This window comes from Sphaerodactylus townsendi, linkage group LG04, assembly GCF_021028975.2.
Source record: "Sphaerodactylus townsendi isolate TG3544 linkage group LG04, MPM_Stown_v2.3, whole genome shotgun sequence".
NCBI lineage: Eukaryota > Metazoa > Chordata > Lepidosauria > Squamata > Sphaerodactylidae > Sphaerodactylus > Sphaerodactylus townsendi.
The window spans coordinates 153,574,766-153,718,944 of record NC_059428.1 but is presented as its reverse complement, the minus strand read 5'-3'; the positions used below and the strand labels follow the sequence as shown (position 1 = coordinate 153,718,944).

Here is a 144,179-nt window from a genome sequence, read left to right as displayed (position 1 = left end):
AGAATTGAATACTGGAGCAGCCATGTTTGTAGGGTGGATAGTCCTGCAGGAGAAAAGGTTGTTCTGGGTGGTGGACTCTATGGTATTACATCACGCTGAAATCCCTTCCCTCCTTAAACCATGTTCTCCTCAGGCTATATCGTGATGTTTTGACTGTGAGGGAAGCTCAAGGACTACATGAAAGCCCCTGGAAGTCTTTGTCCAAGGGCTGTTGGTGAATCTCATTAGCCCAGAACAAGACTTGTTCTACAGCCTGTCGGCATCTCCTTTTAACAGGTTTGGACAACCAACTAAGCTGGGATCTCTTTAGTGTCTATCTTCAATGGAATTATTCCACCCACAAGCCACCACAAGCTAGTGATTACTGGCTGTACCACTTGGGGAGGGGCTGGCCCTTTTGTCATTCAGAGAGAAACGTAAAGCACGCATAATGCACACAAAGGTTGATGGGCATGTGCAGAAGAGGAGAAGTCCCAACTGTTCATCAGGCAGGGTTTTCTCCAAGGAGCGTCCTTCCCCGGTGCCTCAGAGGAGGAAGAGCTGTAGTCAGGGAGGAGGAGAGCTGTGGCCAGCCCAGATCGGCGCCTCTGCCCACATAACAGCATCCGCTCTTGCTGCATGCCGCCGTCTGTGTGTCGAGGCATAAACATGCCCCTGTAAATGCATGTCTGCAAAGCGGCATAAGAAACCACAGAAGCCTATGCCTCAGTTCAAGTGTTTTGATTTAGCCCTGCAACTGGCTCAGAACAAACAGAGGAGGATTACAGAAGGGGATGCCAGAGGGTTGCTCTCCATCACCACTGTTTCTTCATTATGGGCAATTATTATTATTATTATTAACCCCATGGTAGGGAATGGGTGATGAGGAAGAGTTTATAACATTCTCAGGGGAGTCACCCGATGGCACCTTTCTACATCATCTAGAAACCCACTCCCGGTTGCTCTTTCTTGGGGGGAGCAGAGAAGTGGGTATCAATTTGCAGGAGTCATCGCCAGGGGGGATGTGGCTGGCAGCTTTACACATTCTTTTGGGGAGAGGTGGTAACTTGGTCCGATACGCAACCAGCTGTGATTTTACAGGGAGATCTCAAAGCTGTCCCTTTCCCTCTCTAGACGCAAAAACAGGAATATGCTGAGTTCGTCACACCCCAGAATTGCTCTTGGAGATTTACCTCAAATAGATGTGCACATACTGTGCAGAGAAGTAATGTGGCTCCGTGGTAGAACATTTGCCTTGCGTGCAGAAAGTAGCTGGTTTGGTCCCTAGCATCTCCAGTTCAAAGGTGCAGGTAGTGGGGGATATATGAGAGACCTTTGCCCAAGGCTCTGGAGAGCAACGGTGGATCAAAATGGACAGTGCTGACCTTGACAGGCTATCCTGCATGGTGCTGAGATCCAGGAGCCAGGGCACTGGAGCCAGCAGCATTAGAGCTTAAATGTCCCAGCAGTGATTGAAGCCTTAAATAATCCTGCTAGGAGATGTCTTGCGGAGTCAGTCAAGGTGAGCCTTGGAGCAATTGAAGTCCGAGTCCAAGGGGTAAGGCTATATCCCAGGGCTGGCTCACACTCAGAAGCCTCTCTTGCACATCCAAGGGAGGAGTCTCCCCTGCCTCCTTTTGTGGTAATATCAGGCATTAATTCCTCCCCTGACTCTCTGGTCTCTCTGCCTGATGAAGAGTCTGTACTCGGGTCCACAACATGGGTCAATGGTCTGACTCGTTATAGAGCACATGTTCATATCCAATGGCTATTTGATTCTATCTGTGATCAGGCATGTTCTCCCAATGCACAGATGCTCTAAAATCACTGGGTGTCAAATGCTGATACTCAATAGCCGTTGATACTCCAATGCTGACACTCAAATAGCTGATCGTATTGTGGAATGATTGGTGTGGCTGCGGGGGGTAATTTCTGTATGTCTGCGCAGCTGCGTGTATGTTGTAGGGAAAAAAACTTAAAAGAAGACGAGGAGGAGGAGGAGGAGGAGGAGTTTGGATTTATATCCCCCCTTTCTCTCCTGTAGGAGACTCAAAGGGGCTTACAATCTCCTTTCCTTTCCCCCCTCACAACAAACACCCTGTGAGGTGGGTGGGGCTGAGAGAGCTCCGAAAAGCTGTGACTAGCCCAAGGGCACCCAGCTGGCATGTGTGGGAGTGTACAGGCTAATCTGAATTCCTCAGATAAGCCTCCACTACTCAAGCGGCAGAGCTGGGAATCAAATCCGGTTCCTCCAGATCAGAGTGCACCTGCTCTTAGCCACTGCTCTTAGCCACTACGCCATTGCTTCTCAAAAGAGAGAAACATCTTTATGGGAAGGTGTGAAAGTAGCCTGGATTGCTTCCATGGGCTCCAACCCCTGTATGGCACACATGTGAACAGAAAAAAGGAAAACGGGTTCCTTTATAACGCAACCCTTTATACATTTGATGTGTAAAATCGACCTATGTGAGCACAGCTTGAGAAAGCAATCCCTCCAAAGTCAACCCACGAGCATTTGACACCTACTGATTTTGACCCAATTGACATTTAATATCAATGGCTATTTGAGTATCAGTAGCGGATACCTAATATCAGCGCTTGACAACCAATGATTTTGCCACATATTCTTTGCTGGCATCTGACAGCTAAACTGCACAATCATTGAGTCGGCTGGGTTTCATAATTCATTTAACCAGTCCTGAAAATCTCCTTCAATCAGTGCCAGAAATAAACTAGTCAAATAGATAACTGAACAAATGAGTACCACGATCACACAGAGTCTGCGCACAAGCATGGACAGATAAGCACACCCTCAAGGCCGAAAATGAAAACCCTACATACTCTTGGAATAACCAGCATTCACTAGTACATTAGGACACAGCCAGCAATTCTGACCAATGGGGAAAAAACACAGTTACCTCACTGGTAGCTGCAGCATCTTGAAGAAAAGTTCATCATTCGCTCCTTCTTCTCTTTGTGTGCCTTATCTAAGAGATCAACAGGGAACAGCTGTTGGAGGAGGGCAAGCTTTGCTGGTTTGTAGATGATTGCTGTTTTCAAGAAACAACCAAGGCCAACTACAAGCTCTTCACATTGTCCCTGGCTTCAAATTGCCTTTTTGTGCAAGGTTCTTGACACAGTGTGCCCACAGACAGACAGACAGACAGACAGACAGATGCCTTTATTGGCATCATAAATTACAGTATTAAAAAAAGGACATTTATCCATTAACCCATTAAGTATGTTAAAAAATACACTGAGTAGCCACATACAAACCCCTATATATATAACACGTTGAGAGATAAATCAACCATGACTATTTGCTGCTTGAGGGAAGTAACTAAAACCCTCCTAGCCCTTTCAAGAATAAAAGTGACTACAACATGCTTTTGTGTGGAGAAAAAGGGCGCCAGCATCACAACTCGGCGCCCCGGCAACCCCAAACCTCGCAGACACTTGGGATCTCGCACAGGGGGGAGGCGGCAGCCAGCGAGGAGGCTGTCCCTTCCCCATCAGCACTGGCGGCCGCGGTAAGTCTCAGCTGCTCTTTTTGTGAAAAAATAATGACGCTTGGCCACGTAATGTTTCAGAAAGCTTGCAACATTTTCACAAAGACGGTCACAAGAACCATTGAGCAGAAAATTCATAATAGATGACATATCAATATTTAACCTCTCTATCAAGGGATGGATATACATGGAGCGAGGGGAATCATAGATAGGGCACTCTAAAAGTACATGTTGGACAGCTCAACCACAGCTATTTTACACTGGCATAGCCTATTTTCATAGGGGATATTATATCTGCCAAATGTCATGGTGTTAGGCAGAGCATTAAAACGAGCTAGTGAGTATGCTCTGCGTTGTTTGGGATCGCTCAGGATATACAAATAATTAACACAATAATTTGACCAGGCGATTCCTAAAGACTGTGGAGAGCAACTCCCCCCTCCCCGCATCATTCCCTGTTTCTCTCGTTCAATTAATGTGGATTTGATTTCATTACAGATTCTTGTGGCAGACATATTTTGAACACGATCAGTTGTTAGACCTATGTCTTCTCTAGGTCTACTAGCCATTTTACAGAAGCAGATTCTGACAAAAGTTGACCTAAGAGGCTGGTAGGACTGGTCGCAAAATGAATTCGAGACCAGTAGCTGAAAGCTCTCGCCTGTGCCATCAGTTCCATGTTATCAGTGCGCCCCCATGTTTTGACATGGGGCCCCCATGTGCGCCCCCATGTTCCCCCATGTGAGAAGCATGTTGCATAAGGGGGGGGGGGGAACTAACACAGGGCTATCCTCCTCTTTTCATTTGTCCGAAACTCAATGGTGTGTTATTTCCAATTCACCAGCAACTTGGGTGAACGTCTACTTTTACATTCCACCTTGTTTGTGCTGCCAGCCCAAAACATTTGGGGTTTTATTTTTTTAAGAACAACAATGAAGAACGTTGCCTACCAGTTCTATTGATTCCAAGGAACTCGTAATGTTCTGAACCGTTCGATTCTGTGAGGGCTTATGGTGTACTGGCAGGCAGGTCGTGTTAAGGTGCATCTGGCAACTCTGAGTCATGTCAGCAATGCCTTATTTTTTTTGCAGGAGCCTTCTATGTTCCCTGCCATTTTGAATTTCACAGTTGCCAACACCAGATGTTTAAGATTAGTCAAGCGCCATAAATGCTTGATTTCGTTTTTCAAAAAATGTTGCGGGGAGAGAGAAAGCATTTCAGAGGGTGATCTCACTGTTTATGGGCAGAAAAGGACCATGTCCCAGAAGTGTGTGGCTGGAATGAAGAATGTATTAAATCCACCTTCCTTAAAATCTATTGCATGCATGCATGTGGGGAGAGTAGCATTGCTGTGAGCTACAGTAACCTGTAGATTACTTGAAGAACTGTAGCAGCCCTTCATACAAAGGATATTGCAACTCTTAGCTCCTTCATTGGACCTTCATGTGTTCTTAGAAACCCAGCCTCTGCTGTTGTTGATGGAATGGGGAACTTTGAGATTTTCAGGATACCTTTGTACCTCCCATGCCATTAGAGATGGTGGAAGAAGAAGAAGAGTTGGATTTATATCCCCACTTTCTCTCCGACAGGAGACTCAAAGGGGCTTACAAACCCCTTTCCCTCCCTCCCCCCTCACAACAAACACCCTGTGAAGTAGGTGGGGCTGAGAGAGCTCCGAAGAACTGTGACTAGCCCAAGGTCACCCAGCTGGCGTGCGTAGGAGTATACAGGCTAATCTGAATTCCCCGGATAAGCATCCACAGCTCAGGCGGCAGAGCGGGGAATCAAGCCCAGTTCCTCCAGATTAGAGTACACCTGCTCTTAACCACTACGCCACTGCTGCTAATATGGAGGTTAGCATGTTGGGCCAGGACTGGGAAGCTGCGCATTCAAATTACCACTTTGCATTGAATCTCACTGGGGCCCCCCATTCATGTTCTGCTCAACAGGGATGTTTTGAAAATGAAACGGGGAATGGTTGGGAGAACAACGTATTTCATCCTGTGCAGTTTGGAGGAAGGGTTGGGTTTAAGAAGTGATAGATTCTCTAAGCAGTCGTATGGTGTGTCATCCAGCTTAGCTGTAGGGCTTTTGATTTACTCAAAAACAAATGCACATAAACAAGCAATGGATGAACAATGACATTGCTATGCAGCTTCATCACTAATGTCTATCAGGAGATACATGCACAGTGATCAAGCAACGGCTCTGAGATTCATTTGCAGAAATGGTTGCCCCATTGCCTTAATTGTTTCCGGGGTGACAGTTTGTTTCCGGGGTGACGGGTGTGTTTCTGCAGTGTGCTGAGAGATGGCAGCAAAGCCCCTAGGAAGAAGGCAGATGAGCTATCCATGTGTATACATACGTATGTGTGTGTGTGTGTGAGAGAGAGAGAGAGACACCACAGTGACACTCTAGTATGCATATCAAGCATCCCTGGAAATGCCCATACAAGGTTATTTGAGATGTACTTCATCTGTAGCCGTCTTTGGATGAGATTCAAGCACAAGGCTAAGAAGGGATCCTCTCTCTCTGGGACTGCAATGGCAAAGCACAACAGGCATTTGCAGAATGACCTGACCCCAGGGAGGGAGGAATTGACCAAAAAAAAAAAAAGACACCCCCTGCGAGGCTGAAGTGTCCTTACCGTTGAAAAACTGTGTAGCCAGGTCTGAGGATGTTATTTTCATCTCTTGCGCCTTTTCTCCAGAGCTGAAGCATTTTCCACTCAGGTCTGCTGTCGGGGAGTCACTTCAGGTGGTCAGAAATCTCTCTTTCCACACACGCTGAACAGGGGAGATGGGAGCAGACGGTAACAGTCATCAGCAGGGGAGAACTGACACACTCCCAAAGGCTTACTGACAGGGCTCTGTCTGGCAGTCCCAAGATAAGAATGCCTCTCAGCCACCTGAAAAAATCTCAGTGTATAGACACAGGTGTTTTCAGAGACTATGGACTCCTTGTGCTAAAAGAACACACTCAGAGAAATTCAACTCAAATGCTCAACCTTTGCAAGATCAGGCCTCTGTCCGAGGGAGAGGAAACTGAGGTTCCAGAGGGGTAATTGTGTAAAAGCAGTAAGGCACCTTAAAGACATGAGGTGCACCTATCATTAAAAGGAGAGTCACAACATATACACAAACTGCAGTTAAGAGACAAAACAAAAGGGTGTCTCTCTTAACGCAATTTTAGCTAAGGATGAAACTAGATGAGGCAGTGAAAGATCGCAACTGGATTTCTAGTTAACCTTCCCCCCCCATATTTGGCTGTACTCTGAAGCGCTCCAAATGAAAGAACACCTTCTGAGACCGTTACAATATACTGCTTTGTTAGGGATTCCAGACTCCAGAGGATCCCAGAAAGTGACTCAAGAGAGAAGCAGAGGTGGTTTGCCATTGCTTTCCTCTGCAGAGTTTTCCTTCATGGTCTCCTGTGAAATTACTGACCTTACTTAGCTTCTGAGACCTGACAAGATCTGGCTATACCATGCCGCCATCTTCCAAGTCTTGAAGGTGCCTTGAATCTTGCTCTGCAGAACGTACAGATCTAAAACAGAAATATATATAAGAAGAAGAGTTTGGATTTATACCCCACCTTTCTCAAGGTGGTTTACAAGCTCCTTTCCCTTCCTCTCCCCACAACAGACACCTTGTGAGGCAGGTGGGCTGAGAGAGTTCCAAAGAACTGTGACTAGCTCGAGGTCACCCAGCAGGAATGTAGGAGTGCGGAAACACATCCGGTTCACCAGATAAGCCTCTGCCACTCAGGTGGAGGAGTGGGGAATCAAACCCGGTTCTCCAGATTAGAATCCACCTGCTCTTCACTGCTACACCACGCTGGCTCTGATAATAAGAAGCAGAAGGAACCAAAAAAGAAAACCTGGAGAGCCATGGGGGCAGACAGCTGCTCCAAGAGGACTTTTGAGATTGGGGAACTAACGTGGGCAAAAGAATTAGCCTGTCTCCTGTGTCGTGGACCCAATCTGAATTGGGGGGGGTGTGTCTTCTCAGGGCAGCTGTTTAGCAACGTTTGCAAATCATGCTGGAGACCCAGACCTTTCAATGTCTTGTCTTGTTTGATCACCGTATTAGTGGGAATGGGAAGCAGAGACTGTGGGAAAGCTTCTTTCGCAGCAGTGCAAGACACCAGGGATTGTCAGAGGCCAACGAGGTTCACTGCTTATCAACCAAGCATGGCTACTTCCTGTTCCTGCTTTGACACCTCCGTAGCTCTCCTCCCCGAGGGCACCCAGACAAAGCAGAGCAGAAGCCTGCAGGGTTCAGTTCAGAATTCCGCCCCACACATGAAGCCCTGCAGCTCCCATCCCTGGACAATTCTACGTCTGGTAGGCTTCACTTCTGCATGGCTGCGCTGGGCTTCCCTCTGCGTTCTCTCTCTTTGTTTTCACACAGATGAGTGGGAAATGGTTTCCATTTCCTTTCTCGAAATGTTTGGCTGCTCTCCCCGACACCCTCCCCCCACCACCTCTCATCACCCAAAATGGTTTTGATTTTGACCAGAAGAGGTTTTCAGGTGGGAGGATCACGGATCGGAGCTGCAGCTTTTTGGGTGGGATGGCCAAGTTTTATAACCGCAGGCTCCTTGAAAGAAAACAGACGTGCCCGTGACACAGAAACGCAGACGAGGATCCAAGGACGACAAAGTGCTTTGTGTTCACGGCAGGAAGAAAAAAGATTACAGCCCTCGGCAAAACGATGGGTTTGTGGTTAATGTGAAACCGGGGGCCGCTTGGACAGACAGGTCAAGGTTTCACCTGCTGTCCTGCTGGAAAATGCGGCTCGAGCCAAGATATAACTATTTTGTGATCGTAATAAATGCACGCTCCTTCAAGAAAATAAAAAACAGGACGCTTTACTCCTGGATTTAACACAAGTTCTTGCCCAGGATTCTAATTCTAGGCCCTGCTGACTATCTTCTCTGTGGTCAACTATGGATCTGCTACCTTGTCATGAGGTAACGTCAAGGATGTCATAAAGGACAGCAAAGCGTAATCTTACTGGTAGGGGATTAAAAGAATTCATGGTCAACCAATTGATATGAGCCATGATAAATAAATAGAACCATCCCGTTCACAGGCAGTAACCCTCTGGGCGGTACTGATGTTGCGAGGAAGTGGGGCTTCTGGGCCACCAACAGGGGGAATTTTTGATCTCCTTGCCACACTTACAGGCCTTCCAGGAGCATCTTGTGGGCCACCATGGGAAATAGCATGCTAGACTAGACAGACCACTAATCAATGGCATCATAGCTGTTCTTTATGCTCTGCTTGTGAGTTTCCTAAAGGAATCTAGTTAACTTCTGTGGGAAGATGATGCTGGATTGGATGGAATCAGGAAAGTAGGGCTCCATCCAAATGAACAGTTGATTCATGAATTGCCCATGGCTACATACTGTTTGGTCATGAATTGCCCATGGCTACATACTGTTAGTTGGACCTGCCTCCATTTTCTCCTCCTGTCCCCTTTGCTTTTTAAGCACTAGCTGAAGTTATTTATTTAAGATGCTCCTTATAAGTAGATAAAAGCTTCTGATCTTAAAACAACAGTTCGTATTCAACGTTTACTTGTCCGATGCTGATGATTCATAGACATTAAAGCGTATGTCAGTAGCTGGCTTTAGTTAAAGAGAGGTAGAAGTCTACATCTGTATACTAAATCCAAGTATTATTCTCAGGAAATCACTGTTCGTGTCTTAGAAGCTCCACTTAGAAATGTGGCAGACAGATCTAGGAAAGGAAAGGCAACTTCTCCCCGCTGGGCAGCGTGCCTACCAAATGTAACATGTGAGTTCAGTGCACGGCTTCTCTGCATCTACTTTGTGCTTCCATTCATCTCACAAGATGGTTTAGAAGGGCTGTAACGTTGCCAAGACCGAACTGGCTCCAAGAAGCTTTGGGGTCACTTCTAAGGAAGATGCATTACCGTTGCTATAATTTATATTGCTTCTCTCTCACCTGCTGCCCACACCATCTGTCGGCAAGCTGGGTCCCTTTTTTCAGCAGCTGACATGACGCTTTAATCTACAAACACATGTTCTCATACCAGGTCCCTCTCAAATCTCGTCTTGCCGACTGTGGCCTAGAGGAGCTGGTTCAACATATGGCACCTATATCGCTGCCAGCTTAGGCGATTATAGCGGAGGTGAGATAATGACAAAACGCAAGCTTTAACCAGACCAGGAGATTTGGATCTTGCTATCTATTAAGGAAGAGGACTGAAATGTATCAGGCCAACAGGATTTGGAAAAGCCGATGCCATGCGTGGTCTACACTTTCCAGTTACGGCCAACTGGCCCGGCTCCAGTGGGTGTCCTGGGTCTATTTGGTGTCTGTGCAATAACTTTGGAAGTCTGGACTCCTACCAAGAGGGGGCTATTGTGTCAAATGGATTGGAAGCCTCGCAGCTGCCTGTGCCTTACTTCCAGAGAAAGACCCCCCCAGGATTTAAAAACGGAACGGTAGAAGATTAATCGGCTTAGCCTCCATGACTTTATATTATTCCCGTCACCACACGTAGCACTTGAGCATGGGAGTTCAGGCTTTTCAATTCTGGAAGCTTCAAGAGGGAGCAGTAATAGCGCTCTCCCCGTTAAAAAAAAAACCCTCCTAGAACAGTGGTGGCGAACCTATGGCACTCCAGATGTTCATGGACCACAATTCCCATCAGCCCCTGCCAGCATGGCAAATTGTAGTTGTAGTCCATGAACATCTGGAGTGCCATAGGTTCGCCACCACGGTCCTAGAAGTTTCTACTGTAGATCTTTGTGTCACACACCCCAACCTTTCACCTACACCAAAAGTAAAGCCAAGGAGCAGAAAATCCGTATTGGGCTGGGATTAATTTTCTCTCCTCTCTCCTCCACCTCACCATATGCAAAGACATCGTGGCCATTTTTCGGTTAAAGCTCATCGGTGGTATAGGGGATGAGAGACTAAGCCCTAAGAGGGTCACAGAAACTTGGGTTTAAAGAGGCTGTCCAAGAGGACATGAAATTGACCCTCTCTCCTGCCTCCTTCAGTATTACGACGGTCACGTCATTCCTTTCCTCCCAACGACTGTCCTGCCTCGCCTGATCTCGGCGGATTGCAGAAGCCAAGCAGGATCGACCCTCCCGAGGAATGGATGGGATGGGATGGTTTGGATGGGAGCATTCTAAGGAATCCCAGGGGTCATGATGCGGAGGCACGCAGCAGCAGCAGCAGCGGCAAACCACCTTTGAATGTCTCTTGCCCCAAAAGACCCGCTAGGGGTCGCCATATGGCAGATGTGACTTGACGGCAAAAAATAAAAAAAGAGAAAGAAACTGGGCAAGATATTGAAGGTAAGGATTATAGTTGCACCATGATTGTGTACGACCGCATGCCTCCACCACGCCCAAATCCCTTGGAATGCTGCCAAAGCATGTGGCCATTTCCCAGTTGACCGTCCTTCACAAGGTGATCGCTGGTTTGTTTATGTAGCGCATTTTTTTAAAATCCTGCCGTTCCTCCAAAGAATGGCAAAAACAATTCTCCCGTTGCATTTCCACTACATCCTGCCATGGAGGACAGGCTAAGATGCAAATACTTGGCCGAGGGATACTCACTAAGACCCGTGGCATGTGGGGATTCAAACCTAGGTTTCCCTGGTCCTCGTCCAATACCTGCTGTTTGCAGATGTTGCTGCTGTTGTTTGCAAGGGGAAGGACACATTGTAATTTCCAAGCTACACATATAGCATTAGTGCATTAAAGCAATAAAGCTTTTTCTGGACTGTACCTCTTCCAGATCTAGGTGGAGAAGGGCGCATGGTTCAGTGAGAGCCCCCCTCCACACACACACAGAGAGAAAAAGACACACTATGGGTAGAAAGGGAACATATCAAGGAAAAAGGGTCACATATCCCTCTTCATATGCTATTTTTCTATAAGCAGGGAATTTTCTATTCTTGTGGCAACATTCTTTCCGATTTTTTTCTGTCTCCTCTAACCTGCAGCTGTCTAGTCTCGAGAACCTTTCCCCCTGGACTTGGTTGCATGTGGGCAAGCGGCTGAAATTAAATAGTCTGTCCTTATGAGTACCTGCAGAGGTGGTTACTGTGGCAACAGGTTAGAGGGAAATTACCATGGAAACCCAAACTTGGGACCCAGTATTATGGTTACTAAGATAGGCCTAGGGATCCTGCCCTGTAGCCTTCAGAGCTCAAGTATGAGCAAGAGAATATGATGAAGCTAAGTCCATAATATGTCACTGCCCTTCACAGTGACCACAAGGCCTGCTTCAGGCATTACTGGTGTCATGACCCTTCCACTAAACCTGAGATCAGCATGGCAGCCTCTCCGCATGGAAAGCCATTTGAGTGAGGCAACACCTCTTGCCATGGTGTGACCTGCTCAGCCATGCCAGTAGAACCACAAATGGTTTTCTGTGCCTATGAAAACACAGTTGGGCATCATGCTGGCAGGGGATGATGGGAACTGTAGTCCATAACATCTGGAGGGCTGCGAGTTTGACACCTATGATCTAGTGCAGTGGTGGTGAACCTTTGGCACTCCAGATGTTATGGACTACAATTCCCATCAGCCCCTGCCAGCATGGCCAATTGACCGTGCTGGCAGGGGCTGATGGGAATTGTAGTCCATAACATCTGGAGTGCCAAAGGTTCGCCACCACGGATCTAGTGTGATGAGTTAGCTGGCATTTAAGTCTGTGGAGACCCAGGATTCCTGTCCTCGCTCAGCCACAGAAATTTACAGGGTGGCCTTGGGTCATTTTCTCTTAGTCTAACCCACCTGACAGGGATTTTGAGAGGAAAAAATGATGGAGGGGTGAACCACATGTGGTACCTTTGAAGAGGGGCAGAATTGAAACGTGGCGTTCAAATTCTGAGTACCAAACCCAGCTGCGGGAACAATTTCAAATTGACGCGGAGAAAGTGCGGGGTGAGATTTTTGCCTCTGAGGCCTAGAACGCGACCCGTCAGCTTTTCCTCTTGCCTCAAAGCCAGCGTGCCTCAATCAGTGAATGTGCCTCAATTGAGTGCAGCGAACAACAAAAATAAACACTTCCAGGCAAAATGGAAACTTTTTGGCGTTGGGGCGAAAGAAAGAACACCCATGCCTCCTTCTGCCCACAAACTCCACCTGCTCCCTCCCCACCCCTTCCCCTTGTCTCTTTCCACATCTTCATTTATTACCCCCCCCCACTCCCCCAACAAAAGGCTCAACAGATGCCTCCCCTCAGAAAGGCCACCATGATCGATAACTGACGACAAAGGCCATGGGAGGAGCGAGCCGGGCCCTCTGATGAATAAACATCAGGCGGTTTGGACACAGCTTCCTCCGCTCACAAAATGGGGCCAATTGTGTGGCGCCCGCTTAAAATTCAGCCTCAGTCTGGGGCCTGTCTTCCCAAAGCTACCACCCCTCTGCAACCTCTGAGGTGGCTGGCTGCATTTATTTATTTATTTACTCCCTTCCACCCCCTTCTCTTCTACTCAAAATGACAAACCTGTTTCTTTTTATCCCCTCTTCTATCTCTCTCTCTCTACCCCCCCTCTTTACAGGTCCCCCCACCCACCCCCTTCTTCCTTCCATTTCCTTTTCCCCCTTGTTTCTTTCTCTGCTTCCCTTTTGTGAGCCAGGCCGTGACAAATGGTAGAAAAAGAAGGCTGCTGTGAGAAACTGGAGCGGCCATTGAGAGGGTGGGTGGTGAACGCTTTCTCGATTTCTGAAGGGTTTTGTGCCCGCACGTTGTTTTTCTTTCTTTTTCTTGTCAAGCAACTCAAAAGCCGAAAACGGGAGAGAGGGTGGAGAAATGTACCAAATTGCCTATAGAACGAGCTGCTTTTCTCCCTTGTGGGTGTGTTTGGGGTGAAAACTGGCCCACTGAACAATAGAGGGGTGTTTTAGTACGAGCATCTTCCAGAAGAGTATTGACTTGTTAGAGCAGTGGTTCTCAACCTTCCTAATGCCGCGACCCTTTAATACAGTTCCTCATGTTGTGGTGACCCCCAACCCTACCATTTATCCATTTTACAGATGGAGAACACTGGTGCAGAGAGACTTAGGCGACCCCTGTGAAAGGGTCGTTCGACCCCCAAAGGGGTCCCAACCCCCAGGTTGAAAACCACTGTGTTAGGGGGAGTGGGGTTATGCCAGGCTAGGGAATATCCTCCTCCCTACCTCTTTGTAAGTCCTTTCCTTTGCGCAGGGAAATCATCAGTACCACTCGACATTTGACCACTTCCCTGTCGCAACGTGATCTTTTTGGGAGCAGCAGTGGTGTAGTGGCTAAGAGCAGGTGCACTCTGATCTGGAGGAACCAGGTTTGATTCCCAGCTCTGCCGCTTGAGCTGTGGAGGCTTATCTGGGGAATTCAGACTAGCTTGTGCACTCCCACACACGCCAGCTGGATGACCTTGGGCTAGTCACAGTTCTTCTGAGCTCTCTCAGCCCCACCCACCTCACAGGGTGTTTGTTGTGAGGGGGGAAGGGCAAGGAGATTGTAAGCCCCTTTGAGTCTCCTACAGGAGAGAAAGGGGGGATATAAATTCAAACTCTCCTTCTTCTTTTTCTCCATCCACCGCAACCAAAAGGAGATGGTCTTTTTAAGATGACCCATATAAATGGCCCATGTGTTTTTGCCCAAGCCCAGTTCTCAGATCTGGAAAATCCATTGTACTTTTGATATCGGAAGAGCAAAGAGCCCTCCAAATGTGCCCCAACCTTCCATGAGCTCCCAAATCCTACCTCTGTTATCCTGTCCTCAAGTCCCACTCGCCAAGCCCAATGGCGTGAACAAAAGTCGCAATGCATGCTTCTCTGGGGCCCTAGAAAATTAGAGCACAAAGAGATATAAAGAAATTAACGAACTCTTCATCATTCTGTAAAAACTAACAACAGTTTAAGAAATGTAGATTCCAAGGGCTGAAGGATTAGATCCTCTTCCCAAAGTTCTTGTTTATACTTGCAATTTACCTTTCTAAAGATGTGAACAGTAAAAACAATGTCCCTTTATATCACAGAACATTAAGTTTTCGTGAGAGCCAAGATTCACAAGAGGTTCAGCTTTTTCTCAGTGCCAGGGGACAGAGCTAAACAAAAAGTGCCTCTGCACATATCCAGAGTGCTGTCCTCTTCATCACCAAATAACAACATCTAGGCATTATGCAGTAAAGCGTGTTGGGATTAAGCCCTCTTAGCTGTCCCTGTTTTTCTTTAACTGTTGGCTGTATATCCTTCTTTACGCCACCACCTCGTAACAGGTTTCAGCGGCTATGTCCTCTGTAACTTTCCCCATCACAAAGCCCCACTGAGTGGCCCCATTGGCAGTAATTTTGGCAGGCTGAAAATCTCACTGCATGCTGAAGGCCAGGTAGGTTCCACTCCTCTCCTTTCCCTACCCCCTCCCTACACAATCACACACACACACAAAAGCTTTCCCTGCCACTCTGTGCCCAGCAGTAGGGGGAAATAGCCACTGTTTAATCCCATTTGACAGCTCTTTCATCATCTGCTCCCTTCCCTCCAACTTTGCAGTGGCTCATCCAAGACTCCTTTGTGGGAATAATCAAAGCTTGGTGATTGATGCCGCTCGGGGAGGAGGGCGGGGAGGAAAGGATGTCAGGACAACCAAGGAAGACCTTCTACTCAGGTTCGTTCCGAGGGGTCTGTGATGAGGACTTGCTTGCAGGATAGTAAAGCTCGGGGGGGGGGGGAGGCTGGAGGGATGTGGCCTCTCTTTGTTCACGGGGCCCCTCCCTCGCCCTCCAAACTCCACAGGTGTGCACTGTGGGTGGCAGAGAGGCTCGGAAGCCGGATCAGGCCCGCCGTTTCCCACACCTGTTGCGAATGTTCACAGTTAGGTTTCGGGGAATCTCCATTTCGGCAGGAGGCAAATTAAGCAGCAGAGACCCTTATCCACCTTGCATGAGGCTATTTCCATTGTTTGCTTTCTCTTCTTGTTTCTTCACTCCTTTTCCCTGATCAGCTCATCTGGTGGCTGACAAGCTCCTTTTCCCTTCCTCTCCCCACAACCTTAAAGTGAGGTAGGAGGGGCTGAGAGAGTTCTGAAGAACTGTGACTAGCCTAAGGTCACCCAGCAGGAATGTAGGAGTGCGGAAACACATCTGGTTCATCAGATACGCCTCCGCCACTCAGGTGGAGGGGTGGGGAATCAAACCCGGTTCTCCAGATTAGAATCCACCTGCTCTTAACCATGACGCCATCATTTCTGGAATCTGGAATCTCAGCAAGAAAAATCTAGAACAGAAGGAACAGTTCCCTGCACACAGTGAAGTGTACAGGTAATAGAGGGTAGCTTACCTCTCAACCCACCTGATACACGGCAGGGAGTCAGTTCCAAGTGGCCAGGCTGCTGCAAGGAAAGGGGTTAAACTCCCTGCTCCATTTCATTGTGGCCCTTATTCAAATCAGGAGCCTCTTTAACTGCCCTTTTCAAAATAGCGGGAACCTCCCAGCATCATCTCATTCATCCTTTTGTCTCGTGTATGATCCCTCAACCCATCACTCACAGCAAATAAGATGAAACTGCCACCCAGTTTGGCCAGTCAGGTGTGGCCGTGTGATGACATCATGCAAGGCACCTGAAGGCAATGCTGATTGCGTAAAATGAATATGGGGTCACTTCCACAAAGAGTGCCAGATAAGGGCTCAAAACTCGCACTACTAAAAATGTTTGCAAACATTCAGCTCTGACTGGGACACGTGCTAGAAACAAGCTTATACGTTTTAAAGTTTGTGCAATAACATTTGTACAACAGACGAACAACAAAATACTTCTACAGAGAACCTTGCCACGGAACCCAGCAGATTCAAGAAATGTATATGTGTAAAGGGAAAAAAAACCCTCATCCATATATAATCGAATCCAGTTTAAACCAAGATGGCTAGAACCCAGAAAATAATTCTTGATCTTCCTAGACCCTGAATTGTCAAATACCTTGAGATTTCCATGTCTCCATGTCTTAAGAACACATGTTAACTCATAAACCTGGGATTCTGTTATCTCAAAAGGGCACATCCGACAATTAGCTTATCTGCTAGGCTAGTGAAGAACAGAAAACCTTATCTAGATGACTTCCTTATGCTGAAAAATGGGGAGGGGAATATTTTTTGAGAAAACCCTTGGTTTGATTGATAAAAGCGTAACAGAGATATATATGCAGAGAAAGAGGGAGACAGAGATCAGTGAAGTGGATTAAAAACATTTCAAATAAATCCTGCTGTGGCTACAAAAAGATTCAGAAGGGGGAGGGGGAGTTCCTTTTTGGATTCCAGAGGCAACCCCTAACGAACCAGTGTTCATGGCAAGGATCTGAAATACTAGTAGTATCAGCAATTCAGACCTGGGATTCTCCATCCCAGAAATTAATGGCAATGGGTAGGAAGAACAGCGTGACTGGTCAGGCCAACCAAGAAAGCTAGCCTCCTACTGGAAGCCTGACCAATCTGGAGGTTTCATACTGTCTGCCAATCACAGGGGCCCATGCTGCAGACCTCTGTTTTCTTGTACAGGCAGATAATGTCAGGGTCCAAATGCAGTTACCTGATGAAAATAATTTGCATAATTTTGATTGTGCAGCCACAGAACTGCTCAAGAGTGAATCATCCCAGAGAAAGTAAGCAGGAGAGAGAGAGAGAGAGAGAGAGAGAGAGAGAGAGAGCGAGAGCGAGAGAGAGCAAACAAAACAAAACCCCACGATCCCAACCTTTGCACTCTGGTCCTTCTGGCATCGGTGAGGGTCATAACGTAGACGCAGCAGCAGCAACGAAAGCAATGCAGCGAAGCCAATTCTGCAGCCCGCATGTCATGTCCTGAAATAGAGGTCACCCAAAACAGTTAATGGGTCCCACAAGAATATCTCTGAAGCACAAAGGGGGAAATCCTTTGGGCGGAAGAAAGGAACAGAAATGCCCCTTGCATGAACTGACTATAGCCAGAGGTTCTGTTTTGACTGGCAAAGCCCCTGCCCCCGCATTCTTAAAGCAAAGCCCCTGTCTCCAAAAAGGCCATTCCCCACCACACCCATCTGTTCAGCCTTTTGATCTCCTTACCCAAGTCTCGTAATTGAAGGTGATTTTGCCAAGTTGTCCAAACGTTTCGCCTAGGTTGCTCCCGCAATAAGGGCCTTTCCTGTGGCTCAAGCCACATCTGTGCCACAGCTCCTTGCCTCCAAACCTTCCTCAAGGTCAGCGGTTTCAAAGGAACCATAAAACCAAAGCCAGGCCTCCTTGCCTTATGGTGCAGATGCTCTTACTGGTCACGCCAGGGATGCCACAGCTGGGGAGTTCTGGCCTCCAGGAAGAACACGCTCGGTGGCAAGATTATTTGTTTGTGAGAGGGCCAGTCCAGATGTGCGGTGGTCAGGAGAGATGTCTGATGCCCAGTGCTCCTGGCTACATCTTAAGGGCACAGACCATGCAAGTTATGGACGGGCATTTCCAAGCTGTCGACAGAATTCTTGCCAACGTTTGGGTAGAGGAGCTGTGGTTACCGATCTGCATTGGAGCGCGTGCACGCATCGACACAAGCGCATGGCAAACGAGTTCTCCAAATGGCCAGGAAACTCATGCTTGGTTTTGAACATCGCACTGGACAATCAAAGCCCCTGCAGTTTTACAGCACTGTTTGCGGGCTCTGTGGAGATGACCCTGCCATGGTAGCCGTCTTAGTAGAGAGAGGGGAAACCTGTGAGTGGTTTGCCTGAGTCACCACCAGTGGCAACTGTTCTTCCTGTCATGCATGATACTGTTTTTCCTGCCCCCGCTTTGGTTTGGCTTCATGACACATCGTGTGCCCAATGGGAATATCAGATGGCAGCCAAAGCCAATTCAAAGTGAGGGCGATGTTGCTGGCCTCACTCTCATTTTTTTTTAAATAACGGGGGACAGTGCTGCCATGCTCGAATACCTCCACCACCGAGACCATAAAACGGGGTAAGAGGGAGGACCAAAAAAAACCCTTGCCTTGTTGAGTTGAAAATATGTGCCACAGATTATTTGACTCAGAGTGGTTTTATTAGCCTAGCAAACATTCCATTCCGCTAATTAAATGTCAGAAAGGGAGGATATAAAGCCAATGAAAATTTTTCTCTGTCCTTATAATAATTCGGAGGAGGAAAGAACTGTAGATTCAGAGGCACTGCGTCTTTTGAAAACAGAAGATAGCTCCCTGCTCCTGCAAATGCTTATAGGACTTCTGCATTAAAAGAAACCGTTCCCCTAGTGCAGAGTTGGAATACCTCATCCCAAACTGTCTATGCTGTGATTCTAAGTACCCTTCTCTTGGAGGCAAGTCGCATTAAAAATCAAGGAAGTTGGTTTCGAGTGGTATACATCCAGGCCTGTTTTTTAAGTCCTCTGATCTGGTGACGGTTAACGCTGCTTTCTGATAGTAATTTGTTTGGGCAGGCCATATCACGAAATAGCCTCATCTGCAAAATGGCAGGGATTTTCCCTTGGAGCACAATCCTGAGCAGAGCATCAGAACACTTGGACGGCAAACTACTGGGGAATACCAGAGTTGCAAACCATCTCTGTTAGCTTGACAACCCTACAGGGTTGACATGAGTAAGCTGCAACTTGACGGCATTTCACACGCACGCACGCATAAGTAACGGTGGAAAATGCATGTGTTTTACAGAAAAAAATTGTTATGATGAAATGAAAAATGGTGTCATAGAAATAAAGAGTCAGAGGTTTGAGTCACACGAGGAAAAAGCACAATCAAGTTAGGGATTTCCATGTCAAAACAGTGAGGACGACAACTTAAATGTTCCCCCAACAGGGATGGCGTTTCACCAGGGATGAGGACTGTCCCTGGTCAAAAGAGACAGCTGGAGGTACTGCGAATATGAAACACTGGCACCAAATTTCCCCTGCTGGGATCCAAATTCTCCTTGGCGAACATCTTGTGCCATAGCTGCTCTTTCCATACCCTCACCTGCCAGTAGGCTGCCTTGCCAGAGTACTCAAGTCAATCAAATCCATGAATCAGAATTCAAATAAACATTCCCAATAATATTTATTTGGCGAATCTCTTTTACCCTACTTCTTTCCATTCGTTTGGATTGCTGCGGGCGGCAGAGATGATGGCTTTTGCAGCCGCTGAAGCTAATTAGGCTGCTTCAGGGGACCTCAGATGCCACCATAATTGTAATAATAATTTTCTTGCTGAAACTGTAGTAGCTAATGAAGCCATCCAGCACTGGGTCCTGCACACAACAGATCCCAGATTCATTCTCTGGAACCTCCTGTTAGGTGGTTCTAGGTCAGGTAGCAAAAGATCCCAGCCTGAGGCCTTGGAGAGTTGCCGCCAGCCGGAGCAGACAATGCAGAACTTGACAGACCAGCCGAGGGCAGTCTCACTTGTTCACATGTTTAATGACACAATCGTAGAGTTGGAAAGGGCCATAAAGGCCATCTAGTCCAATCCCCTGCTCAGTTCAGGATCGGCTCAAAGTACCTCTGACAAGTTTTTGTCCATCAACGGCTTGAAGACTGCCCGTGAAGGGGAGCTCACCGCCTGTTCAGCAGCCCATTCCACTGCTGAACCACTCTTACTGTAAAAGAATCTTTTTAAAAGCCAGGTTGGATCAGACCACAGGCTCATCCAGACCTGCATCTGCTTTCCAACGGTGCCCAGTCATAAATAACAAGGAAGTCTGCAATCAGGAGCTAAGGAGATCAGTCAACCTGCGGGATCTAGAACAATTTTGCAGGGCCGGCAAGACAGAGTTGTTCCGCCGGGCCTTTGGGGAGGTCGGCCATTGAAGGTGCCGTCCCCCGCACCCCATATTCCACCTTGAGGGCTTGCCCACATTATGCTAACTGCCCAATGGGGATGGGGCGGCACATTAAATCTGAGATACTAAAAAAGAAGTAAATAAATTGCAGATTGCTTGCTCTCTTGCAAATGTATTTACTGTAGCAAATGAACCACTGGTCCTGTACAAAGGAATATGGACGAATGACAGGCTTAACAAAGGATGAAGGAGTCCTTCAGTACATTTAACATTATAGTAAAGAGTACTGTCAAGTTGCCACCAAATTATGTTAACCCCTCATCAGGGTATGAAGGACAGGGAAGAACCGAGCTGGCCTGGCATTGCCTTCCTCTGCAAAGCAACCCTGGGATTCCTTGGTGGTCTCCGACCGTGCTTAGCTTCTGAGATCCTTCAAGATCAGGCTATTGGAATTGAAAGAAAGAAAGAAAGAAAGAAAGAAAGAAAGAAAGAAAGAAAGAAAGAAAGAAAGAAAGAAAGAAAGAAAGAAAGAAAGAAAGAAAGAAAGAAAGAAAGAAAGAAAGAAAGATGCAAATAAACTATTGAATGCAAAGAAAACTATTCCCCCAACCTGAATTTCTTAAAGGAAGCAAACTGTGGTGAAGTCTGGGAGACTTAATTGGCAATTTGCAAACAACAACCTAAATGTTTAGCGTCTCACCACCTTAGCATATCCTCTTGGCCAGGGGAAATTGTCAGTAATCCTTGTGTGTGGACTTCAGGTGCCAACTTGCCCCAGAGAGATCCTTTAAAAAGAAGAGGCTTTTTCTACAAATGGAGTTTTCCTCCCCCCCTTCCTCCCCCCCTCTCCTGTTCTCGCTATGCTATTTTAATGTTATTGCAATGTATACAGTGCGCCAGCCCAGTGCACATGCTGGCTCGAAGCCCAAGTTGAAAGCTATAAAGAAGAGACATAAGCATTTTTAATGCGCAATCCAACTGAATAAACAATGGCAGACAAATGGCGGTACAGAGCTTTCCATCCCGGCTTTTTCTCGGGTTAAGAGCTTGATCGCGAGGCAAAATGAACCCAGGGGGATGTGTGCACGCGGATGTGAAAGGTCTAACCTTTATCTCAGCCTGAGGGATGGTTGCATAGCCTTCCATCTCTTCCGGGAGTTTCCTTTTGACATGGAGATCCTGGTTTATCAGGCAGTCCATACTGTTTCTTCTTCATTCCCACCCAAATGGAGTTTCTGGCTGTTGGGTGTTTCAGAGGGGGAAAAGATAACGTGGGAATCAGCACCTGGATTAGGCCCACGTTTTGTACACTACTATGTTAGATGGGCTGATGGAGGCTAGAGCCTCTTAGTAGATTTCAGCCATCTTGGCTAAATGGAATAGCCAATCCAGAGAACGTCAACCTCACAACACCAGTATTGGGAGGCAGGATCAAGAGAAGGCCTTGGCTGCCATGTCTCATTTGTTGACTCTTCAGGGCAGCTTGTCGACCGCTGTGGGAAAGATGCTGGACTAGACAGACCACAGGTCTGATCCAGCAGGGTACCATTTTCACAGGATCTACGTCACGAGGAAGCCAGTGAAAGAAAAGGAAGACGAAAGAGGTGAAGGTCTTTGCTGACCGGCAAAGTTTGGACCTGAAATGTTGCAAAAATAATCTGAAGAGGGGAAACACAGCTGCTCCATGAAATCTTAGACTTGTTTTCTTTTGGCATGTTTTCCTGAGCTGGAAGGTCCAACCGTAAGCGTCCACAGATCTGTTCTCATTCCGGAGAAGCATATGAGAAACTGTCCATCAGGGCAAAAAGTTTGGGGGAGGGATTATTTTTATAAAAGGGATGCATGCTGAGATGGTTGAGACATTGACCGGCTGAAGCAGACGCTCTTTAGGCCTTCCCAACTGGGCAGCCCCATTCCCTTTGTCCTGATCTGCTTTTGTCCTTCTACAGAGATAGGAAGTAGTTAAGGTTGGATGCAAGTTTAAGACATCTCTGCAGGGTGGGGGAGGGGGGCTGTTGCCTGCTTCTCCTCTTCTTCCTTGTTCACATACCATTCCCGTTTGGCTGACCCAAGAGGAGAAGCAGAAAGGAAGGGAAGTAAAAAAGGTCCTGTGGGAGTTTCCCCTTGGAAAGTTGACAGCAGAAGAAAACCTGTTTTGCAAAATCAAAAAATCTGGAAAAACAGGGAGCAGCTGCTGCAGTGATAAAATGTGTCCTTACAAAAGGAGGGGGATCCAAAACCAGCAGCCAAGAGTCGGTCAGACTTTCCGGTGGTGAAGGCATTAGGAAGGCATTCGTGCCCTGATTAAAATACATATAAAATTGGGGTTGGGGAGAGGATACATTCTCAATTGGGGAAACAGCAGGGTGGGAGGAGAGTCAATCCCTTGCAGCTAAGCAGTATAGTGGGATGGATTCAATCATAGATCCCGAAAATCGAATCAAGTGGAGTTCCAGGATAAGATGCACCTGTGATGGTGCTGGAGAGTGCCGTCAAGTTGCAGCACACATATGACAACCCCATCGAGTTTTCAAGGCAAGAGACCTTTGCTATTGCCTGCATCTGTGGGGCAGCCCTGGACTTCTGGTCTTCCATCCAAATACTAACTAGGCCAAGCCTGCTTAGCTTCCAAGATCGGATGAGACCAGTTTAGCCTGGGCCATCCGGGTTAGCATGGACATGAGAATGTGCTTGAGAATAAGCCTCACTGAATTTAATACAGCTTCGCACCAAGTCTACTTACACAGCACCCGGAGTCTCCAGGAAGCAAAGCACTTTTTTCTAGACCCAGCAAGCCAGGGCAGTCTTCAAAAAGCAAAGGACCTGCATGGTCAACTCTAGGAGCTAGCTGCTGGGGTTCTTGTCTTTGTACCATTGAGAGCTGCCTTGACGCAGAAAGTCTGAAGGAATGCATTTTCCTTCAATGAGCATCCTACTAGCCTGAGGTCATTTGTGAGTCTTCATCATGTGCACTGGAGAGGGCGAGGTGTGAGACACGCGGCGCTTGTGAAGGACCCAAAGGCAGTCCATCAAAATGCGATTGTCAGGCTCACAGCTGATTTGGCTGATGTAACAAAGACTTGTGTGAATCTGGCACCCGGGTTTTGCAGATGTGATTTAAGAGGTGTGAAATGCCTGTTCACACAGACACGCATTTGACCTTTCCAATGCAATGCAGCCTTGCTTTTCTGGCGGTTTCCCACCTGACTTTAGGACGGGTGAACAGGCGGAAGGCAGCGCTGGAAAAAGATGTTTTTGAACTCTTGCATGTGCTGTCCTGTCCACCGTAGTGCGCTGCGCACCCTCACAAACACATACTCATATTCAGATGCACAAATTACTTATGGGAACGGTTCTTGCTTCTGGTGATGTATGCTTATGTAAGGTCACTAGCACCGACCTCATCTCGTTTTTACCACAGTGGTTCATAAACTGAAAGATGATTTTCTCCAGAGCAAAGTTGTTATGGTTGGGGTTGTTGTTTTTTTTTACAAGAGGAAGAGATTTAAAAATGAAAAAGGGATGGAACTAAACAGCCCCCACACTGAATTAATTGACTGTGCACGTCTACATCTGGACCCAAAGCTTGGTTTCATTGCAGGCCACATGTTTCGAGCAAGAGAACATCTGAACTCCTGTGGGGTACATGGGGTTGTCCACCATCTGTAACATTTATAGCTAGTCTATAAAAATAAGAGAAGAAAAGAAGGATGAAATTTTCCTAAAAGTCTCTAAAAATCAACATTCTAATTCTGGTTTTTTAAAAATATATAGATATATAGATTTGCAATTTTCAACCACAAGCAAATGTTTAACATTCTGGAGTGATGAGAACATCTTTATTGCCTTTATTGTTCTCAATGAACTGGAACTGTGAAAATGAATATCTCTTCTGATGCCATTAGTTTAAAACTTGAAATGGAAAAGGGAGAGTGACAGAGAAAAGCAGGGGGGAACCAGCCAAGGAAAAACAAAGTTATTCAGCAAAATGATTGAATACAAAAATAACAAAGCCGAGCGAGGAAATAAATCCGCCCGCCTTGAAAAATTGATTTAAAATGATATTTTTATACCATCATAACAACGACGAAAAACAACACAGTGTTTTCTTGGATGGGGAGAGGGTTCCCCCCCCCCCCCCGTTCACTTGCAAACATCTGTCACTCGGATGAAATAAAATAAGGGCATGCTCCCCACTCACCCCCAAATTATTCCACCCCCCAAATCCGTAGCATGATGAGGTCAGTAGCGTGGCTGTGGTTTGGCAGAGAACGGGCCGAAAGCCACACTGGGGGAGGGCAAGCGAGATCCAGGCTGCAAGGAGAGGCCTGCCTCCAATCAAGTTATCTCCAGACTCAGTAACAACGCAGACCACACAGACGCTTGCTGAAATAACTTTTACTGGTTCCGCAATATAACCTCCACTATTGGCAGTCTGGTAACCAGAAGAAAAATTACAGCCGGCTGCTTGTCTCTGGAAGGTTTGGTAAGCAAACCAAGGAAAGGAACGGGCCAGGGAAAGAATCCTCCAGAACTGTAGGTGCGTGATCGTTCCCAAATATCAGAATCCAAAAAGAAAAGGGTACAACTTTGTCAGATTATTCAAGGAACCAGGCTGATTATGCTTGAGGGGGTAGGAGCATGGGGCACGACCCCCCTCACCCTTTATGCACACATTTGTATGCATGCAAAGAGCCTATGGATGTGTGAATGTCTCTCCACACGATTGGGAGCCCTTTTTCAGGGGATTGGTATGTTCATTCCTATGTGAATGCAGACAGATTTAATACATACGTTCAAATGAAAGCACGTACGCAAGAATAACCGGGGGGAAAATGCTAGGAAATGTGGAAGGCAGCCGGAAAAGAGGAAGAACCTACATGAGATGGATTGACTCTATCAAGGAAGCCATGGCCCTCAATTGGCAGGACCTGAGCAGGGCTGTTAACAAAAAACAACAACACCGTTTTTGGATGACACTGATTGGCAGAGTTGCTATCAGTCAGAAGCAACTAACACACAACTTACAGTCTGTCCAGTTCTAACCCCAACACATATTTATCTCTCCAGCATGGTATAGTGGTTAAGAGCAGGTGCACTCTAATCTGGAGAACCGGATTTGATTCCCCGCTCTGCCACTTGAGCTATAGAAGTTTATCTGGTGAACCAGACTAGCTTGAACATTCCAGCTGGGTGATCTTGGGCTAGTCACAGTTCTTTGGAGCTCTCTCAGCCCAATCCACCTCACAGGGTGCTTGTTGTGGTGGGGGGAGGGGAAGGGAAAGGAGACTGTAAGCCCCTTTGAGTCTCCTTACAGGAGAGAAAGGGGGTATAAAAATAAAAATACAAATACAAGTCCTCCCCTCAAAATCCATCAAGAAGGTCTCCAAATATTTTTTAAAAGGTCCATACACAATTGTCACCTCTATGCTATGTGTTCAAATACTGATACAGATGTAAGGTCTGCAGTCCATTAATTTACCAGAAGGAGGAGCATTTATTTCTCTTGTAATGCATGCTTTTTAAGTGTAGTAAAGGCATGGCTTTTTTTCTTCAATTTTTGTTGACTATAAGCCTCCAAGAAATGGGCAGATAGTTTAAAAATATATAAGCATCTTCAAAAACCAATGAACATTCCAATACATTGATAACTTCCTCCCAGGAAAAAACTGAATGATTGGAAATGCCCAAAACATATGTTTCAGGTGTGCATCCTGCGAGTTGCTAGACACTTTACTCATTTCTTTGCTCGAGAGTCACGGTGGTGTCTACTGTATCTTAACTATATTTTTGTTGAAGTAGCAACTTAAGATCCATAAAGAGAGCAGGTATAAACTTCAAGGCCATATCCCATTGTTTTGCCAAAACAGGACAATCTAGCTGCTTATTTCATTCATTTCTAAGACTCTCTCTCTATGTATATTGTATTTATTAATCAACATCCATTACATTTATAAAAATACTGTGGGTTTCTTTTCCTGCACCAATTCAATTCAGAGTTTCCAGGAGCAAAGCAGTCTCTGAGATACTTAATGCTGCATGGCCATATTTAGATACAAACACATGTTGCAATTGTAAATACTGAAAAGCGTAAGAAACCATGCGAGAGGCATCTGATTGTGCATCAGTAGAAACAGGAGACTGGTCTAGATGGATCTTTGACTAAATCCAGTTGAGCTTTAATGAAAAGAATCTTTGTATCTGCATGGCCAGTCATAGAATCATAGAGTTGGAAGGGCCAAGATCATCCTAGAGCAGTGGTGGCGAACCTTTGGCACTCCAGATGTTATGGACTACAATTCCCATCAGCCCCTGCCAGCATGGCCAATTGGCATGGTTTCGACCAGCCACTGCTTGAAGATTGCCAGAGAGGGGGAGCTCGCTACTTCCCTTGACAGCTGATTCCACCACTGACCTACTCTCAAAATAAACAATTTCTTCCTGATGCCCAGCTGGTACCTTTCTGTCTGCCATATATACCCACTAGCAGGGCACCCGTGCTTTACTATGCATACTTCATCCCGCCACTTCAGAGCACGATGCACAGGGTGATGGACTACAATTCCCATCAGCCTCTGCCAGCATGGCCAATTGGCATGGTTTCGACCAGCCACTGCTTGAAGATTGCCAGAGAGGGGGAGCTCGCTACTTCCCTTGACAGCTGATTCCACCACTGACCTACTCTCAAAATAAACAATTTCTTCCTGATGCCCAGCTGGTACCTTTCTGTTTGCCATATATACCCACTAGCAGGGCACCCGTGCTTTGCTACGCATTATCACTTTCATCCCCGCCACTTCCCGGAGAGCACGACGCTTTGCAGGGAGATCCGGAGGTCGAGCAAACAGTAAACTTGTCTGCACAGTAATCAATCTGATTTCCATATGCAAAACCCAACAAATGTTTAGTAGTCCAAGGTGACAGTGTGGCTTGTAATCTGCTTTGATTGTATTTGGCTGTAGCGGTGTTGTTAACGTGAGGGTGGGTGGAGGAGTATTTTTTCACAGACTGTCTATTAACTTCGGGGTGACATTCAGCATGCTTGTTTGCAGCCTGTTTGTTGAAGCTGGTGGTGTTTAACTGTCACCCTTAGAATGTTTGTGCAGCATGTCTGTGGACTGAGGGGCTGGTTTGCCCTTAGAATGTTCGTGCAGATGGCCAGAGATGAGCAGTTAAAACAGTGAATGTGTAATAACTCGAGTAAAACTGAATATTTTGAAAAATCCTTTCTTAGTGAGCACCTGGAGTACGTAATGAATCGGTGTGCCAAATTTCAACATTGTAGGTTTGATGGTTTTTGAGTTATTTTGATGAGTCAGTCAGTGAGTCAGTCAGTGGTATTTCGCGTGTATAGATATAGATCACTGCGAGTCGTATTGTCTGCTGCCAAGTCCTCACATTTTGAGACTTAAGATCCAATTCCAAGCAAAATGGCGGGATTCTCATGTAGGACTAAACAGGGCAGTTCTCTTTTCAACAATTACACATTATTCGTCATCTCCAGCCACAGAAATTCATGAGACTGATAAATACAACGCGGGCCAAAGCTTGACGGCGCTCCCAAATTACCATTCATTCAGTTCTGTATACATTCCCTTTCACCCTGCCACCCCACAAACTGACCCAATCCCTAAGCTTATTATAACTGTACAGGGAGGAATGGGGGCTGGGTGAACTGGAGTTAAACATGTGCCCAGGACTTTGAGGAGATCAAGCATTATCGTGCCAAAATCAAAGGTGGGAGGATTCCCAAAGAGTTGCGCCGGCCTTCCCACGGTTCATTCCCATCCCTGCCTTGACTCAGTTTGTAACTGGCCAGATTGCCTCTGCTAATCATCACCTGAAATAATTGAGGGGGGGGGGGGAGGAACCACAAGTCCCAAGCAAGGGTTGTCATAGAAGGCAGCAAAGTAAAAGCCGCAGGTGTGTTTTGTGTGTTGATGTGTGTGTGTGGGGCGGGGGGGGGGGGGCAGAGATTCTTTTCCAACCTGGCCCAGCAGAAAACCCTTTTAACTGGCATAAGGTTACAGCGCAGCAATGCTAGGGATGTGAGGAATCTGCTCCTGACCTCAAAAGGATGCATTCTTTATCGTCTAATTAAAAAATTAAATAAAAGGGGGGGGGGCACTTGTGAGTTGCTGTACACCTGCTCAGCTGACAAACTGGCCAAACAGACACTGGAAAGGGGTTGGCAGGACGGGCGGCAAAGTTGAGAGAAAGGGGGGTGAGGAAAGAAAAGTGACCGAGGGATAAAAGAGGACAGCTGAAACCCGTTCTTGTGACAGCGGAAAACGTAGTTCACATATATCCTGAGCCTGTTTGCTGGGCCGCAATAAATCTCTGCCGCTGTTTTATGTTTTTGAGAATGTCCTGTTAAATATGGGTTAGAACAGAGCTACCGGACTGCACGTTCTTTAGGGCTCAGCTTCCTCTTGAGAAACTTTAGTTAATTCTCAGAGTGGGGGGTCGGGGAAACCAGCTGCTTAGATCTGGAGCAGAAATATATTATCAGAGCAGTACCACGGGGCAACTTCTGTTGGGCTGCACCATTTCCAATCAAGTGCAGGGACGCATGTCCGAATGCTGGTGGGAAATGCTGTCAAGTCTCAGCCGATTGATGGGGTTTTCAAGGCAAGAGATGTTCATAGGTGATTTGCCAAGGCCTGCCTCTGACGTCACAACCCTGAACTCCGATTGGTGGTCACTCCTTCAAATACCAATCAGGGCCAACCCCACATAGCCTCTGAGATCTGTCGATCAAGTTAGTCCGGGCCATGCTAGCATGTCTGAATACTTCTCCCTTGCTTTGTTTTTTAAAGACACAACCTAGCAGGTGTTTACTCCTTGTCACGAGCCGGGAGGAAGAGAATGCCAGGTTAGCACTTGCTTCAGCTTGTGGGAAATGCCCGCTGAGTTTCTTGAAATAGTTGATCCTACAAACCTGCTCTCCCTTTTCATTTCAGTGTCCTCCCAATAATAGACAACTCAGAGGAGGAAAGATGCAGCCACGTGGATAAAGGGATCTTGGCTGTGTAGTTACCCATCCCACAAGTACAAGAAAAGTGCTCTTTTCTGGAACTGTGCTCCATATCTGCAACTCTCCTTCAAGGGAGGCCTGCCTGGAGTTGCCTTTGCTGTATTTTCAGGTGCCAGGTAACGTATCTGCCTTATTTGTTTACTAGAAGGGCACCCGTGCTTCATTACACATACTTCATCACAGGCGCTCTATGAATTTCGGGGTGACATTCAACATACTTCTTTACAACCTGTTTGTGAACTTGGGGGTGACATCAGTGATGGGATCCAAAAATTTTAGTAACAGGTTCCCATGGTGGTGGGATTCAAACTGTGGTGTAGCGCCAATGGGGCTGGGTGGGGCACAACGGGGGCGTGGCCAGGCATTCCAGGGGTGGGGCATTCCTGGGCGGTGCTGCTGCGGCTAACGGGATGCGGCCGCTAAGGCCAGGTCCTTGGGCGAGAGAAAGCGAATGCCGCGAAGAGGGCTTAGAGCTGCCCCATGCACGCCGGTGCACCTCCTGCTAGACTGCTTCAAGTTCTGCATGCTACTGCTTAGAGGAGGGACGTAACTGAGGCAAAAATCACGTGGCAAAATCACCAATTAGTAACCCCCTCTCGACACACACAAATAATTAGTAACCTACTCTCAGGAACCTGTGAGAACCTGCTGGATCCCACCTCTGGGTGACATGCAGCATATTTCCTTACAGCTTGTCTGTGGACTGATGGGTTTGTTTTCGCATGTTTTGCAGCAGCTTCCTGTAGTTGTCTTTTTCTAATGCAATGAACATTGTGGTACGCTACTCTTTCACTTGGTGGGCTCCAAAAGACATCATGTGGAAGCAGCCGTTGTATTTTTGGGATGCAGAAAGGAAGTGTTCTGCCATTGGATGCTAATGAGTGAGAAGGCTGTGAAGAGGTTCAGGGTAGGGTTGAAGGGCAGGGAGCTGGACTGTACCACCACTGCAGCACATTCCTGGGGACTCATCCCGCCACTTCAGAGCATGATGCACAGGGTGATCGGAGGCCGAGAGCAGTAAACTTGTCTGCACAGTAACCAATCTGATGTCCATATGCAAAACCCAACAAATGTTTTGTAGTCCAAGGTGATAGTGTGGTTTGTGATCCGTTTTTATTGTATTTGGCTGTCGCGGTGTTGTTAACGTGAGGGTGGGTGGAGGAGTACTTTTTCACAGACTGTCTGTTAACTTCGGGGTGACATTCAGCATGCTTGTTTGCAGCCTGTTTGTTGAAGCTGGTGGTGTTTAACTGTCACCCTTAGAAGGTTCGTGCAGCATGTCTGTGGACTGAGGGGCTGGTTTGCCCTTAGAATGTTCGCGCAGATGGCCAGAGATGAGCAGTCAAAACAGTAAATGTGTAATAACTCGAGTAAAACTGAATATTTTGAAAAATCCTTTCTTAGTGAGCACCTAAACCACATAATGAACCAGTGTGCCAAATTTAAACTTTGTAGGTTCAGTGGTTTTTGAGTTCTTTTGATGAGTCAGTGAGTCAGTCAGTCAGTGCTGTTTCGCGTTTATAGATATAGATTTTTGCACTATAGGGGTTTCCCTTCCTTTCTTTTTCCCTTCTCATCTGTCAGTTGGGTTTCCAAACGGTTCTTAATCTGCCCTATTCATCTTTTTTTGCTTCATTTCTCAGCTGCCTTTTCATCCCATGCAGCCCATGTCACACTAGATCCCTGTTTGACACTGTGCTAACGAGAGGAATTAGATGATAAGAGAAAAGGTTTTCTTTATGCAGCACAGTGTCACTTGGGGACCCCTCTGAGATCTGGTATCGGTTTTGACTGAAAAGTCCATTCCTGGCAGCTTTGACTGTTTACCCTCCAGCAGCCCAGCTCTAAGGATGGAAGAAGCCCCGAGGCAGAGAGCAGAGACCTGAGATTAATTCTGCAGGGAGTGCTCAAGTCAATGGCTGTGAATTCCTCCTGTGTTACCAGTTAGGAAGCCCATATTCCAGAGCATGCCACAGAGTTCCACCCCCAGACAGATGCAAATTTGCAGCTGAGATCCAGAATTCTTTCCAAGGGAGTGCTAGTTGTCACAATCTGTAGAAAAGGTTTAATGTGCTGCTTACACAACAAGCAGTTGCCAATGGAAAACAGGGTAGGCTACCCTGTTTTCACTTGGCCAAAGCTGCAGGAGGAAGGATAAGGAGCAAAAGAGGGTTGAGAAAGGTTGGCTTCCAACATGATTGTTCCCTTGTTCCCAAAGGTACTGGAGAAAAGGAACTTCTCTGATTCTCCTCCTCCCACCCCCTCCCGCAGTTAAGCACAGCCCAATGGCATGTTTGGTAAGCCGACCCCGCTGCACACCTGCCTAGGAGTTGGAACATAGTTCACATTCTTGGCTGCCAGAGCCAGCTTCCTGCCTGCCCTCCTTTCTTTGGGCTGGAAAGCGCTCCTTTGCTGCTCGGAGTTTGTTTTCTTAGAAGGTGGGTCCTAAGCTCGCAAAGCCCAACAATTTCCTGCCCCAGAAGAACACAGACCTTCCCATCCTAGTTTTGCGTGTCTTTATTTTGCCTCGCGGTCACACACAGCAGGCTGCGTCTCCTTCAGCACACCGCTTTCTGGTGCGCAGTTGGCTGGCTTTTTAAATAAACTGCCCGGCCAGATTTTCTGCAATTCTGTCGGTTTGGTCTCTAACCTAGGCAACAGGCTTAGCGTTTTAGTCATGCATGCATACTGATAAATTAGCATATACATTTTTTTTTAAAAAAGAGCAGATTGTGAGAGGAAAGGCATTTTTGAGGTAGCTGACCTGAACATTACAAAACCAGGCCTCACCGTGAAGGATTTCTACAGAAAAAGGTTTGTCACATGGCATAATTGGGCCTTTCTACAGAGCAGTTGTGTTTGTAACATCATGTACTGTTCGAAGCAATCTTATCCCAAAAAATATGATGCGGCAGAGCTGGGTGAGATGCGGAAAAGGTCAGCTAAAAGGATCAAGCAGTTTAAGCCATGTCCCTACAAGAAAATGCATTGTATTTCCAGGAAATAAAGGTTTCTTATTCTTTGGGCTGGTCCCACGACGCTAAGAATTATTTTTCCAAGGGGTCCCAAAAGAGGGCGGAGTTGGAGGATGAAGTGAGAATATTCAGCACACTTTCCGCGCTGACCACACTTGAACGATCTGAGACCGTTTCAAAATGGAGTCAGACGCGTGCAATCCCAGTACCGAAGCCAAACTTCAAACCCATGCTTTTTGTGAAATATTTTGCTGACGTCCTACTGCTGTAAGGATGAAATGACCACCTTCCATAATTTATGAGTCAAAGTGCGTTCCACAGCAACCAAGAAAAAAATTTGCACCTTACATAGAAAAAAAAAAGATACTGAGTAGGACACAGTCCTCACAGAAAATCAGAATCTAAATATGAGTCAGCAAACAGGGAAAAATGGGCGGGGAGGGGGGAGTAAAGCATTTTTACTTAGCCTTGGCAGGAGCATTGTCTGAAAGACACAAGAAACAGTCGTCCTGCTTTGCTTGGCATCAGTCAGGCATCCTAGACGGAGTATATCGTATTCAGTTTTGCTGTTTTTCCCCCCTAAGTGGAGAGAACTCAGAGGAAAGCAAGACAAAATAGTTTGGGATGCAGGGAAAAAAAAGACTTGGAGGAACTATAGATATTTAAGCTGAGGTAAAGTACGGCCAACTTCTTGGGACTGGATAGCGGGTGGGGGTCGTGGTGATGAAATGTGCCCAACTGTGACACTGCTGGTCGACTCAGAGCGCAGGAGAACATGAAAGCGGATAGTGCCTTGATGGGAGAGAGCTTCTAGTAGGTTTAGGGACGCGGAGAATGTAACGGCAAATATGTTCAGCGGTCAAAGACGCTGCTTATCAGTTACAATCACTAGCAAACTGAGCTTGGGATCGCCTCGCTTAAGCTCCGTCTGACTCAAGTGGTGTGCCGAACAGCTTAGCAGTCACGCAATAGCTGTGGGGGCTACTTTAGCATTTGACCGGTAGATGAAGTTCATTCTAGGATCGTTGGGTTAGGTAATTACATGATGCGTGTGGTCGGAAAGGGCGGGGAGAGAGACTATGACGCCCATAAGGCTGGGCGGGGGAAAATGAATGCGTGCAAAATAACATTGACAACATGGATTTGCATGGCCACCACAAACATAAGACTTTTTCTCATCGCCGGGGGTGTGGAACTTGAGCTGAACTGGAGTGTCCTAGGGCTTCCTCAGTTGAGATTAGGGGCCCAGAAAAGAAGCGTGTCCTGTTTGCTCGAAGTAACGACCAAGTCTGGGCCAGAAAACTTTATAAGGATCTGGCCAACCGATATAAAGAGGCTTCCTTGCAAGTGTGGCTGATTTCTGTGCAGGTTGGTCAGAGGTTGGTCCCACTGACTCAAAGAGGTATGCAGGGGATGAAGTATCTTTTCCACGTGGCCTCCGTCACTGGATGAAAGCTTGAGCTCATCTGATACTTCTTGGCTTCCCTTTTGGCCATGCACAGGAGACCCTCTGTTCCTACCTGGGTGACCCCTGGCCCAGCACAGCACCGCGCCCCGTTTTCCTGACAGGGGCCAGGAATATGGCTACCAATCTTGATCCTCCTTGATCTGAGATTGGAAAGGCCTTAGCAGACCAGGTGCTCAGGAGCAGCAGCAGCAGCAGGCCATTGCTTTCACACCTTGCCTGTGAGCTCCCAAAGGCACCTGGTGGGCCACTGCGAGTAGCAGAGTGCTGGACTAGATAGACTCTGGTCTGATCCAGCAGGCGCCTTCTTACGTTCTTCTCTGATGCTGTGCCAGGACATCCAGTTCCTGACGTGCCTCCTTTTCTTAAAGTACCTAGGAGGTTCTTATCCTCTTTGAGGCATGCCCGGAGGTATGGCTGTGGCAATGTATCAACATCCAGCTAGACCGATTCTGAGGCAGCACTGACAGCTGTCCACTGACCCTTGGTCACGGCCCACCCTTCACATCCCTTGGAAGTTCCTCGAAGGGGAACACTCCTGTTTTTAGCTGAAAGCTCAAAAACGGAATGATCTCAACATGACGGCCAGGAGCGCTGTCACAAGGAGACCCATTAAGTTTGGCTGACCTTCAGCACCCAGTTCAAAATCTCCATTTCGGGGAATACCAAGGGCAAGCAGGGAATGCCTTCCGATGTGGGCCCCCATCTCCCGGGCCTCTTCAAATATTCTCCTGCAACACCCTTTTCCTTTCCCATAAGAAACCCTGAAAAAAAATGACACGGTTGTCAGGAAACCTCAAATCAGGGCCAATGTTTTCGAAAGGCCTTTTTTCCCCCTATTAAAAAAATACACATCTGCCAATATAATCCGACTTTTCCAAATAAATAAAACTGGCTCTCTCCAACTTTGATCCGGCTCTCTAGCCTTTCCTTATTTACTTAATTGTCCCATCCAAGTTCTGAACGGGCGGCTTGCCCACAGCTGCTGAGCTAGCATTCCTTGGAGCTTATCACAGACTGCCTCACCTGTTTAGCATTACCATCGCGGGCTCCGGTAACTCGGGGCTGTCTGAACGCTGCGCCCTGGCTGCGCGCTTGCGCCACAGGGGAGCCACCTGTATTGGCTTTGCACGGAGCACACTGTGTTTTCTTACCTGGCCCGCTCTGCTGTGCCAAAACTCCAGGATCAGGGTTCAGTTCAAGATGAGGATACCTCTCGAGGCAGCAAACCAGCCTTCCACAGTAGGCGGGGCTGGCCTGCTTCCAGGTGGAGCGCCAAGGGACGGATGGAAAAGCACCGTGGTTTCCTTATCATTGCCAAACAGTTCTAGGACCCTCTCACCATGTGCCCATGCGCTTTGTCTTGGATTGTCTGCAAACAGTTACATTTTTAAGCGCAGAGGCCTTTCTATCCTAAGAATGAGCACCTTTCCTAAGTAATATCTTCCTTGAGTACAACACTGTTCTGGAGAAGCCTGCTGACACCTTCTCAGGTGAGGAGGTCAGTCTCAGCCCTGAGCTGAGAACAGAGGACACCTCGTTGGAAGGACTTAGAACAGAGAAGCAGTCATGAGCCCCCAGACCTGCAGCTCAGGAACTCAAGCCATGCCTGAAGCCTAGCAACTGGTCAGTCTTATCTTCAGGGTCGGCAGAGTCTTTAGAACAGAGGAGGAGAAGGAGGAGGCATTTGAGACAAGAAATCCAGGAAAGGCATAAAGAAGCGCAAGATCCACATCGCAATCCTGCAGCCTTGAGGCAGATGGATCACACCTAGCTTCAAATGCCAGAACAGCCTCATTAATTGCAGCTGGCTTATCTGACCCAGCAAGAGAATTTCCTTTTCAAGCAGCCGGCAAAGAGAACTTTGCATGGGAGCCACGTCACCCCCTGAGTAGCCTTCCTGGATGAGCGATATCTCAGAATCTCTGCAAACCTAGACTGGACCTGACAATGCCTTTTGGATTTGCGTTCTCCGGCTTTGACACTTTGAACTTGGAATTACCTGTGCTTGACCTTGGACTGCCTTCGCTGACCACATCTCCTATCTCCTGCCATAGCCAGCAAACTGACTCTGGAAACCGCCTTGCTACACCCAGTCTGTTGAAGGGAGTTCACCCACACTCTCCTTGAACCATTTACATATACGTGGATCATTTTGAAAAAGGCACCTGGAACCAGGGAAAGCAACTGTTGAAAAAGGCAGATTAATGGATATTGGAATCACACTGCTTAAGGGGTAGAAGAAGAAGAGGAAGAAGAGTTTGGATGTATACCCCACCTTTCTCTCCTGTAAGGAGACTCAAGGTGGCTTACAAGCTCCTTTCCCTTCCTCTCCCCACAACAGACACCTTGTGAGGCAGGTGGGGCTGAGAGAGTTCCAAAGAACTGTGACTAACCCAAGGTCACCAAGCAGGAATGTAGGAGTGCGGAAACACATCTGGTTCAGCAAATAAGCCTCCGCCACTCAGGTGGAGGAGTGGGGAATCAAACCCAGTTTTCCAGATTAGAATCCACCTGCTCTTAACAACTACACCACATAGGTTCCACTTGCATATTTACTGCTGCCCACTGTGGCCGTAGCCCTATGTTTTCATTCCTGGCCCTTCCAGCTGTGCAATTAGCACCAGCCCAGGGTCAGTGAAAGTTCTGGGATGGTGACAGTGGTTTGCGAATGTATGGGATATCCCAAGGATGAGGCGGAGATGGTCTGTTAGATCAATGTAGCTCAGTCAGAAGCATCCCAGAGAAGACCTGGAACACAAACTCTGTCCTTTCCTTGTTTACAAAGCAAGATCTAGGTTGCATTTACACATTGCTGGCTTTTGTGCTAATGACAAAATATATAAATGAACCTGAGGCCATCAATCGGGCCCAATATGGGCTCCTGCCCCCCCCCCCCCCACTGTGGAACAAGCCATTTCCCAACATCTTTTGGCTGTCAATCAAAAGATGGGGGCTGCTCCTTCAACCCTATGCTTCAGACAGGCTGTCTATTGGCTTTTAGTCCCCTCCCCCAGGAGTGTGCATGCTGATACTTTCAAACAATTATTTGCAACTTTCTCCTAGATGCATTTTTTAAAAGTCGTCTGAGAACTGAAGCAAAAGGGAGGCGACTTCTGGACGGGTATAAGAGTTGGCCGATCAGTGATCTATACGGCTGTGATGATCACAGCAGGGAAGGTAAGGAGAAGGATTACTTCACAACCAACCCAAGCACTTGCCCGAGCAAACCTGGTTGCCTCTACACCCCGCCCCCGCCCACCGCAGGTAAGAAGATGGTATGTAAGTTCGCACAACAGGGATCGCACACCCTCCCCACTGTACTAACACAGTTTGGTCACCACCTTGGCAAAATGGAAGCTAGCTGGCTCGAGACACCTGACCCCCAGCAATGTAGCCGTTGCTGACGGGAGGAAGGCTGGGCCCGTGGCTTCCCTGAGAAAGTTCCTTGACTTTTAAACTGTGAAACAGCTGCTTTTGATTTTAGCTGGATATTTTATGTTCTTTTTAAACCAACTGCCTTCAGGATAGGGCGAGTTACAGGGTTAAGTAAAGAAATAAAATAAAATGACGGGGAAAACAGTCATCTGCTGTAGCTTTCCCCCTCCCCCCCGCCCCCCCAGCACGGAGCTGTAATGGGGGACAAAGACTGCACCTGTTGGCTTCTGTCTGCCAGGCAACACAAAATCTTATTTCCATACCCTCCAACATTTCACAGGTTAAAAAAAACAACAACAGCCTATGCCAAGTTTCACACCAAAGATCACAGTGTAAACTCCCCCCACAGCACTTTGAAAGCCAAGAGGGGGTTTGTTCTTTTAGTTAAAGGTACTCTCGCATGCTGCCAATGGCCCCAAGTAAGAAGGAGTTCTGGGGCCAGTGTGACCTGGTTTGTTTTCCTGTAAGTGAGATGGCAGGAGAGACTCACAGGAGCAGCTGTCGTGGTTCTGGGACCCTGGGCAAAAGCGTAGGACAAAGCCTCAGAATCAGACCGCACCAGGGGACCCTCGCCAGCTCCCCCCTACCAGGACCAAGCAAGGAGCGATCCTCCTCCCATGTGATGTCAGAGAGAACTGTCACGGCAAGTTGGCTGTCCAAGCCCCAGGCAGGGCAGGTGTGAGCGGCTATCACTGCAAGCAGGTGGCCAGAGACCTAGACAGTGGTGGTAGCCTACTCATCTTCTTTTTCTCCCTCTTTGTCCGTGAGTGGTTGAGACCCTCCCTAGCACAGGGCACAAGGCAGCTGCCCCTGTTGTCTGTTGGCTAAGACCACACCTGAACAAAACACAAAGCTGCGACAGCCAAGTGCTTCAAAAGGGAAGAATATCGACCTCACATCACCAGCGCAGAAACTGACCTCCCCAACGCACTGGTCTCTGTCTGCTTGCGTTTCAAATGCACTGTTGCTATTTATCCACAAGACATACATCTGTCCTTCTCCTCCACGGCAGGTGTCCCCCTTCTTCTAGCTTTTATTAGTTTAACGGAGCCAACAACGGAACATTTTCTAAGAGCCCACTGAAGAAAACATTCTTGTGACGCATGCACTGGCTTGCATAGGCACGTTACTTCTGGGGGAAAGAACCCCAGACAATTGTGCAATGGCAGTTTCTTTAATGAACGCAGGCACCTGACACATGACCACTTCACGTTTTGACATACACCTCAGCAGTTGCAGATCGTGCAGCCAAAGAGGTAAAAGAGAAGGGAACTACGAGGAATGACAACCACCGGCAAACCAGGCTAACAAAGGACGGAAATGGGGGCAAAGCAGGAACAATAGTTTACTAGGGACACAGACCAGAAAACTGATACTGTCCCTGATCAATAGGGGAAGTTACAAATTATGGGACAGGAACGAGAAGGATGCAGGAGAAAGGCACACGGTGTTTCTAAAGTGCTTGGCTAGTGGAAATTTCATTTTCTCTGTCGGTCTTAAAAATGTGATTTTCTCTCTGTGTGTGTGTGTGTGTGTGTGTGTGTGTGTGTGTGTGTGTGTGTGTGTGTGTGTGTGTGTGTGTGTGAGTGAGAGAGAGAGAGAGAGAGAGAGAGAGAGAGAGAGAGAGAGAGAGATTTTATTGAGGAACACTGCTTGGCTGTCCAGACTAAATCAGAGACCCTGGCTCTTCTAGAAGGAAAGAAGGAAATGGTGTGGCTGAGGTAGGCAGGCAAGCCAGCCAGCCAGCCAGGCCGAATCGCTGGCTCTCCAGGGAGCCTTCTTTCTTGGAGGCGGATCGTGTGTGTTTTGGATTCTCCTCACAAGAGATGGCCGCACTTGTGGTTTCCCCGGTTGGGATACAGCTGACGAAAGACCCAGGTGTGGAAAATAAATGAATGGAACTAACTAAATAGATGGGAAACGTATTAGCCAAGGCCTTACCTTCGGAAATTGGGATGGCTGGCCACGCCTACAGGCCCTGGTGTCCTTGCTCTGTGGAAGTGCGGGCTAATGGATACTCTGTGCCCAAAAGGAGGTCAGGAGTTCTACAGAAAGCCCCGTATTCTTATCAACATCTGTAGGTGAAGAAACTGACATCTTATGGGGGGGGGGGGTCAACCTAGGTAAAAGCACTTCTCCCCCACACAGAGGAGACAGGAGATACTCCCTCCCCTCCTTGGAGCCAACACACTGGCAGGGAGTTATAAGAATGGGAGCCCATTCTTCTGACATCAGAGCCATCAAGATAAAGAACCTGGGGTGGAGCAGAACAACTAGAAGCGGGCTGATTCGCTCTCTGTAGATTTACAGTAGTTCCACACATTACGGAGCACCCAGGTTGGGTCTGGTTCCCCACTAGGGTCCCCATGTGCTCACTTGTGGCAGGAAACCTCCGGGTGATTGCAGCCTTTGCCTGCCGATGCTCACCTGGTTGGCGGGCAGAAACTGGGGCTGAATGGGGGAAGAGCATTCTTGACCTGGGGAGAAAATGTAAGGAGAAAAACAATGCCTTATCTATGACCATATTGTTGATGGCAGCAGAAGAGTTGGTTTTTATACGCAGCTTTCCTCTGCCGTAAGGAATCTCAAAGGGGCTTACACGTGACTCTCCCCACCGCACACCCAACAGGCACCCTTGTGAGGTAGGTAGGGCTCAGAGTTCTGAAAGGACTGCGACTAACCCAAGGTCATGCAGCAGGGTTCTTGTGGAGGAATGGGGAATTGAACCCAGTTCTCCAGATTAGAGTCCGCTGCTCTTAACCACCACACTGGCTCTCCAGAGTTTTTGGTGATTCACAGACCTACTAGTTGTCACTTCTGGTAGCTCTAGGAATCACCAGAAACACTACAGTAGGCACTTTGCACAAGTAAAAGAGACATTGTTTTTCTTTCTACCAGTTGGCAGGCAACTCTCTTCCCCAATAGGACTACCATCCTCCCAAATTATAACTGATCTCAAAACTAGCAAGATTAGTTGGCCTGGGGGAAAATGGCTCCTATGGCATAATGTGCTCCTGTGAGGTCCTTCCTGTCCCCAAACATTTTCGGTTTTTCCCTGGATCATGCAGATAAAGTTGGCTTGTTTTGGTAGATTATCATGTCTTTATGTTGTGGTATTCTCATAACAAAACACCTTTCATAGATCTGCTTCTGCATCTTATTTATTTGGGGGGGCATCTCAGCAAGAGATACCGACGTACCCTGCTGTCTTATATGCTTGTCTCATCCTGCCCACCTCCCACCCCCACCCCAAACAGTGAATCCTACCATCTGGACAGGCCTTGACTTCCTCATACCTTCAGCCTCATTGCTGTACTATTACAAGGAGCAGCTCTTCTCATTTAATGTGAAGCACATGTACCTATTTTTATCTGGGAAGTGCTGGAGGCCACGCATTTGGTACAGATATTCATGTCTAGCTCTTTTAATCCCCCGCACCATTTCAAACCCGGGCCTTCTCTCGGAGAGGCCAGTGAGAAACGTCTTCGTCCATTTCTGAAGAACTGGTAGGGAAGGGAAAATTTCATTTGGGGTGGGAGGAAGAGAGATGAATGCCTAGGTTAGGAAAGACATCATCTAATAATCCCTGGACATTCTCCTACGTGGTCGCCTTTCCTTTGTACCGAATTCCACTCTCTGCTTCCAGCCTCCTCTCCTACCCTCCCTGAGACTCTTGCTTTCTGCTTGTCAGTGGCTGGTTCACCATTTAGCAGCAAACAAACCGATGCATATGTAAGCATTTTTCAATTTTTGTACATTTTGCTCGCACACCAGCCACTCCTGTGACGTTCCTGCCTGTGCCTTGGCTGGAATGATTGATGGGAATCATGTGTGGGGGGGAGCAGATGGAGCGTGCCTGGGGTTCACCGGGAGTGCTGAGCTGTCCAATCTACTGACAGATGAAGCATGTCCAGTCCATGAGGGATGACACCTCCAGAGGCCTGGTCTCCTCCCCATTCCCCCCTCCTCCCACTACTGTCACGCTGGGTCTGCGAAGTTGATGGAGCGTGTCCACTGCAGTGACAGATGTCCTTGCCTATGCTATGCAGGCGTTTCTGCTGACGGGCCATCTTTCTTTTCCGCTCCCAGGGCCAGATCCAAAGTGGATGTAAATCATTCTCGTAGAGCCAGAGGAGCTGTGCTAGTAGTCCACAAGGGAGTATGTGCGTGGCTTTTCTATTTCTGAAAAAAACGTCATTCAACCAAGCAGAGTTCCATTTATAAGTACTGCCAGTCCTCCACCCGTGTCATCCAAGTGGATGCTTGAGTGACGCAATAAGAGACCATGGCGATTGCATTGGCTCTTAGCCATTCACAGTTGGGGAGACAGTGGGGTTTTTTTTCCACCTGATCTGGATCTGCATACATTTACTTATTTTTGCATATTTCATTCTGCTTCTGCTGGCCTGTAGCAGTCATGAAATGCAATGTGGTCACAGCATTGAAGCTCTAGATGTTGCCTCTGATTTTCATATCTTCACAACTGTGACCAGGTACATGCAGTGGTGGGAGTCAAATAATTTAACAACTGGTTGTTTACAAGCACCATTTTAACAACTGGTTCTGCCGAAGTGGCGCAAACTGGCGGAATCCCACCACTGGGTACATGACATTTACAAATACAAGCTGAATTCCTGAACGCTGGATTGTACGCCCATTAACAACTCTCTGATACATCTTGATGGCTACATAATGGAGTCCCTCTTTTACAAACCATATCTTTGTTTCAAGGAATGAACAAAGTAGGTTACCAGAACCAAAAGCACCAACGGAGGCTGGAAGGAGTCAGCCAAGTGGTCCAGGAGGACCAGGATCAAGGGGAAGAAAAGAATGGTGTGACTGGAATTTCAAATTTTGACATGTTGATGTTTCACAAGTAAGAAGTCAGTCCCCCAACATCTGGCCTGGGATATTGCGTATTGCCTAAGAGCAACTCCAGATGTTCTCCGGGACCTTTTATTCATTATTTTGTTTCTTTCTTTTTGTACTCCTTTTTCTCTGTCAACCACGATTGGATCACTAAATCAAGGGAGACAGGCCTTTAAAACCGGCTAGTAAAAAAGAAAGAAAGAAAAGGTTCGATAGCTAGATGAAATGAATTCTCCGGATCCCGACGAGCAGATGTGTGTTTGGGTGAATGAGGTGAGAGAGAAAGAGAGTGCTTGTGGTGACCTCCAACGAGCTAAAGGCTGGTCAGGAACGAGGCAGAAGAAAGCCCTGAGATTTCGCTGCTCATGAAAAATAGCAGAGGAAATAGGTTGCGAAAATGGAAAGGGATCCACAGGAGACAAGAGGGCAACAATCTCTGTTGAGTTTCCCTCACATTTGGGTGACGTTACCTTGTTTTCAACCTGTATTGAGTTTTTATATATATATTGATGGCTACATATACACACACACACAGAGGTTTTTTGCCAGGGGGTAGGGCTCTTTGCTTATAAAAACTGGGAATGAGCAGATGGAAAGCCCCCCACCACATATTTCCACAAAAAGTTGCTTTTAGCTTGAGAAAATACATACATACCCCCCTCTTCCCCAGAATAGCTAAACATGGCTTTGCAACTTTGCTTTCCAGTAGGAAAACAAAGCAACACAGAATTTAGTCCCTTGGCAAGGTACACTACTGAACTCCCCTAGCCCAAAACAAACGCATTATTTGTGTACCCTTTTGTGCACAAAGCAAAGACGTTATTTCCCATCCGTGTAGTTGCCAGACATCTTACAAACCACCGACAAAGTGCATAAAATAAAACAAAAAGTTGCAAACGTTCATCGTGCATATGAACAACAAACAAAATCTGTTAGAATTCAGCAAGGCCGCTAAATGTTTTCCATAGTACATTTAATACCATTGGGGAACAGAACCCTTTAGGGAGGCTGCTGGGTCCTTTCCTGTATTCCAAGCTACAGCTGGGCTTCTGGGTGGTTTGTGGAGCTCCGTTGGCAGCATCTGCCTATGTTGGACCACTTGGCCCACCCGCTAGACTCACTGAGGCAGCTAGGCCTGAACCTGTAGAACCTCTCATGGTGAGGAAGCACCACTGTTGAGGGCAGATAAACTACCAAGCTTGGGAAACTCTTATCAGAGAAGTTATGCTAAAACACGAAGCACCCCTGCAGTAGATTTCAGAAATAATGCAGCAGCTAGACCACTAGGCGTTATTATTCCACTACTAATGGCAAAGCCATGTCTTCCCCTTTAAATTGTAACCCTAAGTCCAGCACGGAGTGAAATAAAAACACATAAATTAAAAAAAAAAAGTTAGCCCAAGAAATGTGACATGCTGAATTAGGCTGCCTCCAGAACTTATTTCGGGGAGGGGGGGGGCTGCCTTTTCCCCATCAAACTTTTTTTTCCACAGTGCCTTACAAAAACAGTCTAAATGTTCACAAAACGCTAGACCGATTGGCAATTAAAAAAGCAAGACAAAAATTCCGCGTTAAAAGAAAAAAGGAATCGCAGCAACAACCGCTTAGCTGATGTTAGAAGTCAAATTAACTTTGGTCAGTTTTTAACAACCTCTCTTCCCTACAGCCTAATAAGGGAGGGATACAGAAGAACTCCACTCCAACAATACAGAACAAAACAAAATTAAAATAGAGATGGCAAAGACCATGCTAAGCAATTATGTCTTTGAAACCGATGTCCACCATTTGGGTGCAGTACAGAGGAGGCCCTGTCTTTACTATACACTATGGAGCCTCTGATGGTGGGAAGAAGAAGAAGAGTTTGGATTTATACCTTGCCTTTCCTCCAGTAAGGAGATTCAAGGCAGCTTACAGACTTGCTTCCCTTCCTCTCCCCACAAAAGACACCTTGTAAGGTAGGTGGGGCTAAGAGAGTTCCAAATAACTGTGACTAGCCGAAGGCTCGCAGGCTTCATGTGTAGGAGCAGGGAAACTAATCTGGTTCACCAGCTTAAGAGTCCACTGCTCTCAACCACTACGCCATGCAAGGAGGTGGCCAGAGAACGGATTCTAATGGTAATCTTAGAACATAAGAAAGAGCCTTGCTGGATCAGACCTGAGTCCATCTAGCCCAGCACTCTGCTACTCGCAGTGGCCCACCAGGTGCCGCCTGCTGCTGCTGCTGCTGCTGCTGCTGCTGCTGCTGCTGCTGCTGCTGCTCCCAAGCACCTGCTAAGGCATTTGCAATCTCAGATCAAAGAGGATCTAGATTGGTAGCCATAGACCGTCTTCTCCTCCATCAATCTTTCCAAGCCCCTTTGAAAGCTAACCAGGTTAGTGGCCATCACCACCTCCTGTGGCAGCATATTCCAAACATCAATCATGCATTGCTTGAAGAAATGTTTGCCTAAGAAACTCATATGAAAACAAGTTATTGCCTAACAAGTTCATATGAAAACGACACCAAAGTGACCTCATGACAGATAAGGGAATGTCACTTTCCCATGCTTCATCCCACAAGAATTTCCCTTATACTGAATCAGACCACCTGTCAGAGTCGCCCACTCTGACTGGCAGCAGCTGTCCGGGATCTCAAGTTGAGGTCTTTCACATCGTCTCCCGCCTGACCCTTTTAACTGCAGTCGCCGGGGATCGAACCTGGGATCGTCTGCCTTCAAAGCAGATCTTCTACCGCTGAACCACAGCCCTTCTCCCCAGTCCCCCCGATGGAAAAGCCTGTACCCCAAATCCCAGATGAGTCAGGGAACAAACCGACTGCAGATGGCCTGGCAAAGGCGCAGGATCCGGCAGTCTTGTAACAAACTTAACATGCCTCACAGCTGTGCCTTGGGGGAACAGTGGCACAAAACCAAGCCTTGGATTCAATCCATTTGGTGCCTCTGTGTCCAAAAGCAACACACTGGACATGGTACCAAGCAGGGTGATGACACCAATCTTTCAGCTGAGTGTCACAGGACGAGTTGGCAAGCCCCGCATCCAAGTTCTTCTGCCAGCTGATTCATGAAAATGCTGGACGTGGAGACACAGAATGAAGGCGGCGTCTGAGCAGCCACAGGCGGACGTTCGCTTCCATTTTGGAAATAATTAATAGAAACCTTGCATACCTGCCCAACATTTGACAGATGAAATAGCGGACATCCTTGCGACACCTGCACTGTCACTCACTGCCCAACGTTTCCCCAAAACATAGTTGAACATTACTGAAGGTGCCACCCATTAGAAGAAGAAGACTTATACCCCACCTTTCTCTCCTGTAAGCAGACACAAGGTGGCTTACAAGCTCCTTCCTCTCCCCACAACAGACACCTTGGGAGGTAGGTGGGGCTGAAAGAGCTCTGAATGAACTGTGACTAGCCCAAGGTCACCCAGCAGGAGTGCGGAAACAAACCCGGTTCTCCAGTTTAGAATCCACCCGCTCTTAACCACTACACCAGGCCCTGGCTTATCCTCCGAATTGCCTGATAAAGCCAGGAGGACACTGGTTCTGTGATATACTGGAAACGCACATTCGCACCACCATGTGTTATCAACAGTTCACAGCATATCTCAGTCATGTGTACAAGACTGGGCATCTCACAGACCCTTAGGACTCATGTCCAAGCGCAAGAAGATGTGAAGTTGCTTTCTACTGAGTCAGGCCATTGCTGCACCCTGATCAGTACCGTCTACTCTCTTCAAGGGCTACCTCAGGGGTCTGCAACCTGTGGCTCTCCAGATGTTCATGGTCTACAGTTCCCATCAGCCCCTGCCAGCATGGCCAAGTGGCAGGACTGATGGGAATTGTAGCCCATGGACATCTGGAGAGCCACAGGTTGCAGACCCCTGGGCTAAGTCCTTTCCCATCATCTGCTTTTGGATCCCTTTAGCTACACATGCCACAGATGGAGCCCGAGACCTTCTGCATACAAAGCAAATGCTCTACCACTTATCTACAGCTTCTCCCCATGCAGGTGCAGGCACATGCGCTACAGAGAGCGCATTTAGTAAGTCATGAGCATGGAGGAAATTATCACCCTTTCACGCAGCAGCCCTTCCCCAATCTTCAAAGGAGACATCTGGGATTGCTAATTAGTGAGTGTGTGTGTGTGTGTGTGGGGGGGGAGTTAATGCAGAAGATACTACTGACAGATTTCAGTCACACCCTTTTCCGGACCCTAAATAGCCCCCTTCCATTTCCATTCGCTGCTTTAAATGTAGTATGATTCAACCCTGGGCTGAGCTTTCCAAAAAATCTTGTAGAGGTGGAAGGATCATGTTGTGGTGACATGACATCACTTATCATCATCATCGTCGTCGTCATCGTCATAATTTCACTAGTACACTGAATATCTCTGGGAGGAATCCAGAAAGAAAAAAAGAATTTTCAACCTACTTGTTGCATAAAAGTTTGCAGTCGTTCTAGAGCTGGCGAGTCAGAGTTTCAACCGGTTCGCTGTAATCCTCTGCAGTGGTCAGGAGCGGGCCAGTCTCCAAAGCCACCTGGACCTAGGGTTTGTTTTAACTTTCCATGTTTCTGCCTGGATCTGGTTGAGTTAGGCAGGTCTTCAGTGTCTCAGATAAGTTACCGGAGACAAAACTGTAAATCCCTTGTTCACTCATCGCTTCCACTGGGCACCCTGCCTGGCTATAAATCGTAAACACCGACACTGGATTTGGACACTGCCATTATTAATATTCGGGAAGGTCCCATAAACACTCATCTGGAAAAACAGGGGAGTTTGTGGGTAGGGGAATTTTCAAATGTGCCATGAAGCCAGATAGCTCATTGCTTTCAAATGGAGGCAACAGTGCGTAAAACTGCTCGGGGAGCGGAGCCAGTTTTAACGGCATTTAAAATAGGTGGTTGTGATGTAATTTGGAATTTTTCGGAGCAGGCTGGAATTAGGATCTGGTTGCGTGCTATATATTTCAAACCTTGGGGACAAAAGCCGGCCCAGCTTTGCACTGAATGCCTTTTATACCTTGCCATTTTTTATTTTGAAAGAGGGAAGGCCTGCGTTCCTGCAATGAAATAAAACTATATTTTCCTCATGATCTAGGGGTCTCCAAAGAGGGGAGGGATTTATGTGGCCTTCAGTTCTGGGTGCGTGCACCGTGCAAAGGGCCAACGAAATAATAAATGACGTTTGGCACAGGCCTAGATCTTGCTGGGCCTCAGGATGGCTCTTTTTCCACTTGCAAGAGAGAGATGGCACGGATGTCGGGAGACACTGATCGATTTGAGAACCTCATTCTGCCAGGTCCTGATGTAGTCTTATGAGACCTCCCAGGTTGCACGTCGGGAGAAGGATAAAGCCTGCACGCTATTAAAAACTAAGAAAAATTCCAATTGATCAAATAGTAGGGGAGCAACATCAAGTGCAATTTAGCCTGCCTTTTTGCAGTGTGTTAGAGCACGGGGTTGCAGGTGCTTTTCAAACAAAGCCCCGTGGCCCTGGCATGTTTCTGCCCTTAGGGATTCTGTCTAGGTACAGCCAGGCTCTTCTCACCTGCCACGTGCCATCCTCTGCCTTTTGTGTTTCCTCAGCCTCAATTGTGGTAGGTTTCAAGACCGTGATGATGACCTATAAGCATTTCAGCTCTTCCCTGATTCTTGTTATGGAAGCTTGCTGGGTGACTTTGAGCCAGTCACACGTCCTCAGCTGAACCTACCCCACAAAGTTGTTGTAAGAAAAAATGGAAGTGAATGGGCCGCAAGATGCTTCGAGTCCTCTTAGGGAGAAAAGGAGAGCATAAAGAAGTAAAAGGACAAATTCTATTGCCCGATTTTTGCCTCAGGTCAAGCACTGTTTCTCAGCAGTGGGTCATCAACCTTCATGTGTGATCTAGGCTTCCGGAAGAATGTGAAACCCGACCTTTTTCGCGTTGAGCTGAACAATCTCACAGAGGTGAGGGCCAGCCACCCTCGAATGAAAAATCATCAAGTAGGCTTAACGCCATGTTCTGAAAGAGGTTCTGTTTTCCAAAACGAGCAAGAGAAGTGGCTGAGGTTCCCTCCTGAAACTCGTGCACTGAAGCATCGGGGTGTTTAGTCAGACAAGGAAAAAATTAGGTCATAGAACAAGAGCAAAACAATAACAGCCACAATGAAGGGAAGCAAATATCAAAAGGGACTTTTTCCGATCTCTTCCCTGCATCTTGGACCCCACAATGGGACATGACCATTCACCCTGCTCTGCTTCTGGAAGGCTGAAGCCATTTATTTCACATTGCGTGGGTTCTTGAAGGCTGGGGGGGGGGGGAATGGGGACTAGCCAGTGTTTATTTTGACAACAGAAAGATTTGCTCCTTCTAGTCTCTGGATAATGTGATTTGTCCAAGATGAAGGAATAAATGGTTTATTTTAATCCCTTGTATACACGGCCTGTTGTATAAATACAGAATGTGCTTTTACAAAGGCTTTGTGGTTTATTACTCTATTAGGGGGCCGTGTTTCGCCAGCGCCAGCCGAGGGCCTTCCAGGAATGGTGAAAAATTTCACACATGGAGCTGTCTCCGCTTGAATCCACCTTGTCGTGCTTGTCCCGATTAAACTGAAGGAGGAGACAATCGGGGATTAGATTCCGGGATCAACGCGCAGCTTCAAGGTGGTAGGAACTTATGAGAGCATAAACATTGACTTTAGTTAAGCTCCACCGGGTCTCTTTTGTTTGATGCCTTTAGTGAGACCTGAAGGAAACAGCCTTCCCTGGTGATTTGCTATGCACACGCCCGGGCATTCTGTCTCTGAACATGGAAACTCTATTGAGCAGTCATTTCTAATAGCTGTTGATGGATTGATTCTCCACGAATGGGGCTAATCATCTTCTTAAAAGGCAGCTTCTACTAACTGTCGCGGCATCTTGTATCAATTAATTCCTTGACGGAAATACTTTTGTATGCCCAATGTGGAACACGGTCCTCTCTCCCCAGTAGTTTTGAATAAACGATTTTTTAAAAAACAAAAGCAAAACTTGGCACCGAGGAAAATATTTGCATAAACTGTGTGAATTATTTTATTTAAGGAGTTTGATTGCCGTGCCCCTGGAAACCTGCTTGAGGCATCCCAAAAAAGAAAATACCATAAACTCATAAAGACAGCAGCCCGAATGATCGACAGTAAAACTAGTCAACGTGAGCAAACAACTGACGTAACAACAGGATGAAATCATCACTGAGCCGCTTAAATTTTTTTGTAAAAAGAGTTCTCAAGATGGAATCACACTATTAAAAAACTGGGGGGGGAACCCTTAGTGAAAAGCTTCGGTAAAAGGAATTGGTTTGGCTTGTTACCTAAAAGACAATAAAGTAGGAACTAGGTGAGCCTAAAGAAGAAGAAGAATTTGGATTTATACCCCCCTTTCTCTCCAGTAAGGAGACTCAAAGGGGCTTACAAACTCCTTTCCCTTCCCCCCCCCCAGAACAAATACCCTATGAGGTAGGTGGGACTGAGAGAGCTCCGAAGAACTGTGACTAGCCCAAGGTCACCCAGATGGCATGTGTTGGTGCACAAGCTAATCTAGTTCACCGGATAAGCCCCCACAGCTCAAGTGGCAGACTGGGGAATCAAATCCGGTTCTCCAGATTAGAGTGCACCTGCTCTTAACCACTACACCATGCTGGAGGGTATTCCACATTGGTGAACCCTATTGTTTTTTACCACAGGCACTAGAAACCTGTGGGAGTTTTGAGAATACACACAGATTATATATATAGAAAGCAAAGGGAGCAGGGCAGAACTCAGAAGCTTTGCCTAACCTCTTCAACATAGGATCTCACATCTGTGTGAGGTATTTCTTTCATTACCGCATCAGATTCCACTTGGTGGAAAAGCTCGAAATTCTAGGTAAGGTAGCGCACCATTTGTCATTATATGAACTAGACTGGGTGTTTCAGTTAAAAAGGAGAACAAGAAGTCAACATTAGGCAGCTGAGATGCATTGGCTGTTGAGAAAATAGCACAAGTGGCACAGCCAAAGAGATTTCCAAAGAGATGTGAGAAAATAGCATATTTGGAGCCGCCAAACAGATTTCCCAGCAAAGCACCTGACCAGGCACTTGGGGCAGAATGATGCTCTTTTGCATCCTTTCTGACCACCTGCACCGTCATCAACAAACCGTGTGGAACGCCAGTAGGATTCAGCAAATATGTGGCAGTGGTCTGTGAAAGCGCAAAGACAAGTGAGGGAAAACGACGGCAGGGCTGAAACAATGCCGATGTGTTCACAAGTGCTGAGAAACCACCCACGCTCCAAGGGTGACACACAAACAAAACAACGCGAAGTTGCGTGCGTAGTTTTGACTTTTTCAGGCCGGGAGTACCTTGCGTACAGACTCAAAAATCTGGGCCAGAGCTTCTTTCAAAGACAGATTTGAGTTTGTCCAGCCCCAATCCCCAAGTACCTTGCGCACACTCAAAAATCTGGGCCAGAGCTTTGTTCAAAGACAGATTTGAGTTCATCCAGCCCCAATCCCCATAATCCCGCTAGGAAGAGTGACCGTCGTCCAGACTTTTTTGGGTGCCCGTAAAGGGCCAGCTCAGTAAAAGAGAAGCCAACAATGGACCGACTCCATAAGGCCATATGTGCAGTACAAATAACGCTTCCTCACCAAAAGACCCTTCCCCAGTGACGGGGTTCCCGACTCGGACCTGGCGTTTGTTTTCATCCACACCTTGTGAAACCTCGACAACTCTGTCAGCTCCTCGTGGCTTCGTTCTGAGGAGCTCAGCCGTGACGTTTGCACGCAGATGCAGGCCCTCGAAAGGAAGTCGCTAACAGTGGGGTTGAAAGGGGAGGGTCTGGGAAAGCATAGCTGGGCCATGAGGTGGAGGCAACTGGGACTGGCGGGGTCCTGTGGCTCTAGTCTCTTTTACCTCATTCTCTCCATCGGGGTCCATTGGGGAAAACACTCGCAGAAGGAAGCCAACTGGTTTCACCAGATGGCCGACCCGCCTGACCCCAGCCATTCCTCACCTTTAAGTCTTCCTTCAGAAAACACAGAGAAGGCCAGCCAATCGGGACGTGCCTTCCTCATGTTCAGCCATGTTTTTTGGCTGGACGCCTAGTGGTGCCTCTTCTGTTTTGGCTGGACTGAGGTAGGGTATTGCTTATATAGGTGGCTTTAAAATGCCCTGTAGGATGTGGATTATTCAAAGAGATGGTAGCAGAAAAAGTATAAGAACAGGAAGAGGTGGGAAAAAAAGTACCAAACTCTTTCCTCAACCCCAGCTCTGACAATTAAGAAAATACCACACAAGTAGAAACTCCCCCTGCCTCTAAGAGGGAGGGCGCTGCCTCAGGTTTAGGAAAACAAAATAACTTACCTCAGTTTCTCTTATGGTTGATGGCCACAGAAACAGGATGATAGTTTAACCAGGAGTGTCTGGCAAATCAGTTAAGAACATTGCAGGCTTCAGGGTTTCACAGAATTCTTTGTCAAGTTGGGCTGTTTGATTCTGGATGGAATCCAATGATTTACTGGGACACTACTGCACAGCTAAATCTATGGCCCTTTCCCCACTTACCCTTGTCGGAGGGTTGCTGCGCACAATTCCTAGCACGCGCGCAAGAATTCCTGAGGCGCGCGCAGCCTCTGGGTTCCCCTTAATGACCCCGCACATTGTGAGGGTCACTCAAAAGGCGCCATTTGAAAGGCACTTCGAGGAATGACGCGGCGCTGAGGGGGGGCTGCTGAGAGAGAGGCAGTGTCGGGGCGGCTGCGTTCTCGCCGCCCTTGAAGTGGGGAGTGCAGCTGGACCCCGCGCTACTTTAGGAGAGTAGCGCGGGGCTTAAGGTACGTGGGGAAAGGGCCATTAACAACTTGGCAGCTAGAGAGAAGCCATCACCCCGGTGGACCAAATGGAGACATGGAATTTGTTTTCCCTTCCTTTGTGCCGATGATGTTTAATTTAGCTTCAGAATCCTGACAGGTAAACCCCCACATCTGCATGTATGTTTCATGGGGAACTGGCTAGTTCCTGCCCCATACTCCACACAAGAAGGGGGATTGAGTTAACCCTGGATGCAAGCTCGGTTTGTGCACATCATTTGTGCACATCTTTATCATTATAAAATTTACTGTCTGAACCCTGCCAGTCAGCAGCAGTTGCTCTAGCATGATGCCGTGGTTAGAGCATTTGAAAGGGAAACATATTGGGTGATCTTGGGCCTGTGACATTCCCAGCCCCACCTACCTCACAAGGCTGTTGTGAGAGCAAAGCGGAGAAGGGGAAAGCCTTGTATGTTGCTCTGAGCTCCTGGGAGAAAAGGGTGGCAGCGGGGGGGGGGGGGTACAAACGTGATTGGTGATGTTGAAACCTCCACCCTCCCTTCTCTGCCCAGCTCTGCCCAACCCAGATTCCCCCTGGATCATTTTTCACGCTGACTTTTACGATGCTCAAATGCACCTTTAAAAGAGAAAAGCCCTATTCTCATTTCAGTACTATGCGTGGGTGTTTCAAAAGGGGCAAAAGGGAAGGGCAGGAGGTATTTATTTATTCAAGGAAGGTATTCCTAACAAATAAAAGCCTCCGAAATGAAAAAAACAAGAGCCATTTTTACCCAAATCAGACTAACAATTTATACCTGTTATAAGAAAAACACAGAAACACTTGGGCATCGAGGGAGAGAGGGTTAGATAAGTTTCTGTCCGTCATGAGGAAAGCATTGCATTTTCGTTCATTTCTTTAATGCTCTACTGCAGGTGTCTCCAGCCTTTTTGAGCCAGTAAGCACAACTGCAACACGCACTGAAGGGGAAGCATCCCATGGTCTTTTTGCTCCCCCTCTGCATATTTGGTCTCCACAGACGCAGAACCTTGTTTTCTGCTGTCTCAGAGACTAGGACCAGGAGTGATGGGTTCAAGAGAAAAGAAATTCCACCTAAACATTAGGAAGAACTTTCTGACTGTCAGGGCTGTTCAACAGTTGAATTCACTGCCTCGGAGAGTGGTGGAGTCTCCTTCTTTGGAGATTTTTGAACAGAGGCTGGATGAACATATTTTGGGAGTGCTTTGATTGTGTGTTCCTGCATGGCAGCAGGTTGGACTGGATGGCCCTTGGGGTATCTTCCAACTCTATGGCCCTTTCCGCACGGAGGCGGAAGGGCTTGGGTCGGCGTTTCCATGCGGACGGTCCCAAAAAGAACCGGGAAGATGGCGCTGCTGGGCGCCGTCGCCCGGTCGACTCCCCTGCTCTCCGGCGCGTCGCCGGGGCCTGGGGACACGCCTCCCCTGCCCTGCGCGCCTGCTTCCATGTCGCAGAGCAGGGGGGCGTGTTCCCAGGCCCCGGCGACGCGCCGGAGGGCCGGAGAGCAGGTGAGTGAAGGCAGGAGTGGGGGCGGGCGGCACCAGGGCGGTGCGGCTGCGAAGCAGCTGCGCCCCCTGTGCGAATGGCAGCCTGGGGACGGCTTTTTTGCCGTCCCCAGGCCGCCATATTCCGCCCGTGCAGAAACGGCCTATGATTCTGACACATGGTGCGAAAGAGTTCTCGTTGAGCACTGAAATGTCTGAGACAATGTGAGCTCTTCTCACAAGGGAACAGGTTGGGTCATTTGTTTCTACTACTACAAAAATTAATTTTAAGAGACTCCCTGTGTGAATCGTGTGGGGAAACTTCTCAGCTCCCAATTTTAAAAATGTTAAGGGTTCTTTTTTTATGTTCACAGAATGGCACAGGTGAGGGTGAGATGCACAGACAAGGATGTCACAACAACTGTACAATAGGCACTTGCCTATATCACACATAGACACTTATTCAGGTATTCTCAGGAGTGGAAGGGAATTCACACTTATGCAGGGGTAGAACTTAGTGGTTTGGGTGCTGGGAAACTGATACACTTATAAAGAAAACATTACCTTAAAGGAAGATATTTAGATCTCTCTCATCCAAGAACATAGGTGTAGTAACGGTATACTTATTGTGGTATAAACTGATCTTCTAACAAGAGCCCTGAATTTAAAAACAAAAAGTTGCATTTCAGATCATGAAAAGTCCAGACTAAATGAAAGAGGAGGGCTGTATTAAAGTCCTTTTAAAAACATAATTTTTTATTTATGTAGTTCTCAAAGACGAAGTTGGAGTTCTTTGCAAACTTACAGTTACAAATCCCCACAGATCTTCCTTCCGTGAGCACTGATGGCTTGCTTGCGATCAGAAGCCATGGCGTCCATTTTCTTTTTTTGCTTGTTTCCGTGCTGAAGTCATTACTCCCTTCAGCACAGAGTCCCTTGAAAAAGCAACTACTCCTACACCTCTGTGGGACCCCTGACCTTTGCATGGAAAGACGTGCCTCTCTGAACCCGAGGAAGCGGGTAGCCAGCATCCGAGAACAACTCGCATCAGCAGCGCTCACAAAAATCCCTAAACTCACCCTGCTCTAAATGCATTTCAACATTTTAACCATGGCCATAAACTCGCCACTCCCCATGTTTTAGCGCCGCTCCTTCAGGGGGCTGGTCTTGGCTACGTGAACCCTCGTGAGAGATGGCAATCGCGGCTTTTCCATGTCAAGCAAGCACATCAGGACTGCCTTGATGGAACAGACCAAAACAGCCAGTGTGGTTAAACTTGTGAGGACCGAGGCTGGTGTTGGCCTTGACCTCAGTAGCCCTGACAGTTTATCTGCTCCCCCCATGCTAGTCGCTAGTTGTTCTCACATGCTTCCCCTACCTCAAACACCCAATAAAATCAGTTTCATAACTAGCTTGGTTTTACTGGCCTCCAAGGGTGACCAAACTTTGCCTTCTAGCTTTCTCTTCGCAGCCCCAGCAGACCAGGGTTCAAGTCCCCAACCAGCTATGATTTCAGCCTATTTACTCTGTGCCAAGTGTACCTTCACAGGGACTGCGGTGAGAATACAATGGAAGGATGACCGATTTGTCCCTGAGCGCCTTGAAGGAAGAGAAAGATAAAAATGTGATAGAAAAATCCACTTATGTATTTCTAGCAGGAGCCAACTAAATGCCCAGGGTAGGGACCAAGGTGACACCTATATCCTGTTGTTTTCTTCCCACAATGCCTTCTGGCCCTTGGAGGCACAGTCTAAACAATTGCAGTACTTGGACATGGAAGGGGCTGCTAGGAAGCACCATCAGAAAAAGATCCCGTCAGAGTTCCCATTGTCATCACTCAGCCGCAATCTAAAACATTATAGGATATCCAACTCCACAATCTGCTTGGTTCTTTGGACTACCTGGAGGGACTAAAGTCTGCAGGATTTTGTATCTCAGCTGTCCTTTCCAGCTCGTGGCAATGTATCTTGAAGGGAAGAAAGCCTTATACGATCCGCACGCTAAGTATGAAGTATCTGGTACCTGAAAAATCCCCAGGATAGGGATGCTTCCCATAGTTAACTTATGCAGCTTCTGAAATATCCACAACGTGGACTGTGGTGTTGGGGTGCCACCGGTAGCACTTCGTTCGATTTGGCTCACGAAGTCAGGAGGCTTGCTTGGAGATACAAACGGAAGCTCCAAAGAGCACTAACAGATTGGCCGGGATACAGAAGATATGGTCCGTCAGGGAAAACCTTTGGCTGGTCAGGTGTGGCCTCGGGCTTCCATAAACTTAGAGTCGTATTGCTGAATCTGATTGGCAGAATGTACAAAACTCTGGGATACATTTTTGGCTGCTAAAAGGAGTTAACGCTGGGCCCCAGCCAAAGGATTCCTCTAGCTGTGCACTTGTCAGTTTCTGCTGCCCCACTAAATCATCCTTTTTTTATGCTACACAGGCAGAATAACCTCGCAGGCATATAAACGTTTTGCAGTTATTATCCTTCGGTGACGCAAAACAGCAGCCACTATTAAGCCACGGTATTAAAAACAAATAAGAATGGCTTTAAAAAAAAGTCTAACCAACAAGGTGTTAGCAAAAAGGCAATTCTAGTGTTCAGTTTAGCAACTTCAGGCTGTTCTTGGACCTCAGATTCTGGGATTTCTTCATTCTTCATACACTGCTGGCAGCCAAAAGGCCACCAAGACACCTCAAGAAATCCCTTCTGTGACATTAGAGAAGCTAAGCAAATCATACTCCAGGTAGATCTCAGGTCCTCTGGTTACACAGAAGGTTTTGCAATTTTAGCCAGATTGCAGAAGAAAGAGACCAGTGAAGAAAGAGAGAAGACAGCTAGATAATGCACTTTCTACGACCCTCCTAGCCCACTGCATTGAAGGACACTTAACTTTTGGGTGTGTCCTTTTGTGTGGGAATGAGTTATGCTGTCATAATTTTCAGCCCAGTCCAATGTGCCCTGGTCTCAATTTACAGATCAAGGCATTTTCTTCTGTGCTGAGGAAGGGCCAAATCTACAGCCATTACAATTTTATGGCTGCTGAGATTGTCAAATCACCCAGAAATAAGCAAGCGTGACAGAGAGGAAAATGCTCAGGAACCCCCTAGTTCCTAGTGCAGCTCCCCAGGCAGCCCCAGAGAACCAAGAAGCAACAAATGTGAAGATGGCAACCAATCCTCCTTTGTTCAGCTCATGATGTGGTTGAGGGCTTCAGTAATCTCACCAGTGGGAGTTGCTGTGAGGGATAAGGGGACGGGGAATGGCACCCAAGATGGTGTAAAGATAACAGAGGTAACATCCAGAGAACAGAATGCTATCTTCTTCTTCCAAGCATCTTCAGAGATTTGGCCCCACCAGACCTTTCCATTCCTTCGCTCCTTGTTAAAGGTTTGTCATTACTGTGTTACTCTTAATAAACATTTTTTTAAAAAAAGGGGACCCATACACTCATGCACACGCACGCATGCCCAAAGGAATCATTGCCAAAATATACACTATACACAGGTGAGCCCATTCATTCACAGGATACGTATTATGTACAGAGTCTCTTGGAACAGTCTGCTGATTGGAGCGCAGAGGGACCCAACGGGCAAGGGAGGCACATATTAACAGACAGGGACCTGAACCAATCATGGTTTCAAGCACTTCCCCTTCTTCTCCCGCCTCTGCAGTTTCCGGAGGCGCCGGGTCCACGCGTCCCGCCACTGGATCACCAAGCTGTTTTTGTCAGCCATTAGTCCCGGCCGCTCGGCGGGGTTTTCACTGATGCCCATCACCAAGTACTTCCTGCTGATTTGGATCTTGGGGCACTTACATGCCAAGTCTTTCATGTGGATCCACAGGAAGTTATCGCCCCGTTTCACCCGCTCGTCTCGGCACTTGTAGACCGAAAGGATGTTGACGGTGAACTTGGCCCAGTTGGCGACTGTCTCCATGTCTAAGACGTTCACTTGGACAACTGGTGGGAAAACAGAAAAATAAGAGCAAGGTCAAAAGGGGCATTGATGCTGAACGTTCTAGGGCACATTCCAGTTCATGGTTGCACTGTGGAACTCGCTGCCACAAGATGTGGGGAGACCAGTAGCTTAGCTGGCTTGAAAAGGGAATCAGAAGGGATTAGAAGAGGTAGGCTTCCCACCCTCCCACCTTACTGCAGTGGATTGGCTAACTGCTTTGCTCCAGCAAAGCTATTGTTCTAGCCATCCTTTGACCACCTTTGCTGGGCTGTAAGTTCTACCCTACAACCAGTATAGTGTCGTGGTTAAGAGCAGCAGACTCTAATCTGGAGAACCGGGTTCAGTTTCCTGCTCTTCCACATGAAGCCTGCTGGGAGACTTTGGGCCAGTCACCGTTCTCTGAGAAAACTCTCCACAACGGCAAACCACATCTGAATGTCTTTTGCCTAGAAAACTCTATGGGGTTGCCATAAGGCAGCTGGGACTTGACAGCCTTTTCCTCCACCAACAAGCTCTACCTGGGCTTATCCAGACCCAATCCCAGACTGAGCAGCTAGCACTAGAGAGAAAACCACATCGCTTCTGGTTACAGTTATCCGCATCAGTGCAAAGACAATTGCTCCTCCGAAGAGGGTTACTTTGCCACCACCACCCCCCCCCCGCCCAATCTGCCGACACGGCTCCCTCTCACAGCCACTTGACGGTGATTTCTATTCCCTTCTCACCTTGCCAAAAACATCTTTTCGGCCTGAGCCAAGGAGGTTCCCATGCAAGATCAATCACGGCCCTCTCTGCAGTGATCCTCCCTCTCCTCCAAAGAGTGAATGCTCGGGTGTCAGTGTGATTAACAACCTGCCATCAGGATCCTCCCCGCCTCTAGCCCAAAGCCCAGCTTCACACGCATCCCTTCCCGCTCCAGAACCCGCACACCCGCACACACCTTGCAAAACAAGAGGACGGAGAAAATGTTCTTTTTAACATATTTGGCAGACAGGCAGCGGCTGTGGGCGGGGGCACGAAAGGGAGAGGGCATGGAACGCTAAAAAAAAAAAGGTTTGTTTTGGTGAATTTAAAGAGAGGAAAAGAGCCAGTTCGGCTGCTTCGGGAGCCAGGGGTGTTATAAGTGTGCGGAACGTGGGGGGATATGTCCCCTCTCGAGCTGGCGCCTTCGCTGGGCAGCCCTCCCCGAAGTTATCTTTGTCTCCCTGAACTGACCTGCTTTTTCAGATCCATCTGAATTGATCCGCGAGGAAATCGGCGGCAATGCAGAACAACACATCCCAGGCTTCATTGACTATGCTTTTGGTTTGCGTGGAAATTTACTATCTGGTCTTGATTATATTTTGGTTTTCTGCTGTTGCATTCAGGAAGGAGATACGCCAACTACATGCAACCTTTTTTGTTCAGAGCCATGCTGAAAACAGGATTTTGGACCTTGATGGTGGTGATAATGATTATCTACTGAGATAACTTTTTCCAGAGCTTGAAACAAAGTTCTTCCTTACTTGTGCCCCTCATATGTCTTTCTTGCATTCCTGTTCACAACCCGAAGCCAGACTGAGGAGCTAGTACTACAGAGAGGAAGAAGAAGGGAAGAAGAAGAGGAGGAGGAGGAGGAGGAGTTTGGATTTATACCCCCCTTTCTCTCCTGTAAGGAGACTCAAAGGGGCTAACAATCTCCTTTCCCTTCCCTCCCTCACAACCAACACCCTGTGAAGTGGATGGGGCTGAGAGAGCTCCAAAGAGCTGTGACTAGCCCAAGGTCACCCAGCTGGCGTGTGTCGGAGTGCCCAAGCTAATCTGGTTCACCAGATAAGCCTCCACAGCTCAAGTGGCAGAGTGGGGAATCAAACCTGGTTCCAGATTAGAGTGCACCTGCTCTTAACCACTAGGCCACTGCTGCTCCTGATCACATTGCTTCTGATCACAGTTATCTGCACAAATGCAAGGACAAACCTGTCTGCCTCCTTACATTTTTCCATTTCTCCTGGCATGACCAACTGTGTTCACTTGTCATTTCATCTGGAGGTGATCAACCTGCACACTGCAGGCTGGGAAAAAAAATCAACTGCCTCTGCTTACAAAAAGTCCTCTGCATGCAGAAAACAAGCAGTAGAAATACCAGGCCCTGACATGCTAGTTTTCACTGTCTAGGAATGTGTATGGAAGCTTCCATTTGTCATCTGAAGGAGCTCCACCCACCCACAGACTGAAGCACCTGGGACGTGGCTGGAGCCCACGCCAGGAGAACCCCAAAGACAGTGCGCACTGTCAAGAGCTGGACCTCTCAGTGACCACTTCCTTGTACAACAGATCTCTGGCATGGGCCCTGCTTCTAACCATGACTGAGCCCCACATCGCTTGGTGTTTAGATCTTGAGGTAGATCTTATGGAGGTGGTCCCCCTATGGCAGGGGTCTGCAACCTGCGGCTCTCCATGCTGGCAGGGGCTGATGGGAATTGTAGTCCATGAACATCTGGAGAACCGTGGGTTGCAGACCCCTGCCCTATGGCCATACTGGGGACTTGTTCTTATATCCACAAATCACTCCCCCACACCAAAAGCTAGTTTTCCTTGTGTGGGATTAAATCATGTTACAAAGCATTCACTGTAAGCATGCTTTCTCTTTCCTTCCGACAATGTTGCCTGCTAACCTCGTTAATGACTGAAATAGCAGATTTGTTATAACGTCAACAGGGACACACTGCTTGGGACTTATTTGGTTCATCCCCATTTAGTGGCTTGCCTGTCCCACAGGGGGAAAAAAATCCAGCATTGGCCGCCACAAAACGACCCTTCTGTTGTTTGCTTTGCTGGAGGATCTAACCCGGTTGTGACAGTTTACCGATAATTCTGAAGTCAGACAAATTTCTCAATCCAATCACATTCAGATGGGGATTGGGAGAGAGTCTTGAGCCTTCTCTTTCATGTCATGGCAAGGCAAGGAGCTCTTAATACATTACAAATGACACCTGGAGCCCCAGTGCAGAACTAGACCACCGACTGCTGCGCAAACAGAGACCGGCGAACATCAGCATAGAGGTCCATCCCGCAAGTGTCAGGTGAATACTGAATCACAGATGGAATGCTGTGGTAAAAACTCCTGATGCGGTTGGGACCGGGGAGCCGTAGGACATGCGGAAAACTCCACCCACGACGGTCACTTTGGTTGTCTCCATAGTAGAGGTTTAGCTGGCAGATTGCGGAAGACCCGGGGTCTGTGGCCGACCGGACTCTCCGTTGCTTATTATAGGGTAAGATTACATTGGCGAAGGTCCCGAGGAGGAAATTCCAGCAGCGACTGCTCGTCCCTTCTCCTCGTCAAGAAAAAGAGAGCTGCTTACCGTAATCTTTCTTGCAGTATTTTTTCATATTAATCTTGTAGTTGCCCTTGGCTGGCTTGCAATAGGAGTCACAGTCTGCAGGAGACACAAGGAAGGAAATGAGAACACAGAAACTCATAAGCCAATTCAGCGGCAGCAGGGCCTTCGTCACACCCTGCAGGGCTCAGATGGAGGGAATTTGTGTATATAAGCTTAGCTAGAGTGCTGCATCTTTCCACAATGCAGAGATGTGTGGTAAGGCAAGGGGAGAAGAAGTAGGCAGAAGAGAAGTCGGCCCTCTTTCAGTTTGCTGACTCTTCCCTGTGAATCTGTTATAATTATTTTTCCCTATTGTGGAATGTCCCTTGTCCTTTTAAAAAATGTGATTACTCACTTGCACAACAAGTACGCCTAGTCAAATGTTAACCAAACATATATCGGGGGGAGGGGGGGGGAAACATTTGAAAAGGCAAATACAAAACAAAATAATTGAGAAAACAGAGAAATCGTTGCGGCCCATATTCTTTTTTTAAAGTATTTTTTTAACCACAGAGTTTGCCAGGATAACATTTAGCTTGTTCCTTACATATGACGGGCCAAATCCTAGCTAACAATGAGGGCTAGACACAGGTACTGCAAAACAAACACATGTTTTCATAGGGAACACCTGCATATTTTTAAGCGGGGTACATCATTTTATCTAAGGACCATGCTTTCTGGGTGTCAGAGACAGCATGGTTGAGCAGCAAGAACAAACAGGATCGTTTTCAAGAGCCTGTTAACGCTTTTAAACTTTGCTTCAGAACCACAAGGGCTAGAAGTTTGTTTAAAAGCTGGAATTTTTTATTCATTGGGGTAAGTCATATTCAGTGTCCCATACCCAGCTGCCTGCATTGTTTTCTCATGAACAAGTATGTCAGTTTAATGAACCATTTCTATTGAATAAGTGGGTTACTAAAATATTTTCCCCAACTAGTTGATTTCAGTTCCTTAGACACAGCAATGTGGTTCCAGAGAACCAAACAGTGGGTTTTGTGGGTTTTGTTGCTTCAAATCGGAGAGATCTGATATTCTTGACTAACAGAACATCTTTCCAAAATATAATCCTGGACTGGAGAAGGGCTTATGAGAATGTCCTAGGCCGTTTCCCCACTTTGAAAAGAAAAGCGAGGCTTACCAGACTTCGTTAACCGCGGGTGTTTCTGAGCGCACAGTCATGCTCCCCACTGTTTTGCAAAAGACGCCATTCTGAACAGGGACAGAAATGACGCACGCTGAGGAGTCACGAGGGCGGCAGAATCGGGGCGGCTGCATTGTCGCTGCTCCGGTAGTGGGGAGTGCTGCTGGACCCCGTGTTACTTGGACCGAGTAGCGCGCAACAAAAGGCGAGTGGGGAAATGGCCCTAATTGACTTTACTGATGGGTTTGAACAAATGACATCTGTAACTACAAGTCCCAAGAACAAAGTCCTACTGAAAGTGGCGACCCACATTCCAAGTAATTTATGTGCCCAAGTTGCCTACAGTGGGCAATCAGTGGCCCTTCCTTTCCTGAACTTGCAGTCTGCCCATTATACCAAGACAGTGTATCTCTATTTCTGTCCTCTGAGAAAGTGGTTGTGTTGGACACTTGGCCATCCCTTGTTGTGGTGGAAGGAAGGAAGGAAAGAAGGAAGGAAGGAAGGAAGGAAGGAAGGAAGGAAGGAAGGAAGGAAGGAAGGAAGGAAGGAAGGAAGGAAGGAAGGAAGGAAAGAAGGAAGGAAAGAAGGAGAGAGAGAGAGGAAGGAAGGAAGGAAGGAGAGAGAGAGAAGGGAAGGAAGGAAGGAAGGAAGGAAGGAAGGAAGGAAGGAAGGAAGGAAAGAAGGAAGGAAGGAGAGAGAGAGAGAGGAAGGAAGGAAGGAAGGAGGGAGGGAGGGAGGGAGGGGCTCCCTCTGCCTTTAGTGGGCTTTCTGACACAATTAAGGCTCCTGCTACTCATAGTGGCCTTCCTGACACAACCATTGCTGTCTGCAGTGGGCTTCCTGACAGTCATACTCTTGGCTATTCTCCAAACTCCCCTCCACTCTATCCTTCACTAATAAAGGGAGGCAGTCACTTTTTTGTCCTTGTTCTCTTCCTTGTCATCTCCCTGTGAACATCTGAATTTGACTTTTCCTAAAGATCCCACTTTGCCAAGGTTCCCCCCCCCCCTTCTCTGCCCCACTTGGCAGTGGCTGGCCCGTATACTTCTGAGATGGGGCACGCTGTCAATGAAGTCCCCTTTTGTTGATGACTTGCCAGGGGGAATGAGAGGAAGACGAGAGCGTCCAAGGAGGAGGGATACGCAACCTCTTCAGGCATGCCAACTTTTAAGAAGAAGAAAGAGAGGAGAAGGAGAAAGCCACACAAGCCCAGCTGGGATCCGGCTGCTCCGGCCACTTCCAGCCCATTTCCCCTTTCATTCCTGCTTTTATGCTTCCTGCTCCAAATTTGTCAGTGATAAAAGCGGCTCAGCGTGGAGCTAATTCTGCCCCAGAGGGGAAGCAGCAAAGCCACCGAAGGCAGCCTGCCTCTTCCCCCCTCGGCTGGGCTTGCGGCTGCAATGCCTTTGTTCACGTGGCTTTGTGTTCTTGCCGGGGTAAAAGGCCGAGAGACAAATCCTGCAGGCTTTATGACCGCTGAACCCCCCGCATTACAGTTCCTCCCAGGCGGCACTTCTCTCTTGAACCTCTTTACAATCAACACACCCCCAGACCTTCCAAAGCACAAGCTACCCTTTCAACGGGAATGCTCAAGATGTTTTGAAGAGGAATTCAGATCTGGGGGGTGGGGGCAGGAATCTGCGTGGAAAAACAGCAGAGGTACTGAAGCAGAGCTAGTGACAGGCTGGTTGTACAGTGTGAGTAGAACTCCCAGGTCTGCCCGGGGGATGCTGAACTCTTGGCTTTGAGGAGTAGCTCTTCTTTTCACAGGCTAAAAAGAGAGCCTCTTTCCTCCCTATGACACCGAGTGTTACTACACAATGGGCATAACCATGTGCTGGGTCATGGGTATGTGACCTGACTTGCAGTCAGATGTACATTGGAAAACTCACCTTAAGAAGAGGAGGAGGAGGAGGTGGATTTCTAGCCCACCTTTCTCTCCTGTAAGGAGACTCAAGGTGGCTTACAAGCTCCTTTCCCTTCCTCTCCCCACAACAGACACCTGGTGAGGCAGGTGGGGCTGAGAGAGTTCTGCAAGAACCCTGACTAGCCCAAGGTCGCCCAGCAGGAACACAGGAGTGCGGAGACACATCTGGTTCACCAGAGAAGCCTCTGCCACCCAGGTGGAGGAGTGGGGAATCAAACCTGGTTCTCCAGATTAGAGTCCACCTGCTCTTAACCACTTCACCACACTTGTTTACTCAACATTGTGAGGGGGGAGGGGGAAGGAGCTTCTGGTTTCCCTGCCATCCCACTTTCACCAGTGGAAAAGGCAGATGTGGGGAGTTGTTGGCCCCTTTTCTCTCACTCAGCATGCACTTTTTAAGTCGAGTCGCCTGATGTACGTCTGACTGCAAGTCTGGCCACACACCAGTATTGAGTGTATTATGTAGTTTGGCCCACTGCCAGGCTGTGCTGCTGGTGGAGGAGAGAGTCCAGCAACTGGAGATGGTTTATTTTCATGCAGAATTCTCCGCTCAAACAATGAAGTATGTCGTCTGTTACGGGCAGGGCATTTATGGGAGAAAGCAAGTGCTGCCTGCCCATGGGCATTCCACTAGCAAGACATAATTATGGGATGAGTTCAAGGTGCCGTAAGTGAAACCAAACCCCTGTTAATATGGAGCCGAAGTTGCCAAGTATCAGGCGTGTGTTGATAAATGAGCTCAATTCATTTGATATTTCCTAACGGCCGTTGCAGCAGCCTGGGAGCTGTAGGTCAGACGACAGACCACGCATATTGTAAATAAAGTCCAGCGAAGAGCGAAGGGAAGAGGTGTCTGCGCTGTAAAGAAGAGGTTATGTTTTGTTGAGTCTCCATCTGCTATGACTTAAAAACTCTTCCTGAGAACGACTGACTATATTTGGAGTTACTGAGCTAGTTGCTTAGTCTACGTTTGCAGGGAGAGAAAGCTATTCCATGCCAAAGGCACCGAGAGAAACCATTTTTCACTGCCTGACTTCAGATATTTCTGGAGCAGTGACCCACAAGGGCGCCCTCAAGAAATGTTCAGAGCCTAGCAGTTCCCCCCCAGGGGTTTGGTGGCAGAGTCCCTGAGACTCTGCATGCCCTTCCCTGCCAATCTGTTTGCATCCACCAACAGAGTCTGCTCCAGACGTATGCAATACCAAGATCTACACAAATCCACAGGGAATATGCAGTGGTGTACCGCTAATGGGGACATGGGGTATCCCATGTCCCTGGGCACATGCCGTTTTGTCATGTGGGGGAGAGCTGGCCTGCAGGGAGGCTGGGAGGGCAGTGCTTGGGGGCCCTGCAGCGCCCTTTCGAGCTGCCCCTGAGCCCTGCCCTCCCTGCTGGCTCCTGTAAGCAGGCCATGGGGGGCGCAGGGAGGGGCAGGAAGGCGGTCATGCCCTTGGGTGCCATTTAGGCCTGGTACGACACTGGGAATACATGATGGTAAAAAGTCATAGTCAACTGGTAGAACCCCCCTTTGGGTTATCACAGTTGTTGCGAACCGGTGAGGGGAGACTCCAGGATAGCCTGACTATTACACCTCATCAGCCTTCGGCCAGTTAGGCCACTGGCGCATGCTTGCAGGGGGGGCTGATGTGGAGTTAGCAGTTCATGAACATCTGAGTGCCATAGGTTCGCCAACACAGGGTTATCAAAAGGAGAGACTATCAGAGGTGGTTTACCTCTGACTGCCTCTGAGTAGCAGCCCTGGACTTCCTAGGAGACCTCCCACCCAAATAGTAACGAGGGCTAACCCTGCTTAGCTCCCAATATCTGACAGGATTGAGCTATCTAGTTAGCACTCTGAAACAAAGCTCACCGCTTATGTCTGTGAAGCAGCTTCCTAAGGTACTAAACGATGCAGCAAATACTATACTTTGAGTTATATCGCTGGTTTTGCAGCACATATGCACGGCAGACTTCCTCTGCTGGATAAATCAGAAAAGGCCAACCACAAAGTTCTCAGTGCTCATGAAACTTAACGGGCATTATTTAATCTGAGCAAAGACAGAACTCCCATTTGAGGTCTTAAAAGAAAAACCTGTTGGAGACAGTTCAATGTTTCAAATTGTGATAGAGTAATAAAGAATAAAATCTACCGTTATTAAGTAGGTCTCTACAAAAAAAATCTTATACGATCTAACAGAACACAGTTATGAATACTTCCACCCTGGCTTTTTGGGTTTAATTGTCACCATGGGACAAGTAAGGGAAAAAAGGTAAAAGAGGCTTCAATGAATTTATAAACCAGGCTGCCTTAAACACTGTGACAACAATGTTCCAGGAACCAGGGAGCCCAGGAAATGTAGGTTTCCAAGGGCACCTGAGTCCTCAGTATAAGTAGCAAACACCTTAAAAACTACATTTCCCAGGGTTCCCTGTGTAATCTCTGTGGCTTGTGCCTGGGACAGTATTTCTAGACCTCCTTGTATCTGGGACAACGCTGTTGCGCTTAGAACTGCTGTACTGCCTCCATCCATGTCAATCGGTTGTGCACAGGATAACTTTCCAGTAGGAGCAGCAGTGGGCGAGGGAGGCAAGCCAAGAGCTCGCATTCAATCTGAGGAACTGGTTTGATTCCGCCGATCTCTGCCTGTCCCTTCTGAGCTGTGTAGGGAGGCCTATCCTGGGGAATTCAGATTAGCCTGTACACTCCCACACACGCCAGCTGGGTGACCTTGGGCTAGTCACAGCTTCTCGGAGCTCTCTCAGCCCCACCTACCTCACAGGGTGTTTGTTGTGAGGGGGGAAGGGCAAGATGATTGTAAGTCCCTTAGAGTCTCCTGCAGGAGAGAAAGGGGGGATATAAATCCAAACTTCTTCTTCTTCTAGATGGTGCATTATATTTCCTGCTTGGGGACCTTCCAAAGTTGGCAGTGACACACACAGGCCACGAGAACTCGATACAAGACAGGAGGATGGTTTTGCAGCAAGGGGCAACAGCGAAAGGCAGAGGAGGCCTGGCAGCTGTTTTGGAAACTGAAACTGAAGCCAAAATGAATTGCCAGAAATCCAAATCAAGGAGGCTCTGCCAGAACTTTGTGCGACCATAAATCTTTGCCCTTGTTTTGTATAATTATCTTTTTTTTTTAAGTGTCATACATGTAAATCTAATTCTGCTCGAAGTTAGAAAACATGCTTTGGGAGATTTGGGCACCCTCTGGGCCAGAGGGTTTGAGCGGGGAAAATAAAAGTTCTTAAAAAGGACTGGAAATGATTATTACAAAGATTATTTATAAAAAAGCCTATAAAATTCCCTGTGAGAGCTTCAGCCTGTGCACCACCCCTCCGCCTCCCCCCCAATCTAGTCGTTTCCTGAAGCCTTCCTGTTCACACCCTTCCAACGGAAACTCCAGAGCCCTCCGAGCAGACAGCAGGAACGTGGCGATGATGTATAACGAGGGTCTTGATACAGACCACATGGAAACAGAGGCAAGGGGCGCCGAATGCATCAACTTCGGGGGGAGGGGGGGTTCAAGTTGGAAGAGGGAATCAGGACTTGGCGCCAACTGCCCACACGATTCAGACCCCACAAAGCAAGTGCTCATAGATTTCTGCCAGTCTCTTCGGCAAAAGTATTATCTTTCGCTTCTACCTCCTGACCTCTGGGCCCAAGGAGATCCGGTATGAGCATGGTCCTTCTTCCTCCGTTTTACCTTTACAACAACCCTGCGATACAGCCTGAGTGTGACTGGCACCAGGGCTCCCAGGAGGTCTTGTGGCTTAGGTCTCCCCAGTCCAAGACTATCACTGGAACCACCTCTTTATGCTGGCAGTCTCTGAGACAACCCAAACCCTGTGTGGGCAAAGTGCAAGGCAAGGTAATTTGTACACTGAAAAGAAATGCTTCAGGTGTGGCCTTGGCACCTGTTGCGTGGAGGAAGGCTTAGAAGGCGGCCTCTACTTGAAAGCCCTCTTCCCTGGCTACAATTCAGTGGTTCTCGCTAATTGGTCGAATTGACCCTTTCTTTGGGGGTCGAATCAATTCTTCTACAGGGGTCACTAAGACTTCTGGGTGGCATCAGTGTTCTCCATCTGTAAATGGATAAATGTTAGGTTGGGGGTCACCACAACATGAGTGAACTGTACTAGTCGTGTGCATTAGAAGGTTGGAGAACCTCTGCTCCCTTACACCATTTTTTTCAAGTTCAGTAAGCCTGAACTCAGGAGGACAGAAGACTGAACTGAGGCGAGGGCCAGAAGCACTTATAAAAAAAGTTTGGTGGAGGCAGCCGAAAAGAAATCGCTGTCAAGACTTCTTATATCTCTTCTAAGACTGGGTCTGGGGAAGTTGAGGGAATTTCAGAGCAATGGGCCAGAATTGATGAGATGGGATTCAGAAATTGTGCTGTTCTCAGCCTCATTATCATAACCAAGCATAGCCTTCCTGTGATAGGCCAGGTGACATCCTCTTTCCTTACCCTGTAGCAGCAGGTGACTCCACCCCTCTATGAGGCTCCACCCCCTGATCCCTTTTTGCTCCCAGGCTCTACCTGGTGCATCTTTGAATCTGAGCCTCTGCAGACAGGACAGAGGGCTTCCTCCATTGTAGGGTTTGCCCTCTGGAACTGGCTAATGACTTAATTTCCTGCCCTATTTTTGGGTGACGGTTCAACAGCTTCCTTGTTGGGAAGGCTTTTTATGACCAGTCATAATCTTCAAGCGGTTCTTTTATTTTGTCTCTTGTTTCAACACTCTTGTTTATTATTCTTTTTTTTTACCCTTTTACAGCAACTCTGCTCTGGGGGCTTCCTCTGGGCTGAGAGCTGCACTCTTCAAAATACAAAGCAACAAATACAATTAAAATTTTCAGTTGCCTTCTGGAGCCTCCAAGTCTCTTTGGTGTGGCTAATCGAACAGTAGATCAACTAGTCACTCACCAGAATGTGTGTGTGTGGTGTAAAGGTGATGCTGCCAAGCAGTGTCGCTGCTCCTAGTCGAACCTTAGTGCAAGAAGAGGTGTGCTGCGCAGTTTATTCCCTGGCCATTTAGATAACATATTCCAGGTGTGTTTAGCCAGGTTATTACCACAGCCAGATCAAGAAAAGAAAGGGCTGAGGGCATCACTTACCATGCAGAATCACATTCCAGTGCAATAGCACCAAATCACCTGCAAAGGTAGGAACTCCTGCATTCCTACACTAGGTGAATTACACTTAAAAGAAGAAGAGGAGGAGGAGGAGGAGGAGTTTGGATTTATACTCCACCTTTCTCTCCGTAAGGAGCATTCCAAGATGCATAACAAGCCCTCCCCTTTCTCGGTGGGCTGAGAGAGTCTGGGGAACTGTGACCAGGGCTCCAAGGTCACTCCAGTTGGTGAAATGTAGAGGTGCTGAGGACGCTGGCCTCACACCACCTCAGAGGCCTCTGCCACCAGGTGGAGGAGTGGGGGAATCAAACCCGGCTCTCCAGATTGTGAAAAAACCACTCTGCTCTGGCAATCAGCAACACCACGCACGCTTCTAGTAAATGTGCTGTTTTTTTTCCCAGAGGAAGCTTGGGGCTCGCTACCCAGATCGCTTGTACTCAATGCAGCTTCACTATGCGGGTTTCGCCTCTGAGCGGCGTAGGGATCTAAGCTAGCCCTCGGATCTGATCAGATCTGGAAACTAGACCAACGTATTGGGCCTGGTTGGTATTTAGATGGGAGTCCTCCAAGGAAGTCCAGGGTGGCAATGCAGAGGTGGGCAATGGTAAACTGCCTCTGAGGCCCGTCTTTAGGCCTGAAAACTCCATGTGAGAGGTCACCGGTGGTAACTTGGATAATGCTTTCAATTATCATAGGTTTATATTCGCGGTAGCTAAATTTTGGCACTCCAGATGCTGGGCGGACTTCATATTTCATCAGCCCCGCCGCGCCGGGCCACACCGGTAGGGCTGATGGGAATTGTAGTCCATAGCACGATCTGGAGTGCAAAGCAAAGGTTTGCCACCACCGGCATATAAAATTATCCGCACTCGGCAAGACGGCAGGCCAGTGGTAGCAGCAAACCTTTGGCACTGTAGACCTGGCGTACCATTCGCACCACGCCACTGGTGCCCTGGGGTCATGTTTAAAAGTGCTGGTCTTGGACCTTCGGTTGGTTCATCTATGGCCTTGGTCCTGCATACACCACTTAGACTGTCTCTCCCCTATATCGCCTGCTCAAGAGGCTCCTCTGTTCATCGGAGGAGGACTCGTGCGGGTGATCCCTCGGCCCTAAAGCCATCAGACTGGTTTGCCAAGGGCCAGGCTTTTGCCAGCCCTGGCCCCAACTGCGGTTTGGTGTCAAGCGGAGATCAGACCGGTTCTGCGGGACTCTCCAGAGTTTCCATTGAGGCCCGTAAGACGCTTAATCCTGTTCCGCCAGGCATTTGGCCAGCCTGGTTAAATACTTCGCTGCCATTTCATCTGGCATCCCGTGGGCATAAAGGTAGGGAGGGAAGAGGGTGAAACGCCATTTGAAGCTATATGGTTTCTGGTTTTATTATTGCTAATTAGTTGTTTATGTTATTTTTATTTATTTATTTATTTATAATTGAGCGATATAATCACTTCCTCCTCCGGCTAACGGGCGGCAACACAATAAAACAATAGTTACAATAAAACCCACATTAAAACAGCAATTAATAATGTTACATTGGCGTCCAATCGTGGGGGTGCCAACATAGGGATTATGTTTTTAAGCTGTTTTTATCACTGTCCACTTTCGCCCTGATTCCCCTGGGGAGGGTGGCTTAGGAAATCAGTGCGTCAGTTAAATAAAAAAAACAACAGTGGAAGAGTCACCATGGGCCTGCTGCTTCTCTGCCTTGAGGAGTTGTGGGAAATTTAACCACATTGGTGCCTTCTGCTCTTCTGAAGTTGTCAAGTGGCCAGCAGCTGGTTGTGCACATCTCAGAAAATGAGAACGGTTATCTCTGCAACTATGGTCTACTGTCAGCAGACCAAGCCATGGTTCAAGCAGGATTGCCAGATCCCACCCCCGACCACCAGCAGGGGATGAGGGTTGCCAGCCTCAGGTTAGGAAACTCTTGGGAGATTTGAGGAGGGAGGACAAAAACCTCAGGAAACCGGTGCGATCGAAGTCCACCCCTCTCCAAAGCCTATTTTCCAAGCTTAACTGGATCTCTGCAGTCTGTAGATGAGTTGCACCCGGGGTCCCAGGTGTCGGAGGTTGGCATCCCAGGTCTAAAGCACAGGACTTTGCCTCCTGAAGTTGACTTAAATGATGATGAGTCCAGAGTCTGAACAAAACCGGCCAGAGCAAAACTCTTTTCTATTTTAGTTTCCAACCACTGCCTGCCAAATAAGCCAAAGATGATAATAACTATGCTTGCTACTACCTTGCAGAGGGTTAGGCGACTACTTGCTGTCATTACGCTACAAAGATGTACGCTGCTAGTTACATGATAACTCTTTCATTGTTAAACAGACAGCAACCCATCACAGAAGTGGAGCACAAACCGAGCCCAAACGCTCTAAACTATCTAGTTGGATTGTTCTAAGTCTTTGTGGCACACTCAAAATGGTATGCCTTTTGATCTATCTTTGTCTGCTTTTGTCCCTTATGAGAGGGCTGGGATTTTAAGTTTCATGGATTGGCGCTTCGGCAGGCTTTGGGGGTTCTCGCGATATTAGTGCGATGCTGCTGAACCTGCTGCAGAGAAAAACTGTGGCAAAAGAGATGAAAGGAAGGAAGGAAAAAAAGAAGGAAAAAGAAAGAAAGAAAAAAGAAGAAAGAAAGAAAGAAAAAAGAAGAAAGAAGAAAGAAAGAAAGAAAGAAAAGAAAGAAAGAAAGAAAGGAAGGAAGGAAGGAAGGAAGGAAGGAAGAAAGAAAGAAGAAAGAAAGAAAGAAAGAAAGAAAGAAAGAAAGAAAGAAAGAAAGAAAGAAAGAAGAAAGAAAGAAAGAAAGAAAGAAAGAAAGAAAGAAAGAAAGAAAGAAAGAAAGAAAGAAAGAAGGGAACTGAGGCAGAAGATACAGAACACTTCAGAGTCCTTCTCACAACTCATTTAATAAAAAATATACTTAAGAAAGGAGGAACAGTTTGCAGGAATGAACTGGAACAGCTTTAAAAAGAAAAAGAAAAGAAAGAAAGAGAGAGCCACTAAAGCGCAGTTCCCTTTTCCAGACTATAAAATTAATTTCTCTCCACATTTCTGTAAAACGCAGAATGAGAAAAGAACAACCCCTGTTTGTCTGATGTGGCCGGAGGTTGAGGGCATTAACGGTTTTCCATGCAAGAGGCTGAGGAAATATGGAAAGGCAGTTCAGCCTGGTGTGTTTTCAACAAGACTCATGCTACTTCCTTCAGCTCCACTGAATCTGGAAGGGCTCCTTGTGGAGGTTTCTTGATTTGATGCTCTGTGGGTTTCTGGCAAGCCATCTTGGAATGTTACAGCTTGGAGGTGCCCCTCTTCATGCCTCACCCTGTGGCCACACAGAAGAAAAAGGGTGGTTTGGGTTATTGTTGTTGCTGAATGGCAGCAGGACAAAAGCACAGTCTCCTGCAGAGCCAACCTAAGCATGTCTATTCAGGAGCCAATCCCACAGGGAGCCCTGTGGCTGTGCGAATGTCGAGTATCGCAATCCAAGCCTGCTCATCATCTCGAAGTTCGGATCTCGGCGGTGCTGGTTGCAGGAAGCCAGCTCAAGGTTGACTTTCCATCCTTCTGAGGTTGGTAAAATGAGTATCCAGCTTGCTGGAGGGTGAAGGGCAGATGTCCAGGGAAGGCAATGCTGTCATGTAAATTTCAAGCAGTTTGTAGCCACGACAATAAATGCTGGCGATGGTGGCATGATGACAGCCACCACATAGCCATGTACGATCAGTGCTTGCACAAGGGACGGCTTTACCTTTCAACTCCTGCCTCGAGTTTGAAGGGCCACCGAAAGTTTCATATGTTTAGGATTGCAGCTTTGCCATGGTGGTATGCCGCTATGCATTAGGGATGCTGGTTCTAAAACTGGTCTTTGTCATCTCTGACCACAGAACAGGCAGCGTAGACACAGGAATTCTCCCCTGCTCTGTGACCAATCTGTGCTTCTCTTCATTGCAGACCCTTCCCCTTTCTCCGTATTTGGAGGAAAAGCATTTCATGCCGCCCCAGAACGGATCATCCACGCCAGTTTGGAAACAGGCAGTGAAGCAGGAAGACGCCCAACTCCTGCCAACAACGGTGTGTGGATCTTCCCTTGAAAACCCGCTCGCCAACACTCCACGTCATGCTCTTCAGCCATGTTCAGGCAAAACAATCCTTCCAAACACACTTACAGGAGGTGGAAAACATGAGCTCAGAGCCATCTTCGCAGAGGCAGACACTTCTGACTTGGCAGGTTGTGTTCCAGTATAATGCACGGACTGCTGGATGCCAGAGATAACTAGTTTACTGAGCGGTCGATCTGTCGTTTATCTTCACTGAGAGACGCATAGTTTCGTGGTTCGGCCATTTCTTTGGACACCTGGGACTCGTCTCCAGGACAGTGAAGGGCATAGGAGGCTACCAGTACAGCAAGGCTAAGAAACCGGACTTCTCGTTTCTAGATAGGCAGACACCCTCAAACCTCAGTGTAGAAATTGCTTTTCACACCAGTGTGATGGGAGGCAGGCTTCTGTAACAAGACTGGGTGGGAGGGGGGAGAGGAACAGAGGAGGGAAGCTGGAGGAAAGGAAATGAAAAGCAGAGTCCACGAACGACTAAAAAGGTTTAACATGAAGATCTCGCAAAAAGAAAAGTGCATCACAGAGCGGGTTTTTCTATTTTGGAGACTCAAGCCAGACCAGCCATGACGTTAGCGTGATTAATCACTAGAGAGAGACCCCATAAAATGTCAAGCGAGGCTGGGACGGGGCATCAGAGGAACAGCCGGCAAAGCGCAGCTCGGTGCCTTGCCCGTTCTTGGCGTGTTTCCTTCTCCACCCTCCCCTTCTGTCGCAACCTGCTTTCAGTGGCCAGGAGACCCAGGCTGCACAGCCAGGGCGGAGAGAGACTGGGGGAAAAGATGAGCTTAAGCTTCTCAGGTGCTCATCCTGTGGCCCTGCCCAAACAGGTATCTGGGTCCCTGGCTCCAACACCTGGCAGTGTTTCATGGAGACATCTCCTCCACTTCCTTTCTGAAATTAACAGCCTCTCTATCACTGAAAAGGCATGGGGGACAAGGTTTGGATCATGGTCCCAATCCAGGCGCCACACAGCTATTTCCGTTTTCACACTCCTGAAAGATTTAGAAACAATGTATTGTCGAAGGCTTTCACAGCCGGAATCACTGGAGGTGTTGTATTGTTGGTGCGGGCCAGTGTTTCTCCTCCAGTAGTATTTTTTCAAGATAGCTTCAGCATCTATGGCTGGCACCTCTGAAGATGCCAGCCACAGATGCAGGCGAAACGTCAGAAGAAAACGCTACCGGAACACGGCCATACAGCTTGGAAATCACACAACACTCCAGATTTAGAAACACTTAGGAATTTTGAGTAGGGAGCTATGTTCCTGATTTTAAATGGTTTATGTGGGGTTTTATCCAAGTACTTGGAGTCTTTTTGGGGGGAAACGGTGGAACAGAAGTCAACATAAATATCCTGAAAAAGCTATGTTCTTCCTTGGCAGGTTTTATTTCTCTCTTCTTTCAAGGAGCTCGGTGTGTCATGCACAATTCCTCCCCATCATTTTATTCTCACAACCCTGTGAGGTGAGGTTAGGCCGAGAGATGACAACAATCCACACTCATCTAGTGGAGCTAGATCCTAGCTCAGTGGTGGCGAACCTATGGCACGGGTGCCAGAGGTAGCACTCAGAGCCCTCTCTGTGGGCAATGCACACAGAGCTCCTCTGGCTTTCATGTGGGGAAATCGTCCCCCCCCACACACATCTAGACTGGCCTGGGCCGCTGGACTTGAGGTGTGTGCACCTCAGTGAGCAGGGAGAACTCGGCTGGTGGGCCTGGTTCCTATGCTCCAGGTGACTGCTGCCTGGAGGGGGGGTGGGTGAGGCAGCAGAGGATACCAGAGAGGTGCAGAGCCGGGCGCATGTGGGACCTTGCTGGAGGCGGACAGCAGGCTGGCCCCTGCCCCGAGGGGGGTTATTCAGGTTAAATTCACAAGGTAGCACTTCTAAGCATAAATAAGTGGGTTTTGGGTTGCAATTTGGGCACTCAGTTTCAAAAAGGTTTGCCAACACTGTCCTAGCTGGACATTCTGACCACTTCACAACATAGTTCCCCATACTGGCCAGTTGAGAAGATGTCTTAGGTTAGGGGCCTGCACACGGTTCAGATGTGCTCATGGGATTACGGGGCCCCATCGTCCCTGCCAGCATGGCCAATTGGCCATGCTGGCAGGGGCTGATGGGATTTGTAGTCCATGAACATTTGGAGAGTCACAGGTTGCAGACCCCTGGCCTAGGCCAATCGGCCATGCTGGCAGGGGCTGATGGGAATTGTAGTCCATGAACATTTGGAGTGCCATAGGTTTGCCACCACGGTCCTAGGCTATCCTAGTAATCTCTCTACATCTACCCTGCCTTGCCTGAGCCATGATCCCTGTTCTGCAGAACGCTTTCTTACATAGGTGTCATACTCAGGCACTCCAGGTGTTCATGGACTACGATTCCCATCAGCCCATTCCAGCAGGGCCAATTGGCCATGCTAGCAGGGCCTGCTGGGAATGGTAGTCCATGAACATTTGGAGGGCCTGAGCTTGACACCACAGAAACATTAGCAAGTTCCACTACACTCCATGTTAGCAGCATTCCATGCCTCTAAAACCTGTCTTACATTTGTGCCCCCCTGCTAATTTTCCTTCTGCGGGGAGGGCGAAAGAACATAAAATGTGCCACATCAGGGAGATTAGCGGAGCTCCTTAACGTTGTCGAAGTCTGAGGTGCTCACCTGTACGGCAACATTAAAAGCTTTATTGGAACAGAAGGGGAAAACAAGATTGGAAACAGATCTGAATAAAGTGGCTGTCTCTCTTTTCCCGCCACCTCCCCCAGCTCTGAACCCATTTCCAAAGCAGGCCTAATTCTCACTTTTCTTCTCTCCCCAAAATCTCATACCCTCCATGCCTTCCAACAGTTTGCCTCATTCCCCTCCCTCCCATTACCTCTAAACTTATTTTTCTACTTAAGAAGAACTCAATAGCCAAGCTAGGAACCTGCAGACCCACCAGGAATGTTATGAATGTGGCACATTCGGCAGGGGGACCCCATTTAAGAGTGCCCGTCCAGGTGGACGCTGGAAAGATGTCGCGGCCATTGGCATGAGAGAGTGTGAATGAGTAAAAGATGTAGACAGGCCTCTGGCTTGTATGAGTTTGAAAAACAGTAGGCAGGCGGCTGGGAGTGAGCAAACCAGGGTGTAAGGAACGCACAGTGAGCGATGATGTGTACAACAAAGAGGAAAAAATGGTAACCAGCTTTGGGACGGTACCTCCGGACGTATGGTGGATTTTAAGGGAAAGTTTGTGGCATTTCTTTGCATGGGAAGGAGCACAGGTAGGCATTCAGGTACACAAGAAAGATGAACTTCCCATCTTCAGACACACAATTCCTGTGCCTTTTGGAGAACGGTGTGTGGGGGTGTGTGTGATTTTTTTCCCTCCCCTGGATAACTTGTGAGCTCATATCCTTTCTAGGTGGTGAACTTTATAACCAAAAATGATTATGTATCATTTTGGAAGCCTGTCCTCTCCTGTGCACTTACAAATATATATATAAAACCACAAGGATTGCACTCAAAGTTACAGTCAGGATTTGGTACCTGATGTTGTTGAAAGGCTGGAATCCCTAAAGTTCTGGTCCTGATTTTTAAAAATTATTTAAACAACACATCATTCGCCTTTCTATCATAAGGTTTCCTCTGCAACATGATTTGACTATATTATGCCCCAGAGTCCTATGAACAAAGAACTCCTTTCCCTACTGCTGGAACAATTTGCCTAGGATCCCATTTCTGCTAAAAATGAGCCAGATGTCCCCGGGAAGCCCACCAACAATGCATGAAGGCAACAGATGAACTGTCCCCCTGTTATTCTGATATATACTGCTTCTAAACATGGAGGTTCCATTAACTCTCACAGTCAACAGCCACTGACACTTTAGCGCTATCCCTCCATGAATTCAACTAATGCATTTTACAAATCTTATGGGCTCAGAAAACCCCTTCTGTTTTCCAGTAATAATTGGAAGTCAGTCTCAGAGGCTGAAAGTGACCCTCTGTGTGTGAGTGAGCGAGTGTGATACGATCGATGAGCTGGAAGTGTGTGCAAGAAGAGTGTACGTACAAAAGCGGATTGAGAGAGTGAGGAGCAGGGCGTCTGGGCTTGTGCTTGAGAGAGCAAGGAAAGGGAGTGCGCATGGAAAGAGAAAATGGAGTGGCTCCAGAGTTGGCACAACCACGCTGCCAAGCTCCACTTCCATTAAACTTTCATAAATGTTTTTGCCGTTCCCGTTTGGCCCTCTCTCTCTCTCTCTCTCTGTTTGTTTAATATGAAAGAAAGATGGAGTGAGCGTGCACATCTGGTTTATTTCTTCTGCCTTCCACCCCCTCCCCTCTTTTAAGGGAATATTTTGTTTTAAGAGAGATGTAACTTAATTAGGTGTTGTGGCTGCAAATCTTTTACTGCTAAATTCCTTCAGAGCCTCACACAGTAGAATCATGGGCACCACAAAAGCACCGGGGGAACGTGAGAGAGATAGATCCGCTCGTGGCCCGTGGAGATGCAAACTGGATTCTCTCGGCAACTACGTTATCTTGCCTGCCCACCCGCCTGCCCTGGTCAAATGGAAACTCTGACTTCTACTGGGATTTCATACCCGGAATGTTTGCTTTCTGTATTAGACAAGTCAGAGATGGCAGACAGAAGAAGTCAACAAGGCAGATGAATTACAGGGGCGGGGTAGAGGCCATGCAGTAAAATTTACACTGATTTAGAAATGAGCTGGCGAAAGAAGAAAGATTTGAGGAGTGGGAGTTGGCCACAAGGAATACTAGAGGCAGGACATGCGAGATGGGCAACGGCAAACCGCCTCCAAATGTCTCTGGCCTTAAAAGCCCTACAGGGTCAGCTGTGATTTGACAACAACAAAATGGATGGGATTTAACCAAGTAACCAAACCAATTAACATATTATTAACTAATTAAGCTTTCTGGAGTTTGAGGATACCTCCAGGCATGTTGTATCTGGAGAGGTTGTTGCTGGAAAAAGAAGAAACCTGAGAAAAGCAGCCTCAGGTTTATGGCAGTCGTCTCTGATATAAAGTGAGGGAGAAAAAGAAGGAATGGGGGGGGGCGGGGAGGGGGTGGAGTCAGGACTGAGCCTGGCATTTGTGAAAAAGGGAGTCTGGAAAACATGCACCTGAATGCAAGAGGTCTGGAACAAACACGGCACTGTCTCCAGTCGCTTGAAAGAATTTGACACACCTGGTGAAGGTTTAGAAAACCTTCAGAGATTAAATGGGAGGGAGGCATCGTAAAGGTGGACGGAGAGGGAAATTATAGATGAACAGGAATGATTCTCCTGATCCAGATGCTCCTCCCCACATCTGGTTGCCACTATGGCTCAGAAACACAGGAGGGGATTAGCCTCGGCACTCTGGATCCTCCAGAAGCGTCTGGCTGGCCATTGTAGGGCACGGAATGATGGAGAAGATGAACCACGGATGTGGTCCAGCCAGGCTCAGCAGTAAAAGGGCATGGACTGTGACGTCCAGGTGATGACTTGAAGAAAGGAGGGAGATTGGGATGACCGCTGTTGCCCGAGCACATGTGAGATGGTCTTAGCCAAATCCTACTTCCAACTGTGAGGCATGAGGATTATATTCCCAGAGCTGTATGTAGTGTGCATTAAAAATTCTGCGCCAAGGCAGCCCAGGTTCTGCAATCTGAATAAATGACGCTCTGCATAATATATTACAGGAGAGTCACATCACTGCTCCTCCAAGGCTCCGATCCCCCACCACTCCAGTCATGGAGGACAGTGGGGCCACATCATCAGAGTCCCGCCAGAATCAAGAAGCTAGCGTAACAACTTGTTCATTAATCACACCAACTTACGCTGAGCTTGCATTCCGATAAAACAAGAGCGTGTGAAAATGAGCTGCCAGAGAATCAAACGCCCCAATCCCAGAACGTTAAGAAGAAGAGTTTGGATTTATATCCCCCCTTTCTCTCCTGTAGGAGACTCAAAGGGACTTATAATCTCCTTGCCCTTCCCTCCTCACAACAAACACCCTGGGAGGTAGGTGGGGCTGAGAGAGCTCCGAGAAACTGTGACTAGCCCAAGGTCACCCAGCTGGCGTGTGTGGGAGTGTACAGGCTAATCTGAATTCCCCAGATAAGCCTCCACAGCTCAGGCGGCAGACGGGGAATCAAACCTGGTTCCTCCAGATTAGATACACAAATTCTTAACCTCCTACGCCACTGCTGCTCCTTGAAAGCACGAGGCCCCCTCCGCGCATGCAGAATAATGCACTTTGAATCCATTTTCACAATGGTTTGCAAGTGGATTTTGCTATTCTGCACAGTCAAATCCAGCTGCAAAGAAAGTGGATTGAAAGTGCATTATTCTGCATGTGCGGAAGGGGCCTAAGAGTCACAAAGATTCCACCACATCCCTAAGTCCAGGAACAATGGAACAATGAATACAACCATCTTGTCTGGAGACGTGGCTATTTTCCATTGTTTGTCGTTAACTGAGCCTGTAATTTTGCATGCCACCACAAACCTTCTCAACACGAGGCTAGGCTGTGGGACAACATGTAAGAGGGCAGCAAACACTCTGACAAGAGACTGGAAATGGAATGGAATTCTGGTTTACTTTCCCTGAGAAAAGTTACATTCCCTCTAAAAAACTGGGCCTCTGGGTTCACCCCAGGATGGGGCCTGAACAGTACTCCTGGGATAAGGGAAGAACGGGGCAGAACCCCTTTAGGGTGTACTCTGGGAAACAGCAAACATTTGAACTATAAACAAGGTTTATAAAAAGAAAACCACAGATAATTCTACAGACAGCTTAGCAGACTTCCTTTGCAGAAAACAAAAACCAAGTACACAGCATTTCATCGAGTCTGATTTATTATACTATAGTTAATTTTTATAAGGGACCTCCATATTTTCGTACAATTTGACGCTTTCCCTTCCAGAAAGCACACTGGGAGGAACGTTTACAGAGCCGAATTCCCCAGCCCCAGAAGGGTCCTCCTCTTTGATGTTCCCAATTAAGATGCGTAAGGGCCAAGGAAAGAAAGACATACGCTTTGGTTTGGGGAGCAAACTGGGGAGCTGCCTTGGATTTATTTCCCACACAATCCTCCTTGCAAGAAATTAGGATCACAGGGATGCTTCCAAGACTTTTGCTGGCTATTGCTAGCGATGGAAGACAGTGTCCTGAGGGCCAAACTGAAGAATTGGCCAGCTTCTCTTGGCAGTCTTTTACTTCTGCCCATGTGGACTCTGTGCTGGGTCTTCCAGGAACTGGTGCAAACTATATGGCTCCAGAGGGCTTTGGGCAGGCACTCAACCTAATTGCTTCATCTTTCTTTATTACTGAGTCCACTCTTAATTAAAAATTTAAAAAAGCTCGCTGCTGGTTTTAATCTGTCCAATGCGTGCTTCAGCAAGGTTTCTTTGGTTTTTAAACAGGCTTGGGATCATTTACTGCTTCTTTTATTATTGCAATTTGTTGGGGGTTTGAAAAATAATGTTGCCATTCTATGCTGATTTTTATGGCATATCGTTAGTTTTTTAAAAACTCTGTAGACACCCCCAGTGCTGTTTAGTACAGGAGCGGAGTCATGTGTAAAACAGGTGAGCAATATGGTGTGTCGGATGCTATACCGAAGCCAGAATGCTTCCCATGGAATTTTATGGTCTCCGTGAGCTGGGTAATCCTGGCCAGGACAGAGAATGAGCAGGCAAGCATCTGACGGAAAGGTGAGGTTTACATTAAAAAGGCCTTTTGATACTCGGGACTAAGCCCACCCATTTCCTTCAAGCACACACACCTAATTGGTCTCCTCCAGTACCATTGTTAGGGCCGGGGGGGCGGGGGGAGCTGAACCCAAATCTAGCAGGGGGATGGCTTTGCTGGAAGGTGCAGCCCAGGTGGATAAGAAGACAGCTAGTATAGCGTCGTTTTGGAAATCTGGTTCTTGTCCATGAAGAAGAGGCAAGCTGGAAAGGATCAGGGTACTCTCCTGTCAATGGTATGGGCCTCATGAAGACTGGATTCACACTGAAAGCTGACCTATATGTTGAAAAATAGCATATGGCACACGCTCCTGGGACTATACCACTTCAGCACATAAGTGGAAAAGAGAAAGTCTGAATGAGAAACACCAAAATCCTGCATTAAAAAAGTGAGCATTGCTGGGTGAAATCCCTTCTCTACACAATACAGCATCACATGAAGAAGAAGAAGAGTTTGGATTTATATCCCTCCTTTCTCTCCTGTAAGGAGACTCAAAGAGGCTTACAATCTCCTTTCCCTCCCCCTACCCCAAAAAAACACCCTGTGAGGTGGGTGGGGGGCTGAGAGAGCTCCAAAGAACTGTGACTCACCCAAGGTCACCCAGCTGGCATGTGTTGGAGTGCACAGGCTAATCTGGTTCACCAGATAAGCCTCCATAGTTCAAGTGGCAGATCAGGGAATCAAACCCGGATCTCCAGATTAGAGTGCACCTGCTCTTAACCATTACACCATGCAGAGAGGAGTCAACGTAGATGAGGACTCATTCCTGTTGAATCCCCACCACACACACCCTTACAAGAATATTTTGATAACTGTACAAAGTGAGACTTCTGGTTCTAGATAGTAAGTGTTTTTCATTTGAATTAATGATGGCATGGGTATTATCCTTTAGGTGCCATGCATGTACCTACTGCAGTAGAGCATAGCATTGGGAGTTAGTTTTGGCTTGGCCTGGATACTGCCTGAAACAGGGAACAGTTTTGGCCAGACGCTGTGGTGTCTTGTGGGGGAACAAAAAATGTCAATATGTGCCTCGGGCAAAGGGTGTTCTGCAGTCCCTCATCAACGTCTTTGAAAAGCTGTCAGCTGTACATCATCCGAGGAAACAACACGGACATTACTGCCTGGCCAGTGACAATGTGCAACACATGTCTCGGCTGATCTGCGCTGCCAACCGTGAGGCACGCCCTTGTACACATGTTGCGAATATGGCCACAGCACTTTTCCTGCTTCTTGCATTTTGCGAAAGGTAACGTCTGTGTTCACAGGGCAGGCTCAGTTGCTGCTTCCCTATGGCTGCTTCCCACAATGCTCAGTGGCTTAAGAACGAAGAAACGACATGAGGTGTGACGAAGCACATAGGAGACGTCACCCAAGAGCTTCCTCTGCTGTATGCTATTGGAGAATGCCTGAGAAACAGCACAGTGCTGCCCGTGGTGGTCTAAAAGCAAAAAGTAAACCACAGGAATACCGGGACCTGTTTCAAGAATCGAAGGAGAGCTAACCCTTGTGCCATGCTGGGGAAGTGAAAGCAGAGGAGAAGGGTTGGTGGCAGGGAGAGTTTTTGTACACTACAAGTCTGCGCAAGAGGGAAACACAAAATAACATTCTCACAGATTTCCTAGCACAAAAGAGCAATTGTGCTAAAGGGTTGGAGAGAAAGGCTGGGGGTGGGGGGGAACATGGAGTGATTGCTGATACAAGGGATGTTTCGGGTCTGATACTTTCGGGGAGAGGATCGGGGAGGTGCAGGGAGGGTTTATGTTTAAAAAACACGTTGCTGTTGTCAGTTTTTGCTTTGTTGCACACTGGTCTTTTGTGCCTGGTGCAGACAACCTGGAGGAGGAGAAGACGGTGCTCTGGACTGATCAGGCTGCAGAGGGCCGCACTCTTCTACCACCCTGCGATCCCATCCCCTGTTTCCCACCACCTGGCTCCAGCTGCTTCCTCCACCTGCACCATCCAGGCAGAGATCTGATTAGAGATCACAAGTCAAACACAAAGGAGCCTGTGATACAGCTGTGCAGTCTGAGGCTTGGTATGGACTAGAACAGGGGTCTGCTGGCAGGGGCTGATGGGAATTGTAGTCCATGAACATCTGGAGAGCCGCAGGTTGCCGACCCCTGGGCTAGAACAATTGGCCATGCTGGCAGGGGCTGATGGGAATTGTAGTCCATGAACATCTGGAGAGCCGCAGGTTGCAGACCCCTGGGCTAGAACAATTGGCCCTGCTGGCAGGGGCTGATGGGATTTGTAGTCCATGAACATATGGAGAGCCACAGGTTGCAGACCTCTGGGCTAGAACATGGCAAAGTGAAGTGTGAGTATACATGTGTGAGTGTGCGTGTTAATACATTAGGACTGTAACAAAAGGCAAATAATCTTTTCCCGTTTCAGGATGCCTGGAGGTTCAGGGCAGCAACGCTCCTCTCTTTTGCTGTTGCAGTTTAGTATGAGACTACACCATGGTGTATATTACACATCAGTGGATCCCAACCTGGGGAGTACTCTCAGGACTATGCGCCAGAGGATTTGGAACCTAGTATCTTCATTCTGAAAAGGGAGTTTTCTGGCCTTTCAGAAATGTTCTCCAGAAGTCCACCTAAAATCTTACCGTTTCCCACACAGTTTCCATACTGCCTGCAGAATCTGTCAGCATCTACTTAAATAGCTTTTTAAAAAAGAGGGTGGTTCTCCTTCCTTCTGGCTCTGAGTTCCAGCCAATCAGGGATCACGTAGTTAACATGTTCTCTCCCTACTATGCAGCTTTACGTGATGTGATTATCTTTAAGTCAATTCAGAGTGTGGACAATATTTTCTGCTCTTGATCTGAATGGAAGAACATTTTTATCCCATTTCATATGCCCCCCTCCCTTAAATTTTTGGTGAAACAAGCATTTTACAGGAGGGAAAGTGTCTCTGTGTATATATGAACATAAAACAAATCTTCTCCTGGTTTCAGTTCAGTCAATGAAAATACAAGGTAGCATGCTAGAGCTTTTAAAAACATTTCAAGCGCTTACCTGCTGGTTCTTCTGTGCTGGTGACGACAGATGTTGGATTGATGGCGGGAATCTCTGGAAAAGAAAGGGTAAATTTTCTTAAGGAAAACTACTAAATGCACTTTTCAGGAAAAATACGAAATAGCTGAATGCTCTGCTTCCCCATCCTTCCTCTGGGCACGGACAGGAGAAAAAAAACAAATTGCCATGCCTTCTGCAAACCATACACACAGTCAGATGAAGTGGCAAATGAATAAACACTGGTCACTGGCTAATGCTTCATCTCCAAAGAAAACAAATGGTCCATGGAGCCAGCTGGAACATCCCTACTTTGTGCAGTGTGAAAAGATGTCAAAATCAGAGTTCCATAAAATGCAGAATAGGAAAAAGATGAAGTGCAATTAAATATTGTACAGCTCTCTCTCTCTGTGTGGTTTGGGAGTCTGGATCAAGTATCTGTGGATACCATTTCTCTCAAGATGGGAAAACTGAGTAGTATTTCTCCTTCATTTCTTGTTGTAATGCTTGTGTCCCATCACTAGGTACCGCTATAGAGCTCTTTTCCACTGCATCAAATGCAGGATACAAAGAAAGAGCAATTAGTAATATACTGACACCTAGTGAACGCTGAGAGCACAGCAAGAAACAAACAGGCACCCGCTGAGTAACAATAATTTTTCCTAATACCTTCTTCAGTTCAATTACTTACGGGGTTTCTTTTTGCACAAACAACTACATGGGAGAGTAACGGTGACCCACAAAAAAACGAAAAGTAATTGGCAGCACTGAAGGGCTTGGGGGCTTTAGACTAAGCTTAAAAAAATAAGCCAGTTACTTTCCAACTTTGGGTTGGAGGCAGGATGCAGAATTTACCAAAACAAGTTCCAAATGTATCTTTCTCTCAATGGTGCTGCTTGTAAACTCCTCCATTTGACATCTGAATGTGGCAGTCATCCCCTCTGAGAAATTTACCACCAAAAAAACATGCAGAGAATTTAAAATTAGCAGCGTTACTCACTGATGCACGGAGCCACAGGCGAGCGGCTCTGCTGGTAGCCCTTAGCGCAGCGGTTGCAGGTTAACCCTGTCACACCATCCTTGCATGGGCACTGCCCCGTGGTTTGATTGCAGGTTTTCCCCGCTGCGCCAACTGGGTGGCAATCACACGCTAAGGGCGGAACAGAGAGAGATTTTAAAGGCTACCGAGGTTGCAAACACACTCAGACACACACATTTCACAAGCCGACATGCTGAGAGAGACAAAGAGTTATGTGCATCCAAAACATAAATTTAAAACACATGTAAAACAGGATTAAAAAACCTCTTTCAGACATTCCAAATCTGGCCCAGATTGCTGGGACACTGCAGGGTAGAAACACACATGACCTTGGCAAACATTGGGGAATGTGTTTTGCCATTGAATAGCTCCATTTGCTTGTTTCAAAATATGTATATCTCATAGGGCTCTTGAAATAGTGATGGGGGGAGGGGAGAGGGCATTTCCAGGAGACAACAGGTAGGTGGGCAGAGCGGCTGAAACTTTCCCCCATCAATGAATCTCCCCTCACCCTCAGCCCTTCCCTCAATCCCACCCCTCACCCCCAACAGGATTATTACAGAGCTGGATAAGAAATGGGAGAAACGAGATGGAAAAAGGAGATTCTGAGGGAGAAGCATGACATTCCCCTTGCCAGATCACCCTGTTCAGCTTTCTGGTTCTCTCTTGCAAATCCTCTGCCGCCACCCGCTTGCACAGGAATCTGTCATTCCTGTGTAAGGTAACTATGGGCCACAGTGGAGCAGTGTGGCTGGGGTGGTTTAGACCAGAGGACCCAGAGCTTTGCTCTTGCTGGAACACAGCTGCTACTAGCTCCCATCATCAAAAGTCTGGGTGTGATCTTGGATGACTCCCTCTCGTTTGAAGCCCAGATCACACATACAGCTAAGGTGTTTTCCCACTTCTGCCAAGTCTAGCAGCTGGCCTGCTACCTGTCCCATGCTGACCTAGCCACAGGGATCTATGCAATGGTCACGTCTAGGCAGGACTACTGTAACTCGCTCTACACAGGGCTGCCCTTGAGGTTGTTCCAGGAGCTATAACTGGGCGAGAATGGGGCGGCATGGGTCCTGACGGGGATCCCATGAGAGGTCCATGTACAACCTGTGCTTTGCTAGTAGCACTGGCTCCGGTACCCTTCCGCCATCAGACACGGATCACAAGATTACAAACCATGCGGAAGCTTCTGGCCATTACAGAACTTCAATCTGTGGATGTGAGTCCATTCTGATCCCCCCTGCTCCTTCCAAAAAGCCTTACAAACCACTTCCCATTCTGCAAGGAGGCTGCACAGATGTCCTATTCATTTCTCACAGTTATGAAACTCACCACCTCGGACTCTGGCCTCTTCCAGAGCAGGGAAATAATGGATTATAAATAGAAAACAAATAAATGCATTAACAAACAATGGAGTGGGGGGGGAGCCCGTCCCACGGCTTGTAGAGAGGGGGCAGCCACCCCGAGGCTGAACTCTCACAATCACACAGAAGCCTGTTTGTGCAAACAAGGAACTCACGTGGGCTTCCAAGGAGGCGGCAGTAGGGGACCCTTTACTGTTCCGTGATGCACTTCGTTTGTTCTGAGCAGCAAACTTCAGTGGGTTTCCTTTTTGTGCATCGCACTTACTGAAAAATGTTGTCCAAACCCTGGTGGTTTTATCGCCCATGTTTCCAAGGCCATGAATCACCACTGTTATTGGAAGCAGTCAAATCTACCAGGGTGGTGAGTGGCCATTACTGATTTCTGCCCTGTTTATTCTCCCATTTCTTTGTGTATGTTTGGGAAGGTTATTTTCGTCCCAATGTTTTTCTTTGCTCGATTTCCTGTTTTCGTTTTGCCATCTTTTATGGAATTTACTTGCCACTGATGCAAAACCGGGTCTCAATTTCTGGTGGGATACTTTAAGCCGATTTCCCTTATTCTGGTTTCATCCCAAGCGGGCATAAACCATGGAAAGAAACCTGAGGTTTTGACCTGAATCAGATTTATCACAAAATCCCAAAATGCCCTGGGAAAGAAGTGTTGGGTTTATATCCCCCCGTTTCTCTCCTGTAAGGAGACTCAAAGGGCTTACAAGCTCCTTTCCCTCTCCCCCCCCACAAGAAACACCCTGTGAGGTAGGTGGGGCTGAGAGAGCTCCAAAGAACTGTGACTAGCCCAAGATCACCCAGCAGGAATGTAGGAGTGCAGAAACACATCTGGTTCACCAGATGTGTTTCTCAGGTGCCACTCAGGTGGAGGAGTGGGGCATCAAACCCAGTTCTCCAGATTAGAATCCACCAGTTTTTAACCACTACACCATGCTGGCTCTCATGGAGAAAGTCCCAAGTCCAGTATCTGGCATCTCCAACAGAAAAGATCTCGGGCAGACCTTTATCAGTCAGACACCCTAGAACTGCAGTTTGTCAGAGCAAATCACGTGGAGTTAAAACGACCAATGGTCCCGACACGGTATAAGGCGGCTTTCTCCACATTCTTCTTTGCAGAGGTTGTGCATTCCCAGCTCGTTCCAATGGGACGCACCTGACCACCAGATGCACTCTGGATATGGTTTTCTTTAAAACAAACAAAAAAACCCCCCTTCAAATGAGACTTGGCCTTTCTGAAGCCTGAGCTTCTCGGGTTAAGCTCCTGGAGATCGGAGCGTTTGAACTGAACACGCACAGCTGCCTTCTAGCATTAAACTCTGGACACCCAGAAAGAGCCAATTTCCCCCTTGCTGTCTGAAGGCTGGTCCAGCTGCAGGGCTTCGGGGAATGGTCTCGCTCAGATGGAAAACGGGAAGCGTTTCCACGCTACCTTCAGCCGCGTCCCGATCACGGGCAAGTGACAGGCCAGAGCGGGAAAGGAGAGAGTGCATTAGGACTCATTAAAGGTAACTAATTGAAACCTTTGAGAGGGAAGGAAAGGGAAAGGAGGGGAAATCAAACTCAACTATGAAGGGTGAGTTCCAGAGGAGAATTTTTAACTTTGGAAAAAAATGTGTAGTAAAACCTGGTCTGGTTTATGTCAAGGTGAAAAGGGAGTAAATTTATTTACCACGCTTTGCACATTTTTTAAATTGTCAGTAAAGCAACCCCTGCGAGCTTGCTTTGCTTTGACTGAGTCTCCAGGGCTAGTTAAGTATTCTGGGCAGCCCTCTGGCCAAGAATCGCTGGGTGTTCACCCACTCTGGCGGCTAGCAAGCACACGTTCAACACCGTGACCGTGAATTATACAGCAGCGTATTAAAAGAAATATAAATATCCGAAGGCCGCATTAATTACGGGAACATTTCTACTAGCCTGTAAAAAAATTAAAATCCATAATTCCCAGGTGTTATTAAATAAAAGGGCTCTCATGGAGATCTTGTTGGGCCACGGATGAACTTGCGAAGCTTATGGAGTCAAGTTATGCCGCTGGCCCATGCAGGCAGGTGTTGGCTGCCCTAACTGGCGTCGTCTTTCTAGAGAAGGGCCCTTTGCAAAACCTCTTCCCAGGTATCTTGTTCCTGGGGAGGACAGGGACTACACACGGGACCTTCAGTGGGCAGAGTATGAGTCTGTCACTGAATCACACTGGTATCGTTTGCTCGGACTGGCAGCAACACTCCAAGGTCTTTCCCACCGCCTGGGGTTGTCAACATCCAGGTTGGCCCTCAAGTTATCCCGCTAGTACAGTTGATCTTCAATTGACCAATTGTTTGAGTTTCCCTGGAGTAATTGACCAATTGATTGAGTTTCCGTGGAGAAAATGGCCGCTTGGGAGGGTTGACTCAATGGCCTTCTATCTTTCTGAGGCCCCTCCTCTCCTCAAAACCTTCCCTTCCCAGACTCCGCCTCCCAAATCTCCAGGTATTTTCCCAACCCGACCACCACGTGCTGTTTGAGACCATTTAGTCCAGGGGCGGCCAACCTATGGCGCTCCAGATGTTCACAGACTACAATTCCCATCTGGCAGGGGTTGATGGGAATTGTGGGCCATTAACATCTGGAGCGACATAGGTTGGCCACCCCAATTTAGCTGGAAGGAACCAGCTAAATTTAGAGGCCCAGGAACGTTCACATGGTATGGCTCTATTAGTGAGCTGCAGTTTCTCTTGGTAGCTTCCTTCCATAAATTCGTGCACACTGATCTTTGAGTCCTAAGCAGGAGAAAGCAGAAATGGGATTCCCCTTGGCTAATGGAGGGGAGGGCAGTTGCTGCATCCAAGCTTGTGGGGCCATGATGACTAAGACCTTCTGCCCTTCCTTGTAGATCCTTGGTACATCTGCATCTTGTGTTTCTTCTAAAAGTGAATCACAAAGCCAACTAATTCGCCGCCCTGAATTACAAGATGTTGATACTTTTGGCAATGGTGTCTCGTGGATGAAAGGAACGAGAGATGCATTTGAAACTTGGTGAGTGACCCATCAGCCAGTCTTGGACCTGGGCCTGTTTAAAAAGATGGGGAGGGTGTGTATCGGGATTTCCATCAGCGTAACAGTCAAACATGACTCCCAAGCCAAACAAAAACACACACATACACACATACACAAGAAGTGATGTTATCATTCCCCCTAATTTTCACCAGATGGGAGCTTGCCAGAGCGCCGTGTCCTCGCCGCAATGGGCCCTTACTGCCTTTGCAAGGAACAAGACTGTACACCGTGTAATGGGGAACAGATGCCACGGGCCTTATCAGATCTTGGCCCGGATTGGAAACGGACGTTTTTCTGATGAGGGTATTTTGGGGGCTCAGCTGTGATAACACATGGCAGCGGGTGGCGGAGTCCTAGGTTGATATTGAGCCTTTCTTCAGTCACAACACACTTTGATGCTGCGGAGCCCACGTAACACTTTCCCTTTGCAAGCTGGGTTGCTCTTTCCTCATGGAAACACCAGGTAGTCATAATGTGGCCTGCAAGAGCCCTCCAGAGATCCTTGGGCTCCATAGCCTCAAGGACACCAATGAAGACGGTGGGGTAGCTTTTGAACCTCAAATCGGAAAACCTTATGGCAGATGGCAGCCTGACTGAACTCCATCATTCCAAATTGTCCGAGGGTCCTTGAAATGAATCTCCAAGCCAATACTGTGCATAATTACTGGCTACCATTGGAATCTTGAGTACTACGGTATCCCGAGCAAGGCAAACAAGGAAGTCTCCTATTTATAGCGCCATCAGACACAAAGTCGTCACATCTCATGGAATTTCTCCTTCTCTCTTATGGGATCCCTGCCAACGTGCTGAAGTCTCCTGCTCTGAACCATCTGAACTTTGGTGGACAATTCAAGGAACGGGGCTAAATGCGCGGCACTCCTCCGCCAACACAACTTGCAAAGGAAGTGCCACTTGGCCTGTTCACTGCCACTCTGGAGAATGCCAGCAAGGGCCTGAATGTCAAAGAAGAAGAAGAAGAAGAAGAGTTTGGATTTATATTCCCCCTTTCTCTCCTGTAGGAGACTCAAAGGAGCTTACAATCTCCTTGCCTGTCCCTCCTCACAACAAACACCCTGTGAGGTGGGTGGGGCTGAGAGAGCTCTGAAGAACTGTGACTAGCCCAAGGTCACCCAGCTGGCGTGTGTTGGTGTGTACAGGCTAATCTGAATTCCTCAGATAAGCCTCCACAGCTCAAGCGGCAGAGCGGGGAATCAAACCCAGTTCTCCAGATTAGAGTGCATCTGCTCTTAACCACAACACCAGGCCTTTGTTCTATCAGTGGAGCTTTGATTTTCTTTTTACGATCATAATTGTACCAAAGCACAATTACAATAATAAACTTTAAAAAAAAAACAATGAGCAACAATTTACCTGAAAGGAATAAAACTGTAGCCATGTAGCTGTGGACAAGTCTACATAGGAACCACCAAATGCAGCGCTCAGACACGAATCAAAGAACACGCAAGGCACTGCAGACTATTTCAGCCAGAAAAATCAGCAATAGCAGAACACATAATAAACCAACCTGGACACAGAATATTATTTGAAAACACAGAAATTCTGGACCACTTTGAAATTCTGGACAACCATTACGTCAGACTACACAGAGGGGCTTTCCGCACTGACAGAGTTGTACTGGTTTCTATCTAGGTTCACCTCAGTGTATCCGCACTGCAACCGAGCTCAACATTGTTTTGTCTCAGCCCCCCCCCTCAGAACTGCGACATCCCTGTCGCAGTTATGAACTGCACCTTTCTGCTGGAACAAGGTCGATACCGCTTCGAAGCTTCAAAGTGCGGACGCATCGAAACGATACCTCATCTGTTCAACCAATCAGGAGCCACTTTTGTGGCATGTGCAGAATGGGAGAGTCATGGCGGGCATGTAACTGTAAACTGTAAAAACTGTTAAAAAAATAGAACGCTCCCATTTCCCGTGGTAACACAAGCTCCAATCACGATCGAGGAGCGAAACAGGCACCAAGATGATCCCACCTACTTAGCTCAGTTCCAGGGGGCCAAGTAAGTTGCTGTGCGGACATCCTGGAATCGCCCTTCACTGAAGGGAACTGAGTCGACCTTAGCTCCCTTCTGTAGTGCGGAAAGCCCCAGAGAAGCCATTGAAATCCACAAGCACATGGACAATTTCAACAGAAAGGAAGAAACCATGAAAATGAACAGAATTTGGCTGCCAGTTTTGAAAAACACTAGAGTCAAGACAGTGACTAATCAGCTCCACACAGGCACAGGATGACTACAGACAATCAAAGGGAACAAAGGCCAGACTACTCCTATTCAGATGCTCTCACCTATTGACCTTTACTCACAGGTATATATACTCCACTTGGTTTCCTTTTCAACTATCAGATCCTCTGAAGATGCCAGCCACAGATGCAGGCAAAACGTCAGGAGAGAATGCTGCTAGAACACGGCCATACAGCCCGGAAACCACACAGCACCCCAAGAATAAAACAGTCACTTGCGGGCAAGGGCACATGACTCAGTCACAAGCAGCTGCCTAGAATGGAGAGGGTCCAATGTTCTCATCACTGGCATCTCCAGTCGAAGGGTCCCAACAGAGACCCAGCAGGGCTGATGTCAAACGGACCAATGGTCTGACTCGGTAGAAGGTAGATTTGTATGTCTACCTGTGCCCTGTCTGGATGAAGTTTGTGGAGCTGAAAACCTTAAAGGGGAAGGCACCAAAAGGATATCCTCCCAGCCTACCTCAACAAGCACAGCTGGTCCCGAAATTACTGGATAGAAAGAAGTGCCCCCCCCGCCCCTCGCCGTCCTTACAACAGCTTCTGGGTGTGCCCCCGCTTGCAGGAACAGCAGCTCCTTGAAGGGAGCTTTTGGTTACCAGCATCAAGCATAAATCAATGTGTTCGGCTTGCCAAGCAGCCTGCTCTCACACCTCCGACAGAGGATATTTTTGCTTCTAAGAGCTTAGCTGCTGCTGCTCCACCGGCTTTCACTGGATCCTGTGCACATTTTATGGCTTTGTTAAATGACGGGGTATTAATATTGAGACGAGCCTCCCTGGGCTTTTTCAATTGCAACCGTTCAATTAAGCCCCGACTGAATGCTTGTCCTGTGTTTTCCATAGGCCCGGCTTTCCCATATTATCAGGTTCGGTTTTATGCTCTATCCGTTGGCAGAGGGATCACCAGAGGTATTAGCCTGTCAACTCTAATAGGGCTTTCCCCTCCCAGACAGCCTTGGGATACCGCCCAAGCATTCGGCAGGATGCTGCTTGCATGCTGGGTATGGGAGCGTGCTTGCAGCTAAGGCTTTCTGGAACTGCCTCCAAAGGATATTGCGCTTCTGGCTGGGGCACAGAAAATGCATTAGAGATGCGACTTGGGAAGCTATTTATGAACTTTTTTAAAAAATCAACCCTTTTGCTTTCTTGCTCTTGAAAGAGAGTTGTCCCTGTTTTTTATGCATATGTCAGTCCTGTTCAATGTTTGGTATGGCCATTGCTTTCACATCCTGCATGCGAGCTCCCAAAGGCACCTGGTGGGCCACTGCGAGTAGCAGAGTGCTGGACTAGATGGACTCTGGTCTGACTAGATGGACTCTGGTCTAAGAACAAGCCTGCTGGATCAGACCAGAGTCCATCTAGTCCAGCACTCTGCTACTCGCAGTGGCCCACCAGATGCCTTGGGGACCTCACAGGCAGGAGGTGAGAGCAAGGGCCTTCTGCTCCTGCTGCTGCTGCTCCCGAGCACCTGGTCTGCTAAGGCATTTGCCATCTCAGATCAAGGAGGATCAAGATTGGTTGCCATAGATAGACTTCTCCTCCATCAATCTGTCCAGGCCCCTTTGAAAGCTATCCAGGTGAGTGGCCATCACCACCTCTTGTGGCAGCATATTCCAAACACCGACCACACGTTGCGTGAAGAAATGTTTCCTTTTATTAGTCCCAATTCTTTCCCCCAGCATTTTCAGTGTATGTCCCCTGGTTTTAGTATCAAATTCAGTTTTAGTATTTAATTTATATACTACCCTCCCCCGAAAGGCTCAGGGCGGTGCACAACAACATAATAACAACATAAATAAACATAAAATCGTAGAACAACCATCAATAAATACATAAATAACATAGGGTCAATAAACATAACATAATAAATCATAAAATAGGGTCAATAAACATAACCTCATAAATCATAACATAGCATCATAACATCATACAACAACCATCAACAAACACATCAATAAACATAGGGTCAATAAACATAGGATCATAACATCATAAACATAATATCATAAATATCGCAACATAGACATAGCATTATAATATCAATAAAAATCCATACAATACAGTAAAACCAAGTCTGTGGAAGCAAGCGCCGTGAGAGCAGGTGGGAACCACATCTGTACCCAGACCCACGCTCACGTCACTCACTTTTTCCGCTGCCCTCTCTTCCCCCCGCCCCCCCCGCACATGACTCCTCGGAAACAGTGGAACCTGGATCCTCTTTTCTCATCACTGTTCTTGTGCTTACGAAGCTGTTTAATGCTTTTATGCGCAGGGGTGTTGTTGGCAGCCAAGAGCAGCCCCCCAGTTTGAAAGTCAAGCTGAACTCCGCTGCCCCACTGCATAGTACCAAAGGGGATGAGATACCGTCTCTCAGTGCGGTGTCTTCTTATTTATTCATGGGATTTTAATCTTCCTTGTTACAAAGAGCTTATGATGGCATATACACAGCAGTGGCGTAGTGGTTAAGAGCAGGTGCATTCTAATCTGGAGAAACCAGGTTTGATTCTCCGCTCTGCCGCTTGAGCTGTGGAGGCTTATCTGGGGAATTCAGATTAGACTGTACACTCCAACACACGCCAGCTGGGTGACCTTGGGCTAGTCACAGTTCTTCGGAGCTCTCTCAGCCCCACCCACCTCACAGGGTGTTTGTTGTGAGGGGGGAAGGGAAAGGAGTTTGTAAGCCCCTTTGAGTCTCCTACAGGAGAGAAAGGGGGGATATAAATCCAAACTCTTCTTCTTCTTCTTCCAACCAGGCCAGGCAGAGACATGGTGAATGACCCAAGGTCAGATGTGGAGCTCCATGGCCAAGTGGGGATTTGAACTGCTAGCCCAGTACTCCTACATGGCTGAAGTCCAGAGTTGGGAACCTGCCCATGAGGTACATGGTTGGCAACCACAAGCGTAGTGTGGTGGTTAAGAGCAGGTGCACTCTAATCTGGAGGAACCGGGTTTGATTCCCTGCTCTGCCACTTGAGCTGTGGAGGCTTATATAAACTGGAAGTGAGAAATGCTGTGCCTCCTACTTCAACCAAGCATGCAGGATCCTGGCAGGGCCCTCTTCGGAAGGCTCCTCTGCACCTCCCAATCCTTCTTTTTGGATACCCCCTTTTGTTGGTGCAGGGAATGCTGGGTCTAGAGAGTCTGATGATTTGCTTGCTGCTAATGGCAAGTGGCACGCTTTGGCAGCATCCAGGAGTCCCCAAAAAGTGGGGTGGGGTGTGTGTGTGTGACTCCGTGCTTCTTGGCCTCTGTAGACAGGGGGCAGAAGTTTAGTCTGCTCTGGAGGATCAGCCTCTTCGTTTGATTCAGGAGCTGAACAACCCCCGCCCCCGTACACACTCCGGGCATTAGGTTTGTGGTTTGGACACCCATCACAGCTGCATCACCTCTCAGAAGAGACACTGTGCTGTTTCCTAATGCGCTGCAATTACTTTCTGGGAAGAACTCTGAGCAAAACTTGCCCCGACAGACTTTGAGTGCCTGCTTTAGCTTCACAGATTAGAGACCTGAAGCCAGACGCTCTTTCCGTTGCGGAGGGAAGGGACGCATTTCCTTGGGTTTCTTTGCAAAACAGATAGGACTGAAAGGCTGCCAGAACTGGGGCTGAGTGGGTGGGTGGGAACCTTCCCCCTTCTAGTTGTCTTCACTTTGAATATTTCTGCACAGACAGCCTGGCTGAATTTCCCACACGCACACCTACCTTTGAGCGGCTTGTGTGTACATGTGTGGTATGGGATAAGCCGGGATCTCTTCAAGGAAGACTCCCAAATCCCAAGCAAAGAACATAAGCTAAGAAACAAGAGCTTTTGTTTCCACACTGACTGGCTTCAGCAATGCCAAGGAGGATGGAGGAGAAGGTAGAAATGATGGTCGCGGATCGCTGCCGAGCACACAGGTCAGGAAGTCTTCTGGCTTAGCCCACACCCAGTCTGGGCCACAGCTGGAGTCTGGGGAACAAGTTTTCTCACTGCGTTCCTAATGCAGACATCCACAGCCTACCAGTCTCTTTGGACCGCAGACAGACTAGAGGCGTTTCAGATGGCTGTCAGTTGTTGACTGGAGGCAACATGTTCTAGCAGTGCCTAAAGAGTCTGACCTTTTGTTTTCAAGCTTAACTGCAGATGCTGGTATTGATCTTAAATAAGCCCTAAATGTTGTGGGACTGGTGTACATTAAAGACTCTCATATGAGACAGCAGCCTGAACTTTATGGTCATCAGTATCAATCCGGTTTTATATCTTTCGGAGGAGCAGTAGGTGGCCATGAGAAACAGGGCCTTTTCAGATATGGCACCTCATCTATGGAATACCCTTACGATGTCACCGAGTTCTACTATCTTTCAGCACCATGGTGCTAACAGCAAACCTTTTCTAAAAAAGACGTGGTTTGTATTCTGTTGTTTCTGGGGCTTTCTATTTCCTCGCAATACTGCTCCTCCAGTATTTGCATATTTAACTGCTTGCAGTTTTTATATGCAGATGGGCTAAAGTCTGTTTTTAGCTGCTGTGCGGACAATGCAAAAGGATGAGAGAACCTGTAGCTAGATTAGTGCCATCACCTGGGCTAGCCATGGAACATGAGTCTGGCAAACTGACAAGTTCCCTGCCTGCCCTGCCACTTTTATGCTGGGCTGTAATATATAGGGTGAACTTCTTACACCCTGCCCCGCTCTCCAGGAAATGGCATGGACTGACAAAAAAGCGTCAGGTCAGCAGGTTCAGCTGTAAGTATAATGCCTTTAGATGACAGAAACAGACTTGGGTAGATCCATCCACTAACATTAGACCTCAGGGACGGAGAAAGTAGAAATGGAAATACAACAGCTACAGTCAAAGGATTTTAAAAGTGGAGGAATCAAAAGAGTGTGTGTGATAATATGTTCTATTTTATGCAGCAGTGTGGAGACAAAGGTGCCATTGCACGGAAACCGTCTTGTGGAGATCCCATCCCAGGGCGTTCCAGGCATGATGTGCTCAGAGTCAGAGCCAATGATTACCTTGGATCTGTGACCCTGGTGCTCTCGGAATGGTTCAAAGAGAGTGCTGCAGCGCAGCTTGGCACACCTTAACCAAGATGCCCTGTGAATGCAAAGTCCCCTGGCAAAATGGCTTTGCCTCAGCCAACATCACAATTAAACCAGGCTTCGATTAACAACGTCTGTTTTGACACAAATCACGGGCTGCCCTTGAGTTCAAACCCACAAGCTATAACTTCCTCTCACATACACAGAGACCTAGACTACATAGCTGGGGATTCAGTCCAGGAACCAGAAAGTCACGTGTGGTATAGCCTCTATTATTTATTCTGCAATGTCTTGTCCTGTGCTTGGATTGTTCTTTCTGTTGGAAGGTACACTAGACACAGCATAAGTGGCCTATGGTATGTTACTGATAGCTGAAAACATACCGCAGAAGGGGGCCCCATGTGAAACTGCTACGCACTGCTTGACACTCCAGGATTCATGCACAAGCCCTGACAGGCAACTACGTTGAAGACAAAATGTATTCACCCACCCAGAGATTTAATGTAACCCTGGAGAGGGAGCTGAGCAAGTCACATTCAGTCACCAACTGAGCAGCAGTGGCGTGGTGGTTAAGAACAGGTGTGCTCTAATCTGGAGGAATCGGGTTTGAGTCCCCGCTCTGCCGCCTGAGCTGTGGAGGCTTATCTGGGGAATTCAGATTAGCCTGTGCACTCCAACCCACGCCAGTTGGGTGACCTTGGGCTAGTCACAGCTCTTCTGAGCTCTCTCAGCCTCACCTACCTCACAGGGTGTTTGTTGTGAGGAGGGAAGGGAAAGGAGATTGACAGCCCCTTTGAGTCTCCTTACAGGAGAGAAAGAGGGGATATAAATCCAACTCTTCTTCTGGTGGGTGGGTTAAGGACCAATAGGAAAAAGACAAGTACAATATGGGCATCCATCTTTTCTCTAGCCTGGGCTCAATGCAGCCTGGGGGGGGTGGGGGAAGCGGGGGCGGGGGCGGGGGAGGCATTTATCAGAAACTCATCTTGCCTTGCCATATGGCCCTGATCCCCCCAGTTGCTCTTTCAGGCCAGACTGCACATCTGGGCTCCAATCCTGGCATTCCAGAATCGCATGTAGCTTAGTCCTGGCTGGATTTTCCGCTTGTCTGGGTTAGCCAGATTGTTCTAGAAAGATGTGTAGCACCCCCTGCACCCACCCTGAACATGTACGAGAGCTGGACCTCACAAGAATCCCTGCTCTCTCATGGCCAGTGCCACAAACCATCACATTTCACCCTTCCTGAAGACAATTTCCTGCTGGAGTCACGGCTGCCTTTACTACATCAGCTCTTTGACGTAAACTCTCCCCCACTCACGGTCGACTCCTGGCAAAGTGGCTGCTAGTTTGCAACACAGTGGCCACAATGAGGTGACAGAAAAACAATGGCCCTTTGGGAAGGCAGCGAACTCCTCCAGTGAAGGGGAAGCTGGACACAGCGGAGGTGAGGGGTGTGTGAATGAACAGGCAGTCCCGCTAACTCAGCTGCTTGGGTGATTAAAAATGATTAGTTCTCCATTTCCTAACGACCTGGCTGGGAGGCAGGACTTGACCGGCTGCCCTATGCCAGACCCTCACAACACTCTGCTGCTGCTGCTGCTGCTGCTGCCTTCGGCTTTACGAGAAGCTTGTTAAAACTGTGAAGTTTCTCCTCTGTGCATCATCCACACTTCATCCGATCCCTTCAGGCAGGGTCTGGATTTTTCCTGGTAAGGCAGTGAGGCGCAGGGAAAGGCCTTCCGACACAGCCACCTCAAACAGCCTCTGAAAAGTCAAGCACTCGGCTGCTTTTTGAGCCCCTGTGTGACCCAGCTATGAATTGTTATGATGCAGCAAAAGAGTTTCCTACACTAAAAAATATGCAGTAATGCTAGTATAATGCAACTGTGCTACACCCCCCCACCCCCACCCCCCCCGGCCATGCTCACAAGATCTTAATGTCTGTCAATGCTTATAAACTGCAAACCCTGGCAGGGCTGGGGGGAGAAATGATATGTAACGCAAATGTAAGGCTTTGCATATTTAAAATTCCCAGGACATGGTTAGTCGGCACATGATACAGGAACTCTGTGGAACTGAACGAGAACTGGAGCCAGTAAGTGCCAAGATGGATCCCACCAGAGAGCATGGGAGCACTCCCTCGAGTTCCCTGATGGAAAACAGGTGGGACAGAAATAAATAATACAAAGCTTTTGCGGAGCTTGGAAAGACAGAGTCAGTTTTTGCCACCCCCAGCTCCCCCACCCATGGGCATCTCGGGTTTCATGATTTCATGTAAGGACTGTAGAAAAGACTCCCACCTGCAACTCTGCAGAAATATCACCAAATTAGAAGAAGAAGAAGAAAAAGGAGGAGGAGGAGTTTAGATTTATATCCCCCCTTTCTCTCCTGTTAGGAGACTCAAAAGGGGCTTACAAGCTCCTTTCCTCTCCCCACAACAGACACCTTGTGAGGTAGATGGGGCTGAGAGAGTTCCCAAGAACTATGACTAGCCCAAGGTCACCCAGCAGGAATGTAGGAGTGTGGAAACCCATCTGGTTCACCAGATACCCCTCTGCCACTCAAGTGGAGGAGTGGGGAATCAACCCCGGTTTGCCAGATTAGAATCCGCTAGCTCTTAACCACCACACCACGCTGGTTCTCGTGGTGTCAGTGGACTAAATCAGAAGAGCCAAGGGCCTGTCTGAATTGTAGGTTCTTTCGTACACTGCGCAGTCCAGAGATGGTCCTTCTCATCCCACAAACTGGTTCTTTCGAGGGAGATGCCGGAGACCGAACCCGAAGGCTTCTGCAGGCAAAGCAGATGATCTACTGCTGAGTCACAGCTTGACCCCAAAGGACCACTGAAGCTGACAGCCCCTTCCTGAAGGCCGAATCAGGAGTGGACAGCAGAAGCCAGACCTTAGCCCCTAAATCTCCCAACTCTGTCAGAGTGCAGAGGCGCCCGCTTTATTTACGTCAAACGAATCAAAGTTGGTTTTAAAATAATCTAAACATTTGGTGGGAAAAAACATCACTGAACCCTTCGGCTGGAAAATAAAATCAAACAATCCGGGCGCTGGCTGGAGGCGCGCAAACAGCCTGCCGCCAAGGAACGAGGGCAGAGCTGAGGTCACCTTTATGCATTTATGGTTACCCACCCGCTCTGGCATGGGCATCAAGGTTGGAAATGAAGGAAACTGTCGAATGTGCCTGAGTTCTAAGGCTTTGAAAGGGAGTGAATCAGAGTCTCCAAGCTCTCTCTCCAGACCGGGAATCGGTGACAGTGGGGGAAGCCGACGCTCAGGACGTCTTTTGCTAAGGTGAACATCAATACCTTTCTCTAACACTCTGATCTCCTAGTGTACAATAAATTAAGTCTTTTCAGTCTATTTAAAAAACAGCCCTCCTCCGTCCTTGAAGGGCTCTCTGGGTACATCAGCTTCCAGGCCTGGACAACATCCAAAAGTTCAGAGGTTCGGGAGAAGCGTGAGGATGATGAGAGAAACATGCTTCCAGACAACAGTGTACTGTAGACACTGGTGAGCATGAATTCCTGATCAACTCAGTGCTGATGGGGGCTCCTTTGAGGCAGCTCCGCTTAGCAGTTCTCTTTGCTATCGAGTCAGGGATTAAGCGTTACACCGGGAGGCGCACGGCCAACTCAAAACATTGTGACACCTGAGACACAAAAGAGCCATCTCATTCATCCAACTCAAGTCCTGCTCCGCATTCTTCTGGAGCAAAGTAGACAGTTGAACTATTGGTTCGATTATGTAAGGACATATCAGGCACTTTGTTGCTATACTTATCATTTATGTAAGTTTAAGGGCACAAAAAACGGCAGAAGTACCGTAGATAATTCCCTGCGAGGTAGGGTCAGGAGCAGAGGCATATCCAAGTTATCTGCTGGTGGGCAGAGGGAATGGGAATTTGGAGGAATTGCAAGTGTCTAAGGGTCAGAGATAGAAAGTCCATGGCAGCTAGGGCTGGAAGGTGACCGCGTGCCACACCTGCAGACACACACGGGAATCAAGTGCAGCCTCCCTCCCTCTTTCCCAAGCCTTCAATAAACAGCTAAGCGCAGCTACGGCCGGAAGCATCAGGAGAGGCCCCTTACCTTTGCAGGCCTTGCGGTCAGTGATGGACTTGCTCATGTCCCGATAGAATCCCTCCTTGCAGTAGTGGCAGTGCCGGCCGGCAGTGTTGTGGCGACAGTTAAGGCACACGCCTCCGCTCTTCCGCCCGGAGAGTTTGTAGAGCTCCATGTTGAAGCGGCAGCGGCGGGCGTGAAGGTTACAGTTGCAAGCTGGAAAGAAGAGAAGGAAACAGATGGATGGAAGGAGGCCTCTGGTTTTCAGAAAACAACTGCCTCTGAATACGGAGATTTCGTTCAGCAGTTCTGGTCTGTGCTGAACTTAACCTCTGGGAATTTTATCCAGTTTTAAGGCAAAGCTGGTGACCACCCACCCCCACCCCCACCGCCATCTTGTGGCAGCAAATTCCAAAGGTTTATCATACACCAGGTGAAGAAATGCTTTCCTCCTCACCCTGCTCCTAAATCTCCTGCCCATCAATTTCATCAGGTGACCCCCTGAGATCCAAAATAGTGGGAGAAATCATTTGGTTGACGGTTAGGACTAGAAAATGGGAGATTGTCTATGCCAAACTGGGGGTATTGGTGGACATGTCAGTGCTGTGTGTTTACTACACTTATTTTTACAGAAGCCTCCCTTTAATCTGCAATATGGGATTATAATCAGAACATGCCCAATTTTGGGAGCTCAGGAAAGGTCCCAAGGGGAAAAGAAGGACGATGGCACACAATTCCCCAGCCATATAGATTCCTGATCCTTTTCAGCCAACTCAAAGTCACAGCCCAGGGCCCACGTGAAGACCACTCACTTTAAGTCTGGGATCAGGATTTCCCTTCTGCTGTTCCCTGCCACAGCTATTAAGGAATACGAACATATCCAGCTACAGCCATGTTATGGGGCCAGAGGGTGGGAGGAGCAGAGACAGAAGTACTGGAGACAAGCTGCTAAAGTAATTTTGTCGTCCCGCCCCCTCCACACCCCCAGTCCTCCTTTCCCCCTTATTAGCCGCAGAAATCAAGGGTGTTTTTTAAGAAGGACATCCGTGTGTGCAGGATAAACAAAAAGCGAACCAGCACTGCCAGCTCCTGTTTAACCCCCTCGCAAAAAAAGAGATAATCGGAACAAGGTTTCCTCCTGATACACGCAGCTGTCCTTCTTTGCCCTCTGCCGCCACCCCCCCCCCCCCCCCGTTCCTTGGTCCTCTGGTCAAATCAAGGCTTTGGTGAGAGTTTTTCCAGGCATGCTGTGAAATTCATTAATGTGTCAGCTCAAGATTTAACTGCTGGGCCTGCTTATCATTTGCATGGAAGTTCCTCTCTCCTCACTCACCTCCCACCCACCCCCACCCCCATGCGGCTTGCAGCTTCCCGGTTCTATTCTCTGCAACAGAAGAAAGCAGGGAGGGTGAGGGAGAAACCACAGGTGAGCCAACATTTACTCCAGCTCAAACACACTAAGCAAGGGTCTTCACAGCCCTCCATGCCACCCTTGGCACAAGACACTGGGTAATGAGAAGGATTGTGTTCTTACAACGCTCTCGGACAGTCACTCACAATGCAACCCCCAGATGTCACGGAACATGCCCTATGGAGGATCGCTGCCTGGGTCTGCTCCCCGCTTCAAACCATTAAGGCGGTAGCTAGAGATCTCCCGGGATTGCAACTGATCTCCAGGCGGCAGAAATCAATTCACCCAGAGAAAATGGTTGCTTGGGAAGGTGGACTCTATGGCATTATACCCCATTGAAGTCCCTCCCCTCCACAAACCTCGCCCTCCACAGGTTTTGCCCCCCAAATCTGCAGGTATTTCCTGACCCAGAGCTGGCCACCCTAATTATACAAAAAGACGTCTCATATAGTACAGCGAAGGTCTCTTAGAGTCAGCGTGGTGTAGTGGTTAAGAGCAGGTGCACTCTGAGAAACCGGGTTTGATTCCCTGCTCTGCGCTGTGGAGGCTTATCTTGGTGAACTAGATTAGTTTGTGCACTCCAACACACGCCAGCGAGTCACAGTTCTTCAGAGCTCTCTCAGCCCCACCCACCTCGCAGGGTGTTTGTTGTGGGGGGGGGGGAAGGGAAAGGAGACTGTAAGCCCCTTTGAGTCTCCTGACAGGAAAGAAAGGGGAGTGGATATAAATCCAAACTCTTCCAAACTCCTCTTCTTATATTATGAAGATTCGGCTGCATTCAATTCATCTGCCACAAAAGGGCCTACTGTGGCAAGAAGAGCTTGTTTTGCAAATGCAAAGTACGTTTTCGTCAGATCTCCAGTGTGATCAAAAGTTCAAAATACCCTTCAGCAGTTGTGGCGCATGAAGCACACGCGCATGACATAGCGTTGCAGGGTTTGTGCACACCGGCAGACAAGTAGGTGCATGAGAGATGCTCGGCATCGAGTTCTCCCCCTTCTTCTTAAAGATGATGGGAAAGAACTGAAGAATTTCAGCTCTAGCAATTCACGCTAAAAAAACCCATGTCTTCAAAAGAGAGGGCTGAGTACTAGCAAACAAGGATGAATCTTAGCATTAAAGGCAGCTGGAAGACATTCATTCTACCTGTCACGTGTTTTTTTTTTACTCTGCCTTTCCTGGAGGGAACTTGGGCAGTCTAACTAGTTTCCTCCTCCTCCTTCGAACGACACAACTCCCTATAATGACACAACCACCTCGTGGGCTGTGTTGAGAAACAGCAACCGGTCCAAGTTCCAGTCAGTTTCATGACTGAGTGGGGATTTGAACCCAAGTCTCCCGACTCCTCCTCCAACACGCTAGCCACTACCCACCAGTGGTCCAGAATCCAGATCCTCACTCAATGGGTTAATATGCTGCAAGCCCAAACAATAAGGGAATCAAAATGCGAAGGGACACCAGGGTAATGTTCCTTAGCTGTGGATAGGGAGAAATGGGCTTGAACTCAGTTTATCCATCACTTCTCCCACCTCATGTGGAGAGTCTTGGTCAAAAACAAGTCCCACTTCTCCATGACGTATGGATGCAGGCAAGCAGGTAAAGCCAGTTGCTTGAAATCCTGGCCCTGGTAGGTTTGGGGTTTCTAAACCCTGGAAATTTGGAAACTGACCAGGTTTGGATCGCAGGAGAAGGGATCAAACACAGAAGGGCTTCATATGGTTCAGCAGCAATGATTCGTTTAGCTCATCCAAGTAGGCTTTGTTCCAGATTTTTACAAGTTATGATCAGTTGTACTTCTCATCCTTTCCTTCGGCTTATATGGCTACAGCACCAGTTCTAGTCAAGAAGGTGGGAATGAGTCACTCATCTTGGGGCAGGCCACCCACCTGCAAACCCAATGCAGTCCACCAGCTGGACATACCCTGTTTCCCTGAATATAAGACATCCCCTAAAAATAAGACAAGGTAGAGGTTTTGCTGAAGTGCAAAATATAAGGCATCCCCCGAAAGTAAGACGTAGCAAAGTTTTTGTTTGGAAGCATGCCCGACGAACAGAACACAGAAAAATAAGACATCCCCTGAAAATAAGACATAGCGCATCTTTGGGAGCAAAAATTAATATAAGACACTGTCTTATTTTTGGGAAAACAAGGTAGCAGCCCTCCCAAGGCCCCCATCCTTAGGATCAAGTTGGGTGGCCGTTACAAACTTAGTGTCATTGCCTCATCTGTGCAATGCCGCCACTCTAAAGTTGCTAACTTTTCCGTGACAGCCTAAAAAGCCTTGGTTTAATTTCCCCCAGCACTGGCCAGGGGGAGGCGGGGGGACGGGACAGTCCATTGTTCTGGACTGGGTTGGGTCAGTCACCGATAAATATCCTTTCAAGTGACGTAAACAAAAATTTAATTAAGTTTTAATTTAAGGCTCCTTCAGTGCCTGGATTGAACTTTCTGCTGCTGCCCGTCATGTTTGCGTTAGAGTTGCCATTTTGTGCTCTTCGGAGGCATGTCGTTGTTTTGGCACCGCATTTCTGTTGTGTTCTTCGGATACCGCCTCAAAGTTGCTTTGGGGAGAACAGAGTACAAATATACCTATTGAATAAACTCGGTTTCTGAGGCGACGGCTTCGTGTCGAGCACCCGGCAGACTGAACCCCACACGCGGGGAAGTGCCTTTGGAGGGGTGCAACTCACTGGTTACAAAGGAGAGGTGAAGTCGATGCGTCAGAGCAGCCAATGCACAGAGAGGGAGGACTGTGCCCAGCCCAGCCTGACCTATGGGTGCCAGCCCCAAAGCGGGCCCTGGGGGTCCCTCAGAACAACAGCTCCTCTCCAGACTACAGAGAATAGTTCCCCTTGGATGCTATGGAGGGTGGACTCATAGCATTGTGTCCCACTGAGGTCCCTTTCCTCCCCAGGCTCCGTCCCTTAAATCCGTCCCCAATTCTACCCTCCTGTCCTCTGCTGGTGGCCAGGCAGACCTGGCACCCCTACCCTGACCTCTGCGTGTTGACTTGAGTCTTCTGGACGGAATCTTTGAACCTCTGTGTCTCTGCTGCACAATCTTGCAGCTATTGCAGCTAATGCATTCAGGGGCCGCGCATGTACAGCTTGTATAAGAGCAGGCTCTGGAGTCAAGGTACCATCTACCCATGGAGATAGTGTGTGTGTGTGTTTGTGTGTGTGTTTGCCTCAGTGCCAGCTCTGGAATCACCTCTGCCATGCCCACCACAATGCCTGGGATTCATGCGCTCTGCCTGCTTTGTAGAGGAAACTTCCTGCATTAAATATGTTTGAAGGGAAGGGGCAGCTGGGAAGAAAGTGTAGGTAAATGATTGTCCAGATTCGTCTGGCTGCCTTCAGCTTCATCTGTGAGTTTAGCTCAGGGCCAAAAGGCTTAGGAAGGGAGTCTGAATGGACTTCCAATCTGCCATCCTCTCTAGATCATCTAAAAAAAAAATCCTCAACGTTAGGTGAATCGAATTTCCTGTTATGCCTCTCTTCCCTTGCCTCACACTTCATTTTGGCCGTAAACATGAATATTTTTTTCAACATTATTTTCTGCACCCATAAATCTGCACTAAGCTTTCTATGTGCATACACCTACGTTGTAGGCATAACCCCTCCCCTCTCCCATATCCACAGTGTGCAAAAACCACACAATATGCACACACAATGCCAACAAAGCCCAGAGGAGGTCCGTTGAGAAGAATATAAATCAACGTTAAAAGAAATCAAAGAGGAAAGATCTGCTCATCCATGGCTGAAAACTACTTGCACCCTTTCCCAGACAGACCCACAATTGGACTCCGTGGGAACAGGAGGGTGTTTCAGATGGCCTTTCTTGGAGGCTGTATTTCAACTGCATTTACCCCCTTCTCTTGGATCACTGGTTACAGGGAGCCTGGAGTTCAAGCTGCAGTCTCCATTGATAATTAGCTTCTGCTATATCCGGAGTGTGCCTTGAATCACATACCGTGCATTTACAATAGATGTGTGTTACTTGGTTGCCCCTTACTATACATTTATGCCCTGCCAATATTGTTCTTTAGCTTATATTGTTCTCTATTCCTTCATTTTATATTGTCTAGGTTGAGAGTGTATGACTGGTCCGAGGTTGCCTGGTATGCTTCCATGGCAGGGTGAGGATTCAAACGTGGATCTCCCAGATCCTCGTCCAAAGCTTTATAACCACAATAGACCGAAGGAAAGAAAATCTTTCTCTTCAGGTGAAACACCCACGGTGAGGACATCTGGAAACTGGTTCTATAGTGTAGTAGTAGTAGTAGTAGTAGTAGTGGTGGTGGTGGTGGTGGTGGTGGAGGAGGAGGAGGAGGAGGAGGAGGAGGAGGAGGAGGATGATTTTGGATTTATATCACATCTTTCTCTCTTGTAAGGAGACTCAAGGTGGTTTACAAGCTCCTTTCCCTTCCTCTCCCCACAACAGACACATTGTGAGGCAGGTGGGGTTGAGAGAGCTCCAAAAAACTCTGACTAGCCCAGGGGTAGGGAACCTGCGGCTCTCCAGATGTTCAGGAACTACAATTCCCATCAGCCCCTACCAGCATGGCCAATTGGCCATGCTGACAGAGGCTGATGGGAATTGTAGTTCCTGAACATCTGGAGAGCCGCAGGTTCCCTACCCCTGGACTAGCCCAAGATTACCCAGCAGGAATGTAGGAGTGTGGAAACACATCTGGTTCACCAGATAAGCCTCTGCCACTCAAGTGGAGGAGTGGGGAATCAAACCTGGTTCTCCAGATTAGAATCCACCTGCTCTTAACCACTACGCCACACTGGCTCTCAGGTCCCTATTAGGAATCAAGGACTGTACACAGGGCAGGGTAAATGATCTTTCCAAAAAGAGGTCAAGTAATTTACAATGTGGCAGTATTCATAGAAATAGTGCAAACAAGTAGAAAATGAAGTGGAGGCAGCTGCCCCCACCCCCATGCCAATACTCCAAGCTCCACCCATCTGATCTGCTCACTCTGCTCAGCAAAGATTCCCCCCCCCCCCGGCTCAGAGTTAGTTTTTCACGGTCACTGTCACTATGCTTAAAATCAAGCTGCAAAAGGCAAAAGCCACGCAATTATTACTATAAACATTGCAAGATGCTCATCTGGCTGTCCATTCCTCTGTTTTTACCCTGTTGCACATCAGCACCACCACTTTGGATGGCTGAAATACAGTACTGCAGCTACCAGCTCGGAAGGAGTCAGGTGGCAAAATGGACCAATAGGGCTGTATCTGCTCCTGTTGCTTTTGGATGAAGCTCGGCTCTCCAGTTTAAGTAACGTATCCCAGCTTACCGTGCTATGAAAACACCAGGAAACAGACAAAGCATTTTTGCATTTAGACAGCATGATTATTGTGGTTGGAGTGTCGGAACAGGAAAACAGACCAAATCCCTGCTTGTCATGAAATGTATGGGGTGGTCTTGGATCAGTAATTCTCTCTCACGTTAAACTCTTTTACAGGAGTGGGGGGGGGGTCATATACCACCCCCCACCCCCACTCCGGTGAGCTCCCTGGAGGAAGGGCAGGATAAAAATGAACTAAATAAATAAATTGGGAACCGTTAACTTACAAAATGATTCAGAAATCCCAGGGACATAACTTAAGGTTGTGCAAGCAGCCCACAAAAACGCCTATTTGTTTTCCAAGTTGTCTCTTTCGGACTCCTGTGTCCAATGGACGAAAACAGCAAAATGGCTGCAGCAGAAAGCGGCCTGTCTCCTTCCAGCCGTGCAAAACAGCTGCTACACAACCCCCTGCTGGAGAAACACAGGAGTGCAGCAGTGCCAGGTGATGATTCCAGACTACCTGCCCTGTTTACTGCCTCGTCTGCCTGCCTGGCCTGTACCTGTTTGCTCCAGAACTCTGACAATGACCGACCAGTGTGTCTGCTGCGCACCTGAAGGGAAACTAGGCAGCAAAAACAGCCTTAAGCACAGGGCGGCGAAATGGCAGGGTTGTCTGGCCTGGCTCGGATCCCTTCCTCGACATGACTGATCTTGAGCTCTCTCGTCGCTAAGCATGTTGTTTGCAGAGTCTTCCCTTTCCCTCCCAGGTCGGGGGCGGAGGGGGAACGGGGAAGAGCAGCTAGAAACCTGTACTGTAACCACCAGCCTATTTTTGTTCCAGCTCAATCTCTCTCCGTCTCATGTTAATCACTAATTAAAGGCCTGAATGGTCCCTGCTGTTTGAGGGTATTAATAAGAATTTAATTGCATAGTTTCGGGCTAATTATAGAGGAGTTTGCTTCCTTCCTCGCCCGAACGCAGCCAATTTTTTTAAAAAATCACATGGCCAATTAAACAATCACAAGTTCAATTAATTTGTAATAATAGACCAATTACAGAACGCCGTGGCTCTCTGTTTCTTTTCCAAAGGCCACTTAAGTCCCTGGTGAAGCTGTAGCCTGCCTCTCCTCGGCAAGCCCGCCTGAGCGTAGAGTGCCGGAGTCTGGCAACTGCCTGGGAACAATTAGTTAATGGAAGAGCCTTCATGCAATTCTGGAGCAGACATCAGTGCCAAACCCACAGGAGATTCAAGCTACGCCCCGTGCCTCCGCTGGAGTAGCGCCCAGCTGTGATGCCCGGAGGGCAAGGTTGCGACTTCCGCTGTGCAGGAGGGAGGAATCCAGATCTTGAAAATCCTGCCACTCCCTCAACCACCAACCATATGAAGGAAGCTGCTCAGGAACCATAGGGAGGACAGTGCCAGGTTTGGCTCGGGGCTGCTGCCCCCGGCACACAAATAGTTGCAATATGTTCAGGGGCACCATCAATATGACCTTGGGGCTTAGAGATCTCCCAGTATAATAGCTGATCTCCAGACACCAGCGATCAGTTTCCTGGGAGAAGATGGCCACTTTGGAAAGTGGGACTCTGTTGCGTTATACCCTGCCAAGGCCCTTCCCAAAATCTGTCCTTTATGTGCAAGCGTTTGCATCAAAGATGATGGCATCTATTCCAACTTTTAGAAATGCCAGGAAAGGAAGGAGATGAACCCAGAAGAATCACAACTTACATTCATGAAAGTGCAGAGAAGGGCAACGAGGATGATTGAGGGATTGGAGCACCTTCCTTATGAGGAGAGACTGCAGCGTTTGGGACTCTTTAGTTTGGAGAGGAGACGTCTGAAGGGGGATGTGATTGAAGTCTATAAAATTATGCATGGGATAGAAAATGTTGACAGAGAGAAATTTTTCTCTCTTTCTCACAATACTAGAACCAGGGGGCATCCATTGAAAATGCTGGGAGGAAGGATTAGGACTAATAAAAGGAAACATTATTTCACGCAACGTGTGATTGGTGTTTGGAATATGCTGCCACAGGAAGTGGTGATAGCCACTAACCTGGATAGCTTTAAAAAGGGTTTGGACAGATTGATGGAGGAGAAGTCAATCTATGGTTACCAATCTTGAGCCTCCTTGATCTGAGATTGCCAATGTCTTAGCAGACCAGGTGCTCAGGAGCAGCAGCAGCAGAAGGCCATTGCTTTCACATCCTGCAGGTGAGCTCCCAAAGGCACCTGGTGGGCCACTGCGAGTAGCAGAGTGCTGGACTAGATGGACTCTGGTCTGATCCAGCAGGCTCTTTCTTATGTTCTTAAGGCCATTGCTTTCACATCCTGCAGGTGAGCTCCCAAAGGCACCTGGTGGGCCACTGCGACTAGCAGAGTGCTGGACTAGAAGGACTCTGGTCTGATCCAGCAGGCTTGTTCTTATGTTCTTATGATTTTTAACAAGGCACCTTCAAACTCTAAAAGACAGATAAAATGTGATTCACCAGAGACAGAGATCCTTCTGTCAAACACGGCGGTCGGAGCACATTTGATGCCCATCCACCAGCGATTTTATCACACAATTACGTTGGCCTGTATGCATGGTTGGCCTGCCACAGGCACAAATCCTGTTCCTTAAAGAAGGCTGGCTGACCTCTTGAAAAACGGTCGCAGCGACGGGGATGCGTTTCAAAAGGAGACACAAGAAATGCTCGTGAAATACAATTCAGCCCAGAAGAGATGTACGACCAATCCTTTAAACCTTTTTCAGGATCCCACTCCCCGCCCCCACAAATCCTGCAGAAATCTTTGCTGGTTCCCTAGATATCTGTTATTCCCACTCCTTCCACACTGCCAGTCCCAATAGGTTATTTCACTCTGTGGCCTGCAACCCACCCATAAGTCCTTCTTCCACAGACAGCAACATGTGCAACTGTAAAAGGAGAAGCCGTTTTTGAGGCCTCTGGTTTGTGCCGCAAGTGCGGAGGAGGAAAAAAGCATGTCCTTGCAAGATTTTCCAGCGTACTGAGAGGTGGCGAGCATGTCCTGTATTTAGAAAGGAGTGCCACAATTCCGCAGCCTCCTGTCGGACATGCTTTCTGGGACAATCCTTATTTCGTGGAATCTGTCCTTTGTAAATTACTGCCCCCAATTCTTTGCCTTTTGGTTAGGCCTCATTAAAATATTGTGAGTCAAAGCTGTCAGTCCTTCAAGATCCATTTCCTTCCCCGGGTTCTTTAAAGGGGCCGAGTGAATCAACGTACAAATCTCGCATTAAAAGGTGGCAATGCTTCAAAAGAAACAACCCACTAAGTTGGGAAGATGTTTGTATTTCCCTGGGGTAAAAAGTTGCTCTGTTTCAGCAAAAGAGAGTTCAAAGGGAGATTTCAGGATGAACGGGGGGTGGGGTGGGGGGACTAGCATTTGTATGCTCCAGTGCTACTATCCGATTTGGCGTCAACAGGGGTAGGAGTTTCTACCTAACTACACAAGCTCCCTGCCCATTTTTAGAAATTTACGAGCAGTATTAATCTTATTTTGCCAGTTTGTCTTTGCACTCCCATGTATGTCAACACACACATGTATAATTTACCAACAAGGGCTACTCTTCCATGTAGCCGTCAAATGGAAAGTTATTCCACAACCAATGTTTTAATGTTAAAATATTCTGTTTTCTGCCATACGATTTCCAGTGTTTGTTTCATTGCGTAGGCCTACGTTTTCCACTAGCCTAAGGAGTACAGGGCATCTGCAGTTACAAGGCATCCCAAATATAAATTACCAATTCTATGGGGGGGGGGCTTCCTTGAGAAGTGCCCGGACATACACTGAACAGCTGGGGAGGGGTTCATGCCTTCTCATTTTGATTCCTCTCCTTCCAAGGGTTCTCTCAAGAATATAAAAGCCCTTTGCAAACAAAGAGGAGACTAACAAAGTCACTGACTAGGAATCCCACCCCCTCCCTCCCAGGGCATCTCAGAGCCATTCTGCTAACCTTTCAACTTCCCCGCGTGATGGGAAGGCTGACCCTTTTTTGGCAACTCTGCTCCCTCTCTGATAGGCACAGTGGCTCAGAGTATGAATTGGAAGCAGGGGTCTTAATTTTATGGGTTTGATATGGGAAGCCACCAGAGTTCATCTGAAGGACGGTAACCCTACAGGTAAAACTCTTCAAAAGTATCTTGGGATAGCATATATATATATATCGGTCCATACTTGTTTGCCGGAGCACTGGATTTCTAAAAACATTTTCGTAATGTTAATTGGGGACTGTCAATATATATATATATCGGTCCATACTTGTTTGCGGGAGCCGGAGCACTGGATTTCTAAAAACATTTTCGTAATGTTAATTGGGGACTGTCAATATCATCCAGCCCAGTACTTGGGTTCCAAATCATTAATTCCTCCAGTGTCCCTGTTTTCTGTTCCACTCCCACTCCCCAATTTTTTTTTCAGTTGCAAACAACCAAACATTTGTGCCAAGCATGCCAAAGCCACAACAGGAGTTGTCAAGCCTACAAAACACATGAACCCCTGAACATATTCAGATCCTGCTCTTTAATAACCCCACAAGTCTTCTTATTAGAAAAACAGAGATACACGATCCACTCACACCACCCACCAGTCTCCGTTTAAATGGGTCTCTCTCTCTCTCTCTCTCTCTCTCTCTCTCTCTCTCTGTGCCACCCAGCAGGAAAGGACTGGTTTGTGCAGCTTTTGTTTCCATAGGAAGCCTCAACCAAACACCACCTCCGAAGATCCAGGACGCCAAAATCACAGCATGCAGTCAAACTCTCTGATCTTGTGTGCAAAGAAAAAAAAAAGGAAAGGAAAGAAATTAGATATACATGACCTACACACCCCAGCATCAGTCATGCCATCACTGTGCGCGAAGCAGCAAAACCCACAAACGGGTAGGTCCAGCAGTTCTAGATGATGCAACTGAACAGGGTGCAGTTGCACCAAGACAAAAGTAGACAAGGGGCGTGAGATAAGAGGAGGATAGGGGAGCCAGGATATTATCTCTGTTGTCTATCCGGTGTGTTTTGAAAGTGACCTTCCCAATGGTGCAAGCTTACACCCATCAAACTCAAGCGTAAACACTGAAATAGGAACGCCACGTGAATACCGGATGTCACGTCCTGTAGCCCAAAGAAGCCTCTCTGTGCACAGGCACGTGGACCAGTGATAGAGTAAAGATGGTTTCAGGGAGCAGCCATATTGGTCTGAAATAGAAGAGCCAGATTCGAGTCCAGTGAGAGTCAAAGCTCCCTTTATCAGATACACCAACCCCCTGCTGGTTTAATGAGATTCCGGTGGGAATGGAATTAATTGGTCCTGGACTATAGAGACCACGGAAGAGGATGGGTACATTTTGCCACCATCCAGGGGATCTTGCAAAATCGATCCGTTCAGCTTCCCACCCAGCTGCGATCAGCCTGCTCTGTTGGGACTCCCACCCTGGCAAAAGCTGGTCCAGTCTGCAACTGGAGTTGTCTTGGAGTCAGGTTCCTTTCAGAAGTCCCTGATACAGACTTCGTGGGGACAAGGCAGGCGGTGAGGCCAACAAGAAGCCCGGCCTAGACAGGCTCTCTGCAAAGGGGTGTGTGGACTGCCCAGGCCAGCCCTCTCCCTTTAATTGGTACTAATTGCTGCGTCTGTTCCCGCTGGCCGTCGAGATGTCACGGTTGAAAGGCACAGAGGGGAACGCTCTGGGAGCTAATCCGGCTTTCAGCCGCTAAGCCCCTTGGAGGCGTGTGATGGAGGAGCTCTTTCAAAGAAGGCACAAAGCCTGCGAGAGGAAAGTGAGAAAGGGGAGATGGAGCCGACAGGAAAAACTTTCACACGGCAGCTCCGCTAAGCTGCCTTTGTGCTGTTGGGCCCTGCAGGGACATCTTAAAGGGACACTGCCTCCCTCCCCTCCAAACATCCGCTGACATTCCTTTTCTCTCCTCCTGTTCATCATTTCTACTCCATCTGTCAAGCGGCTGACCCCAAAGTAGGCTAAGGAGGCAAAGAGAGATGGCTTCCTAAAACTTAGCTAGATGAGGGATAGAAGTAGCCATGGCTTCATAACAAACTTGGTTGATGTTCCCTGAAGTTTAACTCACTAGCCACCCTTCGGGTCTTAGGGTCCTCTAATGTCAGGGTGGGGTTTTTTTGCTGAAACACTTTATTGAGCTATGCCCCCAATGGGTCACTGAAAAGGTCATGGGATCTGAGAAATCCTTGCACAATTTAATTTAACAATCACTGTACGTCAGCTTTGGGAATGAGTCGAGCTTCATATAGCCCTGCCTTTCTGTGACATCACAGGGTCGAAGCCTATGGGAATGAAGAGCGACTGGGGCACCTCTACCTGCCCAGAATGAACTGGCCAGTGACCTCAAGAGAGGTGGGTCAGGTAGAAAGGGTCTATGTTTGACAAAGGGACTGCAAATATAAAGTGGTCGGAGGGTGAGGAGGCGAAATACGGAAGAAAAGCCAGACAGCCAGCCAAACGTTATGTATCCTAGTCTAAGCATAGTTTGCATTTGCTAGACTGCCACCATTATGGATTCCAGTCTAATCAATTTCTGTAACCTTAGCTACTACATTACTTTGGTCTATCCTACCTGTACAAACGGACACCCACACTAATGAAGGAGACGGAACGGACTATTCAACTGGCTCTTTCAGGGTGGGAGGAGAGTCGGTATTCCAATCACAAAAGGAGAAGAGCAGGAAATTCTCCTACCTAAGCATTCGTTGGCCTCCCGGGCCGTGGCCCTCTGCCACGGGCGATCATAGTGGAAGGGTTTGCATCGGTCGCATTCGGGGCCTTCGGTGTTGTGTTTGCAGTCGCACACCAGCTTGCCTTCCTTGTCCTTTATGCAGCGCGACGCGTGGCCGTTACATTTGCAACGTCCCCCGACCTGGAACTCTCCCACAGCATAGAAGTATGAAGAAGAGCTTGAGCCACCGTCCTCATCGTCATGGTCCCGACCTCCCAGCTCCCGGAACAGATGGGGACGACTGAAAATTACTCTGATGTCGGTGGCTGTCACCCAGTCCTGAAGAACAGGGCTGTTGTCAAAATCTTGAGCTGAGGGACGCCCGTCCAGGGTGCTGAAGGCAATAAGTCCCCCGGTCAACGGGTACAAGTCTGTGTGCCCGTCGGTGCACAAAGCTTCCTGTTCGTTCTGCTTGGTGACGGTGGCTTTGTTCGATTTGCCATAGATCTTACGGCACTGAGAGGAGTAGTACTGGTAAGGCACCCAGGTCTTGCCGTAATCCATGGACTTGAAGACAGCTGCCGATTCGGGACGGGGGGAACAGAACTGCAAGCTGACGTAGATCACCTCGAACTTCTTGCCCAAGGAGAGGGTGATGGTGACGTTCTGTGGCGAGTGATGCAAAGTCTCGGAGCGCCAGCAGGTCATGTTGGCCACGGTGTTGAGGTCAGTGAGGTAGGAGGCTGGGTGAGCTTTGCGGGGGTCTGACGAATCGCAGTGGCGGGTGGGAGGCTTCCCGCACGTGCTGGAGGCGTGGACTTCCTTTCCGAAGGCAGCGTTGACAAACTCCGGGATGCAGCGTCGAGCAGTCCCTTTCTCGTCGTAGCAAGGGTCTGGCGGGTTCTGCTGCACTGCGAAAGGGTTCACGGCCTGAGCCAGGTCAACGCCACAAGTGGAAAGGAGCAGCCACAGCAGAGCCAAAGACTCCATCCTGCTGATGGTAGATCCTCCGAGCCAAGGAAAACACATCCTTCTGCAAGAAACAGGAAAGGAAATGTGAGTCCAAGGTCAGTGGGCTGGGAGTGGGGGGAGACGAGACTTAGGATACCTTTTGGCTACAGGACTAGCTTCAAAGGAGTGGAAGCAAGTCAGAGAAAGAACAGGAGCATTTCATAGGACAGTGGAGAAGCAAACGATCTTCTTGTGGCTGAGGAGGGGATAAGCACAGGAACAGACTACTTCAGTGCTGACTTGTTTCCCACCATTCTGCTCTGAAGAAGAGTTGGTTGTTATAGCCATCTTTTCTCTCTCTTAAGGCGTATCAAACATTCTTACGACCACAATCCCTTCCTCTCTCCACAACAGGTACCTTGTGTGGCAGGTGGGGCTGAGAGGCTTCTGAGAGAAGTGTGACTGGCCCAACAGGTCACCCAACAGGCTTCATATGGAGGAGTGGGGGATCATACCCAGTTCTCCAGATTAGAGTCCGCCACTCTTAACCGCCACCCACACTGGCTCTGCAAAGTCTGAAGCCCTCCTACCAGGCTAAGGAGCGTCCCCCCATTTTAAGTGGTTCTTCTGCTGAAGGAAGAGCCATTGAAATTGGAGGAAAGTCTGTTAAGTCGGAGGAAGGCATCAACAAAGGCAAAAATCAGGGCACAGCACAGTGGATTTAGTAGCGAGGGAGGCCAAAGAACAGGAACGGTCCCTAATAAATAGGGACAGTTTGCGGATACGATATTGCAGCCAAATTAAAACAGTTACATTAGTATCAGAACTAGTGTGAGGTGGTGTGAAGAACACTCCCTGGTTTGTTTAACAAAAACCCTATATGAAAATACAAGCCCAGAACGTCTTGACACTTTAAAGACTAACCCAAGAAACCTATGGCCTCTGAAATGCTGACACTCTTTTACGGTCTAAGATCACGGAGGGGCCAAATGCAGTAGATAGAATCTAGGACGAACCTCTGGGAAACCCAGGTTTGAATCCCCACTCCGCCACATAAACTTGCCGGTGGCCCTGGGCTAGTCTCATAGTCTCAACCTAACTGACCTCTCAGGATTACTGTTAGAATAAAACGGAGGAGAGGAGAAAGATCTGAGCTGGTTTGGGTCTCCAACAGCAGAAAGGCAGGATATAAATTGAAATATTTTAATCAGTAATATCTATTTGGGAAATTGGCTTTGGTTTTTGAAAGCCTAAACAGCTTGGGTTGTAAGGTTGTGTAGCCCCCACTGTGTGAACCTCTTGCAAGTCTGCCACTCATCCAGAGACGTCTACTAGAAAAGAGCAGGGCCTTCTCAGGCACTGCCCCCGAGTGTTGGGACACCACTTCCAAGGGCTCCTCGTTTGGCAAAAATGCATGGAGGCCTTTGCTATTTTTCAGCCTATGGTTTTGTTCTGCTGTTTCTGTTTTTCACAGTAATTTGGGCTTATCCCCTCCCCCTTTGGAACTGAATGTTTAATTTCATGGGTTGTTGTTTTCAGTTGCGCTGCATATTATCAAAATACTTTTCTTACGGCCGACGCACAACAACTTTGAAAGACAGCATCTAAATCGGGCAAATAAAGAAACAGCGACGCAAACAGTGATGTTTCCTGACACAGCAGAAGTGAAGAAACCAAGTGGGCTGGAACATCAACAATGGCCTCCGCACAACAAATGACTGTGTGAGTGACAGGGTGGCGGATGGGATTGGAGGGCATGCTTCCAGATTCCTCCCTGAAAACAATGCAGGCCGCCCCAATCTGAACAGCCCCTGTTGCGGGACAGAACTGTTTGTATATCCTTCCTGCCCCGCTGTCTGTCTGACTCTGCCAGATTGTTGGGAGGGGTGCACATGGATATTATGAACTGGAGTACACATTCTGAATCGGTACAGATGTCTGGGTCCCAACATGTGTTAAGAATTCATAAAACGCACCCAAAACGCATATCAAAATGGTCCCTGGGCATGACACTCCACGAATGAAGTTTATAGAAATGCATGGCCGATCGCCAGAAACACGTGGAATGTGACAGTGTACAAGACACCTCAAAACTATAAGACAAGGGACATGTGCTAAGCTCTCTCACACATTGTCAGGTTTTCTTCCCTCAATGCTAACTCATGGCAGCCCTGCAGAAAAGCCTAGGATGAGGGAATAACTCGCGGGTCACTTAAGACAGCTTAATGGCAGAGTAAGAATTCAAATCTGGGTCTGTCTCCCTCTTAGTCTGACCTCCTAACCACTATACCACACTGGAATGTGCGCACAGCTGTATTTCTCTGGGCTCATTGTTGTCAAGGTTGGCATATAAAAATGACCTGAGAAGTTGTATGTGGTCTGCACAAGGACACAGATATCCTTTTATCCAAATGGATGCCGGCTAAGTGGACTCCTTCCCTGTTCTGAAACTCTGAACAGGGTGATCCTTCGGGAGTGAGTTATTGTGTGATCACTAGAAGGCAAATGTTTCTGACGTCTAAATGCGGGGCGGGAGGGGGGGGGGATGCTCAGATTTTCTTGGTTTAGAAGGGAAATATATATGTTGAAATTAATCTTTCAAAAAATAGTTTGGCAGCGAGAGGGAAACCACCGGTCTATTGCTTGCACACTGTCATACTAAGAGCCTCTTGTTCACTTAATGTGAATCAGGAGTGTCTCTTTTTGGCTTTCCAACGCTCTGCAAAACTATCTGCCTCATCCAGGGACCCCCTGAGCCAAGAATGCTCATCCCGCAGCTCGTAAATCCCACTGCTTCGCCTTAAACCATTCAGCAGGGCCAACACATACACTTTCTTCTACCCTGATAAGTTGCAGGATGTTCCTCGGTTAGTTTCTCAGTCCTAAAATCTGCTCTTGATGACTTGCTTTGAAAGATGCAAGTTTCATGGGGTGTGCGCATGGATGTGCTATGTGGGGAATGGGGTAAAACTTCCTTCCAGCATCGCACAGATGAAAACAGAGACTTTAAGAAAGAAACGCCATCTTGCAATTGCCGTTGCTAAGCAACCACAACAGTATTGCCAGTTGAAGCCTTGGTTTAGATCAGTAAAAGGCAGAGGGGGCGGCCCTTTCTAGGGCGGTTTTGGCTTTTGGGGGAGAATCGGGGCCAGGCTAAGCAGCAACCACTGGGACCCCTCCCACAAATGAGGGTCCCCAGTTAAACAAGAATAACCATGAATCAAATCAATAAACAACAGTTTCATAGAATATTTTCTTAATGCTCTTTTTCCCTTTCAAACAAACGGTATACAGCATTGCTTCAATGAAGCAAAGCAAGCCTTTACTGGCATAAAGAGCAATAAAATAAAGATAGCAATAGTAAAAACTGGTTTAATTAAAATGAAACCTGAAAATTTAGGAAAGGGGCCTGGAACGGCCCTAAGAGGACCAAAACCCCGAGTGTCCCTGAGCTCTTCGCTGTGGTCAGGCGGAAATCTTGCCATCTGCGGTGGTTGATTTTTCCCCAGAGCCCATTGTCAGAACCAGGTCTCCGCGCATTGTGTGTTAAGACCAGTTCTACCCAAAGCTACCCGCTGTTAGAGGCGGGCGTGTCCTCCCCACCCCTCCTCCCTCTCCCCTTGTTTGCAGGCCCCTAGATTAGTCATTGCTCCTATACCACCATCTAAAGAAGCAGCAGCTTAAAGGGAACTAAAGGCAGGATGAAAGGGGAGGCAGGCGGGAAGTTGTCTGATTAACATCCCATTCAGAGAGTAAACTCTTGGCCTGGCTTTGCAGTGGGTGGGAGCAAGCTGTGGCCCTTCCAGAGAATGGCTGCCCAGTGGGGCTGGAGGGATCCTGCTGGGCTCACACCTTCCCCTTCTGCCTTTGATGTGGGATGCTGGGTTTGGAAGCCGGCTGCCATTCCCACTGGGGGCATTAGGAGCTAATTAAACTTTTGGATTGTCACCCGGCATGGGGCAGGCACTGTCCTCCCGGAGAGGGAGAGAAAAGGTACCTGAAGTTGGAGCGTGATTGAAAAGAGCAAGGCTGGAAGCAGATAACCGCACAGGGCGGAGGGACGGAAGAGGCAAACCAAAGGAGAGAGCATTTAAGGAAGGCCCCGGCCAGCAGCAAAACTCAGTACAAATGGTTAAGAAGAGGATTGGAAACCATATTCAGATGCCTGTGGAGCATCTGCAGAGCTGCTAAAAAGGTTACGTGCCCTTCCTTCAGCATTGTTCCCACACACTGGCATGCATAATACAGATTTTTCCCATCCTCCCCTTGGAGCAGCATGTCCTTTGAAGTCATTTGCCTCCACTCTCTTCCCATTCTTCTGGGTTCTGCTTCCTAAACTGCACGTAGCCCCATTTTCTGTCATGGACCACCCTGGGAAGGAGACGCGCAGACCTATCGACTGGGACGTCCACGCAAACCAATCGTGCCGTTCAAACACTGCTCCTCTTCAAAGAGGAATTTTGATCCCTCTGTTATCCTCACAACAATTTGGTAAGTTAGATCCAGCTGAGATAGGAGATGGTGACTGGTCCCAGTCACCCAGTGGAGGTCCGACACCCCAACCGTGGCCTCACATAGGCGTCTAACCTAACCCAGTGATAAAGAAAAGGCTCCAGAACAATTGTACAGGGCCAACAGGGTGCATATGGCAGGAAGATGATGTGTGGGCCTGTTTTCAGAATCCAAAACCCTTTGAGAAAGGAGCCTCACGCTCGGTTTGAGGCAGCAGATGTGAGTCGCTACCTTCCTGTATAATCTAATCCAGAACAAACTGTATCCCCCACAAGCCATCAAAATGATTTTTTCAAGAACAACATAGTCCCAAACCAGAAACCCAGAGAGCCACAGAAATGCAATACAGTGTTTGTGTAGGTTCGTCCCCAGCCTCCACCTCTGTCTGACCTTGCCAAGTTTTTGAATATGTTTCCGCCGAAAAATCTAATTAATCCCTTGTTCGAGAGACAGTGAAAATTTCAAACAAGTTGGGGAAGAAAAGGAATGGAAAAGGATGAGTGTCTGTGTTTTAAATACACATCCAGGCAGGGAAGTAGAAATCCCCACCAGCAAGGTTCTGAGACGGGCAAGAAGGGGACCTCAGAAGGGGTCTGCAACATTTGCTCAGGGTTACGCAGATGTTCTGAATAGGGTGAGGAAAAGTAAGGAAGGTCGGTTTGGAAGGTCAAGAATAGCAGGCGCCAGGGTGGAGGAAAATGGTTCAGCTCGCTTGTGGTGAGAACACGGTGACAATCCTATAATTCCCAGACCTGGGATTAATGTGACCCAGGCTCAGAGGCAGATCATATTTTGTGTGCAGAGATTTGCATCCTTGGTACCAGCCGTGAAAGAACCGCAGGTGTAAGACAGACCTTCCACTGCCCCCAAGGGCCAAACTGCATAGATAACACTGCACTAGAGAGATCGGAAGAGAGACTGCTTCATACAATCCCAGAGAAGTTCTGAAGCGATCCCTGCCCTTCTGAAAACAAGACCGGGAGCCAGCATGGAGGACCTGCAGTTGGCCCACAGAAAGAGCTGGCCAAAGTTCAAATCTCGGCCAGCTGGTTGAAGCTCCTCCAAGACTCTTGGCATCCAGTCCTGAAGAGGCCAGTGCCTTGCAGCCTCTCGCAACCCGTGCCAACTATCCTCTTGAAGACAAGAACTCCAGAGTCTAAAATCCTCTGAACTTGTGGTCAATCTTTCTCCGGAGCTGCCTTGAGCTGAATGAACCAAAAAAGCTTTCCCCCTCCCCGACAACCAGCTCAGTGTCAGCCCAGTTGAGTTCCAGCAGCAGGCAAGAAGGTTGTAAGCGGGGAGTGAAGAGGTCAATGCCAGTTGTAGGAATAATATGGGGTAGATCCCTGGGGGAGGCAGGGGCTACGCAGGCATAGTGGAGCCAAGCTATTCTGTTAGTGATTTTGTAGGGATTTTCCTACAAAAAGTTCTCCAGCAAATGAGGACAAACCACTCATAGTTGGGAGTTGGCTGTCATCAGTATGATAACTGCTTGGATAAATGGTTAATGACTGTGGTCCATACTGCTGTGTTTAGATGAGGTGGGTCGGGGGAACAGAAGCTGAAAACAAACAACCAACAAATAAATTGTAAATAGGATCCCAGTTATGTCATATCTGTACCATTTAATACATCATGTCAATGCTTGTGCTGTCCGTCATATCCTTCTGGTGGTTCCAGACTAATGCATTTGTTGTTGAATATCCCATTATTGTGACTGCACAATAACTTCATTCAATCATTCACTATTTGTAATGCGCCTTGAATCATGTGAGAAAGGTGGACTATGAATGAATGAATGAATGAATGAATGAACGAACGAACGAACGAACGAACGAACGAACGAACGAACGAAATTATGGAGGCAGGGAAAAAAGTATGGAGGAGATATGTCTACATCTGCATGCATGCATGCAAGAGTTTTCAATACATGCTCAGTAATTTCTACAGCACATGCCGGCTTAACATTGAAAGGATCCCAGGATCTAAAGTCACAGAAGAATTGAAAAACTTGGGGGCTGGGAGGAAGGACCAACTACTTCCCAAGGAATAAAGTAAAGTAAAGTTTCCCCTTCAGTCGTGTCCGACCCTGGGATACCACTGCAAACAGTGATTTTATAGGCAAGCCACTTTTGTGGGGTAGTTTGCCATTGCTTTCCCCGGCTATTCTTTACCCCCTAGCTATGAGCTAGGTACTCATTTACCAACCAAGAAATGGATGGATGGCTGAGTTGACCATTAGCCAGCTGCCAGGATATCTGACCCACAGGGGGCTCGAACTCCTGACCGTGTGAGTGGTAGTGCAAGCAGTTAACCACTACGCCACACAGCTCTCCCAAGGAATAGTGCCTCAGTAAAACAAATGACTCCATTTTCCTCAATGGTTGTCTAACCGGACCCCAAAACTGGCCATATCTGTATCATAGGTCAGAAGGCCGGGAAGGAGACAGAGGGGAAAGTAACAGTTTGACCAGGTCATTGTTTATATCTAGTTGGGGCCTGATTGGTCTTCCCAATCATAGGGAGGAAAGAAAGTAGGAGTGGCCAGCGGCCAGCGGCAGAGACCAAGAGGACCTTCTGCTCACTTCTGCAATCAGAGCCGGGGGGGGGGGGGGGGGTGGGTTTGCCCTATCAAAATGCTGTTCACAGAGGGAATGCCCAGAGCCTGGTACATAACCAACAGCCCCCACCTCACTGAAGGAACAACCCCTTTGGACAGAACAAGTTGTTTCTCTCAGCGCTATAACCAGCAGCAGCTGGATTATCCAAAAGGTGATTCTGGTTGCCTGCCCCACAAGAAGGGAGTTGTAACACACATCCGACGCAATCAGTCCTCCCCTTTCTGGGCCATAGAGAGCACCGCAAGATCTTGGCTCTGCTGGCCCTCCGTCCACGCAGCTGCGGCTGGGATGAGTGCGGCGTTGCCTCTGCTCCTTCCCGTCCAGGGCTCGCTGGGAACTGTCCAGCAAAAGAGTACACGAGATCAGTGCTGAAGCCTAACCTAAGGACACTGCAAAGCACCGCCTGCTGATCTTCCCTTCTCGCCAAAGCTATACGGGAGCTCACTGCATCTCCGGGGTGGCCTGGCTGTGGTTTCGGGAACCACATTCTGGCTCATGGGCTTCCCAAACTGTTGAGGGAATAGACAGTTTGATGTCCCCGTGTCTGCACCACATCCCCTCTCCCAGACTTCCACTGAGACAGAGCGGGAGACGATGTCAGAAGCTGCCTCCTGGGTGTGGGGCTGGGGAATGACTCTGCCCTTCCAAGGGACTAAGGGGGAGGAGGTTTCAGCTTCTTGTCTCCCACTGGGCTGAGAACTTTGCTTGCTGCTGTGTAAGGCTTGAAAAGTGCACCCAGCCTTGCATACACTAGAACACAGGAGCAGAGGGAGAGGTCAGCAAACGAGAGCTGGGTACAGAGTCCACCCAAAACCTATAAGCCCCTGTCAGAGAGGGAATTAAAGAGACAATTCCCCCATTGGCTTGAAGTGGTCGTCTGTTCTGCGACCACAAGGTTCTACCATGTCATTTCCACCATACTTGACAAAGACTAGAACAGACCTATTTCCTGAAGTCCCATAAGACATTTCTGCTTGGGTGGGGAGGAAGATTCGGCATCCCTCTTGTGTAACCATTGCCAGACATTGTGGCCGAAGCCCTGATCTATATTTTGGGGCACTGGGGTGACCCTCAAGGAGGTCAATTTCCCCTGCCTCGTTCTCTCTTTTGCTGTCTCCCTTTTTTTTTTTACATTGAGTCACGCTAAGTAAATATTTTCTCTGTTAACAAAGCAGCAGTATTTTTTTTTAATTCTTGCCCTGGAAGGGAGATGAATCAGCAACAGAGGCCATAAGCCTTGAGGTCCAATCATATCCGCTGTTTTGAGTCCCGCTTCTTTTTTCTGTTAACCCAGGACGATGTAGTCAAAACTTGTCACTGTTCCCGCCAAAGGTTTCGGTAATCTCGGACTGTATCTTTGTGGGGTGGGGCATGGGAAGTGGTTGAGCGTGCATCAAAGAGGCCCAGTCAACACTGGCATGCAATGAGCTCCAACTTTAAGAAATACGAAGAAATGAAAAGCCACTTTCAGAAGAATGTTGAGAGGAACCAGTGGGGTGTGAGTTCTTTTCCTCATCTGCCATTCAGTAGTAGTAGTAGTAGTAGTAGTAGTAGTAGTAGTAGTAGTAGTAGTAGGAGGAGGAGGAGGAGGAGGAGGAGGAGGAGTTTGGATTTATACCACCCCTTTCTCTCTTATAAGGAGACTCAAGGTGGCTTACAAACTACTTTCCCTTCCAACAGACAACTTGTGATGTAGGTGGGGCTGATAGAGTTCCCAAGAACTGTGACTAGGTCAAGGTCACCCAGCAGGAATGTAGGAGTGCGGAAACACACCTGGTTCACCAGATAAGCCTCTGCCACTCAGGTGGAGGAGTGGGGAATCAAACCCGGTTCTCCAGATTAGAATCCACCTGCTCTAAACCACTACACCACGCTGGCTCATTTACCCATTCTAAATTACCCGTTCCCCAGCCAACTCTTCTGAACGCAACCAGTTTATCTACCAATACATTTTAATCTTGTCATCCCTTCTGGAAACCGAGGGGAGCCTACACAGCTCCCCCTCCCATTATCTCCACAACAACCCAATGAGGTAGGTTAAGATGAGAGTGAATGACTGGCCCAGAGTCATCCAGGGAGCTTCACAGCAGAGCAGAGACTCTAATCAGCGTCTGCCACATCCTAATCCCATGGTGGCAAACCTATGGCACTCCAGATGTTCATGGCCAATTTATTTATTTATTTATTTATTATTTCGATTTTTATACCGCCCTGTCCCCGAGGGGCTCCGTTGACCATGTTGGCAGGGGCTGATGGGAATTGTAGTCCATGAACATCTGGAGTGCCATAGGTTCACCACCACTGTCCTCGTCTAACATTTTACCACTTCATGTTCAGAGGCACAACACTGAATACACCCAAACACTGAATAAACACACTTAGGGCCACGCTTGAAGAGTGTTCGGAAACTGAAGCTGGCGTAAATGCTGCACCAGACTGCTGGTCAGGACCAGCTGTTGGGAGCATACGTCCCCAATATTACAGCAATTACACTGGCTAAATCAAAGTGTTGGTTTTGTCTTTTAAAGAAAGCCACACCCCTCTTCTTAAACCACCTACGTATATTCTGACTAGAAGGACAGGGGAGGCGTGGAGGCAGTGGCTTGTCCCGAGGATCCTTGGCTACCTGCAACTGGGCGGCAGCACAAGAAGGGCAATTGGGAGAGCCCTATCAGATGAGGCAAGTTGGAACACAGGATTCTTGAACAGATGGTGGAGGAGCCCGGAGTCTGAGTGATTGCACCATGTGCAAAATCTTTTCAAAGATAGCGGAACATCATCATCATGCCCAGGAGAAGCAGGTTTGATTCCCCACTCCTCCACCTGAGTGGCAGAGGCTTATCTGGTGAACCAGATGTGTTTCCGCACTCCTGCATTCCTGCTTGGGTGACCTTGGGCTAGTCACAGTTCACTCAGAACTCTCTCAGCCCCACCCACCTCACAAGGGGTCTGTTGTGGGGAGAGGAAGGTAAAGGAGCTTGTAAGACACCTTGAGTCTCCTGACAGGAGAGAAAGGTGGGGAATAAATCCAAACTCTTCTTCTTCTTCGTTCACAGTTGCTCACAAATAGAAAATCAACACAGCAAACACAAGGGAAGAGAGGGAAAGCTTTCTCCCTGCTGCACAAAGGAGTTTTCAAGGGAAGACTCCATCACCTGGTTCCATTCCACCAACTATTATGGTATGCACAGTTCCTGGAGATTTGGAGGGGGGGGGCCTGGGGGAGGGGGAGGAAGTTCTGTGGGGGGTGCCAGTGGTGCTTGTGTGCTCTGGGTCTGTGGAATCCTGAAAGTGTTTGCCTTGGGGAAATTGAACATTTTACAACAATCAAGTGATTGCAAATTTGTGATGTCTAAATTTGGACAGCGTGCTTTTGCCTCTGCAGGCAAGCATATTTTTTTTTGGTTAAACGTTTCAAAGCTTCTTTGGCTGGGCATATTACCAGTCCTCATGACAAAGGCATTTAGGTTGACCATTCCAGAGTTACTAATCCCCTTTTCATGTGATATAAAACAGATAAATCTATTTTTTCCTGTCTTAAGAACATAAAGGCAGCTGTGTTGGATGCTTTTGGTCTAGTTAGTCAAAGTTTCTTATTGCCCACAGTAGCCAACCAGAGACCCTATAAAACTTGCAAACAGAGCACAGAAACCCCCTTCCCCCCTTCCAGGCTGGTATTCACAAGTTACTGTTTTTGAACATGAAAGTATAGTTTAGTAATAACCGCTGATGGACCCAGACTCCATAATTTTGTCTATCCCCACTGCAAAGCCAAACAAATAAGAGCAACCCCTTTATCCTAGGGCAGACAATGCCACAAGTAAATTTTTCTTTGAGTGAAGAGGTACTGTCCTGTTGTCTTTCTCTGAATCTATTATCCATCCAGGAGCAGCAGTGGTGTAGTGGTTAAGAGCAGGTGTACTCTAATCTGGAGGAACCGGGTTTGATTCCCCGCTCTGCCGCCTGAGCTGTGGAGGCTTATCTGGGGAATTCAGATTAGCCTGTGCACTCCAGTGCATGCCAGCTGGGTGACCTTGGGCTAGTCGCAGTTCTTCGGAGCTCTCCCAGCCCCACATACCTCACAGGGTGTTTGTTGTGAGGGGGGAAGGGAAAGGAGACTGTACGCCCCTTTGAGTCTCCTATAGGAGAGAAAGGGGGGATATAAATCCAATTCTTCTTCTCCTTGTTACAGGGTGTCCAAAATGTCTAGCATTAATGGGAATGGGAGGCAACGTTCTCAAATGTCTCCATCTCATGCATAATTTTATAAATCTCCACCAGGCCTGCACTCCTTAAAAGCCTCGAAGACAGTCAAAGGTATGCCGTCTGCACTCACTGGACCGAGCCGGACAGCCTGTATCACTTTACAATTACTCTGCTCTGACACCTCCTTTTCCACAATCCGGCTGAGGATCTCGGTGCGCCACAAGTGGAACTAGCCCACATTAATCAGAGGTGGGCCCGGAATCTGGGCTGCATGCCCAGAATGGGAGTTGAAATGTTATTCTTTAATGGGTGGGAATGAAAGTCAGGAATGGAGACCGCAGCCCACCTGGGATAGAATTTCCGTTTTTGGTTCCACTCCTACTGCTTTAAAGCTGGTTTTGCAAACGTTAACTAAAGATTGTGATGCATTGTTCAGCAGTGATCAACTTCACAAAGCCAGCGTTTCTCCTTCGGCCTGGCCTGAACCAGGAACGTAGGAGGCTTAGAAAGACGTTAGGTCATTTCTTAACAGTGAATAGATGACCAAAGCAGCAGATAAAAACATATTTCCTTTAGACTAAGAAAGGTTCCATCGAGCCTGCATTGGGGGGAAAAAATTACTGGGTAAGCTGTGCAATGAGTTAAAAACGCTTAGAATAAGCCAAACCATGAGGAGATGATTTCTTAAGGGCAGGCTAGGTACTGAGCTGTGATACCAGGCAGGAGACACGGTGAGATTCCAAATGAAGGCTGCAATTCAGGGACCTCCAGTCATCCCAGTATGTAAGAATCTTGCCCTACAGGATCATTTCTAATGTGCCACAGTTACTATGGTCATCTTCTCTCTTCCTAGGCAGCTGGGGAGGGAAGTTCAGTTTCCTGAGGATATATATGCACATCTACCCTCTCCTCCCGTCTCTCCCGGGAAAAGCTTTCCCTTATTTGTAACTGATATAGAAACAAGAGATGGAAGAGGGCCTGTTCTCTCCCTCTGGGCAGAGCCCCTCTCACCTCGCTCGTCCATGCAGACACATGTGCAACAAATTAATTTCCAAGAAACAGCACTTGAAAGATATTGTTTAAAACTGTGTCCCATCCACTGTGGCGCAACCGAGGGTTGTGCCGAGAAGACGTGGCACGGTTAAGCTAAAGACCAGCTGCTGTGTCTCTCAGCAGAGGAAAACAGCTCCAGGCGTGCGCTCCGGCACCATTTCAGACTGTTTCCTGGGGTAGTGAAGAAAACGGGAGGGTAACACCATAGGGAGGGGAAGGTCTGGATCTTAAATGGAGAATCTTCACTTTGGAGGATGGTCTGAAGGTTGGCGAGCGTGGAGCGGTTGCATTTTACACAGTCAATAGCCAGGCAATACTGATTCGTCCTCTGGAACTCCACCTACCTCAGCTTGCTGGATTACAACTGTTTTGTTAAGAAAGGCTGGGGAGCATTGCAAAACTGAACACTTTGAGGGCAAGTTCTCTGGATAAAACATAATTTTTCTGAATTTGATTTTTTAAATATATGTTTACAATTTTTGCTGTGCTACATGTTCTAGGAGGTACTTTGAGTGGGGGGGGGGTTTTTGCAAAATTCTGGTAAAAGATAATAAAACATTACTCCCTTAAATTTTACCAGCAAGATTTAAGAGTTAGGGTATTTTTTTTAAAAGAATAATCATTCAAAGTTTATAATTGAAAATTGCAGGGTTGGTTTGTTTTTTACATACTCCATTTCCAGTTTGTATTGACTGTTTGTGTTTAGGTCTGATAGTAACCACATCCATCATTTACGACATTTCTGCACAAGTTAATTAACTCAGGATCAAATTCAATTAGATGGGATTCATGGATCTCCTAATGTTTTCTCAAAATGTTTTTTTTAAGTATGAAGGCTACACAAGACCAGTTACCAGGGGATTCACCTCCTTTACAGTAGTAGAGGGGTCTGCAATCTGTGGCTCTCCAGATGTTCATGGACTACAAATCCCATCAGCCCCTGCCAATTGGCCATGCTGGCAGGGGCAGATGAAAATTGTAGTCCACGGACATCTGGAGAGCCGCAGCTTGCAGATCCCTGCAGTAGTATGACAGTGCCAATGAAATGTCTTTGCTGGAGGAGCACCCGCTACAAATGTGTAGTTCTCTCTGCCACCACTTCAGCCAGTCCAATGCCATACGCTCCGCTTTCAACTCATTGGGCCCTGTTTTCTGGAGGATGAGTTGATATTCCTTCCTTACACAGCAAGATTTCGGCACCAAACACCTATTTCCCAGCTGAGACCCCCACGTCAGCTTTAGTCCCCTTGTATGTTAATCTCAGCGCTAGCTGCGGAAGGGTTTTGCCCTCATCTGACAAACAGAATGTGCTAAAGCCAAAAAAAAATCCAGCGCCAGACGTGGATAAATCGTTCCATGTGTCGCCGGGGTTAATGCGCAGAGGCAAACAGCGCAGAGACAAATATCTCAAGGCAAAAGGGGAGGAAGACTTCCCATAGTAAATGGTGGATCAAGGCTCAGGAGGACCACAGAGCAGCTGCCAAGCAGAAGATTTGGACACAGTGAGTCCCAGGCTCAATCTAGAGTACCTATGATGAGAGCCAGGAGATGGAGACGGAGCTGCTGCCACTCTAGAATGACCAGTGGCAGGGCTCAGTAGGTCAGAAAATCTACAGCTTTAGGTCAAAGGGTCTCACAAGTTGCCACACAAAAGGAGAAGACCACCAACGGGGTCTGAACCTACGAAACTGAATGCAAAGCACGCACTCGGCCACCAAGTCATGGGCCCCTCCCCAGATCAAGGACCCAGCTGGTTTCTGTGAACTATGGAGCTGCCTGCCCTGGCTGGAGTCATATCACTGGTCTGTCTAGGGCAGTGATGGTGAACCTTTTAGAGACCAAGTGCCAGGGTCGGAGCAAGGGGAAACTGTGTTCGGGGCACAAGTGCGCCCTGTACCCCTGCCATGCCCCGGTCCTCCCCTGCCCCGCCCTGGAGCACCCCCGGAACACCCTCACCACACCCCCGCAGGGGTGCACACCCAGTGTGTCACACACCCCTCACCCCATTGGCGCTATGCCACTGGCGAGTACCCAAACTGGGGTGACGGCACATGTGCCCACAAAGAGGGCTCTGAGTGCCACCTCTGGCATGCATGCCATATGTTCGCCACCACTGGTCTAGGGAAAGCTGAACAGCGCTGTGATCAAAAACGACCCACAAAAGCCACTGGCCATAGCCCAACAATCAGGAATGCTGAAATCTCCTTTCCCACCGAACACCTCACTCTGTGTTCTGAATTATAGCCACAGGGTTTCCTACACTCTTGGGGGAACGCTAATGGCATTAGGACGGCACACTTGGGACAAAACAAATGGGATGGGGCAAGATGACGCACATACACCATCAAATGCAACCTTCTCCTTAGGGGATCGTTAGCCTTGCAGTCTGTTCTGACTTCACGCTAATCATAAGCTATTAGAGGATGACTACAACACATCATCAAGCATTAGAAGACATCCAGAGTCTAACAAGAGGTGAAGCAAGCATTATTGTCAGTCATAGAGGCAGGTCAGGGGGAACTCCCAGAAGATGGGTTCCAGATTGCCAAGGTAAGTGAAAACAGAAGAGAACAGAGAAAGATGGGGAACCGGGCAGAAAAAGTCTTGTAGAGTTGAGGAATCAGAGTTGATGAAGGGAGACGCTTCGCTACTCAGGGAAATTCTGGAGAAGTTGGGTTGTTGGGTTAAGGAAGAATAGTTTGGATTTATACCCCACCTTCTTCTGTAAGGGGACTCAAGGTGACCTACAAGCTCCTTTCCCTTCCTCTCCCCACAACAGACACCTTGGGAGGTAGGTGGGGCTGAGAGAGTTCAGAGAGAATTGTGACTGGCCCAAGGTCACCCAGCAGCAATGTAGGAGGGCGGAAACACATCTGATTCACCAGATAAGCCTCTGCCACTCAGGTGGAGGAGTGGGGAATCAAACATAGTTCTCCAGATTAGAATCCGCCTGCACTTTAATCACCACACCACGCTGGCTCATTTAGAAATGAAGCACAGTTGCCATTTCCTGACATGACTGAGTAGGAAGGCAGAGCTGCCCCCAGGGGACCTAGCTACCCTCAGCCTCCTGACTGTGTCCAACTGACACAACCACGGAAGCCAATACCCAGTTTCTAAAATGATGGGATGCAAAGTATATCTACTCACACTCAGACAAAATAAAGCTGTACCAATCACATAATAGAGAGCCAGCATGGTGTAGTGGTTCAGAGTAAGTGCACTCTAATCTGGAGAACCAGGTTTGTTTCCCTGCTCTGCCACTTGAGCTTTGGAGACTTATCTGGTGAACCAGATTAGCTTGTGCACCCCAACACATGCCAGCTGGGTGACCTTGGGTTAGTCACAATTCTTTGGAGCTCTCTCAGCCCCACCCACCTCACAGGGTGTCTGTTGTGGGGGGGGGGGAAGGGAAAGGAGATTGTAAGCCCCTTTGAGTCTTCTTGATGGAGAGAAAGGGGGGATATAAATCCATACTCTTCTTCTTCTACAAAATAAGACTGTACCAATCACCAGTATTTTTCCTTCCACTACCTGTGCTAAAGCAGACTTTATGAATCAGACTATTGTACTGACATGAGCATCAATCACCGGCTAATCCTATTGTCTTAAAACCTGCCTTAAATTAACATTGGCCCCATGGAAGGGGGGAAAATTAGCATCTTCTTAAGAAAAAAAAAGAGGCCAGATTCCTTAAGTTACGAAATACAATGGAAAGAAACCAGAGGGAACACAAAGGCATTAGGAAGACATGCATCAGGGGCTGCTGTCAACAGGAGACCACAGGCCATTCTCCCCGTCTCATCCTCTCTGTGTGTGCCATTTCCCCTCCATTTAAAACCGCACAATCCATCGGGAAGTTCTCCTGCATATGAATGGCGGAGTGTTCTTAAGCCACTCCTATTCATTCCATTGAGGATCTTGCAAGTCATCTTTCCAACCAGGGTTGTAAGTTTATTTGGCGATAATACACACACACACACAACTCTCTGTAAACCGCAACAGAAGTGATGAATCTGTATTTGTGGTGTGTGTGTGTGTGTGTGGGGGGGGGGTGTTTCTGACTCAGGCTTTGCTCACCAGAATCCCCTGGCAAAAACACCTCCATAAATGGGTGTCACAGGATTTCTCTGCCCTGTGGTATATGGGTCCTCCACAACCATTTCACCCTGACACCCAAATTTACTGCTGTTGGCTGCAATGTTTATTGATTCATCCAAGCCACAATCCAGATTTTTTTTTTGAGGTACTTGGGAATTAAGCTAGTGAGGAGAGTTGTAAAAATGAGGTGGCATTTGCCGGATCCAAAACCCAAAAACCGCCACTCGGTCGACTAATGAGTGCTTTAACAATATAATGGTTAAAGAATTCATTAGTTAGACTAAGAACAGAACCAGCTCAGCTTGTTTACAGAAACAACTGTGTGAGAGGTCTCCAGCCCCTTCCAGACGCTTTCCAGAAAACAACTGGATCAGATCTGTAAGGAAACCCTCCACACAACAAATGCATGCCATCTAACATCTGACAGATGAACGCTGGGCACACGGCGACTCTCGTAACCCGTTTCTTCCCTTACCAAGCTGCTCGCGTCACCCGTTGCCCAACTCTTCACTCTGTCTGCTGAATTCATTTACTCTGCCTTGCGCTATTATAAAAAAAGAGCTGTTTCTCCTTTCTGTCGAAGATACGGGAGAAAAGTTCAGCTGTTCTCAAACAGGCCAACAAAACCTATCCAGGCCGTTGCGAGTGGTGAGCTATGGGACGCAAATGTCGTCATGTTCACATGCAGACACGTGGAACTAAATGAATCCCCCGCCCCCTGCTCAGAGATTTAAGTTTCAGATACCTGGAGGAGTGAGTTGACCCCTGAAGGATGGATGCAAACAAAATTTTGACGAGGTATTTCCTGGAAAATCATAATAAAATAGGAGAGGTGATTTACCAGGGGCAGACAGATCGTCCCATGGTTAAGGAGGCTCGATACACTTGGGTCCCATGCCACCATGACAACTGCTTTCTCTTGAGCCCTGGCCCCCACCTGGTGGAATGAGCTCCCATCTGAGATCAGGGCCCTGCGGGACATTGGGGAATTTCGCAGGGCCTGTAAGACTGAGCTCTTCCGCCAGGCTTTTAGATCTTGTCAGCCGGCCTGATTGGAACATTGTGATCTCCCATGGGTGTCTTTTACGGGTTTTATCGCCATCTGCTTATCTTATTGCTTTTATTATTGTAAGTTTTAATTGCTGCGGCTGAATGTTTATATTGTTTTTATTGCACTGTTTTATTTGATCATGTTGTTCGCTGCCCTGAGGCCTGTTGGGAAGGTTGGGATATAAATAAATAAATAGATAGATAAATGAATGAATGAATGAATGAATGAATGAATGAATAAATAAAAAAAAAAACCCAGCCCGTGTTCCTGTCCCAAGGGGCCTGCAGTTGCTGCACAAGGTGATCAGCAGAAGCTATGCTTCAGTGGCTCAGCTGGTGCTACTAGCAAGGCAGATCTGAAATTTCAAGGGTTTAGATCACAGGTGTCAAACTTGTGGCCCTCCAGATATTGTGGACTACAGTTCCCATTATCCCCTGCCAGCATGATGCTGGCAGGGGATGATGGGAACTGTAGTCCATAACATCTGGAGGGCCACAAGTTTGACACCTATGGTTTAGATTCTCTTCTCAGGGTCCTTGGGGGTAGAGAAACATCTCAGGAAGAGAGACCAAAGTCAAGAACAGGGGGAGCATTTTCTGCTCCGTGATTCATGGCTGAGATTCTCCGGATCTGAGCCTCAGGGAACAGACAATCCCCCGACAGGGCAGAAACTTACTGCAGAGAGCTGCAAAGCAGCAGATCCCGCTCCTAAAAAACAAGGGCACTATAATCGTGAATCTTGCTGTGGGGCGGCAGAAAGCAAGGGAATTGTCACTCTCACCACTATCCGGTGTCCCCCCCCCCCTCCCCGACACACAAATGAATGACTTCAGGAATCTGCAGTCAAATCACAGACAGCCAGTTGATCGGTCCAATAGCAGAACTGACAGGCCAAATGACTGCTTCCCCAGCCTGACATGGCTTTCTATGTGATTAGGGATGCCTGTTAAAATGAGGAGTCAGTAGCAGTAATTGTACATCTGTTAAAAGATGCTGCTTTGTATTGTCGAAGGCTTTCACGGCCGGAATCACTAAGGTGTTGTTGGTTTTCTGGGTCGTATGGCCGTGTTCCAGTAGCATTTTCTCCTGATGTTTCAGCTGCATCTGTGACTGGCATCTTCAGAGGATCCTCTGAAGATGCCAGCCACAGATGCGGGCGAAACGTCAGGAGAAAATGCTACTGGAACATGGCCATACGACCCGGAAAACCCACAACCCCCTAATGCTGCTGTGTACTTCACAGAGTGCTGCTCTGCTCTAAGCACTATACAGAATGCTAAAAGAATAAGAGAGTTCCTATGAAAGTGGTTTATATTCTCAGCGTCATTCCATACACAGTGGGACTGTCGGAGCTGGAAGTTTTGTATTTGTTTCTGCAACCTCCCCAGAAAATTCAAAGGCCACAGAAGGTTGCTGAGGAATGGATAGGGGCCAGTGGCTATATACACGTTATTCCCATTCACACAGTGTTCCATAAAGGATTGCAGAAGCAATTGGAGGCCACAGGACTATGTATTTTGTTTTCAGGAAAGAGGAGTTGCCTTCAAAACCCTTTCCATCACACTCCGAATGCCTGCCCAGATCTAACTGTAAGCTGTAAAAAGCCAGGACGGATGAAGTTACTTTACAAAAGAAATAAACCTTTATTCATGGCGATAATAAGATGATATAAGGATGATGAGAAGTTTGACTGCCCTTGAATTGGGACGGTATTTATAAGTAGTTCAAGGCACCGATCCAGGATTTTCATTAATTGTTATGAACTTTCACCACAGTCACAGCGGGTGACATTGATGCAATAATATATACAAGATTATGGACATTGTTGGTTTAACAAATACATGATTATGGACTTGAGAGAAGGTTGTCTTGTAATAAATTGTGTTGCATGAATTGGATTGAAAAGTGGAGATTTATATATATCTTGTAATAAATTGTGTTGCATGGATTGAAAAGTGGAGATGTATATAAGATATATATAAAATATGTGTTATGGAGATATAATAGTTTGATAAGTCTAATAGCCAACAATTTGACATACTTACAAGTAACTAATAGGTAATATAAATTGCTTGAGCCAGCGGCCATGTGCCACGCGTTTTTGTGTATCTTATACAGATCTAACTGTCAATATGATCCATGCAGGAGGGACAATGGCTGCACGCGCTAAATGGGGCAAATGAACGCCTGAAGCTGCTTTAAAGAAAGTCTGACTTTGGATCTATGTGGCATAGTGACAGAGGTTCTCTAGGGTTACAGGCAGTACTTGCTACCAGTGATCATGCAAGTGGAGTTGCTGAGCACCAAACTTGGGATCTTCAGCTCTGCCTCTGAACGATGATCACCCTCACTCTCCTGAGGAGAAGCCATGCCCCCAAATGTCAGGTCTATTTGCAGCCTTGAGGTCCTTAAGACAGACCCTGGGTCCCAGTCTGCTTGCACCCATCCAGCTAAGGTTTCTCCCCTAAGGCCTATGAGGGAAGGGCCAGAAAGAAGCTAAGCGAGGAAATTTAACCTTCCCTGGATCATCTGCACCTGGCTTAGAAAGCGGGCTGGAAGCCAGATATAGGTTTTCAACAAGGGTTGAACTCTAAGCTGCTGTTGGGCCCGTTTGTGGATGGGGTGGTTCAGCAGAGCAGCTGCCTTCCTCACAAACACCTGGGTGTTGGGGGAACGGTAGGAAGCAGCATTCTGGGGGCGAACGTTTAAAGCACCCCGCTTGTTGCTTTCCAGGACCTTGATCCCTGCCTAGCCATCCTAAACCCCTTCACACATTCCTGCTGCATTGTTGGACCAAGTCACGTGTCCTCAGGAACAGCACTTGGTATGCAAAGAGCTTTATCACCACTGCTCTGATCCCATACATGATGGCTGCAAGGTTTGCCCCCCCCCCCCAAATATAGTCCGTAGTGCTACGTTTCTGCATCTGGTTTTTGTTTTGTTTTTAGTTGGTCTTATCATATCCAGGAACAAAACAAGTGGGAAGGAGGGGGGTCTTCTGTAAAGGCCTAGGTGTAAAGGGGTTTGTTTTTTTTTAAGATGGGATTTCTTAAATGAAGATGAATGGAGTGAACGTTTTGAAAGTCTAGAGGCAAACCTGCATTTGCCAATGACAAGCACAGGGCTAGCAGAGAGGTTGCACATACAGAGGAAGCCTAGTGGCAGACAATGCATTTCACCTGCATTCTGTCAGCCGGTTTCATGCTCTGCCTGAAATGATGGCTGCCAAACTTTGATATCTAGAATAGAAAACAAAATCTCTTTGAAAAATCTTTACGGGCAGAGACCTGTGAATCCTCTTCACTGACCTCCCTCAGTAATGTCCCTTAACTTCACAATTTTGCCTCCCTTTTCATTGCTCTCCCAAGAGACTGCTGAACTCCAGGCACTAAGAACCAGATCAAAGAGGCTCTATCCAAATTGGTGCAGTGATTAAAAGCAGGTGCACTCTAATCTGGAGAACCGGGTTTGATTCCCCACTCTGCCACTTGAGCTGCGGAGGCTTATCTGGGGAACCAGATTAGCTTGTGCACTCCGACACCTGCCAGCTGGGTGGCCTTGGGCTAGTCACAGTTCTTCAGAGCGCTCTCAGCCCCACCCACCTCACATGGAGTTTGTTGCAGGGGGTGGGAAGGAAAAAGAGCTTGCAAGCCACCTTGAGTTTCCTTACAGGAGAGAAAATGGGTGGGGTATACAAATCCAAACTCTTATTATTATCATTATTGGCCAACCCACTCTTGAAAGGAAGAATGCCTTTTTTTAAAGTCTGGTTTTTCCACCCAAGAATTTGTAAATACAATATTGACAAACTTAGGGAAAAAGTCATCTATTGACCGATCACATTTCCAGATTTGCAAAAGAAAAAGAAAATGAGCCCATCATGGCAGAACAGTGGAGAGCCGGCTCCCAGATCAGGCAAGCAGGCTGGCCTGCCCTAAAAAAGGACAGGAGTGGGCAAATATGCTCCCAGTTATTATGAACAAACGTGGCCCGTGCCAAGAGAAACGAAACACATATGAAGGGAACAGGTGCTGTAAAACAGGTACTGCTGGCTAGCCTCGCTAAAGAAATAATCCAACCAGGGTGTTTTTAATGCAGGGTCTTGAAGCCAGAACTCAGCAATTAATTTCTCCGGCATGGATTGCAGAGACACCCTCTAAAGGGACTTCCGCCCCAGAGCCATTCTGCTTTATGCTAAGAGCTAACCTGTAAAAGGAGAGGTGTCTGGAGAAGGTCGGGGGTGTGGGGTGTGAGTGTGTGACCGAGTGCCCCAGCAGTTGAGCCCCCCTAATTCTAGGAGCCTTGGGGTTTGCTTACAGAGGTGGGAGAAATGCACTCTGCATACACTCAGAAACCTTTCCATCTGTACAGTGATTTCCCACATCTCCCTGGAATCTTAGGTAAAAATGAAGTCTTGTCGACAACTATTTGACACAGTCTCTAGTGCTGTCCAGATAACAATGCATTCACTCGGCCACATCTGCCAAGAGGCAGAAGGGATGTTTTGTCTGTTGGAACCGCTTGGTTGGGTTCGGGAGAGTCATGTCCAAAAACCCCTCGCAGCCACAGCCTTCCTGTATGACCTTGGGTGAGTCACTTAAGGCGGAGGAAGGCATTTGCTACTTTGTGCCTTTGCATCTGCACGGGGTGGTGCTCCTCCAACCTGCTTCCAGGAACTCCGAGAGGCTTCCTTTTCATGTCACCATGAACGCGCCGGTTCGCTTTCCCTCAAGTAACCGGACTATCGTGCCCTTTTTCGGAGCAGGTTTTGTGCTCTGTCACCCTTTTAAACTGAGCAGAATTGGCACCGAGCCACAGAGCTGTTGCCTTTCGAGTTTAATAAGTGTAGGTGCAGAACGGCAAAAGGGAAAAAGTTTGGAAAGTTGTTTGGCATTAATAAGAACAGCTAAACGCACGTAGGGAGAGCTGAAGTAATCAGGAAAAAAGGAGGAATTATTATGTTTATAGAGTACCTCAGTGTGCGTATAAAGTGCCATCAAGCCACAGCTGACTTATGGAGACCCAGTGGGGTTTTGAAGGCAAAAGATTAACAGTGGTGATTTGCCTTTGCCTGTCTCTGTACAACAACCCTGGTGTTCCTTGGTGGTCTCCCAGTAAAGTACTAGGCAGGACTGGCCCTGATTTGCTTCTGAGATCTGCTGAAATCAGGCTAGCTTGGGACATCCGCCTCAATCTAGGGGGTGCTTGACATAGAATCATACATGTAAAAACAATTCCCTGCCCCAAGGAACCTACAGATTCTCATGGTGGGGGTGGAACAAAGGGAAAGGGAGGGGGGAAGGAGATGCGGAGGTAATAAGGAACGGATGGGAGCAAAATGTTGCCAAGAAGCGTCAGTCAGTGGAGCCTACTGCCTATGCTCAAAACCGCAATACACAAAACCCCCCAGAAAATCATTCAAGTGATAATAGTAAATTAAGAGGCAGGACAACAAGCAGAATTTGGAAGCTCTGGTTCCAACAACCTTTGCAAAATGATGAGAGATGTTTCATTTGTCACGGTTCTTTTACTGATTTGCTTCTGTGTGGGAAAAGCATAGCGCTGCATGCCTACATATGCATTGGACAAATGCGCATGTATCTGTTTTGCCATGCTGTAAGGTACCAATCCTCCTTTTAAATCATGCACACAGAAGGCATGTATAACTCTCTGCATACAGATTGGCATAAGCCTTGACTGCACAAAACTGCTTACTATACACACACACACACGGTGGGAGTGGGGGAGACGCACACATTTTTAGTAAGGACTGTTGTGTTGCACAACAGTATAAAGTGTACAACAGTATAAAGTGACATTGGAAAGATGTGTCTTTACAAAGCAACTACGCCAACCCTAGCAAGTATATACCTCAGGATAAAAAGAGACAAATCAATCCAGTTGTTGAAAAGTTAAGAGATGCAGAGAGGAACTACAACTACATTGTAGCTTTCTGTCTATTTTATTATAGGTAGCAAACGCAGGATTGTCTCCCTTTTACCTTCACAACAACCCCATCAGGTAGGTCAAATGAGGCTGTGGGTCCATTATCTGGCAACCCAGCGAGGAATATGCAGATGATGGGGCAGGGCAGCCAACCACCCTCAGGCAAGGATACTTCCCACCCACTTCTCTCTACCCAGACTCAATCCAAACATCCTATTGCCTCATTATCATACTACTTGTCAAGTTTCAGCCCCCACCCCACCCCACCCCAGGATGACCCAGGTCCACAGCATTTTGCCTTCCATATTCTCCCTGTTCGGCAGTCCTCAGTTAGGGATCTCAACCCTGCTTGATCAGAGGCCCCTTCTGCACAGGCAGAATAAGGCGCTTTTGATCCACTTTCAATGCACTTTGCGGCTGGATTTGACTGTGCGGAATAGCAAAGCCCACTTGCAAACCATTGTGACAGTGGATTGAAAGTGCCTTGTTCTGTATGTGCGGAAGGGGCCTGCTTCAACACACTTCTAACAGTCTCAAATGTTCAACTTCCTCCTGTTAAATGATAATACCGCTGGCCTGCCTTGCAGGGATGCCTGAGGCAAGAGTGAGGATTGTACAGCCTCTGGAAAATTAAAACTGGCATCTAGCAGCGGCGATCATTCTTTCAAAGACGACTACCTGTAACAAAGCATGGAATGTGTGTCCCAGCAAGTTACAATGTCACACGTGCCTTGCCTCGAGAAACACAATTTCTTTTCAGGAGGAACTCCTGTTTTAAAGACTTTGTGGAGTTTTCCCATGAGAACGTTACAAAACAAACAAACAAACCCAACCTCAGTTTCAGGATGTATTTTTTTTTCACCTGCCACTTCTCCAGTGCCAGTGCACACATTAGCCCTCCTATTAAACCAGTGCTTCTGTTCTCCTGGGAATGATAAAGAAAGAAATCTCCTGGAGGCTCAGAAAGAGTGAGTAGCCGTGGGTCCAAGGATACATGCTGCAGGAAACTGGAAGGCAAGATTTTCAGATTAGGATCTTTATACTCAGGGTTGATGCTGTCCCTTAGGGAATAAAGAGATCACGTGCTTTGGGGTTTGGGGCAGACCGAGAGTCTGTTGAAACAAAATGTAGTGACGCAAACCTCCAAGGAGCCTAGGGAAAGCCGTCCTGTTCAAAAGCTCTAGGATGGGCAGACCCAGAGTCCAAAAAGAAACGGATGTGCTAGGAATCGCACTGTCTATTTTGCTGGAGAAACAGGAGTTCAGGATTCTTCAGAGCGAAAGGGCACCTCCACTATCCCGGCAGGAACCGATAAGGGCTTGCATGGGAATGCACCTGTGCCCTCACACAAACCTCCTTTATTCCAAAGATCAGGCTTAAGAGTCCAGTGGGCAACGCACGTTCTCAAAGTGACCTTTTCAAAGACATCTGGCACCCCTACACACGCACGCACACACACACAAATCCCATTTTGCTCATTTGTTCAAATGGGGCAGAGAATAGAATATGCATGGATTCACACATATGTGCACCATCTGCAAAACCTCTGCTCGGCAAAGCTTCTCCCGAGCGCTTATGACACTATGCCCTCGCCAACGTCAAACCATAAACAGCTCCCGGTGCCCACTTGCAATTGTAGAGCGTCAGAATAGCGCTTTATCCTCAGTGGGCTCATGATTTAAACACACCCACCTCCTCTCTCGCCAGTTCAAAACCTGTCCAACTGTTGCTATTCTATACCAAGTAATTCCCTTACAAGAAAGTTATCCATCAAAACCCAACAGAAAACATTTCACAAGACATCGTGGCCGAAAGCTGCCAATTTGTTATATAATACAAACCCTTTCTCACCTCCCAAACACACCCCGAATGTGTTTGTGTGCGCACACGCAGCTACCCTTGACCCAATGGAAATGGTTTTACAAGTTCCATCTCTTTATTGAAATTCCAAGACGAAGCTATGAAAGGATTAAACAGGAAATAAAAAAAGGAGGAGGGGAAAGAAAAACAAGAGAGAGAGAAGAGATGGAAAGGAAAGTTTCTAAAAAGCCAATTAAATCCTATTTAGCTTGGAAAGGGAAGAATGAACAGCCAGGGTGTGGAAAAGCGGATTCTTAATCCATGGAGTAAGCAAAAAAATGAAGAGAGGGGAAGCTTTTTCCACTTCCATATAAACAAGTCTTTAACATGCTGCGAAAGAGACAAGCGATCTAAAGTCCATCCCTCCACAGAAAGAATATTGAACAGGTACCAGGAAGATCGGAAAGCAACTTACTGTGACTCCAACAGGTAGAAAGTTCCCCTTTGAACACCCAAGCCCGGAGATGTCAAAGCAGCGCAATCCCAGACAGTCAAAACCACCTCTGCTGCGGAAAGGGGGGAAATCAGAATCTGGAACTTGGAAAGAGGGGGGGGGGGGGAAGCAATCTGCTGCTGTCACTGGGTGCAAAAGGGGAAAAAAGGAAACCAGGAGAGGGGAAATGAGCAAAACGATTCTCTGCAGTCAGGCTGGGGAGCTGCTTCAAACCCCGCTGTGGGGATCTCAGTCCTTTCGCTGCTGCCCGGGGGTTTCCGAGCTGTTTCACTCCTCTCTCTCTCTCTCTCTCTCTCTCTCTCTCTCTCTCTCTCTCTCGGACTGCCCAATGAAGGGCTGCTCTGCTGGGTGGGAGGGAGAGAGGAAAAGTGAAGGAAGGAGGGAAGGAGGGGGTGAGGAGAACGCCAACAGTGGAGAAACTGAGCCCCGGCTGTGGCGGCTGCTTTCCAATGGAGCGAAAAGCTTCCAATAAAGTCACGGATTGCAGGGGCGGGGGGTGGGGGGGCTCAACTCCCTGAGGAAATCAGAAGCAGATTTCGAGACATTTAATCACATGCAAAGGGGGGGGGAGGTGAGAGGGAGGGAACCTCCCCCCTGCCTGGCTAACCTTCCCCTTCTCTTCCTCACACTCCCCAGTCTTGCCAAGGGGGTCCCCTTCGCCCCCTACCCCAGAGCCAAGGTGGTGAAGGAGGAGATATCAGGAGGGAGGCTAGGATGGGGCAATGCAAGCAGGGGAAAGTGGCTCGTCCGACCCTTCCTTTGCAGGCTGGTGGGCTCGTGGAGGGTCGCGGAAATTGGAAAAGGAGGGGCCGGGGGGGGGGGGGAAGGCGGAGGAGAGCTTCACCTCCAGCTGCAGGCTGCAGTCCAAAGGTAAGGAGGGGGAAAGGCTGGCTCTGGGCAGCGCAGGCGAGACATGGGCGGGGGGAGCCCAGTGCCCCAGGTGGCTGCGAGCATCCAGATGGTGCGAGTTCGAAGCTGCCACTCCGCCGCCGCCGGAGACTCCCCAGGCACATTGGGATAGGGCTGCAGAAGGAAGAGGGCCCAGACCCTGCGCTGCCCTAGCCCAGGAATGGAGGCTTCAGGCACATCATCCTTCCCCTGCAGCATGGGAGTGGTGACACTGGTCTACCTTACAGGGCTGGCAGGTGCTCTGAAAAAGAAAGGCATTGTGTTCAGTTGATCTTTCCACAGCAAGTTCCTGCCCCTCGGCTTCACAATGGGAAACAACGGAGACTGGAAGGAGGGGAATCAGACCACCCGGCAGGCACCATCAGAAAGCTCAAGCCAGGGCTCCCAAATATAAATGCCCGGGCAGACTTAGGACGTGGCGCCCACTGATTCGATGTGGGTAGCAACATCAGACAAGAGCTGGCGAGAACCAGGCCCTATTCCCACGCAGTCGGTTGAAAGGTTCTCTGGATTGGAGACCACCATGGAAGTCCGGGGTAGCTATGCAGAGCGTAGTATGCCATGGCAAAACACCTCTGAGCATCGCTTGCCTTGAAAACCCCATGAGGGGGTTGACTGCGACTTGACCGCGCTTTCGCCCACTGGGGCTGTCACAAAAGCAAACTGAGAAGCAGCAAAGTCCAGACTCGCATCACCTATAGAAGTGCAGAGAACATATCATCCAGACTAGCTCAGCTTCCCCTGTCAATTTCACAAGTGCATAAAAAGAACAAAAGAAGAAGAAGAAGAGTTGGATTTATATCCCCCCTTTCTCTCCTATAGAAGACTCAAAGGGGCTTACAAACTCCTTTCCCTTCCCCACTCACAATAGACACCCTGTGAGGTAGGTGGGGCTGAGAGAGCTCTGAAGAACTGTGACTAGCCCAAGGTCATCCAGCTGGAATGTGTTGGAGTGTACAGGCTAATCTGAATTCCCCAGATAAGCCACCACAGCTCAGGTGGCAGAGCGGGGAATCAAACCCGGTTCCTCCAAATTAGAGTACCCCTGCTTTTAACCACTACGCCACTACGCACAAAGAGGCATGTAAGAAAAAGTCAACACCCACGCATTCTCTTTTGCTAGTATGTACCTAAAGTGTATATGTGAACGGGAGGAATACATGGTTGGTACCAGATGTATCATATACATAACTCTCCTAGGAGAGCCAGGATGGTTGCTCGGTTGCAAACCGTATACTTAGTTGGTTCTGGTGGGTTTTCCGGGCTGTGTGGCCATGATCTGGTGGATTTTGTTCCTAACGTATACTTAGTGCTACGTAGCGTGTGTTCATGCAGCTCGTGCTCAGGTCTATACGGTTCTGCAGCTGAATTGCTTTCCGTCTGAAACACCATTCTTCTTTACACAAATCCACCCACATGGCTCTTGCTCTCCTTTTGGTAACGCTTGATGAATAAACCAAGCCAAACTAGCCACATCCTCACACTAGGCAAATAAATATATGTTTGGGATGGACACAGGGCTAGAAAAAGATCAAGATGGGCCCACCCCTTTGATCTGCTAGAATGTTTCACGCATGTGATCGTCTGGGCATATATGGAGGAATCAAAGACAGCAGGGTTTTTTCTTCCTACCTTGACAAATGTGTTTTTTCCCATCTCGACAAAGTGTTGTTCTCTCTTCCCATCACTGAATTAAGCTGGGCCTTTGTCATTATTCTGCACTCAAATACACCAGATGGGAGTACTGGCCAGGATCATGGGTTGACCCTTCCTTAGTGATTCAGGAAGCAAAATCCCTGACTCAACAGCCACCCCCTGACTTTGCAGAATACGTAATGGAAATTGTGCAAGTAACTGCCATGAGATAACCATGATGGCCGTTAGTGGAGCTGGATCACACAGATTCTAGCAATGACTGGTTGGGCCTCCATGTCCAGAAAACAGGAGGCTCCAGTTACTAGAACCTAGATCCAAACAAACAAGAAGTGCTAATTCCATCATGGCCTTGAATATTTCCCCATATCACTGTCTTGGGGATGAGCAGGCTGATTCAGAAGGATCTTCAATCTGAAATGGCAGGCAGTTCAAATAATATTAGCCAATTATTCCTGAAGTCAGAAGCATACAGGATAAGTCTATTAATGAGCCAGGATGATTAAATGTAACTTCCATATTCAGAGGCAGTTTACCTCTGAAGGCAAGATGCGGGGGAACAATACCAGAAAGAGTCTGTTCTTTTTCTGGGACATCTTATCTGGCCATCCTGTGAGGAAACAGGAAGCTGGTCTAGATGCCCCAATTCGGTCTGTCCTAGCAGGCTGCTAACATTTGCATGCAACACAAGGGTGTTGAGATCCAGCTACAAAACGGCTTTAACTTTTTTTCTTTAATAATGTCACATTTCTAGTCCTGATGATCTCAGACACGTTTGCAAAGATAACTGGCAAAACACCAAAGATGCAATTAAAGATAGGCAAATTTCACAGGGGGGGTGTTTGCCCCCTGCCATCCATGATTTCAAAAGAGAT

At 47.9% G+C, this 144,179-nt stretch overlaps 1 protein-coding gene across 1 annotated transcript; it reads right to left on the bottom strand.

Annotated features, from left to right (window-relative positions):
• Positions 1-54,104: 54,104 nt before the first annotated feature.
• NTN3 (netrin 3) lies at positions 54,105-141,185 on the bottom strand. Its single transcript, XM_048495041.1, has 7 exons — positions 140,704-141,185; positions 114,011-115,020; positions 100,599-100,787; positions 84,773-84,922; positions 83,776-83,829; positions 60,672-60,746; positions 54,105-57,329 (listed from the first exon to the last, which is right to left on the bottom strand). Exons 2-7 carry the CDS (start codon positions 115,014-115,016, stop codon positions 57,001-57,003), a joined length of 1,803 nt encoding a protein of 600 aa, XP_048350998.1. The 5' UTR covers positions 115,017-115,020; positions 140,704-141,185; the 3' UTR covers positions 54,105-57,000.
• Positions 141,186-144,179: the final 2,994 nt, after the last annotated feature.

Bases quoted from the DNA above. Each gene is read 5' to 3' on its own strand.
- NTN3 (XM_048495041.1), bottom strand. From the start codon at position 115,016: ATGTGTTTTCCTTGGCTCGGAGGATCTACCATCAGCAGGATGGAGTCT. The intron at 83,830-84,772 runs GTGAGTAACGCT...TTTCTTTTCCAG, and splicing joins GCCTGTGGCTCCGTGCATCA to AGATTCCCGCCATCAATCCA. The intron at 57,330-60,671 runs GTAAGCAGCTCT...TTTTCCCACCAG, and splicing joins ATACTGCAAGAAAGATTACG to TTGTCCAAGTGAACGTCTTA.